Source organism: Meleagris gallopavo, chromosome 8 (assembly GCF_905368555.1).
Source record: "Meleagris gallopavo chromosome 8, MGAL_WU_HG_1.1, whole genome shotgun sequence".
Taxonomy (NCBI): Eukaryota; Metazoa; Chordata; class Aves; order Galliformes; family Phasianidae; genus Meleagris; species Meleagris gallopavo.
The window spans coordinates 16,904,813-17,019,010 of NC_139411.1; the positions used below are offsets into that span (position 1 = coordinate 16,904,813).

Here is a 114,198-nt window from a genome sequence, read left to right on the forward strand (position 1 = left end):
GTTCAGACCTTCCTCCGGAGCAGAGGGTCTGTCCGACTGCGCCCACCGTATTCCCGTTCCGGTTGCGTTCGCTCGGGCACCCGCTGTGGTTCCTGGTCGGAGCCCGTCTGTGCTGCAGGTGGCTCGAGGGGTCCGATTGAATCCCAGCCACCCCCTCCTCCCTGCAGCTCTGGCACTGTCTCCTGGCAGCCTCTTGTTGCCACAGCCCCACCGGGGTCTGTCATCTCGGTTAGGAGCAGGGCCGTGTCGCTGTAGGACTGACGGTGGCTCTTCTGGTGGTTGGTGCCACCCTCCCATACGTGTCACCAGCTGAGCTGGTATAAAACAGAGGGTGCGTGCTCTCTGTGGGATGCTGGTCATGCACCCTCTCCCAGGCAGCTGAGGCAGACTTGCTGTTTGGCACTGACTGATTCCCTCTCTGCTAGCTCACAGCTCCAGCTGGAGCAGGCTATCTTCAGCAGCTCCAGCTGATACGCACTTCTGCTGCCAGTAAATAGCCATGAGTTCTTCTCACCTGAGCAACAGAGTTGAGAGCCACTTTCGATCCCCAGAGGAGCATGAACTGGAGGCTGTGGGGAAGAAAGCCTGGGATAATCCTGTCTACAATGGCTCTCCCTCTACCTCCTTGAAGATTCGAGCCATCTACAACCCCAAATCAATTCTGGAGAATCCTTATGAGAGCTTTGAAGAGGCGAGGGATCCAGTGCCATACCAGGAGGAACAGAACAAAACTATGGAGGGGAAGAAAAGTCCTTTCCTCAAATGCTGCTTCTACATCTTCAGAGGCATCCGAGGTAAAGCTCTGACATCTCAGTAGTTTGGATTTACTAGCCCTTGGGAAAAGCAACGGTACTTGGGAGGGAAGTGTGGGGTTGCTGAAGGTAGGAGCTGCATAATACCTCTATAGAGCAGGAATGTGCTCAGTATAGACTGGTTTTACTCCAAGCATCATCTTTAGCTGACCTGGAAGGAGCATCCACATTGCGTGAATGATAGCTGTCCTTACACTTACAGTCTAGCATTGTTAATTGACAAAGAAGCCAGAGCAGAGGCATATAGAGATCTCTGGTTTACCAAGGAGCAATGCTGATTGGGGTTGGTAGGTAAAGAGAAATAAAAAATAAATCCATACTTTATCAGCAAAATTCAGTTTTTGAAACTGGGGAGTGCAAATGAAAATAGAGATCAGGACACTACAGCATTCTCTTCTTTTATGGTAGTTGCAGCAGTGTTTCCCACCAGCAAGGGTGGTAAACGGTAGGGATGTAGGATAGACCAGAGCTGGGCAGGTGAGGTCCAAAGGTCAGGACAGGCAGCAGAAAAGGCTCAACTGGTCTCACAGGGATATCTCCATTTTCAACACGTGGATACTAGGGGTTCCCTGCCTTATGTTGGGGGATGGGGGAGGAGAAGAAAAAAAAACAAAACAAAAAACCCTGAAATATTGTGGTTCAGTCATATCTAGAGATGAAGGGGGTAATTTAAGTGATCTGAACAAATTGTCCTTATCAACAAACCCCTCACGCTCAAAGTTCTTGCCCTCTAAATTCCTTTGGTTGCACTGCTCACATCTTCTTGTCTTTCATTGTTTATTACACAGAAAAATGAGAATAAGACTGAAATAATCAGGAGTCCAATGACTACAGTTGAACCTTAGGCCAGCTTTTCAGAGAAGGGCACTTTCTTTATACTGTCTCAGTCTTACTGTTGTCGCTTTCGACAATGTGTCTGCCCTGTTGTTTCCCACAGTTTTGTTTTATTTTGTTTTTCTTTCCATTATGAAATTTCTCATAGACCACGTGCTACTCTTTTGCAGTAGAATGAATCCACACCTTCTGTAGGTGCTCATTTCTACTGCTCAGCTTGGTATGGCTAGAGCAGTCTGTCCAAGAGTGAATGCAGATGCTGAGACAGTCATTATGACCTCTGAAAGTACAAAAAAGCTCTCTACTTTGTTGAGATGCCAAAGAGGATGGAGGTGAATGTTCACAGGCCACTGCAGCACTTTTGCTTGCGCCAGAGCAAAGAGCCTGACTTCTTCCTTTGCCAGGGATGACTTCAGATGTGCTGCCTTTGATCCTGGCTTGCAGGAAGATGGCTGTTGTGCCCCACTGGGGATGAGTGCCAGGGCTGAGCTCTCTAGGAGGTGCTGAAAACATGGAGTCTGTGGGTATTATTGACACAGATTCCATCACTAGGCTTTCAAGTGGAAGTTCTTCTGCCTTTTAACTGCAAAGGAAAGTTTCTGAAATTACAATGTAAAGCCATTACAGCAGGAACAAGCAAAGTCATTAACGGTGTTCGGCGGTTCATCAAAACAAAAATATTGAAGCTTCTTTAAAAGGAAGTGTTCCTGTCTTTTTGATCAATCCTAATGACACTTACTGAGTTCCTTTCATCGTGTGAAGAAATCAGAACGTTAACTGGTATAAATTGGCATATTTTATTGAAGTCAGCAGAGTTCCATTGATGGACATCTTGAAGACAATTTGGCTCTATATTTTATGCTGAAAATATTGAGTTGGGCTATTTGATTGAGTCTTACAGCATACCAAATATCTGTGAGCTTGTGAGCGAGCAAGGGACAGATATTTTGAGCATGGCAGTTCATTATGCACTAAAAAGAGCTAATAACTGTAAAGGTAATGTCAGATGCAGTTCAGTATAGAAGTCCTTAGTAGAAGGTAAGATGTTGGCACATGCATGACTGGGGTGAAATTACATAATTCCTAGGGAACTTATGAGAAAAACTGAATTTCTGCAAAAAGTAAGCTGAAAAACAGGCAGGAAAAGATCGGTCCTTGCTGAATTCAGGCAGGAAGCTGGAGGGATTTAGCAAAAAAAAAAAAAAAAAAAAAAAAAAAAAAAAAGTAATTCTTTGGAAATAGAGCTCCTCATGTAGCCTTTGAGAATGGCCATCAAACTCCCCATTTCTTTCTTTACACCCCAAAGGTCTGTGGGGCACTACGCTAACTGAGAACACAGCTGAAAACAGAGAACTTTATGTGAAGACTACTCTGCGAGAGCTCCTAGTCTACATTGTGTTCTTGGTGGACATCTGTCTGCGTAAGTAACTATTGTATCTCCCCATGCAACACATGGGGAAGAATGTGAGGCTTTATTATTAGGCTTCCTCATCCTGCTGTACATGTTAAATTTATTGTACGTACACTCACTGCAGCATGTGAGCGTGTTGTTAACCCACAGAATAGCTGCTGCACACACAAGTGAAAAAGCTGAAAATTGCTCTAAGCTGGCTAAACCTGCTAGGTTTAAGCAGTGTTTCCAAAGCTGTGTTATCAGTTCCAGCCGTTGACGTCACAGCCTGGGAAGAATCGGTGCAAAGTTTTTGTTTTACAGAAAACATTCAAGCATAAGACAGCAGCTCTAGAAACTTCTTGGAATTAGAGACACAGGGTTCCTCTCAGAGGCTGAGACTGGTAGGGTAGCTGAAGCGATATGCAGATGGCAGCTCATGTTGTTCTTGGGTGGATTTAATGCAGCACTGTACTGAATGCAAATGGTCTTTGTGTGGTTAGAACAATGTCTGTCTGGTTTTTTGGGAAGCTTCATTCGTTATCGCAAATTAGCAGCTGAGGCATGGAGCAGTGGAAAGGATTATATTTCATGGACCCTATGGCAGGAGAGATAAACAGACAGTGCCAATCTGAGGTACTATCACACTGTCCCAGGGAGATAGTGCTTCCTAAAGAAGTAGGATGTGCACACAGACGTACATGTGGTTGCACAATGATTCATCTAGAAGCGTTGGATGCTAAACGTCAATTGCTTTATTTTTATGGTACCCTTTCAATAGTTGGATGTGTTCTTAGTGATCACCATGATGAATGCTCTTCCACAGAGAGGAGTCCTGGAGAGTTGAAACAACATTTTCACGGATGTTTTGAGGTTTTTTAGTATGTGAAATCTTACATAAAGCTTTCCACACAGGAACATGGATAGTTTCTATATACCTTCATAAATTTAGATCAAAACTGAGTGTACTCAAAGTACATCTCAAGGACGGTGTTCTGAGAAAGATTTCTCTCAGAGTTTTTCTCTGAGGAAGGAAAGATAATGATATCAAGGAGAATAACTTATATCATCCAATGGTTCTTCTCAGGCCTTTAAACACCCAACATCTGTTAGTCTGATGGTTTAAATTCTAGAGCATGTGGCAAATGAAGTTGTAGATCCTTAAGCAAGCAGAAAGTTATGTGACTAGTATTCCCAAGGTCTCATCACTTGTATCTTGCTCAGCTTATTTACAGTAGAATAAGCTGCACAGAAAGTGAATGTGCGTGTGTCTGTGTGTATGTATGTATATGTATATATATATATGTGTATATATATGTGTGTATATATGTATATATGTATATATGTATATATATGTATATATATGTGTGTGTATATATATATATGTATATATGTGTGTGTGTGTGTATATGTGTATATATATATATATATATATATATGTATATATATACAGACACACGTTATATATATATATATGGCTCCAAGATTTAGGTGTAAGGGAAGGTCCTCCTCTTTTCTCTTCTTCTAGTGACATATGGTATGACAAGTTCCAATGCCTATTACTACACAAAAGTGATGTCAGAGCTATTCCTGCAGACCTCTTCGGACAACCGTGTCTCCTTCCAGTCCATTGGCAGCATGGCTGACTTCTGGGTGGTGAGTATACCCGTGGCCTGGCATGGTGAGCCAAGGCAATATCAGCGAGGCTGGGATATTCAGTTCCCCCCGAATGTGCTGCTTAATGCTTTCAGCAAAACATTGTACTACTTGCTAGCTGTTAGCAATAGTTTGTAATATGCATGCAAAATATCCACAGGCTTAAAATGTATTATACTCCTCTTAGCGTTGTGGCCAGAATATTGGCCAGTCTGAGTGTTACTTGTATCCATTAGAGCCAGAATGTATCAGCTAAACAAGCAGGACGTAACAAAAAGGAATTGCTATACCTGTTGTACAAGTAGGGAGTTCAGACCCAGACAGTCCAAGTGATTTATTCCAGGCTTTCTCATGTCGGAAATGGCTTTGAATCCTACAGTCTAATGTCTTCATGTTTGTCTCTTAGCAATAATCTTATTTCCATTTTTATGAGTAACTGTAGGAACAGCATGCTTAACCTGCCTGTTATTTATGCCTGGGCTTGTCTGACCTGTAGATTTCTATGAAGAAGCTGGATTAAAATTTGCACTGACTTTTATGAAAGAAAATAAAGTTGGAAAAAATGTTTGGAATCTAGCATGTTTTTATCAAAGAACTGGAGAAGGATTAATATTGGGCCACAGTGAATGTTGTTGAGATATTGCAACCACTTATTTCTGACAGTCAGCCAGAAATTCATTGTCAGCTATCTTTGTCTTTCTCAGATGTAGTAAAATAGGACAATGAACTGTGACATTGTTGCTTCCCTCCAGCATTTCCAGGGAGCTGGTCTTTGTAATTCACACCTTATACCAAGACAGTTCCTCGAAACTTGTGTTCACCGAACAGGAAGAGACAAAAAGACTTGCACAGCCTTGTCTCTTCATTAGTACAAGGTGCAGAAAGCATGTTACAAACCTGTGAGGAGCTAATATAGCATCCTGCTGCTCAGCATCCCTCTTCTGTCCTGCAATTCCCCCAAGCCCTGTATGTGTGCTCCCTTCCTTAGCATATATCCAACACAAATTCTACTACTTCCCACCTCGGGGAGTAGAGCAGCATGGGTCAGGTCTTATCATCTCAAGTCCAGGCCAAGAAAATTCCTCTCTATTCTCCCTCTCATGCAGTATGCACAAGGTCCTCTTCTGGATAATCTTTACTGGACAAAGTGGTACAACAATGAGTCCCTAGCAGCGCACAATGCTCAGTCATACATCTATTATGAGAATCTGTTACTGGGTGTCCCACGCATGCGACAGCTGAAGGTGAAGAACAATTCCTGTGTGGTTCATGATGACTTCAAAGAGGAGATCTCAGGCTGCTATGATGTATACTCAGAAGACAAAGAGGAAAAAGTCTCCTTTGGACTCATCAATGGAACAGCGTAAGTACATCTTCTACTGTTCAGAATTAAAAAGTCTGTGATTTCTATTTTTATTTTTTATTGATTCAAATTATTCCCTTCTGTTTAAAATAACATCTGTTGAGCTGCTGAATGCTGAATTTCCCTTGCAGTTAAAGGTAAAGAATTAGGTAGACATTTTGTCTGTTTTTAAGAGAGTGTACCTCTTGCATCTTGAAAATGTTTTTTTCCAAGATTTTTCTAGCCTTTTTTTTTTTTTTAAGAGATATCCGAATCACTTTCTTAAGACCCAGCCCTTCTAATTTCTACATTGAAATGGAAAGTAGCACATGAAACCACTCTCATGCTTACATAGTAGGTGTTTTTTTTGTTTGGTTGGTTGTTGGTTTTTTTGTTTTTGTCCTTACTGGTGATTCATGTAGTTCAGTGTGGATTTTCCTCAGTAGTATTGTGGAGCAGCTGCAGTTTAATAACTCCTTACTTGCAGCTTGGGAAGCTGTGGAAAAAGAAACTGTTGTTCATAAAGTTGTGCAAATGTGCTCTAAGCAGAGGGCTGTGTGCCACATGGTAGAAGGCAATATAGCAGATCCTGAGAGTAACCTCCTCCAAAAAAGTAAGATAGCATAATATTCTGCAGTGAACCTGCAGAAATTTCACTCCATAATACGATAAGTTGTGTTCTGTTACTACTGAAAGTCACTAGATCAGTAATCTACTGACAGTGAAGGACTGATGTAGGCTCAGCTCTGGAATAGGAGTTAAGTGCTAACTTTCTGATTAACTGCTCTATGTTTTGAAGAAATGGTTTCATTTCTCCTGGCTGCAAGGTCGTATCCCAGGCTGTGGGTGGTAAGCGATGCCTTTTCTCATAGATGATCTGTTGCAGGTGGAGGTACCATTCTGAGGAAGAGCTGGGTGGCTCATCTCACTGGGGAAGACTAACCAGTTACAGTGGGGGTGGATACTACATAGACCTCAAGTTGACCAGAGAAGAGAGTGCTGAAGCCCTGCAAGTCTTGAAGGAGAAATTATGGTTGGATCGGGGGACACGAGTTGTCTTCATTGATTTCTCAGTGTATAATGCAAATATCAATCTGTTCTGTGTTCTGAGGTAGGCTGAGTCCCACTGGAAATTCTACTGCCTCTTGCTTTTTTCTTGATGCTGTAGTGTCTTAAAATGTAAAAATAACCTTGTCTGCGACTGGTTGTAGGACTGAATGGCATCCGTAGATACTGCGTGGATTAGACTTGGTCTTTCTGACACTACTAGTCACCCACCCTTCTTGGCCTTTCATTCTTTCCTATCATGAGTAGTGAAGCATCAGAAAAAAGAATGCATAAACATGCAACTCTTCCACACGTGGTGTGGTGGATATCTCATTCTCAAGCTTGATGCCTCCATTTCCCCTTTTGTAATTCAGTGTTTTCTTTTCCCCTTGAAGGTTAGTGGTGGAGTTTCCAGCCACTGGTGGTGCCATTCCCTCCTGGCAAATCCGGACAGTCAAGCTTATACGATATGTCAGCGCATGGGATTTCTTCATTGTTGCCTGTGAAATTGTTTTTTGTGTCTTCATCTTCTACTATGTGGTGGAGGAGATTTTGGAGCTGTGTATCCACAGGCTTCAGTACTTTACCAGCATATGGAACATCTTGGATGTGGTTGTCATTCTGGTGAGGATGCTTGCATGCTTTTTTTTTTTTTTTTTTTTTTTTTTTTCTTCTCCTTTGGCTGAGGGGTACAAGAGACAGAACTAATGAAAGAAAGAAGAAACTCATCTAGGTAAGAGCTGGCACATATTTTGCTCTTATAGAAAAATGGACCAACAAAATAGTCAAATGTTCTTCTGTCAGGTATTAGAAGAAAATTCTTAATCATGCTTCAGAGGCTGTGAAGTAAGGGTGTAAGGTAATCCAGGGCATTAGAGTCTTGTTTACATAGACTTCAGTTATGAATTGTGATACTAAGGAATTCTGTGGCACGTTAACTTCTCTAGTCACTGCAGATCCTTCATTTTTACAGCTCTCCATTGTTGCTATTGGATTTCACATCTTTCGTACCATAGAGGTGAACAGACTGTTGGGGGAGCTGCTGAAACATCCTGAAACCTACGCGGACTTTGAGTTCCTAGCATTCTGGCAGACTCAGTACAACAATATGAATGCAGTCAACTTATTCTTTGCCTGGATCAAGGTATTGTAAGGGAAGTGCCGGGGCTTCAGACTCAGACCTCTTCCTCTAGATAGCCTAGGGATTCATTCTTTCATCTGAGTGAACGAGGCTAACAGTTATAAAACAGGGAATTATTTCTCTAAGTGACATAAGCTCAATTTCATAATTAATCCAGACAGCTTTTCACCTTACGTTCTGAGTCCAGTTATGTGGAGATAAACAGGGAAATGAGCAAATAAGTTGCGTAAAAGACTTTAAAAAAAAAAAAAATAAATGCTGAATACAGTACAATTTTGTCCATCATGTGTTGTTTTCACTATCGCTACCCAACAACTGGAGGTTACTTATCTGTTAATAGGCATCCCCCACGTCAACGAAAGCATCTTGGTGTGATGAAAGGCTATGCTGTACTTAGGGATCCTCGCTATGGTTGAGATGTTTATCCTTATAGCGGTTCCTCTTTATATTTTCATTTGCCGCAGGGAGGAAATTCATATGTTTATCACCTCATAGGAAAGCGGTAGCATGTCTGGGGCAAAACATCCTGAATTCTAGGCCACTATTCCCCCAGCTTGGTTGTCTCCTCGGTGCTTTAGTAAGCATATACATGAAGGAGAGAGACTGACTTTGCTGGTGGTTTGACCTAACTTTGTCCCTACTTTTTTTTCTTCTTGCAGATATTCAAGTATATTAGCTTTAACAAAACAATGACTCAGCTGTCCTCCACGTTGGCACGTTGTGCCAAGGACATCTTGGGCTTTGCCATTATGTTCTTTATTGTCTTCTTTGCTTATGCCCAGTTGGGTTACCTTCTTTTTGGGACACAAGTGGAAAACTTCAGTACCTTTGTTAAATGCATGTAAGTGTATTGGCCATAACTAAGTTTTCATTGTTGTCAGCTGTTGTCTAAAGAATTTTAACTGCTTTCCAACCTATTCCCAACTGCAAATATGATTGTCAGTAGGACACCTGTTATTTCTCATGTACTAAAACTGCAATAGCTAAAAAGTGGCTCATAGGCCCACATTTGTAATGTCCTGTGGACAGAGGAACACGGTGAGAAAATTGAAGGTAACAGATTTGATTGTCTAGTGTTTAACAGCAGCAATGTGAGCAAGCTGATGCTTTGAGACTCTTCACAGCCTTTTGATTCAATAGAAATCCCAGCCTGACAGTTTAGTGAGCAGTTTTGTTTGTCTATAACATAGACATCTTTCACTTGATATGGTATTGTTAGGTACAGCAACAGCACTTGGCATGCAGCATAACTTAGAACAATTCTGCAGAAAAGCATTACAGCTCAGCTGATAGTGAACAGTGTAGTTACTGCTCTCCTCATCAATCTGTCATTTCCGATCTCCTGTGGGGCCACTGAGGTAACAGAATGGTGCTGTCTGCTGCTGAGTCCTTAACAAATTTCTGGTTTTATACAGCAGCAGGTAGCTTTTGGTCTACTTATGTTCAACTTCTCTGTAATTCTGGTGGTAGGAAATAAATTCCCCAAATAGGTGTTTTGAGGTAAAACCAATGTTATTTCTCTAAGAAGAGGTCCAAACAGAAGCTCTGGTGCTATGAAATGCTGTGGCTTCCAAATAGAGCCACTGATCACATCGTTTCAGTGTCTGCACAACAGCTACTTGAAAAATTTCTCATTTTTCCTCAGATGGTGTATTTTAATGTAAAGGAAGATTCAGTAAGAATATTATTTCTTGCTTCAGGGCTTCAGAAGGGAAGACTGGAAGTAATGCATTAAGTCAGTATGATAACTTTAAGCACAGAAACAGGAAAAAGTCAGAAACTACTTCTGTTTATTAATTTGTTTGATATAAAACATAATGTTAGAAATACTCTCTATATTAAATATGATAGAGTAACTGATATTTGGTAACTGCCTTTAAAATACATAATATTTTATATAGTTTATATCTGATTTTAATATCATGGCATATCTGCTTCAAAATAACAGGTCTTTCTGAAAGTTGGTAGTCCTAATATGTTTATTTTAACACACTCAGCAGGATGTTTCCTAAGTCAAATAGTAGTCTAAAGAGGATGAAGTAAACATTTTTCAAAGCAAAAGAAATAAAAGAAATAAAAAGATACTTATTGCCAAAGAGAAACATTTCAACATTACTGAATGGAAACAAATTAAATCAAAGAAGAGGAAGCAATACTGTATTCTTCTCTCTCAGACCTGAAAAACATTCCAAACTCTCTCAAGTAGACTAAAAGAATCCCAAATGCAGCTTTGGACTCCTCAGACAGGCTGCAAGATCTCAAGATTCTTTTCCCTGCACACCACCTGTGTGTCTTTCTTTCTGCATGCCTCCCTGCTATGCCCCCCCTGTTTTTTCCTCCTAATTGCAGTATGTCTGTCTGCATGTGTCTATTTACCAGGGTTGTTTCAGTGGTCAGTTTCCAGAGAAGCCTCACAGATTCCGTCAGGACATCTTAGATAGGGGATGAACAGTGAGTAGATGAGCACCCACAGAAGAGACTGTCAATGAAGCAGGTTAAGAATGCTGGTCTCAGACAATCCTTCAGCTCACATGCACTCTAGGGCAATATGTGGGAGTTATATGGTATAGCAGTGGTTTTCAGCCTATGCTCGTAGACCTCTGGCATCCAGGTTCTGCTTTCAGGGAGACTATAAGAAATGGTCCCTCTCTCAGGGTCTTGGACCCTGCTTTGGACCATCTTGGCTGCAGGCAAGTTTAGAGTTCTTCTCAGGACTGTCTTTAGGAGGTAAGGTAAATGTATATGCCTATGTGTGACCTTGTGTTCTTCCTCTCCTCCAGCTTCACCCAATTTCGGATAATTCTTGGTGACTTTGACTACAATTCCATTGACAATGCCAACAGAGTCCTTGGGCCTGTTTATTTCGTCACCTACGTGTTCTTTGTTTTCTTTGTGCTCCTGGTAAGCAAGAAAGGCCTCCTTGCCTCTGTTTGACAGCAGTGTTTGAGAGATCCTCAATCCCCCCCTCTCTGACTTCCTAGGTAATGGATGCAGAGGGATGTTCATTAAATTAAATACTATCAAGAATGTGAATGTAGCTTAAGATATTGTAGGAGAGGCTACCGGAGATGGTGTCTGAGCTGAGAACAAATGTATCTTAGGCCACTGCTTTAGCTATCAGCTTTCCTCCCCAGTCCTTCCCTTTGCTTAAGGTATGCCCCGTGTGAGAACAGCTACCTGTTTAACTGAGCCCTGCACAGCTATGTTGGTATCTTGCTTCCTCACCTGTTGGGGTGGGTGAAGTGTCTCAGGCTAATTCAACTCTTTTTTTTCCTATTTCTCTAGAACATGTTTCTGGCTATCATCAATGATACTTACTCAGAAGTCAAGGAGGAACTTTCAAGCCAGAAGGATGAGCTGCAGCTTTCAGACATCTTGAAGCAGGTGATGAATAGCAAAAACTGTGTTACTTCCTAGCCAAATCCTGAAACATTTTCTTGGAGTTCCTGACCTGTGTTGAATTTACTATGAAAAAACTGATTGCCAGCTCCAGATCCACCTTACTGATATGCAGAACAGCAACAGGAGTCATAGTTCCCTTCAAAGATAGATCAAGTTCCCAGATACTTAGGCAATGGGAGGATGAGAAAGCAAGAGTTGAGGGAATATTGTTACTTAAGTATGCCAGAAAAGTTTCTCAACAACTTTTCTTCCCTAGACAATATATATATACACAAAGCTCCTTCAGTCCTTTATACAGTGCTGTTTGATCAACAGCAAATGAAATGGCAGGTTCTACTTTGCTGATCTTAGCATTTTACAATAGTGTGAATCTGGTGGGTTACTTCTGGATTTCCCATGGACGAATTCCAAAAATGGTCCTGAAAGTTCTCTACTGTCTATGCTGTAGGACCAGTATTCTGTAAAGAATGATATTTGAGACAATGTCTTAAGCAGTTTATGACTGGGAGCTTGGGTAAAGTGAGGCTTGGGAGGAGAAAAGCACATGGCAAGCTTTTTCATGGAGGTCGTGTGTTGCTGCTGCTTTGAAGTGGTGACTCTAGTTTATAAATGAGACATAGTCTGTAGCATTGTATCTGTGCTTCTTTAAAACTGAAAGTCTTGCACTAATCAGCGTCTGTTCGCCCATATTGCACTGTACACCCTTACTTATTTTTCACTGTTCTGAACTTATTTACCTCTTTGTTAACAGAGCTACAACCGGACGCTTATGAGGTTGAAGCTGAAAAAGGAACGGATTTCTGATGTGCAGAAAGCACTGCAGAATGGAACAAAAGAACTGGGCTTTGAGGACTTCAAGAAAAGCTTGAAGGAGTGAGTGAGTCAGCTTGTGGGATGCCTGTTTATCCTCTTCTCTCAGTCACACTTGTAATTTAAACTCTGTGGTGTTCAAGGCCTGGAGAGCAATTAAGTCAGATTAGAGCAATAAAAGATGCACAAAAAAGAGTTATCACAGTTTCTCACATGTTTAATCTCATGATCTAAATGGAGTTGTGTTGCTGTCTCCCTCAAAAGTGGTATATTTAAAATCCTCGTTGGCAGGAGGCAGCAATACATTCATTTCAAAAGGGGTGCTCCTGTGCTGTTAGTGCTCATGTAATCTGGTGCCTTGAGCTTTACCTTTTTGTTCTTCCAGACTGGGCCATGAAGAACATGAGATCACAGCAGCCTTCTCCAGATTTGACAAAGATGGCAACCGCATCCTTGATGAAGAGGAGCAACAGCAAATGAAGCATGACCTAGAGGCAAAAAGGGTAAAAAAAAAAAAAAAAACACAAAAAAACAAAACAACAACAACAAAAAAAAAAAAAAGAAAAAAAAAAACAGGCGAAGAATGAAGTTCTTCTCATCAGTAGAGATCACTCCAGAATGGCCTCAGGAGTCTTTGGATTTGTGATATAAAATAAGCAGGCAGAGTACAGCACCAACTCTGTCTGAACAGCAGCTGAGTTCATGACCTACTTGTGAATCTGTGTGTTATATTGAATCTGACACAGTTAATATCCAACTTCTCAACAGTTTCTTTATCTGTCTTCCAGGTTGCTCTGAATACAGAAATTGAAAATTTAGGGAAATCCTATGGTAGCAACAACTTGGATGCGAATCTGTCCTACATGGAAGCAAAGAATAACCATGCCAATAAGGCCAGTTGGGTCTCCAAAGAAGAGTTCCAAGTGTATGTTGGTGCTGGCAGTAGTTTAATCTCTCTATAAACAAGGGTCTGATCCCTGCTGTTTTTCTCCCTGATGTAACTGTTTGCACTGGTGTTGAGCAGTTGCAATAAGATCTGGTACCTTTTTCTCTTTCACACACATGAATGAGCAGGTCAGGAAAGAATCAGGTCATTTCTTGTAATGTGTTTTGCTCATTTCTGTAAAAAATCAGACTGAGGAAATATTGCTTTCTGCCTCTTGAATAACCTCTGCAGTTATTGGATGGCCACAGACAATACGCTGTCATGTTTTGTATCAGAAGTTAGCCTGGAAAACATGGCTAGGGAAAGTTGATACTTTTACAGAAGGTTCTGGGTAATAAATATCCTTGGTTTATAGCCTAACTGTCCATCATCCTCCAGGTTTGAGAATAACATGGCTGTTTCTTCCTTAAGAATAGTATGGGATAAACACTGCAGAGAATCAGGAGATCCTGATTCTTCTACTAATACTGAGCAATTCACATAGGGCTATATTAAAAGAGACAGATGCAATATTAACATTGGGATTACATTGTGGTTTGACTATGGAGGGAATTCTGTGTTCACTGAGTATGAATCACAATCTCTGATGTGGAGTATTCATTCCTGTTTGAGATCTAGCCTGTTGTCCTTGAGATAGCTCTTGCAAATCCTAGTGTTCATAACAAGAAAAAAGTTGCAAATGCCCTGTCTTCCCCAGACTCCTGCAACGTGTGCTGCATCTGGAACAGTCCATACACAGCATTGGCTCCAAGATTGATGCAGTAGTAAGCAAGCTAGAAGTGCTGGAGAGAAACAAGCTGAGAGTGAAGGATTTGATGGGCAAGCCACTGGATAACAGTAGGAAGGTTGGTAGCCTTCCACCATACATTTGAACTAGCTTCAGGGTTGGTGACCAACCCTGCTGCATGAATGGACATATTAGCACCTTTTCTTTTCAAATCCCCATTGATGCAAGACAGAAGTTGTCAGGGTTATCATTTTGCATGATCTAATCATTTCTGTTCAAGAGCAGTGGCACAGGATTCCTGTCAACATTCTTGTAAAGGGCAGAAAGGGATGGTGCTCTCTTCATCTGTTCATTGCTTGAATCTATATTCATCAAAGCATTGCAACAGTGTATTGGATTTTTAACAGACTGATGGGCTTGTACTAGTTTCTAGAAGAATACGGAAAAATATTATGTAAGCATCATGGACACCTTGTCTCTCTTCTTAAGTGTTGCTTGACATCTTGTATTTCTAACAATGCAGGTCACTCTTTATTCTGGTTAACAGGAGGAAGAATCCAGTCAGGAAGAACTGCCCTCCCAGAGCCTAGACCAGCTGGGGAAAGAAGCAGCAGAAGACTGGGGAGTGGAATACGTACAGGGAAATAACCCAAGTTGCGTCTCTTCTCAGAATAGGATCTGCCCAATCTTGCTCAGGTCAAGTGTGTCAGGGTCTCAGGCACCCAAGAACATCCAGTCACAGTCTGATGAGTGCTTCTAGCAAACAGCCCAGTGTTCCCTGTCTGGCTTCTGCAGTACTATGTCACTGTCAGTTGTTCTTCCCGCTGTTAGAATAGTCAGAAGAGCTGAACGCAAGGCTGTTGCCAGACTGGTGATGTGAAAAACTGGGACTGCTCTTTTCCAGTGTAGTGATGTGTGATGTCACAGACCTAGAACTTCTGGCCTCTGTGTCTCTGGACTAGTTAGAAATTTGGAACCAGGTATTGCATTAGGTTTCTGTCTCTGAACAAGACAATTCAAAGTGCTTTTACCTATATTTTCCCAAGATGTAAAGGCCTCAGAGCTCTGGAAGTACTTGGATCCAGAATGGGAAATTGCAAGTTGTTCCCCACAAACACATGCCTGAATTCTCAATTGTGAGGAAAAGTTGAGGTAATGTTAACAGAGCAGAATATAATCATTAGTGTGAGACAGAAAGGAGAAAATAGTTGTGTCTATGTGGTTACCACTAACTTTGTTCTGTTGTAATTTGCATCCAGAACATTTTGGTAACCCTCTTTGGTTACCAAAGATTCAAATGTTGGAAAAAAATAGGATATAAACACCTCAGTCAAAATAATTAAAATGAGAGTTTACTCCCAGTGTACTAGGAGGAGATCCGAAATTGAAGAAGCAGCTGTTACTGATATTCTGAGGTCTGAATGCCAAGGAACAGACTTCAGAGTTTCTAACACTGGATCAGCCCTGCCCTGCATAGGCCAGACTCTAGAGCTGTCACAGCTACAGGATAGTGTTGACAAAACTGAAGAAGAGGGTCGTTCAGTTGCAAGGTCCCAGCAGGAGCTGTGAGACCCTGTCACACAGCCCACAGGGAGCTTAGACTTCAGCTAGGATCTGCAGGTTCTTGCATCTTGGTTTCCCATCAGCTGCTTCTGCTGGGACAAGACTTCTCTGTGAGATACTGCCATGGTTCTTGCCTCAAAGTTTTACTGAATTCAGAATTGAGCATAAGCTCTCTGCCTTTGGCTTTTCCAGCTGAACTCAGAACAATAATGTTGCTTATTTCCCTCTACTCACACCACTGAAACTATTATCTTATGCAGGAGAAAATGGCTTATGTCAGGGATCTGAGAACTTAAATTAAAATTTTCGTAAAAAAATCCATATGCTAAATTATAATCCAGAAAAGAAACTGCGTGCTTCTGGCAGACTTGACTTGTACACGCAGCCCATTACCAGTGTGAGAACTGAAGCATGTTATGGCCTGCAGGTGAAAATGTTTAATGCTCTGCATGTCAAGAAGTACATAAGTTCTTCTGTTAAATCATTTGGAAAGACCCTGTTAGAGATCCTGGCTCAATAGCAGACCATTGTTACTGAGGCTTAGCTACAAAAACAAAATTACAAACCTCTCTTTTGAAATCTGTGGAGAGGAGAGATGGTGGAAAATGTGTTGCTGGCTGAGGCTCAGCTCCTCACAACTGCTGTGGGTTAAACAGGATCCTGGAACAAGGTGCTGCCCAGAGCAGGAAGGCGAGGCCTTGCTTTATAAAGCCTTAGATCTCACACAAGGATTCATTCTGCTTCATTCTGTCCAGTGGAAAAGGTGGCACAAGCCCTCTTTGTTGACACTGTTTCAGTTCCCATCCTGTGCCTTGCCTGCTGCGGCAGAGATGCTTCAGGCACTGCAGAGCAGCACATGGCCCTGCTGTCACTGCACACAAGGAGCTAGCCTCTGTCCGGCCATCCTTCCTGCACAGAGATGCCCTGCATCAGGGAAAGCAGGAGAGGCAAAAGGACAGTGGTGCAGCAGCTGGGCTCAGAACCACACAAGAGGAACAATCAGCTGCAGGCAGGTCACAGGTAACACAGGCTGCTATTTAGGGCAGTAGGCTACTAGAGGAGCAAAGTGGTCATGTTGCATGGCGAAGTTTGTTCATGCCTGAACCCTGGGAAGCGAACCCTGGGAAGCCATCTTTCTCAGTATAGAGTCTCCACACTCTGAGTAGAGCTTCTGCCCGGCTCTAGCTGGGATCAGATAAGAAACACAGGCTGCAGAGGTCTCCTGGGTTTCAGCTAGAGCTCCTTCCCCTCTCACCTGGTGTTTTCTCAGAAAGACCACCCCCTATGCCACATGCTGTGATTTCAGTTGTGCCAGTATCACTAAGTGTGAAACAACTTCTGTGACCAGTAACGCCTATGCCTGCATTGTCTTCTCTCTTGCTTGTACCTCTGCATGCAACTGTCTCGTCTGTGCTGTGACGTGCTGTCATGTAAACAATGTGGCCTAGAGTTAGCAAGGCAATTACTTGTCTCCAGCAATTGTTTGTGTATAATTGTGTATAGTACTCAATTGTGTGTTCAAGCTGGTTGAGAAACAACATAAATACACTGAACGGTAAGTTTATGCAAGTGCTGTTTTCAGATGGATGTTGTAAGGCCTCCTGGCAGCAACTGGTGTTATTTAGATAATTCGTATCTCATGGGGGAAGTAAAGTGCTTTTTCCTCAACAATGGGAGCAGAGCTGTATTTTCTTCCAATTTGGACACTGGCTGAAGTGTCTGACAGGAAGCCCCTGCCTTAAAGAAAATTGCTGCGTGCTGGGGTCGTTAAAGAGCTCACTGAGACAGCTGGGAGAAAAAGCAGTGTCATAGCCATACTGCCACAGCACTTGTGTGGTGTGGGGAGACTCACAGCGTTGGACTGGGAGGGGCAGGCTACAGATGTCTGAAACTGGGCGTGAGTCACCTGCAAGAAGCTGCCCCATCCAGTATGGGTTGTGAGCATGAAAATCTCCTGAAATATCTTCTCAGTGTATCCCTCAAGATGCATTTGTCTCATCAGTGAACAGGTCTAACCTGGCACATTTAAATCCACTGAACCTGACAAACACAGCCAAACTTTTGGAGACGCTTTATGACACATGTTCAGTGTTTCAGCAGATGTCAGCTAGCACCACTACCAGCCCCTCACACCTGAGAACTGTCCTTTGCTGTTCTAACAGGAGGTCGGTAGAAAGAACCTGTTTATTTTACTGAGGACAAACTCAGAAAAAAATACTTCTATGGCAAAAAGAAGCAGAACACAAAGTTTCCAACACTTTATGATGCTAGATATTCTCTCACACACATTTCTTACAAACTGCCCTTCTCAGGCTGGTTATGCTTGTTTATCCTCTCTACTACTTTTATATAGGATTAGCACAGGCTTTGCTCTTTTTTATAACAAGGATTTTTCACAAAATAAGTTTTTCACAAATGAAAAGATTCTCAATAAGAGCTAGTGTCAGCATCAGTGCTGATTTCTTGACCTTCTGCCTCTTCTACAAGCAGTTAGTAGTGGGAGTTGATAAACCAATAGTACTCAGTCATACAGTTTATTAGAAACTAGGGAAAAGGGAAGTGAGAAACTATCATTGTGTGATAAGCCAGCTGATAACAAACCCACGTAAACTCCTCCACATGCAAAAGCAAGAAGCCCTGTACCGGGAGAACGTTCCACAGAGGAGGAATTTCAGTGGATACAAAGGGGTGTATTAAAAGAAACATGGCAGATTTTTCAGAGGACTTTTGCAGGACACAGTGCCTGAGGAGCTGACCAGGCTGGTGGCCTGGGATCAGAAGTGGGAAATGTCAGATGTAGCCACCAGCCAGTCATATGTATGCAGAGTGCAGCAGCAGGCAACTGGAGGGTGCCAGCCCATGGGAGTGGTGAGCTCAGGCCGCACCCTGCTTTTCAAGAAGCAATGCCAATGTCACACTGATAACGCAGTGTGGTGTCTGGTGACAAGCCTCTGACCTCAGCTCATGCTTCAGAGCCCTGCTTCATGAGGACATGCTGCAGCAAGTCACCAGGAGAGCCTGAGTGCCTGGCATCATGACAGGGCCCTACAGTGCAGGGCATCCTCCAGCAGCTCTGCCTGGCGCTGCATCCTGACCGCTGCCATCCCCTGAGGACAGCAGTCCTACTCAGCTGGCATGCTCACTTCTGTATGCCCAAGAGGCCCAGGAGCCTGAGAAACAGCTTGGCAGAGCAACCAGCGAGGCTGAGGAACCTGAGACCAACCGGTCTGTGTCCAGATGAGCTGTTAAATTCAGCCCTGAGGAAAGGGCTGAGAAACTATCCCAAATGATCATTTTTGCTGGCTGTCATTATTTTCAGGCTCCCCTCTTGTGAACAGGCACCAGAAATAGCAGCAAATGTTTTCTTTCAGAGACACAGAAACTACACATGGGTGTGAACACATATTGCTCTAATGTGTCAAGCCAATTCAGCTGTTCAGACATGTCTAGAGTTCCTCAAACAAAGCGGCATCTGGAATTGTCCACAACGGTTTTTGCAGACAAAAGGGCAGAGCTTTTCCTTAGATTCCTATGGAATAGACAATTGTTACATGAATGGGATTGGGCATTCTTTCTGAATCCTTGCAGGAATACAAAGGTTTTATCAAAAAGTCACAAAAGGAGTTATCCCATACAGGCCCAGAAGAGGCCATTCCACCAGCCTATGTTCTCCATCATAGCAATATGGAGTCAAAGGCAGCAACTAGCTGAAATCACAGAGCACCAGAGTCTCAACTGCTCACTACATCACATTGAGGTGTGTGACAGGGGGTTTCTTTAGAAGGGGTAAACAGTGCTTATGGCTTCCACCCTACCTCTAGACTTCCCACGAGCATTAAAGGTGGAGGGGAAGTACACAGTACAACACTGAAAAAGCAGCCTTAACCACCTCCTCTATCTGCTGCACATGCTTTGTTAAAGGCCTTTCCAGCTCTGATTTGCCAGCCTTGTTATGTTTGTCCAAACAGACTGATTAGCATTTGGGCACCAAGACCTGTGCTAAGGTGGTATAGCCAGGGCTCCTTACTGATGACAGAGTTGAATCATCATGTTGCCTGACTTCATAGATAAGTGACCAAGGGTTGGTTCTGCACGTGTTTTTTCATAACCTTTTGAGAGATTATAGTGTTCAGTTTCTCATCCCATTCCTCCTATGTTTGCTGAGTATACTAAGCTGTGAAGAGCTGCTGACTTTGCCAAGACTGAAGAAGCCTTGCAGAGACATCTAGAGAAATTAGAGAGTTGGGCAGTCACCAACTGCATAAAGTTTAACAAGAGCACATGCTGGGTTCTGCACCTGGAAAGGGGCAACCCTGGCTATACATACATGGGGGATGAGACTGCACTGAAGAGCAGCCCCACTGAAAGGGATGTGGAGGTTCTGACAAACAGCAAGTTGAACATAAACCAGCAGTGTGCGTAGGCAGTAAGAAGGGCCACCCAGGCCCTGGGGTGCACTAGGCCCAGCATGCCATAAGGCGAGGAAAGGAGTTATTCTGCCCTGCTTTGTGCTGTGTGGTCTCACCTCCAGCACTGGGTGCAGGTCAGCGTGCCACAACACGAGAATGACATAAAACTATCAGAGAGCTCAAAGGAGGGCTACGAAGATGGGGAAGGGTCTGGGGGGCAAAGTATGTGGGGAGTGGCTGAAGTCCCTTGGTCTGTTCAGCTCAGAGCAGAGGAGGCTGAGGGGAGCCCTCGTGGTGGCTGCAGCTCCTCATGGAGGAGGCAGAGGGGATCTCTGCTCTCTGGTTGCTGCAACAGGGCCTGAGGGGACAGCATGGAGCTGGGTCAGGGGAAGGTCAGGTGGGTGTTAAGAAAGGGTTCTTCACTGAGAGAATGCTTGGGCACTGGAACAGGTTCCCTGAGTCACTGAGCTTGCTGAAGTTCAAGCAGCATCGGGACACTGCTCTCAGTCATGTGCTCTGATTTTTATGTGGTCCACTGTGGAGCCAGGAATAGGACTCAGTTATCCATATGAGTCCCTTCCAACTCTATTCTCTGATTCTATGTGAGTCACTAAAATTTATGGATTGTTATTTATCTCCCAGTCTAAATGCCTGGAGAAGCCCTTATGTGCCCTTGATGAGCTGTTAAATTCAGTGCCATAGACACCTATGACTCCTCATGTTCCACACCGAAACTCTCATTTACTCTCTATTCAGACTAATCTTAGATTTCCTATTATAATTATTTACTTTCCCTGCCTCTCTAAAATTGCCATCTCCTGCCCTAGGGCACGCAGCTGTCAGTGGTAGCTCTGGGCTCCCTCTGTCCCTTTTGCATTCATTAGTCAACCCCCTTACATAGCAATTTCCAAGTAGGAGAGAAAATCAGGTCTGGAGATGAGAATGGCACTATCAAAAACACCATGAGATGATCTAGCAAAGACAAATACCAGGCAGTGTCTCTACTGAACGAAATAAGTATTGACGTTAATATGGGACATAGTAGGACATGACATTCAGACCAGCTGTAATCTCTGAGTTTTTGTTCTCTGCCTTTTCTGCCATCTAATATGGTGTGATGTCCTGTGTTGGAAGGATGTGATGCAGTAGTTCTCTGTCATACAGCATGCTTGGACATCTAGAAAAATGCAAAAGAAGGCAGAAGTTAGGAATCTACCAGAGCTAGTTTCTTGTCTCTCCTGCTCCAGCATACAGGCTGTTTACTGTCATGTTGTTATCATATCCTGCTGTTTTATAAGGTCCTCTGGGGACACTGTGCCTATGAGTGTACAGCACCTACTGAATCTGTTCAGTGCAGCCACAGCAAATGCTAGTGTCTCAGATCCTGTATATTTTTAAATATTAAGCAGTTTTTTTTTGGAATGGGTAGTGGGGCAGTCCGGACTTTGCTCCTGAGGAAGGAGTTGAAATGCCTATGTAACACTGTGTGTGTCAACATTAATGCCTGGGGACAAAGCTGACCTCTGGAAATCTGAGGTTGGACAGATAAAACACACTGTAATCCTGTTAACCTCCTGTGAGCTCTGAAGCACTCAAATGGGAAGCAGAACTACTGAGAGACCATGCCTGATGTGCAGGTGGCAATGGGAACTGAGCTTGAGAGAGTCCTGCCCCGGGACTTACGCTGAATTTGGGAGAAGTGTGCACCTCTGCTTAGTACCACTTTGCATCCTGGTTGGCTGCAGTCCCTGGCCTTGTCCTAAAAGTGTAAGAGCATGGGGCAGTCGTAACTGGCATCTCTCCATATTTGCATCTTTAGAGAGGACACAGGGCTTCCATTCTCAGCAAGCTCCCAAAGCTTACCAACCTAATAGCTGTTATACAGCTTATCTAAGAGGTATCCCTGATCTAGGTTGCTATTTCTACCCTTCTCATGAGGCCTTACCATTTTTACTCTCCATACCTGTCTTATATCCCTCTCATCATTTTTCTAGAGTGGAAGAGAAAAAAGTGCCTCTCTACATTTGCACTGTACATCTTATGCTTACCCTTTGTTCTCTGTAGCCTTGCTAACAGCAGTGAGTTGGAGCTGTAAATATCTGAGCACGCCTATGATGTTAACTTTTTAACTTCTAAAGGAGTGGAATGGTTATTTAAAGCCCCTAGATACTTGCAGACTTCAGATATTTTATCTCTGTCTATCTGCTTTACGCAGATAACACACAGTTCTAGTGATCCTACTGTTTAGCCAATCTTTCTGTCAGCCATCATATACGAATGCAGCACACTAGTTAAGTATTAATTTCCTTTCCTCCTAGATTTGCTTCAATTTTCTCTTATCTTTAACCAGCTAAGGATTTAGTGCTACTATATATTCAGATAATGGACTAAATGATTAACAAAACTTGACAAAGTCAGATTTCTTCTACGCAATCTTCACGCCTTTCAAAAGCCAACTTCCCCAAGGTGAGCAGCACTTTAACTAATTAGGGGATGCCAGTCAGCACCAGCTTTGACACAATTTGCTCTCAGGGTGGAAAAGACAAGCTGAAAAGTCTTTCTGTGCCTAAGGTGACGGATTTGAAGATGCAGTCAATTCAGCACATCTGTATGCATCTGTACAGAGTGTGTTTTTTAAAATGGTTTATTGATATCTCCTTTTGGAAAAGAAGAGCTAGGAAGTAGTCCTCACTCACATGCACAATGACTAATGTTGCTGTCTCTATTGTTCTCAAAGCTGCTTTTGCACAGTGAGCTTCAGGATCTGCTTCTTGCTTCATTCAGTAGAGAACAAAATAATAATGAGCATGCAGTTCCTCCTGCACGTGTTTCTAATCCACTCTCGCTGGCTCAAGTCCCTGAAATGTTTTATGAGCTTTATGAAATTTGACATTAGGCAGGATTAAAACAACCTGGATCCTCGGGGCAAGGAAAACAGCATCCTAAGGAAAGTAATGGAGAAACAGAGCTGAAAAAATTCTGACTGGTGATTCAGCTAGACAAAGCCACGTCTGTGTTGATTGTGTGGTGGCAAGACCTGGCCCAAGTGGAAAGCTGGACTCCAGGGAACCCCCAGTACCCCCTGCAAACTGATGTTTTTGCAATCCTGTGACTGAGGTTGCGAAAAGGAAAGGAGGCCAGAACCTTCAGAAGATAGAGGAACTCATGGTACTTATTAACTTCTCCACTCTGTGTGCTGTGGGACATGCAAGATGTCTAGCATGACCAGATTCTGTAAGAAAGGAGCAGTGTTCAAATTAGCCTTAACTGAGAATGATTCGGAGCTGTTGGAGTGAGTCCAGAGGAGGGTCACAAAGATGATCAGAGGGCTGAAGCACCTCTCATATGAAGAAAGATTGAGGGAGTTGGGCTTGTTTAGCGTGGAGAAGGCTCAGAGGAGACCTCATTGCCTTCCTGTACCTGAGGGGAGCTTACAAGCAGGGGGTGGATTGACTTTTTACGTGGTTTAATAGTGATATGACAAGGGGAATGGCTTTTAACTAGAAGAGGGGAGATTTAGATTAGATGTTAGGAAGAAATTCTTTATTCAGAGGATATTGAGGCCCTGGTACCGGTATGACAGAAAAATGCAATGTTTGACATAGGGCTCTCCTTAGGCGTGTTGTGTCTCATGCCACAGCCCTGGCCAATGGTTTTTGCTCCTGTATGGGCAGAAATCTGCCTCAGCAACAGTATGATTTAAATCAACTATGTCAGTAAAATGATACAGTTGGAAAACACTTCCTTCCTATTTCTTTGCCGCTGCTAGCTTTATTTGCAATTTTCCTGCTGCGGTCAGAAGTAAGAGGGCAGTGGTGGCACATCATGTGCCCAGAGCAAGGAAGAGCACTTGCCCTTCTTCCCAGACTTACCAGCTGGGAAGGAGATGAATTCTAAAGATCAAAAGCCCAGAAGCCCAGAGGAAGTCTGAAAGATTGTTGCTTCAGGAATGGGATGGGGGAAAGCCAGGGCCTCCATCAGGATGCTTAAGTTGTCAGATGTGTTTCCTTCCCATCCCTTGGGACTCCATTTCTATTCTGTCAGGTGTGTGCAGGCACCAAGTGGAGAAGCAAGTTCCTGATCAGAGCAACTCATCTCTGCTTTCAAGCACACTGTCTGTTTTTTCACTGTCCCAGGCACATGATGAGGGGCTGCCACTGCAGCACAGTGTAGGCTCCATGATGTTTAGGATTGAAATACACTTGGACACAGATAAATGTGCATGCCTGGTGAAGTAATAGGGCAAAAGTTTTCCACGTAGGCAGATTTTCCTCGAAGGAGGAACTTAAAATGCAAAGAAAACAAACTCAAGTCCACTTCTGCCCCGCAGAGTGACTGAAAATAACATCCTTATTCAGAATGCCTGCATTGTGAGCATACCCATGGCTCTTGTCACACTTCTTCGAGTATCCTTTGCCACACCTGTTTCAGTATCCTCACAAACCTTCCTGGCTCTTGACTCCTGCCAGCAGCTGCACAAGGTACAGGTATCTGTTCTGATCACTGCATTGGCATGTCTGGGGGCAGGCAGGTATCAGGACGGGGACAGGTGAACCTTTGAAATTTTTATTGCTGGTATTTATTAGGTAGCCATAGACACGCTTCTGCTTGTCTGAGCTTTGGACTCATCTAGCAAGAGCAGTTGTTAGGAAAATGCAACGCTGTAGAAGCGCTGCAGAGTGCAGTCAGGTCGGAGGTGATTAATCCAGTAAGTGACTCGACAGCGCTGATACAAATTATCTTTATAAACCGTAAAGCAGGGCCTTTCCTGCACTCACTCTAACACAGAGGCTGGGGAGGGCGAGCTCGTTCGTAATGAGACAATAGTGCTTTGGAACAGGCGGCTGCGGAGAAACAGAGACAGCAAACCAGCGGAAATCCGACCGCCTCGCTTTCACACGGAGCGCGAACACGAGAGGCGGACAGCGGCGACCCGGCGCGGGCTGCGGGACCGCCGAGGAGCGCACAGCCTCGGAGAGGTGAGGCCGGCCGGGTGGCGATCTCGGAGGACCGCCGGGCCGGTCCCTGCGCCACCTGACGGGATGCCACCATACAAAGGCGACAGGGAGGGCAGGGAAAAGAGCGGGGGCTGCCACCCACCCAGCGGTGGGGAGATCGCGGGGAGATGCCCCAGCCCCGACGGCCGTTTGGTGGCTGCGGCAGAAAGCGAAGCGTTTACCCCACTCCCACTCCTCGGACTCCTCCTCCCCGGGGAAGGTGCAGTACTACCCGGCGCAGCCCGCAGCATCCCCGCGCTCGGGGGCTCCGCCGCTCTCCCGCCCCGGCTCCCCCCGCTCCCGGCCCCCGTAGCGTGGGGCGGCCCGGCCCAACGGCACCGCCCCGGGGGTCGCGCAGCCGCGGCAGATCGGGCCGAGCTGAGCTGAGCTCAGGGCTCCCGCGTATCGGCGGGATTTTGTGACAGCGCCGGGCAGTCTCCGCCGCTCACGCTTTATGTAACTCCGCCGTCCGCACCCGCTTATAAAACGGAGCCGAAGCAGCACCGCAGCCATAGCCTCGTGTCCGCCGCACGGAGCGCCGCGGGGTCCGGAGGTAACGGCGCGGGCTGTCCCGCGGGAGCTCTGCTGAGCGGGGCTCTGAGCGGGCCGGCACCGGCACCGAATCGCGGGGTGGTGCTGGGGATGGGGTGGCCGCGGGCGAGGTGTGGCTGCCAGAGCCCACCTCTAGCCTCTGCTGGTCTTTTTCCACCCTTCTTTCAGCCTTCTTTTATCCTTGCCTGTAGCTGCTCAGTGGTTTAGCTTGTCAGTGCTTATCAGTAACTTTGCAAAACACGTATAAAAGGGTTTATGGCGTTGTAAACAGAAAGCCTGGCTCACTGGAGCAGATGTGAGGTTTACAAGGTAGTCAGATGTTCAAAGGTCTAACTGGGTCTTTGCCCTTGATGTCATGGTCTGTCCTATCTCTTTTTCCCAGTGTATTGTGCAACCTTTCTCATACATAAGCTGCCTTGTGCTGATGTAACCAGCAGCTCCTTCATACTTCCCACAAGCATGGCTTTCCCAGGAATGACTAGTCTCCAAGTATGGGATTGCATCCAAGTTAAACAACCCTTCCATCTATTCCTCCTCCCTCTGCCTCCCTGCTGCTTTTCATTTACTTAAACAGGAATGAAAACCTCTGCAACTTCTTGAGCTTACACAAAATTGAGGATAGCAGGAGGTGGTCCGATCCAGCCTCTCTTGCTCAGGCAGAGCCACACGATACTCAGGACCATGTCCAAATGGCTTAAAATGATAGGGAAAGGCAGTTTGGGGTTCTTCTGTTTGCTTGTCTGTCTTTCTGTTTTGGTTTGTTTTGGTTTGTTGTTTTTTTTTTGTTTTTTTTTTAATCTGGATTTTGGAACTCTGGTTTCTTACAAGGATGACCATCTCACTTTCTGAGAAATGCTCCACTTGTGCAGTGCTTGGTCCTATTGGTTATCACGCTCTCATTCCTTGAGGGAAAAAAGCACAAACAATAGAAAAAGGATCATCTCTGGGTGCAGATGGAAGGGAAAGTATCGCTTGTGGGATACATCTGTCTTCTCATAAAGCTCAGCTAATCAGCAATGGGAGTTTTTGTGCAATGTTAGTTTTTTCTCCCTGTTCTTCATTAGTTTGGTGACAGCCTTGGCTTGGCTTTCCACAAAATCACTAGCGTTGTAAGTTTTCCAAGAAACACCTTTGTGGTAGCAGCTAAAAGAGAAGTAAATGATTAGACTGCTCTGTAGTAGTGTAGACTGTTGTGCTCAGTTTGTGGAAAGGGTATGTAGTGTTGCTTCTTCCTTGCTGCAGCTGCTTGGAAAGGGGATAGCAAGGTTTTTGACTGCGAACACCTGGCTGAAAGGCAGGGTGTGAACTACAGAACTTAGGGGCTGCAGGGTTTCCAAGTTCTTCTCATGCAACAGCTTTAAACTTTTGTAAACAAGCATTGGGGCTCATACTCATCTCTGCAGAGAAGGACCTAGAGGTCCTGGTGGACAGCAGGTTGGCCATGAGGCAGCGATGTGTCCCTGTGGCAAAGAAGGCCAATGGTATCTTGGGGTGAGCATGTCCAGGAGGTCGAGAGAGGTGATTCTCCCCTTTGACTCTGCTCTGGTGAGGCCACATATAGAATACTGTGTCCAGTTCTGGGCTCCCCATTTCAAAAAGACAAGGATCTCTTAGAAGAAGTCCAGTGGAGGGCCACGAAGATAATTAAGGGCCTTAAGCATCTTCTGTATGAGGGGAAAGGCTGAGTATCCTGGGTCTGTTCAGCCTGGGAAAAAAAAGACTGAGAGGGGATCTGATTAATGTTTATAAATATCTGAAGGGAGATGGGAGTCAAATGAGTGAGGCTAGGCTCCTCTTGGTGGTGTGTAGTGATAGTAATGGCCTAAAACTTGAACACAAGTTGAAAGTTCTGCACTAACATGTGGAAGAACTTAACAGTAAGGGTGATGGAGCATTGCAACCAGGTTGCCCAGAGAGGTTGTGGAGTCTCCTAATATGGAGATATTCAAGAACTATCTGGACGCCTACTTGTGTAAGCTGCTTTAGCAGAGGGGCTGGATTCCATCTCTTGAGGTCCTTTCCAACCCCTGCAGTTCTGTGTGATTATGTGATTGGCCAGTTACAGCAACTGAAGGAGAGGCAGCCCCTTGACAAAAGAGCTCTAAGTAGTTGCTAAGGCACTACTAATACAGTCATTGCTAAGTGCCTGTTAATGGTTATACTGATTTTGATATGGTACTTATTATACAGGGGCTGATGCAGGGGTAGGGAAAGCAGCTCCTTCCCTTTGCTGTTTGCATGTCCTCCCTTCCAAAGCTATAGAAGCAGCTTATCTGCTTGAGTCAGGATGATTTGTACGTTTCCCTGTGGTTGCAAACAAATACTGTACACTGCAGTATACATTTGTACTTTGCTTTTCTTCACTGTATGGTGTATGAAGGTGAGTAAGCACATTCTGTATGATGGAAGGGAGCTTCAGACTCTTTAGGTTAAGAGTAGCAGTGCGCATTTGGAGTCCCCACTATGTTAAACAAGACAATGATCATCACAGATGGGCTTTTTTTTCCTCATTAGATGTTCTTTGAGCTAATGTCTCTTCTTCAACAGCATCCATGCCTTGTTCCTTGAGGTTGTGTGTATTGTTCTAAATGTTCCTGTGCCTTTGGGGACTGCTGGATGTCTGCTGGATGTCCATCCATCTGAAGGGATGGACATCTGAAGGGATGTCCATCCCTTCAGAAACTTGACTGAATTGGATTGGTGTACATGAACTTTTACAGGCCACCTTCTGCAGATTTTGTCTTGTCTCAGATCTTGTCTCACTTGTCTTCTTCCCTGTGTGTTTTTGTGTTCTTTGTTTCAGTAGATGGGAACTGCTCAAAACAACAGCCACCTCAGAAACTCTCATGCAGTTGAGTTTGACCTGTGTAACAAGGACATGATGGCGGACACATTTGATCATAGTGTCATTTCTGTTGGGGAAGAGGAGGGAGAAGACAATTTCCAACGATCTCTTCCAACACGAGATTCCCTCCGATCCCCTCGAGGCTCCGTTGTGAGTTTCCATAACATCCAGTACTCTGTTAAGCAGTCCAGTGGATTCCTGTGTAAACGGAAGACTGTGGAAAAGAAGATCCTTCATAATGTTTAGTAAGTTCTTGCTTAACCAAAATGCCGAGGGGTGAAATTAATCTGCTGCTGTGAATTGGTGACGTCATTGTCATCTTCCAGATCCAGCTGTACTGGTAGAGAAATGACTGCCCTCCTCCCAGTCTGCAGTTCGTGTGAGCACTTGCTAACATGCTTTAGGTGTAAAAGCTGGGATATAACTGAAGCAGTGTCAGTCATTGATGTAAGAAAATTAGGACCAAACTTGTGTGAACACTTCTGCCTGAAGATCTGAGGATTTCCTTAACTATGGTCTGAGCTGTGGTGAGAGGTGTGCGAGTAGCAGAGAGCCATTGTTTCTTCTTTTCCAGACCCAACTCAGCAAGAAGACAACTCCTGTTTTGTAGATTACTTTTTATGCATAGCTCTAATTCAGTTCTTACTGGCAGTTTGGGACAAGAAAGGAAAAATGCTTTCTGATTCCAGATTTAAGAAGATTTTTAATAATCTTGAAGTTTTCATTTCAGCAGTATTTTGTTCACACCTTACCTCTACTATGAGCCACATGTGAACAGTCTTCCATTTGGAAATAACTCTTTCCTTCTTCCAGTGGCATTATGAAGCCAGGCTTGAATGCTATCCTGGGGCCAACAGGGAGTGGCAAATCTTCGTGAGTACTTCCTTTTGCTCTTCAAATGTTCAGTCAGCTGTTCAAAGGGGATGTGGGACTGTTAGGACTGGGAGAGGATATCAGGGATCCTCAGGCTCAGACTGCGAGAAATCTGGTGATGCAGTTTGACCTCACATCCTGTCCCTCTGATGTCAGCTTTGCTGGAGTTCTTGTCCTGCATTTGTGCCACACCCTTCCAATCTGTGGTCTTTGTTACTGTAATCACCTTTGACGGTGGTCTGAGTTAAGATACTGGGGGAACAAGAGTGACTTAAGCTCAGGTGTAGGCTCTACTCCAGACCTGTCATGGCATGGGGGTGGGAGCAAACTCTCAGGGGTGGGAGGGAAGTTGTCACCTGTGAAGCTGCTGCAGCAAGACTTCCTCAGAGATGCAGACTGCTCTGATGGCTGCCAGAAGTAAGGTGTAGTGTCAGTCTGTGGGATACCTGCTGTAGATCATCCATCACCCAGTCTAGATGTGGCCTGCGGGTAGGAGTGGTAGGAGTGCATGCGCTCAGAATCTCTGGATGAAAGCACAGAGAATACTTTGCAGGCTATTTCCAGCCAGTACTGATGCTGTTTTCTCTCTTGTGTAACCATAGTAAAAGAGTGCTGCGTCACTCTTCCTTCAAGAAGTTCAGGGACAGGCGAATATGGCCAGGGTTCACATAACTATGTCTTTGTTATGATCCTTGATCTTTCCCTCTAGGAGACTGCCAGAATGTTTCCAAGAACTAGGCTCTGTCAGGGCAGTGTACTGAGCTAGCAGGCAGTCTGGCCTCTAATTTGCAGTAAGGAGAATCAAGACATATGTTAAAACAAAAATACTTTATAAAATTAATCTCTACTCCAGTCTTGTTTATACCCATTTGGATTAATTTCCTTGAGATCAAAGTAGTTTCTTCTGTACTCCACTGGCTGGAGAGCAGACTGCAGCTGCTTGGCAGGGTGCTTTTCTGTGCGTGTCTGTGGTTAGTGGCTCCTGTTAATACGGAGCCCAAGCTAATGTCTGCAGGGGGTTCCAGCTGTGAGGGTCTGAGTACTTCAAAATTGCTGTGGCATACCTGGCACACAAGAATCCTGCAGAAGGCCCCGTAGCAGAGGATGCCCCTTTGAGAGCCCTGTATTTGGAATGCAGCAGCTGTAACTGCAGTGCTGACTTGTGGTACTGGCTCAGTTGAGATAAAGCAGTTGTCATGGCAAAACCTAATGCCTGGTGTTTATCTGAAGTCTGCTAGATGTGCTGGCTGCCAGAAAGGACCCAGCAGGCCTGTCTGGAGAAGTGCTCATAGATGGCATCCCACAACCTCCAAACTTTAAGTGCATCTCAGGATATGTTGTGCAGGTGAGTAAAGGCTTTGAAAAATGTCCTCAATGAAAAGAAGGAGGGATTTCACTGGTGGGAGCTCATCGCTGCTTCATGAGTGAGAGATGGCATCTTCTCTGGTGAGCAGGTAGGGCTGTGGTGGGACAGGATCAGCTTCTCAAGAAAGGCAGGGCTCTATCACGTAAGATAAGCCAAGCATGAGCTATTAGTTTAGATAATATTTAATGATAAGCCAAGCATGAGCTATTAGTTTAGATAATATTTAATGATCCCTACAGACTTAATTTGGTAACAGATGTTAGTTTTCCTGTGATTTGAAAGGCAGAGGGTCAAACTGCTTACTTCAAATAAAGCATGAAGGTTTTGGTCCTCCTAAAGCCACATGGGTGCCAAGCCACTGTGCTTGTTTTCTGGGGCTCTGCCCTGAAGTTCCAGCAAAGATTTTAAAAATAAAATTTAAGTTTAAAAAAAAAAAAAGGTTGCGTGCTAGGAAGCTCTCAATACCTAAAATCTCTTATAAAATTCTAAAGCATCTCTAGTTGGCAGAAGTAACTTCAAGCTCTTAGACAATAATTCTAGGAAGTAAGTAGATTCTTGCTGTTCTTCCTCTGATTCTGGCTGGCTGAGGCAGAGCTTTGTTCCACTCGGACAGGAAAAGCCAGCTGAATCTGTGGAAGTGGGTGTGGGCCTGGACCAATAATAGACCCTCAAAGCCCTGGAGGAGCTGAGGATGGGATTCTTGGCAGCTGTATGAACTGCCATATGTGAAAACCATTCAGACTTCTGACTGCAGGCAGATAGGAAATAGGCAGCCTTTCTGAAAGCTGCCAGCTGAGGGGCTTTTGAGCAGATGCATGATAAGACTGATGCTGAGCCTTCATCCCACAGGGGAAAGATCCCCGAATCCTCAATGTTTCATCATTGGCCAGGAAGTTTCTTGCAAATGGCTCCAGTTTGAGACATCTGTCTCTCTGTTGTCAAAAGCAAACAAACCAAACCTTGAAATGATGGGCAACTAGGCAAGACATTAAATGGTTGCTCTCCCCTCCCACCCCTGTGTGCTGTTCCCTAAATAATGTTAACAGTCATCTTGATAAAGATGACCCAGTGTCAAAAGAAGGCATAAATGCATACTTCCATTTTATGCAGATGAGCATGTAGACCTGATTTAGACCTGCTAAATCATGTGTTATAAAACTGTTGATGATCTCTCCACTCCTGCCTTGCAAATGAGGATGTAATTCCACAGATTTGAAAGGTACCTGATTAACAGGCATGTTTCTCAGCTGCTGACCAGTACTGCATCCCTTCCATCACTATGTGGTGGAATGAAGAATTGACTCAAATACCAAAGCAGAGGTAATGGAGAGGCATAGAGCTCTCGATGGAACTAGCATCTGTTCTATTGATAGTTATTCCAGGTTGGTGTAGGCACGTGTTTGTCAGCTGGATAGATCTGTTTCATAGTCAAAATGCACATGATTGCTGAAGCTTTGTTGGACTGAGGAATAAGGTCTTGTGCTCAGGAGAAATGGATATTAGAAACATGGAAAAAATGTGGGGCATCTTGGTGCAATAGTTTTGATTTTTCTGAGGACCAGCGAGGAAGCTGGGAGGAACTTGTTGGAAGCTAGGCCCAGCAGTTGCTTGTGACCACAGCAAGTTACAGCTTGTAAGTGGGAACTGAGCAGACTTGGGTGACTCCTTGAATGTTTCCAACCTGAATGCTGAGCACTAGCAGTGAAAACAGCTCCCTGCTCTGCCTTCCTATGCCTTGTAGGGATAGTGCAAAATTATGCACTTTACAGTGTGAACTCTTGAGCCCCAAACATGCTGAGGTGGTGCTGGGCACAAGCTGGGAGCCTGTAGAGCTGTGTTTTTCATCTGACTGCTACAGAGTGACCCTGAATCTTGTGTCCTGTACATTTTGAAACAGGGGTTATGACTTAGTCCAGTTTTCCCGGTAGTCCACAAACAGCTTATTCAGTAACTACTGCTACAGGAACTCTGGTGCCCAGTCAGGTAGCTGAGAACAAGGCTTTCACTTATCTATTGATATTGCTTTCAGGATGATGTTGTTATGGGCACAATGACAGTGAGGGAGAACCTGCACTTCTCTGCTGCCCTGCGGCTCCCCAGCTCCATCAGCTTTCAAGAGAAGGAAGAACGAGTCACACAGATAATTGGCGAGCTGGGATTAAGCAAAGTGGCTGATGCTAAGGTGAGCAGTGAGAATACTCATCTTAGAAATCATACTACTCCTGGAAACTAAGCTGCTCCACTCTGTGCAGCATGGAGTATGTAGTGCAGCTGCACTCAGCTAAGCAGGAACCAGACAAGACCATGCTGCACACATGAAATGAGTCCAGAGGTATGTGTATTTGTTGTTAAAAGAGGAAGATTTGGGATCATGTCCAATGTGTTTTATAAGCAGAGGGAAAACAGTTGCCTAAACATAGCACTTTGGAAATCTACTTGATAACTTCCTGACTTTGTGGGACAAGACAAGGGAATTGTTTTTACAGGACTGACAGCTGTGGGGGATGGCAAGCTGGGATGTGTTGGAGAAGTTCTGTGCAGACCTTATTTCTCCTAGCTGCATTTCTACTCTTAGTTTACTTGCCTCAATTGGGCAGCAGGTGATCTACCCGTGAAAGTCATCCCTGGATACCAAAGTTACCTGTGCTCTGGCCTTGTTATGATTCTTGTCACTGTCATCCTTGTTTCTAATGTCAGAGTTGCTATGCACCTCTGAAACTGAAGCTATCTGCTTACTGCTCCCCAGTCCCTCACAGTGCTCTTTGAAGTCAGCCCCATCATCTGCTTTGGCCCTGTGGTGGAAGTGTTGAAGGGCTGCTTTTCACAGGTGTCCTGAACACCACAGGAAATCTTTGCAAATGCCTGACTTCTGCTTGTAGGTGGGAACTGAACTGATCCGTGGAGTGTCTGGAGGGGAACGGAAAAGAACCAACATCGGGATGGAGCTCATCACAGAGCCACCAGTGCTTTTTCTGGATGAGCCAACAACAGGTCTTGATGCCAGCACAGCCAATGCTGTCCTCATCCTCTTGAAGAAGTAAGAGTCAATTCTTCAGGGCTCTGTTGGAATTTCTGTGTTTATTATATTAAAAAACTAATGCTGCTATGACTGAGTAGTTACAATTTTTTTTAAGCAGTTAGACTACTAGACTTGTAAGTGGTAGTAGACTCCTTAACTGGGTCTTGTCCAAAGCTTTTTGAATTTGATGGGAATCTTTTGACAGCAAGCATTGGATTGAAGCCCAAAAGCAGATGTAGCTTGGACAACTTCCTTTTGCCACAGAAAGGGGTGGATTATGAGGTCAAACCTTGAAACTGTAATCTCACATAATGAGATTGAATTCCTAACACTTCTTCTGGATTTGTGGCATGTTTGATTTTACTTTGCTGTTTGTGGATAGAGACTTTCGTCTTAATCAGCAGGGATACTTTCTGAGCATCAGCACTAAAGCACTTGGAAGTGCGTCTGACAGACCTGAGAGAAAACTAGTTTTGACTTTTGTAGAGACTAAGTCATCAGCAGAAAAGTTAAGAGAAGTTGTAACTGGCCAGACTTCCCTAGCCTGCTGAGTAAAACTTGGCAATGCCATTGAGTGCAGTAGGATGTCTTCTGTAGCAAGTTGAAGCTTGCTACAGAAGAAAATTAAGGACAGTTTAAATATAGCAGTGGACTTAACTTTTGCTAGCCACATCATACTCTGTCTACCTGGATGGCAGCAACAGTCTCTTGAAAAGATGCTTGAAGGTCTTGCAAGCACTATCTGTCACAGTGATGGAGAGGAGGGAACTAGAGCTTTATTGGGCCTTACTTGGATTTGGGTACTTACTTTTTGCTTCAGCTAATATGACCACTCCGAAATGCAAAGTGTGATGTATTTGAGAGAATTTTTGTTCCTATTTCAGGCTCTCTAGAAGAGGCCGAACGATCATATTTTCCATCCATCAGCCCCGATATTCCATATTCAAGCTGTTTGACAGTCTGACATTACTAGCTTTGGGTAAAGTGCTGTACCATGGTCCTGCAAAACAGGCCCTGGAGTATTTTAGTTCTATTGGTAAGTCTTCTGTGCTATGAGCAAATGTAACCAGCTACTGAGTTTGAACTGTGGATGGGTTCTCATCCCAGTGCTGGATCAAGCTCTTGTTTTGTTTTGTCACTATGATACTAGAGGTTGTACAGAAATGATCTGAACAATATTAGGTTAGAATAGGGAAAAAAAAATAATAAAAGAAATGTGGAGTGAATTTCCAGTCTAGTCTAGATGCAATCATAGAAGCTGTACAGTACAAATATGTTGTGTGGGTTTTTAAAATTTATTCTTCCCTTTTTTTTTTTTTTTCCCCAAGGATATGAATGTGAACCATTTAACAACCCAGCTGACTTCTTCCTTGATATCATAAATGGTGATTCAACTGCTGTGGCAGCAAGCAAGGAAGATCACAAACCTGCAGACACAGAAAAAGGTAAACTGTCAAGGAGAAATTCACCATTGGCTTTGGTAGAAGGGAAGCTACATGCGGTGACTGCAAAATTTTACTCTCTGTGTTCGCTCCAATCTAAGAACACTTTACAATCTTTATTTTTTTGCAGATTTACTTTGCTTTGGGCTTCTTTAAATATATCAGAATAACTTTAAAAGGGATTTTTTTCTTCTCTCAATAATACAGGATAACAATGATAACTATTGGAAGTCTGTAAAACACGTAGCAAAGACATAAAAACTGGGATTGTTTATTCACAAGAGACAGTCATGTAAGGAACTTCTGCAGAGAAGAGAGCAGATAGGCATGGGAGTAATGAATTGTTGTGGCAGCAAGAAATACTAGAACTAGATATGAGAATAAACTCTTCTAGCAAATACAGTGACTGAAATGCTGGGAAATATTTTCTGGGAGTGCTTTCAGTTTTCTGTGACTAAAAGATTTTACAGGAGCATAAAATGTTTGTGATGGTTCCTTTAAAGGATAGGGAAATGGATCAAAGTAAATCATTGATTTACTTAAAATTTAGTGAAGGTTTTTAGTGGCTTTTTCTAAGACTGTGGCCATAACTGTGCCACAAAGAACAGGCAGATGATGAGCTAGGTTGGATTAAAACCGCAGGGAATAGTTCTCATTCCAACTAGCCTCTTCAGCTCAGAGCTAAGGCTTGAACGATGAAAATTCTGTAACCATTCCCAATTACATTTTCATCCATCCTTTGGAGTGGACCTCTGTTGATGGGCCATATCTGAAGGTAAGCGTGGGGTATAATATTTTGTCTTTCTTACTTAGGAGTGAGCAATGAAAATGGAGGAATAGAAGAGAATATGTCCATCAGTGTGGTAGATACACTTCACCAGAAATATCTCAACTCCAGCCTGTATGAGAGCACAAAGGAAGCACTGGGGAAAGTGGAGCTTAAACAGGGAAGGAAGAAGAAAGTATCCAAAAAGGGACATGAGATTACCTATGCAAATGGATTCTTCACACAGCTGTATTGGGTGTCTAAGCGTTCCCTGAAAAACCTCATTAGGAATCCACAAGCCTCAATTGCACAGGTTGGTAACAATTACTAGAAGCTTCCGACTGTCTTTGCTCTAAGTCCCACAGTCCCACAGTCTGCAGTTTGTAGAACAGTCTTCTGTTTTCAAAGTCAGCCTGGAGAACAAGAAGTGCCACTACCACTCAGGTTATTGTCTTTGAAAGAGAATTTCCATTCTAGTTCAGCAGAAGGACTACTGCACTGAATATTAGGAAGTGGGGAAAATGCTCCATTATCTGGCTCACATGAGCAGCTTCCATAGTGACCTTCCTTTTGTGGCTCACTTGACATTTCAAGCTGGGTTGTTCATAGTGTGCTTCTGCTAGCCTTTACTTAGCCAAAGAAGATCAGAGGAAGGAAAAAAGGGAAAAGGATAAACTGGAAAGACTTGATGTAAGGCTTCTAATAGTGATTGTGTCATAGAGGTCAATTTGAGATGGATGTGAATCTTAAACGCTGTATATACCCTAATGACTATCTGGTGATTTGTACTATTTATCCATTTAAAGGACTCTTTTTTTTTTTTTTTTTTTTTTTTTTTTTCCCCGATCTTCTTTTCACTTCTAGATTGCAGTGACTGTAATTCTAGCTTTGGTTGTGGGGGCTATTTTTTTTGGAGTAAAATTGGATGAAAGTGGCATTCAGAATCGGTAAGTTCAGAAACCCACACCTTGCTTGTTTCCTTGTCTCTAGGAGACAGGTTTTGGTCACAGAGAAGGCTTTGGGCTCTACTTGGAGGAGAGGGTTGGGTTCACGAGCTTGAATGCACTGTAGAATGGAATTGCCAAGGGTCCTGGAGGGCCACAGTTCCATCGAGCTTGCACATATGCATGAAGGAGATGTGCAGGGAATGACAAAGGAATAAACCTTTGCAGATAAGATCTACAGTTGCACAGTTAAATATCTCCATTCTGTGGTTAGATGCAGAGACCTGGTTTGGTGTTGGCTGTTTCTTCACTTCTGGATTGCTGTTTTTCTTTCTAGGGTTGGATCCTTGTTTTTTGTCACCACAAACCAGTGTTTTTCCAGTGTCTCTGCAATTGAGCTGTTCATCAGAGATAAAAAACTGTTTGTGTAAGTAGTGATGCTCTTAGACCCTCTCCTGCCCTGCAGTGAGGGGAAGGAGAGATATCTTACAGGCTAACCAAAAAGATTTCTGCCTGACAGAACTTGAGATTTCATTTCTTCTTCCAACATTAGAATTTAATAGAAATGCTAAATTAGTCTGTAAAACAGGTAACTGAAGTGTTAAAAGGGGATGGAAGGAGGGGAAAAGTAAAATGCTTTTACTTGCTTGCTGTGTCACAGTTTACTGAAAAGTGTCTTTTCCATTTTTGGTAACAGCTGTTTTTGAAGTCTGCGTGTGAATCCTGCAGACTGTGCACCCTGCCTCTCCTTTTGCTGGCAGAGTTGAAACAGTGTTTTGCAGTGACCCCAGAGTGATAAGACTCTGCAAAGATGATGGGAGAGTTCTTGGAAAATCTTAACAAAGGATGATCAGAAGAAAAGCTAGTTGGCTTATAAGAGCTCTTAAAAAATTAATTGCATCCATGTATATGCACACGTCTATATTAAAAACATTATGTGTGTGTGTGTATGCAAATAAGCATGTATAAATAAATGAGTACATATACATGTATGTCAGAAATGTAGTTTGGAATAGCCTCCAGTTCATGGCATAAAAGAGCAAGAGACATATCCTGTGCAGTAAAGAAGAAACTGGAGAGTTGTGCCTGGAAAATGAGTGTTGTGTTTCTCTGAGGTGCTAGTTTTGATGTGTGTACATCTGCCCCTGGCTTGCTCATACTTGGCATTTCTCCTAACGGCTGCTCAGAAATGAATCTCACCCATACTGACATTTTTTGCCATTCTGTTCTGCTTATTGACTGTGTCAGTGGGGATTTTGACACCTTAACACTTAGAGAATCTTTTCACGAGCTCCAATAAGCAGCAAAGCAATCATAGTGACATTTAATTGCTCTGTGAACTGGAGATGAGTTGATGTCCTTACGGTGCTTTCCCATTCTTGGCAGCCATTCTTTCTTGGATACAGTTGTATGAGTTAGCTTTGGATGATCTGTTTCTCTAGTTAATAAATCTAATACTTTCCCTTGCTCTTGTGTTCAGGTTTGTTCTTAAACTAAGTGTCCGGCGCTTTTTTCCAATGTTATTTAGCTGTCACTTAACTCTCCATGCATTTCACTCACAGTGCTCCCACAATCACTACATGGCTTGTGAGTTGGATCAGCCTTTGCTTTGTGAGGGAGTGGAAAGTGATAGTACAGAGAAAATAATCAACTTTGCATGTAGAGGAGTCAGTGGTAGAAAGAAAAGAAACTGAATCAGGATAAACCAGACACACTTATTGAGCTTGCTTCTCAGATAAGCTCTAAACCTGTGCAACTCCCCTCCTTCCTGTCCTCACAGCCATCAGTACACCAGTGGATATTATCGTGTATCTGCCTACTTCCTGGCCTTGATGTTAGGAGATCTACTGCCCATGAGAACTGCTCCAGCCATCATATTTTCATGCATCACTTACTGGATGATTGGTAATGAATTGATGCTTTCGTTGAACCTGCCATCTGTCAATACTTTAGATATCTGACTTAGCCAGAGTTTAATTCCTTTATCTATAAATTGAAACAGACTAAACCTTCAATTAATTTAAATGCTTGGCATCATAACTTCTGAGGAGTTGGGGCAGCAATCTTAAGACAGGGACCTGCTTGTCTGTGTCTTTTGGTAATGCTCTTTGGGACCTACAGAGCATTCACAGCTGCTGCCAACTCCAAACTAAACCTTTCTTCTTGCTTTCTGTGTCTTTTGTGAGAGTCTAGGGGCACCTCTTTGGGACTTGTGGTATGGCTTTTTATTGTACATTTTTCTTTCTGCTTGACAGGGTTTCAAGCTATAGCAGGCAGATTCTTCTTCTTCATGCTGGCCCTGGTAATGGTGTCCTACACTGCTACAGCCATGTCTCTGGCTATCAGTGCTGGGATGGAAGTGGTTGCTGTGGCCAATCTGCTCATCACTATTTGTTTTGTCCTGATGCTTGTAAGTACAGCTTGTAAAGGTGTGTGCTGCCCTGGTGGAGGAAACAGCCTTCAGAGCACAGATGGCTTTAGGATCCGTACTGAGAGGACTGTCTCCTGTACTGAGCAAGCCCTAAGCATGCTGAGAATTCACAGTCCAGTAGTTCATCAGCCTTGTGCCTGCAATTGTATTGTTGCTGTAGTCGAAGACTTGCCTCTGCTTATAATCATAGGCATAATACTATGAAAAGATAAAGAGATTCATCTATCACAGTGTGCCTATCTATCTGCTATAATATCTATGCAGGAATGGCATTGTTTGCAGTAAACTGAGTTGTGACTTATTAGTCTCTTGTTTTCTTTCAGATCTTTTCTGGCCTCCTTGTAAACCTTCCTTCTGTAATGGGCTGGCTTAATTGGCTCAAGTACTTCAGCATCCCTCGATACGGCCTTACTGTGAGTAGAATGTAACACTGGTCTCCTGTAGGTAATTGCAGTGCTGTGTTTTAGAGAAGCTTGGGCATCACTGAGGAGTTTTATCAGTTGTTGAATGTGGAAGTGCTCCTTAAGATTGCAGTTAGCCCAGGGCACCAGTGCAAAGGAGCCGTTCGCTTCTTGCCTTGACTGACTGTCCCTCCTGCTTCAGTGTGCTGGTGCTGGGTTGTCTGCATGCAGACATGCCTTCTGAAAGTGCAGATGGACTCAGATAAAAGTGGATAAATGGGGACATGTAGCTGGCAAGACAGAAATCCGTGGCTACATCACTGAATTATAACTCTGAAGCCACAGATTCAGACACCAAACCATCCTGCATGTTGAACTTGGAGCAGATCCTCAGAAAGGTAGTAGTTAAGAACTTCAAAATAAGGGCTGGGGACTATTTTTTTTTTTCTGAGTCACTCCGTTCAAGCCTAAAAGGTACATATGATTCCAAGACTGATGATACATGTCTTCTATTCATCAGTTTCCTTTAAGTTGTTTCAGATTTAGCACACCAAATCACTGAAAAATCTGACACTTTCTTCCCCTAGGCTCTTCAAGTGAATGAGTTTAGAGATCTCTACTTCTGTGGTGACAAATCAAATGTTACAGTGCCTGTGGGAAATGCAAGCACTTGTCCACCAGTTACTTCAGGAGCAAGGTAAGTCTACCTCATGAAGGTTCTTGGGCCTGAATTGTAATGGTTTGCTTAAGGACTAGCCAGGCTATTATTTCAAAACTTTATATTACTTATAGGATAACTATTCACAAGCCAGTCTCTTCAAGAATTTATAAAAAAAAATAATGTGTTTTAGCATTATGCAGCCATTTACCCCTAATTGAAGTAGGGATGAAACTTTTCCTAAAAACAGGCAGATGAGCTAAATTTTGGTTTTGATAACTTGGCTTTGGGTTATCAGTTTTATTAAGCAAATCCCAGAGTCAGTTATCAGTGGAAATACAATGTGTATACAACCAGAGTAGAAGTATGAAATAGTAGATTAGTGATCAGAAACATGCCTGTCCTTCAGAGCTTGTTAATATTTACAGACCTAGCAGCAGATACAGCAGAGAGCCAATTCCCTTATTGGAAATGTTCTTGTCTACTGGTGCATTGAGTTGTAGCAGTTACACTATTTCATGATATGTGGTAGAGAACTGGTAAATTGATGTTATTGGAAAGAAGAGTACTAGAAGACTTTCTACAGCTTTTGGACCTCAAGCCCCTACTATGGGCCTCCAGCAGTTGCTGTGTGAAACTAAATGCTATTGTACGTATCACAGTTTGATGTCGTTCTGAGTCTTACTTAACTTACTCAAACTGCTAGTTATCTGTAAGCAACAATTAGCATGCTGTGGGATCATGTGAAGAATTATGAGAACCAGGAAGACATTTGTCCCTTAACCTTTCTTTTTCCCCCATGATAAGTTAAGTTAGTCTGTTCCTGTCATGTCTGTTTTGCAGCTATGGATATAGTAATCTTAGTGCAACAGGAAAATAAAAGTAACTGCTTGAAGACCTGTGGTATCTTGCACAACATAGTAATACCAAATTCTGTCCCATGCTTTCTTGTAGGTGCTCTGGTGAAGATTACCTGATCAGCCAAGGAATCGCACCTACTAACATGGCAATGTGGGAAAACATAGTGGCTCTTTTATGCATGACTGTTATTTTCCTTCTCATTGCCTATCTCAAACTCCGGTTTATGAGAAAGTTCACATAAATTCCTGCATTGCCTTTCTTCACAGCTTCTCAGGTCTTAAAACTACAAAGCTTATGAGAGCGTACTCGATGTGGTCAAAGATTTCAACTGGACTTAAGATGGGAATCTTGCCCCATTGTTTCTGGAGAATGATCTCCATATGATTGTATGATTTTGTCTGTTAAGAAATGTATTACTGTAAGATTTCATGATTTTTTTTTTTTCTGATAAGAGTATATTTCTCATAATTCCTTATGTATTTAACAAATTCTATATTGTAGAGCTGCTGTGGCCAATTTGTAAAGGAAATAGGCACAAGGAAACATTTTCCTTTGAAGACATTTATGCTTTGATATATTGCCTCTTTTGAGTGCCCATCATACCTGAGGAGAGCCAGAGACCATGCGTAGTGTGTTGGAGATGCATTCATGTTTGAAGTCTGTAAGGAGAACGAGCTTTCAGTGCCAGGCAGTAGTGGTTATGCTTCTTGTAGTTACTCCATGGAAAGTATGTCAGTGGAGCAGGAGGAAGAAATGTTTTACTCAGAGGGCGGTGAGGCACTGCACAGGCTGCCCAGGGAAGCTGTGGTTGCCCCGTCCCTGGAGGCATTCAGGCCAGGTTGGTTGGGGTCCTGGGCAGCCTGAGCTGCTGGGTGGTAGGGATTGGAACATTGATGAGATCTAAAGAGCAGTGGTATAAGCCATAGCACCTAAGAGTGAGAAATATGATACTGTTGTAATGTAAAAAAAAAAATAACCTTTTACTACTTAAGAAGGTGTTTGGTTTTTTTTAAAATGAAAAAATGTATGTGTAACAAATCTTTTTAGCAGACTTCCTGTTTAAACAACACCATCTCTGTATAGAGATCTTAGGGCTGCACTGAAAAAGACACATAGCTCAGCCGTGGTACCACAGTCAGCACAGCCTGTTCGATGCCAGCAGCTTTAGCAAGGAGAGCAGCTTATCAATTTCATGGAGACCCTCATCTGTTAAGCCAGGGGCAGTGCAAAGCCAGAGCATAAAGCCTTTGGCGTGGTCCTCCGCAACATCCTTCTCTCTGAATTGGAAAAATGGGGATTTGATGAGTGGACTGTTCAATGGATGAGGAAACGATTGTGAGATCAGACCCAGAGTGGTGGTCAGCGGCTCGCTGCCCAGATGAAGACAGGTTACAAGTGGAGTCTGTCAGGGACCTGTGCTCTACAACATCTTCATTAATGACAAAAGCAGGGGGGCCGGCAGAGGGTGGGAGGTGGTCCCGTCTCTCTGCTCTGCTTTGGTGACACCCATCCAGGAGTACCGTGCCCAGATGTGGACTCCTCAACAAAGGAGAGACAAAGATCTGCGGGAGCGCTTTCTGAGCTCTATCACACAGCCGCGCCCCCGCGCAGCAGCCCGAACCTCGTGTCCCCGTAGCCGGACAGCGCCCCCTAGCGGCCGAGAGCCGGCGGTGCGCGAAGGAGGCGGTGTCACCCGGCTCTTTCGGGGTCGCGCACGCGCCGCGACGGCGAGGGGCGGGACCGCGGCCTTACGCGAGGGCGACGGCGGAAGCAGAGGCCGCGGGAGGGGGTCTGTCGCCATGGCGACCGCAGCGGAGGGGCTGCCCGAGGCCGGCGCGCAGCCCGCCAAGCGTAAGGGACCGGGGGGCCGGGGCCGAGTTTGCTCCTTGGCCGCGCGGCCGCTGGCGGGCTGTCAGGCCGCGGCCCGCGCCCGGCCTAGGGAAGGGCAGGCAGGTTGGGCTGGGGGCTGGCTGCGGGCGGGGATGTCCGTCCGTCCGTCTGTCTGCTGGCTGGGGGCTAGATTGCGGTCCTCCTCCGGGCCTCTCGAAACCGAGAGCCTTTGCCTTCAGGCCGGAGGTAAAGCAGACGCAGCCGTGAGCTGCGCTGGTTCTGCGTGAAGCAGCACGAGGGCCGGTTGTGGAGGAGCGGGTTTCTGTGGGAGATGCAGCGGTTATCGCTTTCTGTGGCTGGAAATCTGGTTTTGCTCCTTGTAAAGCTGGCCTGGGGGCGGCTCTCATGTTTTAAGTCAGTGACCAGAAATAAAGATCAGCAGCGTTGCGCGCAGAGCCCTTAGAAGCCACGTCCCACGAAGGCCCACCTCCAGGCCCTTTAGAAGGGACTGAGCCGTGTAAGAGCAGTCAGGACGGGTGTCTGCCCCTTACACGCCTCCTGGAATGCTTTAAAGTAGCCTCGACGCTCCTTTAAGAAAACAGCCACGGTTTGTTATCCTTTAGTGTAAAGGAGACGATTTGTATGGAAGGTAGGTCAGTACAAAAAAGTAGCCCCAAACAATGGGTCTGTTTAATTCTTGTGGTGTGTGTCTGCACCTGCTGACTTTGCCTGATCCTGTAATGTTTGTACCCCGATCAGAGGATCCTGCTGTCGAAACAGCAGAGGAAGCTAAGGAACCAGCAGAAGCAGACATCAATGAGCTCTGTAAAGATATGTTCAGCAAAATGGCCACTTACTTAACAGGTGAACTGACAGGTAAGGCATTGCAATGCTGACTTGCAAGTAAACTTCTGTTTCTTTTTGTTTTCTCTCAAACTCTGTTGTGTTGTTTGTACAAACTGTATGTCATAATATCTAGCAAAACTGGCAGTTCAAGACTTATGTGTTGCTATACTGCTAACAACGCTTAATTAGTGAATTGGTGACTTAATGAAGTCCCAGATTCGTACAGATATTTTTTTCAAATATTCAGTTAATCAGCAACCAGAACGAGTTATTTTTCTGTTCTGCAGAAGCTTGTGCATATTATGGGGAAGTGTAGGTGAAGAAGGACAGGAAGAGAAGCAAAACTGAGAGTGGAACATATGTAGCTATTTCACATCTGAGTGAGAGCACAGATCGTACATACATTTTCCAGCATTCATGCTTTAGAATAAACTGTGAAAAGTAAACTGAAATGTTAGTTTCTGGGGATTGATACTGCTTTAGATCATTGCACTGTGGGAACTTTTTAAATCTTTTTAAGTTGTTTATCAGTTAAAATCATAACATTTGGTAACTGTTCTGTTTATCCTAGGTGCTTTATATGCTCATTTTTAAAGGTCATAGTGTTGTCTGACTTCTTTGCTTCTGTATCAGGCAGTGACAATAATTTAGGTTGGAAGGTACCCCTGCAGATCATCTAAGTTCCTGCTAACAGCAAGAAAGACTTAGCAGTTAGATCACCGATGATCACAAATACTATTGAGCTACTTCTTAAGGCTGCTGATATCTCTAATACTATTATCCTTCCAAATTACTGTGCGCGTGTAGAAGGTCTGTTATCCTTGTAACATGAATAGGGAACCAGAAACCTTGTAATTTGTCTTCTGAATATCACTGTATTCTGTCTTGAGATTCTGGATCAAAGTGACTTTGCTGTGATAGGCAAGGATGTCTGTGAGACTGAGAAAGTTCTAGGATTGCCCAGAGCTCAATCTATGTACATATACAGTGTTATACCTGTACTGCCATCTAACCTATTCTTACTGTATTTGGTTGTTGCTTTGTAATCTCGTCTTCGAGAAAAGTCAGTACCCAGTTAAAACTGCACCAGCATTTAATTAAAATAAACTCTACTGTTTTTAAGCCACCAGTGAAGACTACAAGCTCTTGGAAAACATGAACAAGTTGACGAGCTTGAAGTACCTAGAAATGAAAGATATTGCTATAAACATCAGTAGAAATCTGAAGGATTTAAATCAAAAATGTAAGTAAACCAAATGAGGGAGGAGAATAATTAACTGCACTCTTGTATGGGATCTGGAGTATCTAAGATGTTGATAGTTTACCTTCCAGTGGTTCTGAAGGAAAAAAAAAACTCACTAAGAGCTGTGTAGTGTTAGAAAATGCCGATCTTCTGTATTTCATTACAGCTATAGACTACGTAGACTAAACTAAGAGAACTTATGTACTGTATTACCCCCAGATTTTGAAATAATAAGGATTAAATAACACTACTTTTGATATAATTGTATTGTTATTTGTGTTGAGTCTAACAGTGCTCTTAAAGATTTAGTTTTATGCTGGAATATATCTATCTGTATCACCATCTGATTTTGGAGAGGGAAAAGGAAGGAGCTTTTAGAGTATTTTGTCTGAAGAACATAATGAGAAATTGTTTGAGTGTGAACTGTTTATTGGAATTGAATTAGAACTGACAACTATTATTTTTCTGGCTTTAAAGATGCTGCTCTTCAGCCATATCTGGAACAAATCAACCTAATTGAGGAGCAGGTTGCAGCTCTGGAACAGGCAGCTTATAAATTGGATGCATATTCCAAAAAACTTGGTAACTGTTGTCTTCTGCTCTTATTACCTAGCAGCTCAGTCCCCTGTAAGGAGATTTAAGAAAACAAAGTAAACTCCTGCTTTGTTTAACATGTCTCAGTGACAGAGTTGCCCGTGCAGCATAGTATTGATCACTTTCAAAATAATGAACAGTAGAAGTGTATGTGAAGCAGAAAATGTTGATAAAAGATTAATATTTGAAATTATAAGGACATAGACTCATGTAGGTCTTACTGAACTGTAGCTTGTTAATGAGTCTTAATTTCTTTTTTGCAATGTGGACAAATATTCAAGACACGTAATTCTGCAAATGGATGGATTTATAAAGTTCCACCAGGCACTTAAGTCCCCTTGGCTTATGTTAATGTGAATTGTCTGACCTGAGTATCTAGTTCTTAAAAATCCCATTGTTCAATTAGATTAGCCCAAATGCTTTAGGAGAAAGTGGCCCCAAGTGATTCATCTAAATGAAATTGGATTTCAAGATGTATAGCAGAGTACAGGATTCAAATCTTTTAGCTGTCCAGTCCTAAAATGCTGTTATTTTTCCTTCTGCAGAAGCCAAGTACAAAAAACTGGAGAAACGATGAAACTGCAACTGTCTTTTCAAGTTGGAGTTGGGCTGTGGGTCAAACTGATCTCTGAGTTGCACAACATCGGTTTTATATGTTGACAAGGATTTGGTAACAGCTAACATAAGACTGGTAATTTTCTTTTTTTTTTTTAATCTATTGAATACAGTTGACTGTATTCAGGCCTAAGGCAGAATCTTCTGTAATGCTTCTGTTGCCTCAGTTCAGCAGTGGAAAGTTGAAACTTGTCCCTAACCCATATCTTGATTCTGGCTATCCCTCCATTAGTCCTATGTTCAACATGAAACATTCTACCAAGGAAAAGCCCTGCATAACCTATAAAGACATTTTCAGTTAGTAGCAGCAGGACATAAACCTATTTTTTTCTTTCATTGAGCTCTGTATTGAGAAGATTCCCTGGCCTTTGGAGTTGTGAGCATGGTATTGAAAACGTTTAAGTTTGGTATGCATTTTTATCTGTTTAAAATAGAGAGACTAGTTATTATAAACTTTCAATAAAACAACTTGCTACATTTGTCTCTCTAGAATCTCACAAATTCCTGTTGGAAAGACTATGTAAGTTGTATTTTTATTATTCATAGGGTCTGTTAATAAAGACAAACACTTTACAGTTACTGGAAATTGTAGAAAAAAACATGCTTTAAACTCTTGTGTCAAGTATTCCTGCATTTATATCCTTTGACTGTCCTGACCTCTGGTGAAATTACGATCACTTTAACATGTGCTTAGTTAACTTAGTACATCCTTTCTCTACTTTCCCAAAGAAGTTTCTGTGTTTTTGACCCTATTCATTTTTGAAGAGGTATGCCCAGCAAAGAAAACTCCTCTACCAGATGAACAGTACTCCAAATTGCTAATTTAACAGAAACCTTTTTACTGAACACCCAGTCAAAGTTTGGGCTTTTTTGTACCTATTGACTCAAACTAGTTGAAGCTGGCTTTTGATTGGGTTCCAGTAGAGGACAGAACAATTACTGATAGAGTTCAAACTTCGTACTAGCTGTTTGGAAGTATGATTAGTCAGGTGCCAATATGGTAAAGATCACGATTCTGCCAGTTATTGTATAACCACTGTATAAATAGCTGATTGTCAAGTTTTCCTTAGTGCTCTTTAAAAACAGTAAAGCAAGACCTTTGAGAGCCTTCAGCATCACTCAGAAAGTCCTGGGTTTTAACATGGAAAGTGCTATCTGCATGACTTTGATGTAGACTCCGAGAAAGGTTTTTTTGAATGAGTATCAACATATTAACAGGATTAAGTCTCCCAAAGATAACCATGTATCTGTGTCTGTGTTGCTTTTGTTCATAGTTAGTTCACTGATGAGTTTTCTACCTGTGTAATTAATTAAACATTAGTGCTGTTATGAAAGCAACTTCCTCCAGCCCAACAAGAGGATGTAGTGACACACATCTAAAACCTTCGTGCCTAGAAACTGATATTTGAATGACAGTAGTTTCTTTGTGATCTTTGATGCTTAAAAGTGTAATATATCAACAGCAATCAGACGGTGTGGCAGAGAGTCCTGTTTCCGCAGCATTTCATGCACCTGTGATTGTACAAGAGGTGAGCATGTTTCAGCCAGACTCACCAGTGTTGACAGTATCATCCCTTTTCTTTGCTATTATGGAGGAGGATCACAGATCCTTGGCTGCTGATAAGAAATCTATCTTGAGGGTGCTACTCAGATCCTCTGCTCCCTGAACAAATTGGAATTTTCATTACAGCATATTGCATTCACATGTGGGTGGGAACATAATTCCTGATCCCCTGCCAGTCCTCTTACCTGACCCCTATCCATCTCTAAGAACAGAAAACGTAGTAGTTCATATCGGTTGGAAATGGTTCTTGACAAGTGGGCATCAGAATCTAGAGCTGAATAGTCATTGGAAATCTTAGCAGCATAGGCTTATCTGGTATTGAAACGAGAGCATTGCTCTTCCAGCCTAGTGGTTTCTTTGATTTCCTACTCTCTCCTGGAAAGTAGTGCTGGAAGTACATAGTGAGTGCTAACAAACGGGGATTATTCTCCACTGCAGAATAGCAGCTGGCCCTGTGCTATGGCAAGATGCAGGGGCAATGTGAAATGGTGGCAGATTTGCATCCCAGTGTTACAGTGTCGATCTGGCTATGTGCTGTGTAGCATTGTGATCTTGTCTATGTGATAAGTCAGATATGTAGCTCTAAGTGCCAGTGACTTGTCCTGTCACTAGTCAGCAAGTCAAATAAATTCTTCTTTTGTCAGGTAACCTGCCAATCAAATACTGGATACAGAATGGAACGTGACACAGACAGGCTCCATACTGTAATGGCAGCGTGCTGGCAGTTATGTGCAAGTCAGCTCCGTTATCAGATGTGTACCATGTTATCAGACCTTGTGGAGGCAAACCAAGTTGGGTACAGAACTGAATACAGGTCAGCCCTGCTGTATTTAAGATGCATTGCAGTCACCATCCCATTTTCCTTAGTACATGCTGTCCACGTTACACTTGAGACACTGAAACTCATAGTGTTCTAAGAATCCTCTGTCACTGGGATCATTATAGCAGTCTTGCCGTGTAACCTCCTGAACAGACCTCCTGAAGAACTGCACTGCTCTCCACGCTCTTTTCTATTTATGTCTTTCAGTGCTTCCTACTGTGGCTGCCTTAGACTCAGTGAGGCAGCTGGTTTATCTTGGTGCCATGGGAAGGCATGTAATGGAGAATATATTTCAGAGCTATTAGTCTTGCTTAAAAGAAGAAAAAAAAAAAGTGTCATCACCTTTAATATTTGTTCAATGTATAAAGCTCCCCCCATGCCACAGTTTCTTCCCTAACACGTGCAAACACAGGATCACAGAATAGTTGAGGTTGGAAGGGATCTCAAAGCCAATTGCTCCAACCTCCTATTCAAGCATGGTCACCTGGAGTGGGTCACCTAGGACCGTGCAGCATGTGATATTTCCACTGCCAGCTTTGGACATTATGGCAAGCAGGTTAAAAGTTTTCCTAACACAGAATTTGGATATATATTCTGCCTTGTTTGGGCAGAAGATACTGCATGTAGAGATAGACTTGCTAGCCAAGGAAGAGCATGTTCTCAAGTGCAAAAAGGCTAAGGTTTGTCCTCTGGTTGGCAGAGAACTGGAAATTTACAATTAAACAGATTGTCACTGCAGAACACCACTCTGGACTACACATGTATTAGCTGTGAGCTGTAAGGAGCACCTCTCTCGTCTTCAAAGATATGTCTGAAAGCTGAGGATGCTGTCAGTGTCACAACCGAAACGGGATTAATGTCCTCTAAGAGAGCATCCATGCACCTGTTATTAGCAGGTACTCTTTCTCTCTTCAGGCTCAAGGCAGTCAAGGGGACAGAGCGAAAGTAGTCAGATAAATATGGTCACATGCAAGTAAAATCTCATTACCTCTACACTTACCTCACCCTGGAGAGTACTGTCTGCATGGAGCTTCCCCATGCCACCTCTTTATTGTTAGAGGCCCAGCATCTGGCTTGTCTTTCTAGTGAGGCTGAAGAATAGATTTAAATACACTTCAGTGGCAGTTGTATTTGTGTGTGTTTTTTTAGAACTGCTGACTTAGCCACGTCTTGTTTTACTCGTGGATGCATTTGGTGGTTGATGTGAGATTCGCTCACCACGTACATGCTATTGGAGAGTCTGGGAATCTATATGATCAAAGCATAGGAAATTTCAAAGAAAAATAATACAGCATTTCTCTGCTTCTCTTCCTTTTTGGCAGATTTGCAAGATGGCCACAAGAGGGTGATGTTTCAGCAGAGAAAACTTCCGTAAGATAAAGCAGTTAAGAGAAAGAACCAGTATTCTGTTAAAACTATTGCTTTTCTACTTGAAGAAAAAGCTGTGCTGTTTTAAAATTACAAAGGTGGAAAACTCCAGGAACTCTGAAGATGGGAAACCATCTAGCTATATGTTGCACTTAGTGTTTTCAAGTAGAAGAGTTAAGACATAGTAAACTGTTCCACAATCTCCTGAGTATTGCACCTGCAGGAGGCAGAGACTGGAGATGCCTCACAAGTAACTCTTAATTGGGAGAAAATTTTAGAGAATGAGCACCTGAGTGATTATGTGATGATGGCATCCCAATTACACCAGGAGCTGGCAACTGTGTTCTCAGTTTTGTCTTTAAGTAACCATTCTCCTCTCTGTCTGCGGGCTCTCTGTGTGAGTGGTGGAGTCCAAGTCATGGCAGGTTTGGCAGGTCTTTGAAAAGCAGCACCACAGAAGAGACATGGTGAAATTCCTTTGAACAGCATATTGCTAGCAAAATGTGTAGTCTAAAAGGTTGCTGCTCAAACATTTTGCCTGGAAAGTCCATGAGACATCCCAGAGGAAGCACAGGGAGATGGTAAACCTTACTCTCTTCTCTTCTGTGGCATTTCCTGGTGCAAAAGATAATAAGAAAATAGTAGGTGCTTGAAGGAAGAACATGGAAGATCACAGAGGAAAGAGGGTTGACAGGTGAGAATCAAGGGACAAAGTATTTCATTAAGGTGATCTGTGCAACTGCTTTGAAGCTGAAAGCAGATCTTGACAAGTTGAACTGCAACTGCAAACCGGGGATAAAACTTAGCCTAGTAAATACAGCAAACATGGCAGAAGTTATCCAGTATTGGCCTATAGCTAAATATATTATGTGTGCAGTGTTGTACCTGGTGGCAAACATGCAAGAAAAAAACGTAATAAGTAGAGAACAAACATTCGATGAACGTATGATGAGTTTTGTTAATGGGAGATTTGTTAATGATTAATGTTTGTCCCTGCTTTCTGGTATTAGGGTAGAATAAAATGGAACCTTGACAGAGGTCACACACACAGAAAAAAAAATAAATAAAGCAGTTCATCCAAGTTTGTCAGCAGCTATTGATTTTATCTAATCAGTTATGTTTAATCCAGAGGAAGCAGAAGCTATTGATTGCCTTTGCACTGTTATTTATTTATTTATTTATTTATTAAACCATAGCATACACAAAGGGAGATTTCCAGGATGCAGCATGAAGCCCTCCTTTGATCCAGCATTCCTGTTTCATGTTGTAATGGAACCCCTGGGATTCACAACTATCTTCTTACTGTTTGCATTGTTTGTCTCCTTGTCTCTTCAGTCTACATGGAGGAAGATGTTTGAAATAGGGTAGTTGCCTCCTGAACCATTTGCTTTGCCCTTCATAAGGAATGTACTAACTAGACCAGAAGAATAACTTGCCTTAATCTTCAGAAGATGTCAAGGGAGTTTGCAGGATTTGGTGGGTCCAGTGGTGCACATTAAGCAGAGCCTGGTCCAGTGATTAAAAAACTTGGGACTGTATTGTAGTTCTAATAATAAGGGTGTATTTTTTAAGATAAATTATATTTGTACAGAGACTGATCAGTTGGTGATGGCAATGCACTCCCTCTCTATTGGTATCTCATTCACAGGTATCCAGAAGAGCCCTTCTCGGGCATGTTTTGAGCCAGTGCTGAGTTTCTAAACTATGTTTTGGAAAAACAAGAAAAGATACTGTGAGCTATACGGTACCTTTTTTACTGTGATGATTTCTATTTATAGCTAAATGTAATTCACTAGTCCCATACGTTTTCCTCTGGTTTACTATGGGTGGATAGGTTTATTTTTCTTTTGGTGATGACCTTATTTTTACTAACAAAAGCTTTAAGAAAAGCTAGAATAGAGGAACAGGATAGGCAGCCAAACGTAGTAAGTAACCTTATTTCAGCTCTTTAGCTGAACCTGTGTCGGTGTCCTAACCAATTTGTTTATGCCTATGTGTACCTAAAAGATCAACTTGTGGAATGACTGTGACAGCTTTGCCCACCTGCTCCTAGGCATATGTCCCCGAGATACAGAGCTGTCTCACACACTGCTTGTATAAATGATTACAACTGAAGAAACAAGAGTACTGACAGAGTAAAAAACGTCACCATTCTTTCTTGCTTTCTTTCTTGACTCATTAGAGCTGACAAAATAGAAATGACGGAATGTAAATTACTCCAATGACTGTGAGGTCGGTACATGAATAATCACTTGAATAATTAGTTCATAAGGACTGCAAAGAAAAATGATTATGGACCAGTTCACCAATTGACATTATAAAATCTCAGAAAGGCCCCGTTCAGATGATTGAAGCCAAGTGAATGACACAAATTCTGTCATAAAGGAGGTTAAGCAATGAAGATCAGTATGAAAGTATGTGCTTAATAAACGGGAGGTGGAGATGTTGATATCTCATCCAAAGCAACAAAGCAATGGATACCAAATCTGGTGCAAGCCATTTGCTGATAGTTGGTGATTCTGGTCACACAGAATCACAGAATGGCCAGGGTTGGAAAGGACCTCAAGGATCATGAATCTCCAACCCCCCTGCCACATGCAGGGCCACCAACATCCCCATTTAATACTAGACCAGGCTGCCCAGGGCCCCATCTAATCTGACCTTGAACACCTCTAGGGACGAGACATCCACAACCTCTCTGGGCAGCCTGTTCCAGCACCTCACCACTCTCATAGTAAAGAACTTCCCCCTGACATCCAACCTAAATCTCCCCTCCCTCAACTTAAAACCATTCCCCCTTGTCCTGCTGTTATCTACCCTTTCAAAGAGTTGAGGTCCTAATATGCAGAGCCTTTATTAAGGTTATAACCTGGACTTTGAGATGACAAGGATAGGGAATTTAAGAAAGCTGTCTCATGCAAAGTTATTTGATAGTTCAATCACATAATGAGGTGTAAACCTCCACCCTCTAATGCAGGGTCTGAGCTGTGCTAGAAGCCTTAATGTTTGTTATTCTCAGGAATCTGAGTATGCACTATCACAAATCCTGTATGACAGCAGAGAATTTCCAGATCCAGATCAATTCATGCCAAAGCATGTCTTGGATAGAAACGATGATTTTAAAGCAAGTAAGTTGTTTCTGTCTTTTTCTGCAAGGAGTTAAATTGTGTTTCCCAGACTTTCCTTTGCCTTTACCTTGACTTGGATCGCCTGAGGAACTTTAAAGTGTCTACAGCAGTGACTGTATAGTGTCTTTTGATCAGGTGCTGGAATGGAGTGCCCAGGGAGACGATTGAGTCACCATCCTTGGAGGTGTTTGAGAAACATTAAGGTGTTGCACTGATGGATAGTGTTGGTGGATGAAAAACTTAACATGAGCCAGCAGTGTGCTCTTGCAGCTAAGAAAGCAAATGGTATCCTGGGGTCCATCAGAAGAGATATAGCCAGCAGGGAGAGGGAGGTGATTGTCCCTCTCTACTCTGCCCTTGTGAGACCCCATCTGGAGTACTGTGTCCAGGTCTGGCGTCCCCAGTAAAAGAAAGGGAACTATTGGAGAGGATCCAGAGGATGGCCACAAAGATTATCAGAGGGCTGAAGCATCTCTCCTATGAAGACAGGCTGAGGAAGCTGGGTTTGTTCAGCCTAGAGAAAAGAAGGCTGAGGAGTGACCTCATTGCAACCTTCCAGTTCCTTAAAGGGAGCCTACAAACAGGAGGGGAGTTAACTTTTTACAAGGGTAGATAATGGCAAGACAAGGGGAAATGGTATTAAGTAGAAGAAGGGAAGACTAATTTGGACATCAGGGGGAAGTTCTTTACCAAGAGAGTGGTGAGGTGCTGAACAGGCTGCCTAGAGAGGTTGTGGATGCACCGTCCCTGGAGGTGTTCAAAGCCCAGATGGGACCCTGGGCAGCGTGGTCTAGTATTAGATATGGGGGTTGGTGGCCCTGCATGCAGCAGGGGAGTTGGAGCTTGATGATCCTTGAGGTCCCTTCCAACCCAAGTCTTTCTATGACTCTATGACTGTTTAGTGGGGAAATACTGGTGATAGGTGGATGGTTGGACTGGATGATCTTGGAGGTCTTTTTCAACCTTGGTGCTCCTTCTTGATTGAAATGTTGTTATGCCACCTCTCGTTCCAGACACATTTGTGTCTTTCCTTTTGTAAAGCCACAGTTTAGCTTGAAACAACCAGACCATAATCCTAGCAAATACTCACATACCTTCATTTTTTCACTCCAGTCTTCAAAAAGGGCAAGAAGGAAGATCCGGGTAATTATAGGCCTGTCAGCCTCACCTCCGTCCCTGGAAAGGTGATGGAACAGCTTGTGCTGGATACCATCTCCAGACAACTGGGAGAAAAGGAGGTTATCAGGAGTAGTCAGCATGGGTTCACCAAGGGGAGGTCGTGCTCGACCAACTTGGTGGCCTTCTATGATGCTGTCACATGCTGTGTGGATGGGAGAAGAGCAGTAGATGTAGTCTACCTTGATTTTAGAAAGGCATTTGATACTGTCTCCCACGACATCCTTATAACAAAGCTGAGGAAGTGTGGGATGGACGAGTGGACAGTGAGGTGGGTTGAGAACTGGCTGACTGGCAGAGCGCAGAGGGTCGTCGTTGGTGGTGCAGAGTCTGGCTGGAGACCTGTAACCAGTGGTGTCCCCCAGGGGTCTGTGCTGGGTCCAGTCTTGTTCAACATCTTCATCAGTGACCTTGATGAGGGGATAGTGGCCACCCTCAGCAAGTTTGCTGATGATACGAAGTTGGGAGGATTGGCTGACACGCCTGAAGGCTGTGCTGCCATTCAGCGAGACCTGGACAGGCTGGAGAGCTGGGCAGTAAGAAACCGGACGAGGTTCAACAAAAGCAAGCGTAGGGTCTTACACCTAGGGAGGAATAATTGCATGCACCAATACAGGCTGGGGATGAGCTGCTGGATAGGAGCTCTCAGAGAGGGACCTGGGCATCCTGGAGGACGACAGGTTGGCCATGAGCCAGCAGTGTGCCCTCGTGGCCAAAAAGGCCAATGGCATTCTGGGGTGCATTAAGAAGAGCGTGTCCAGCAGGTCGAGGGAGGTGATCCTCCCCCTCTACTCTGCCCTGGTAAGGCCTCATCTGGAGTACTGTGTCCAGTTCTGGGCTCCCCAGTACAAAAAAGACAGGGATCTCTTGGAAAGAGTCCAGTGGAGGGCCACAAAGATGGTGAAGGGCCTGGAGCATCTCCCCTATGAAGAAAGGCTAAGTGAACTGGGTCTGTTTAGCCTTGAGAAAAGACGACTGAGAGGGGACCTGATCCAGGTTTATAAATATCTGAGGTGTGGTGGCCATAGCGGTGAGGCCAGTCTCTTTTCAGTGGTACGTGGAGACAGGACGAGGGGAAACGGACATCAGCTGCAGCACAGGAAGTTTCACACGAATGTGCGTAAGAACTTCTTCACGGTGAGGGTGACGGAGCACTGGAACAGGCTGCCCAGGGAGGTTGTGGAGTCTCCTTCTCTGGAGATATTCAAGTCTCGCCTGGACGCCTACCTGTGCGACCTGGTGTAGGGAACCTGCTTTGGCAGGGGGGTTGGTCTCGATGATCTCTAGAGGTCCCTTCCAACCCCTACAATTCTGTGATTCTGTGATTTTGTGTGTACTGTATGGATGAGAAACAATGAAGTTGAGAAACCATGTCTGCGCAATCTGTAAATCCTGCATGGTTTGATTTTTCTGTAGAGCTTTAACATGACATTGTGGTGATTACAAGTGCTGTATTGTTCCGCATAGCAAATATTCAGCTCTGTTTTCACTGCAATCACAGTAAACTATGTGCTGCAGGGAATGTGATCAGTTTGGGAAATGCCAGGCCTGAATCCATAAATCTGCCTTTGCCAGTTCATACACACCTTTTAAGTGATGTTTTAAAAATTTATTTCGTGATCTTTACATACTTCATAAAAGTAATGAGAAGAAGCCAGCTGCCATTCAGCTTGTAAATGGCATAATGGAGATCCCATTATTATTTCACTCTTCCTTGTCACAGTGAGCAGTCACAGATTCTGCTCTGGTAGGACTAGTAAGGTCAGTCCATTCTTCTTCCACATTGTTTCTGAGAATGGAAGTTTTCTAGATCATGTCTTAGAGCCATAGTGCATTTATATAAACAAGTGAAATAAAACAGTCAGATATGTACATATTTTGGACTGCATTTGTATATCTAAGCTTTGTAGAGAAGAGTTTTCCACTGGAACATGTCTTTCAGGAATGTCAGAAAAACAATTTGGTGCACTACCTCTTCTTAGATTTGCAGTATAAATTTTATTTTCACAGACCTTCACTATAATTACAGAAGAGAGGACCCATTTGCTCAGCCATCAGATCAACTTGTTTCACACAATGGGCGAATGATATGTACTAGGACAAGACTGCAGTAGATGATCATGTTCTGACAGAATGAAATGGTTCCATGTTGCTTTATGAATTCCTTTACAAACAGATCACAAGCAACAGATCACTGAAAACACAGAGAGATATGCCTGAAGCAGTCTGTATAAAAACCCTACGGGGCAAGCATCTTTTCCTTCAGTGCTGAGAGGATCAGGTGATGGGGACAGCAGCAGCAGCAGCAGAAGGGTTCTTAGAGCCCACACACCCTGACATATGAGGAACTAGACAGGAAGCTTAGCTGATGATGTAAGTGCAAAGGAGAGCCTCTATCATTCTCCCTAAGGAACTGTCACCCTCCCTATGCAGTCACCTACTATGATTCTGTTTAGAGCTGGCTGTGCTGATTATAAGAGCAGCATACAATTACTTTTCTTTAAAAACATACCTTTTCTGTCCCTGAAGAAACTAGCAAATTATCTAAGTGTCTCAATCACATCAGGATGGGCAATGACTGTCATTCAAGAAGACTGTCATTCCAATTTGAGAGGTGCCGACTGTCTTCACTTGTCTAACGTGGAATAAATGAGATCTCATACGGTCGGGGAATTTTTGCCGCAGAGGTGACTATGGGAGAAATGTCGACATCCTTGTGATCTACAACAGGCCTCAGAGTAAAGTTCTGCAGGATGGATGTTAAAAATAAGAATATCTCCATCCGGGCCAGACCTTCTCCTGCACAGATGCGTTTTCCTGCAAAGAAAGAATGAGGGAAGAAAAAAGGAAATGATGGTAGAGTACTTTTGCTGGTAACTTATTTTAACCCCTCTGCCATGAAAGTTCTGACTTCTCAGAATGGGCATGCAGCACTGCATCCTTTTGGGGAAGTGAATTGGATTAAACTAAGGTCTCGGCGTTCAGAACAGTGTGAGAGTACTGGGTGGGTCAATGCAATTTGAAGGTTTCAGTTTTTCCTGTTCTATTGCTGTTTTATGGCTAGCTAGGAGAGAGAAGTGGCATGGCTACAAGTCCCACTTCATGCACCTTTACTTGGAGGATGCATCAGAGGAGCTCTGGTACTTGTTAAGAAAAGGAGGTAAACTGAAACTGTAGTACATAGGGTAGAACTGCCTGAAGTGACCAGCAGATCTCCAGACATCACTGTTCAGACAGTGATGACAGAGCCACTGAAATCTCTGAAGAGGTCCTAGGAGAGGATAGTCTAGGTCCTGACATAGAAAGAGCTCTTTACCTGCAGAAAATGGCATGAAGTAGTCACTCTTTCTGAAGGTACCATTTGCATTCAGGAAATGTCCTGGGTCAAACTTTTCTGGATCAGGGAATTCCTTGGAGTCTTGCAGGATGGGAGACAGCAAAGGGAATATCATGGTGTCCTGAATAAGCATAGAGAGAAGAAAGTTAAAGTGGAGACATGCCAAAGTAAAGCCCCATCGATCAGTTCCCAGAGCTGAATGCATGAAAAGCACTGCTTTGGTGACTGCTGGTGATCCCAGTGAGCTTCACTGTCTGTCAGAATTCAGTATTAAAATGTCATGAGAAAAGCTGGTGTAAATGCAAACATGGTGAGTAGTGCAGTCTTGGGGCACATTTAGAAGGCTTAGAGAAACAACATTTTCCAAGACCAACAGCACCCATTCATATCTAGAAGCTAACTAGCTGCTTTTTTTCATAGTTGCAGTTCACTGACTAATAATTATTTGTATTGCAAGTAAAAAGTTGGAAGAATGATACAAAAAGAAATGGAATTTGCATCTTAGTGTATAATAGCACGTCAGAAGGACTGTTTTGGTTCTCTTGAATGATTAGAAGGAATGATTGAGAATAAATTATCGTTTCAGCTTCCTCAGATTCATCAGTATCACACAGATTGATAAGAAAGGATCATCACAAAACTTAGCAGAGGTCTGGAGCTCTGAATACCTAACTCTGCACATGTAGATGTGTTATGAAAAGCCTGGTAATGTATAAAACTTCTCAAATTAAATCTTTATTAAATTCACATATACTAGAATAAAGTTATAAGCACTCTTTGCCTACACAAAGGAGAACAGCTGGAAAGACATTGTTACTACTAACTGATTCATGGCCATAGACTGGACTGCCAGGGAAGTGGTGGAGTCACCAACCCTGGAGATGTTCATGGAATGTTTGGATATTATGTTGAGGGACACGGTTCAGTGACAAATATTGGTGACAGGTTCATGATTGGACTGGATGATCTTGTAGGTCTTTTCCAACCTTGGTGATTCTGTGATTCTGTGACTCTATGATCATAGAACTATAGAATGGCTCGGGTTGGAAGGGACCCCAAGGATCATCAAGTTCCAACCCCTGTGCCACAGTCAGAGCCAGCAACATGCAGAAATAGTCCTTCTCTACTCCTGTAAAAAGAGAAAACAACATGTTTTGTCTGAGTAGGGAAAGTTTAGCCACATTAAAGCTAGCAGTTTTTAAATAAAAAAAAGTCTTCCATAAGTATGGCAAAGATGTTCTGTAATGGATTTTAACAATAAGGTTGGTTAGACAATTTAATATGGCTTTCAAATAAATGAGAACTTTGATTGATTACATTTGTGTGAAAAAATTGGAAGCTTGATCTCCATCTTCATACAGAGAATGGAAAAGCTTTTTTTCAAATACAATGGGAGGGATGTAAGAATTAGAATTAAATGTGGAGGTTGGTGGCCCTGCCTGTGGCCCTTGCCTGTGGCAAGATTCGTGATCCTTGAGGTCCCTTCAAACCCAGGCCATTCTGTGATTCTGTGAAGAATTCATAGAATCCCCTCCCAAACCAAATTATTCTGATCTGCATTGCATTTCAGTGTGTTTGAAACTTAAGTAAAATGTGATTTATTTATCACATCCTTGCTTTCAAGAGAAGATAATTTCTCCCAGTAATTGACCTTGGGTATGAAATAGTCTCTGAGCTTGGTGTCCTTGGTCACAGCATGTGGTAGATTAACTGGAAGGAAATCAATGAATCTCTGGATTTCATGGATCACAGCATCTGTGTATGGCAACTGGCTCCTGTCTGCCATGCAGGGGCTTCGGTCTCGGCCAACCACACGGTCAATCTCCTTGTGAATTTTCTCTGTTAGGGAATAAGTAAATTGAGTGGATGTTTCCGCAAGCCTTTCCTCACAGTAGCAGCAAAGCTTGCTTTTCACCCTCCCGAGAACGTATGAACATATTTGGTACTGATGGCTCTCTCCTGGAAGTAAAGCTAAGACTGATGGACATCTCTGCTATTAGGGACTGTTGCCACCAGTGGTAGTGACACAAACTGTCCACTTTGGACCCATGGCCTATAATATATCTTCAAGTAAATATTCCCTTTCCTCTTACCTTCAATCTCTGGGTATTTCTGGAGAATCAGAAGTCCATATCTCAGTGTGGTGCTGGTTGTCCCTGTTCCCGCAAGGAACAAGTCAAGTGTGGTTCTGGTCAAGGACTCAACAGTGAAAATAGGGTTCCCTTTCTCCTGGGGGAAGATTTGGCAGGATTCTTTGAGTGAAAACGATAAGAAGCTTTTCTACAAAGGACGCCTTTGTCCTTTGTGCCTATGCTGTATGTTTTTAGATTCACCTAATGTCTTTTCAAAAATACAACCCTCCCCAGAACATCAGGATAACAATTCTTATATGACATTTGAGATAATATGGAAAGCGTATGGAATTACGTTGGTGAGGTTGGTCCACAGCTTTCCCAGCTTTGGCTACTGCTGTATGCCGTTGTTAGTGCTGTGCTTACAAATCTTTCAAAGGGGAGTGAGTGGAGGGGAGAGAACGAAAGTGCCAAGAAAAGCAAACTTCCCTCTGTATTTGCAAAAGCCCAGTGTGCTGCTACAATGGGGAGACGATGCAAGGATTCAAACGGTGGTTTTCCTATCATCCAAAGAGCACTCACATTACCTGTTGCATTTTGTTGATAAAAGCATCAATAAAATCTCGAGGACAGCTGGGATCAAAAGATTCCTGGTGTGCTCTTACAATTTCAGAAATGAAGTCATCAACTTTATCAATGCTTTTTATTAGTTTTTTATGAGGCCCAGGCAAATAATCCAGGATGGTTGGGAAGAAATTGTAGAGCTGTGATAGTAAAAGGAAGGAAAAGCATATTTTGGTTAAAGTGCTACAATGAATCGTTCTCCTAACTGTTAGTATGAAAAGGAATAAACTGTTTTGGAAATGTAGGTCTATATTATTCAACTGGATTTTAATGCCTCTTACATCACGGCTTCACTAGACTCAAGGAAAGACATCATTTAAGGTAGTTTTGGAATTGTATCCTTCCTTGGGCATGCAGTTTGAAGTACAGTAAGTTTAAAAAGAAAAAAGAAGGAAAGGACAAAGGAGTTGGCCATGTAACTGACTTTTTGGTCTTCAAAATTATTTTCCATGTTTAGGGGAATTCATACCAATGAAAAATGAATCACGTGAATAAATATTCATTTTAAAACCACAATAATTCATACATTTATTAAAGCAATGAAACTACACAAACCTGTGTTCGTATTCTGTTCTGATACTTCTCATTTTCATCCAACATCTTAATTAAACCCAGAAATTTCTTGTCCTCATAGTCAAACCGATCCCCAAAAACGATGGAACAGATGATATTGGAAACAGCATGTATTAAAAACACAGTAGGATTGAAAGGTTTCTCTGCAACATAAAAAAAGTCACTTGCTTTCAGTATTTCAGTCATCATCTCCTCCCCTGGTAACTACGGGAAAGTTTTGTATCCATTTGATACCTCGATTTGTACAGTCCTTTAAGAAGGTAGTGAGAAGCTTAGCCAATTGGTTCTTTTCTACTTGGAAATAATTGATATCCTGTCTGAATTGTTTAAGTCCCTGTCCCAGAGATGGAGGCTTTCAGTGCTGCATTAGCAATGCAGTGTTATTGACAGGAAAGGAACAATGCAGGTGAGCATTTTTCTCTCTGATTGGTAGCAAGGATATTTATGTGTGAATCCATACTGAATTTTCTAGTGGCTCATGGAGAACAGTGGTACTTTGGCATCCTATTGGGTCTATCTGCTTTTTTTACTCCTTTCAGAACATCACACATGAAGGCTGTCTATGGAAAGGAAGCTTAGTGTCCAGGGTATTACTACTCTCAGGGGAGGTTCTTAAAAGAAATAGTAGTTTACATCCTACCAGATATGCATATATAGGTTAAAAAAGCAGAAACTGGAGCTGTATGCTCACTTCCTGGGTCAAAGTTTTGATGAATCAGTGGCACAACAGTCACTGTCTTGTTGCAGATATGCAAGGTTTCCCAGTAGATACATGTCTATGTCCTACCATGTGTGTTCCTGATCCTCTCCACCAGAAAACGAGCTTCCTCCTGGATTCGCTCCTCAATGCCCTTCTTCCCCATTCCAAAATTACGCAGGGTGGTGAGAGTAAATCGTCGGATCTGTTTCCAGGTCTCCCCATTGCTGGTCACAATGCCTGTCATAAGAAGGAAAAACAGACTCCATAAGGAAACAGATTTTCACACTCCCGCTAGTCCCCGAGATAGGTGTCTACCACAATTGCTGTATGCCCCAAACCCTAACATTCCTGCAGTTATGGAGGTGACAAATTGATCAATCTGACCTGGGCACTGCTGTTTATTTCCTGAATAAGAGAAATGATACCGGGCTGTCAATAAAAAGGGACCATTAGTACTAAAGTCAACTTGGCCACAAGCAGATGGCTAAGACAAATTCCCAAATGCTCAGTGATGCACCTTCACGCATCGTATCATCACTGAATACACTGAGGAAATAAAAAATAGTACCATGGAATAACCATTTGCCTGGATAAACAGTCTACTGGGAACTTTTGTGGCAAACGAGCCCAGAGCCTAGTATTGAGTATGACCCTTAACTAGGACAGCCTTTATTTGCTTGTCAGTGTTATATTCTGGAATTTCCATTTGATAGCATCTGGGCTATAGGGACTTGGCCAGTATTTTCAGAAATGGAAGAATAACAGTAAGATCTTAGCGGCACCTTTTGTCAATGAAATTTTAGCCAGAATTTGAAGGTGCTGAAACTAGAAAGGAACTCGCTGAAGCCAGCCTAGGACCTTGAGTAGTTCTCCAGGGCTTCAACCTACTGCTAGGTCCAAGGAATGAGTTGGGCTTTTAATACTTTATTCCTAACTTTTATGTGTAAATGGAGTACTTGAAGTCCACCAGTCACTACACCACTGCCCTTACGGGTGGATTCCTGTACCAATGACATGATCAGTTCTGTATGGCAGTGTTACCTGGGACGTACCTATGCCTTTGAAGACTTTCTCAAAAAATGGCAGATTGCCTCTCCCACTGAAGGCTTCTCCATTATCAATTAGGGCTTCTTTCACAACGTCGTAGCCATAGAGCACCACAACCTTTTTGGGGCCTAAATGTATTGTGAAGATAGGGCCGTACTTTTTGCTGAACTGTAGGAAGGAAGAACACAAGGAACAACACATCTGGATGTTAATCATGGAAAAAGAAATTTGCACCTTCATATGAAGGTTATTTTCTTCTTTTTTTGTTTTTTCCTCAGGAAGTATTTGCAGATTGTGCACCACAGTGACAGACAAAAGGTCTCTTCCCTTTTGCACCAATCCCTAGAGCAGTGTAACTTCATCCTGGTAGGGGGCACACTGTCACTCACACTGCAGAAGACTGGAGCATGCTTTGGTTCAGCAGAACCTCACCTTAGTCAGTGCTAATGGTATGTGAGATAAGAACTGGGAAACACACTGACTCAAGCACAATTAATCTACAAGGATTAAATGTGCCAGGCACACACCTCTGAGCCTTCCACACGTACTATGGTTTGAGGAACTGTTTTGCTGTTATTACTTTGCAACATGGGGCAGGTAAACAAAGGCTGAAAAGAAGAAAGAGAAGGAGGTTGTTGGCAATGACTCTGGAAAATCTACTATTGCATGAACTAATGACCAGTGTAGCTGTGTTACTGCCTGATGTCTCACAATTGGGAAAATGCTACACAGCCACAGTGTTTTATACTACTGTTAAAAACGTGTGCATTTGTCGGGATTGTATGTGTGCCCAGAACTTCCCAACAGGCTTGCTTTCTCAGTGTGACTGGGAATTGCCCACAGAGGGTCCTCAGGTGGTGAATAAGAGCCCTGCTCAGAGTGTCTGGAAAGCAATTAATTCCTTAGCCCTTTCCCATCCATCTACCACCATCCCATCACAGTACCCTCAGGAACAGGCTCCACAGCCAAACTTACTCTGCCTATTCTCTCACAGGCACTGAAGCACAGGCTTTTTTTTTTTTTGACAGATGCATGACAGTATCTACGGGAGGGAACAGGCGGTGCCATTCACCTTCAAATTCCTTTGTTTGGCCCTTGTACTCACAAATTCCCCTCCCCAGAGATCATACCTACTGCCAGGGAGCTGAGGCAAGAAAATAGAGCAAGGTCCTCCATAAATCAGGGCTGCGCTCTTTTGCCAGAGCAATGAAGAGATGGGCACAAAGAGGTTGTGGTGGATATGGTGAAAGAATCAGTACCCTGTCTGGAAATTTATTGCAAATTGCAGTACGGACGTAAGGCCAGAGCAGGTCTCATCATCAGTACTGTTACTGCTATAGTCAGCGTAATACATCAAAAGCAAATGCGTATCCAGAAGCATTCCTGTTCAGATCTGCTCTGTCCCTGGAGGTGTTCAAGGCCAGATTGGATGGGGCCCTGGGCAGCCTGGTCTAGTATTAAATGGGGAGGTTGGTGGCCCTGCATGTGGCAGGGGGGTTAGAGATTCATGATCCTTGAGGTCCCTTCCAACCCGGGCCATTCTGTGATTCTGTGATTTTGACAGGTGGTCAAACAATATTGGCATTGTCTAGTGAATTAAGATGAGTGGAGACAACACAGGAAAGAAAGAGACAGTCTCACCTCCTTAAAGCTCTCCATCAAGTCCCATGGGTTCAGCTGAAAAATATTTCCAATTATGGGGATTGGTGTGGGACCAGGAGGCTCCTTCCCTCTTTGTGATGTACTTCTCCATGCAGCAATGAGAAGGCATGAGATGCAGACCAGCAAGAGGATTGTGGGCCATCCCAAGAACTCCATGGTGGGCTGAGGAAGGAGTGTCAAGTGTCAGAAGAGTTTGAATTGGGACCTGCAAACCTGAGGTTATTTATAAGCTGTAGAACAAAAGCACGTGGATTAAATCAGCCAATATCGCCTCCCTCTTCCTGCTGAGGCAGCAGATTACTTATTAATCTGCTCAAGATTAGAATGAGCAAACTAGGGATGAACTCATTGTTAACTCTGACTTTTTTAACACATACAGGTTGTGTTCCTTTGGGTAATCATTCATGTGGCAGTAATCATGGTCTAATGCTGCCAAATGATCTCAAAATGCAGAAATACTAGAGCCTAGATGCTGAATGTATGCTTGCTGTTGTCCTTATGCCGAGGGTGATTTCTGCCAGCCTCTCCAACAGGTTTGCAGAGTGGAGGGAGCTGTGGATGAAATAAGGGCATCTTCACAAGTTTTTTATAGGTATTTCACCTTCACTTCTCAAATGGAATAATAACATTGGTCTGAGGTCAAACATGCAGATTTCCAGGGAAAAAACTGCATTTTTCCTGATCTCTTTTATGCAGTCCACAGTATCCATAGCATTTGCTGGAAGATTTGAAAAGTTATCCACAAAGCACAGAGCCCTGTGGCAGCCTGTGTTCTCTTTCACTGTGTGATGTTTCAAGAAACTTTCTGAATATGCAGAGAAGATGTGAAGATCTGTGAAAGTTAATGGCATTCTGATCAGGGAGTAACAGAATGAATGGTTTTATTAGTAGCAATTATTTAATAGAACAGAAAAGCATAGGTGATCTATTACACTTCCAACTACTCTTCCTCACATGTACATAGTAAGTAAACTTGAAACAGATACAAATTCTGAGACAAGACTGTGTGTTTGATATGCTTTAGTGAGGAAAGACACGTGCATCAGGAATGTGCTGCAGCAGTAGCCCCTGCTCTGACTACTTTTGGGGCAGCCTCTATGTAAAGACACACAAAAGCAAGAGACTGTACTGGAGGCAAATCTGCAAGTTTGCCAGTACCTCTGGAAGACATTCCTTTGCCTTCTGGCAGATCAAGCACGTAGAAGAGGAAAGTGGATATTAAATGGGCCACTACACCACCTAAGAGGCCCAAGAGTACCAAAAAACGAAACAACCTGTTGTGCTTTAACCCATTAGGCAGCTGAACACACACAAGTGTTTGCTTCCTCCCCCCAGGTGGGATGAGAGAGGAAACTGGAAAGAATAGGACTTGTGGGTTGAGATCAAAACTATTCACTGAGACAGAAGAGGAAAATAGAAACAAAAGTGCAGTGATAACTATATATACAGGCGCAATGTAATTACTTTCCTCTTGCTGACAAATGTACAGCAATAATACAACTTCCTGCCGACCGACAGCCATGAGCAACACAAGGTGTCACTCAAAAATGCACAATGTCAGTGTCTTCCTTACAAGACAAAGACTTTGCCATGACCAGGTGTATTAAGATTCCATGAAAATTTCAGTATTCAGTAATTTATAAAACATGCATACTTGTAACATGCTATGCTGGTAGGACTCAAGATAAGATAAAGACATTGTCATTATTTTTCAGGTGATTGCAGAAATGCCATTTGACCAACCAGCACAAAAGATGTGGTTAAATATTTGTGTTTGAACTCACAGGACCCAAAACACAACTCAGTTGACTCAGGACCAAGCCAGTGACATGACTTCTGCTCTTCAGTCGATTGGAATGTGTAGCACAGTTACACCCTGGCTTGATCTTTGAAAGTGCAAGGAAGTTAATGTAGTATCAGCCTTGGCGTGGCTTGTACAGTGACTCCAGCAGTAAACCACTCTGTTGTTCCTGTTGGTGATTATCTTTGAATAGAGCTTAGCTTTAAATTTTAGTCAGCATTAAATGAGAAGAGGCCTATCTCCAAGCCAGGCAGCAAGTCAGGAATTGGACAATAAGTTGACAAGCGTACATGCTTTGCAAACAGTGCGTGTGTTAAAGAGAAAGGATGATGTGCAAGTTCACCAACTGACAATATAAAATCTCAGAAAGGCCCTGTTCAGCTGACTGAAACCAAGTGCATGACACAAATTCTGTCATACAGGAGGTTCAGCGATTCTACTCATTCGTGCCACTGAATGTTCCCCCATGCTACAACCAAAGATGTCCTGCTCAGAATGTACCTCCTCCATTAAATCTGTTCCAAATTTTCTGTAAATGATTGAGTTCAGGCCTTAAAGCTTGTCTGCTGGAAGAGGCACAGAATGAACTCTTTTCCTCTTTCAGAATTTGCAACAAATCAATGAGTTTAAATTAGAGTCCCAAAAGATTAGAGCTTGAGAAGCCTTCTGATGGAAACTACTTCCAAGTAGTAGCTGTGCATGCAGCCATTTTTTTTTTTATAGTTAATATAAGATGAATGTATGTGAGATATTGGTATCACGTCCAGGAAGCAAAGCAATGGATACCAAATCTGCTGATAAACATTTGCTGATAGTCAATGATTTCTGTCTTAATATGCAGAGCCTTTACTAAGGCTAAAATAACCTGAGCTTTGAGATGACATCAATAGAGAATTTAAGAAAGCTGTCTCATGCAAAACTATTTGATAGATCAAACACTGAAAAAGGTGGAAGCCTCCACCCTCTAATGCAGGGCCTCTGTGTTTGTTAATCTCAGGTATTTGAGTATGCGCTGTCATGGAGAAGTTTGAAGGCCATATGGGAGTAGGGAACAGAGGTTCCTGCAATGAACAAGCTACATTTGAAGAAATTAGATAAGTCAATGCAGACTTCATGGCTAGGTTTTGACAACTTAATCTTCAGCTACTTGGATACCCATTCTCAATGTTTACTACTTAGGATGCTGCTGTATTCCCTGCACTGCGACAAATCCAGATCCAGATCAATCCATGCCAGAGCATTTCTTGGTGTATGGGAACTGTTGAATCATGGCCTGAACCTCTAATTGATCACCTGAGTCAGCACTGGGAGCACAGGTGAAGGCAATTAAGCTGTGTGACCGGAAGGGTTGGAGCCTGGCTGCACTTCACCTAGACCCCATTTAAGGGCTGACTGCCTCTGAGGAAGGATCTCTTTCTGGGGATCATTTCCTTTGGAGTTGGTTGTGGTTTTTTTTTTTTTTTTTTTGCAAGCCTAGGATATGAGTGAGTTTTTCATTTATTTTTTTATTATCTGTTTCCACTGTGGTAATCCTTCTAGTTATACAACCTGTAAAGTACCAGCCTAACCATGCCACTCTGCTAATTGTATATTTGTTGATTGTACACTTTGCACTTGGATGGAAATGGTGGCTTTAAGGCAAGTGTGTTGTTCCTGTCTTTTTCTGTAAGGAATTAAATTGTGTTTCTTTCAGATCTCAGACTCTCCTTTGCCTTGCCTTGGAAGGAAGTGTCTACAGCAGTGACTGTATATCGCTTTTGCTTTCCTTAAAGCCTCTTTTGTTAGTAGCAGAAGCAACAGTTTTGTTTTTTGCTTCTGCCTCTGCGTTCATTATGTTCAAGTGCCCAACTTGGGAGTGACTCAGTCATGCTGGAATATATCCACCGCTTACTGATTTATGTCATATTCATTTATAACGATTGCTCAGGCAAGTGCTGCTGCCCTGCTAGGGGAAACAGCTCAAGTGGCTTTTTTTTTTTTTTTTTCCCCCTGGAGTGTTTCATAGACAAGAAACTCAGGGACATCTTTAGTGGGCCTGAAAACTGCCAGTTCTGGCCTTCGTTACCACGTGGCCAACTGGCTGACACTTCCATAGATGCTTTCCAGCTCCCTAGGGACTTTTTAAACTTACAGATGTTCTTATGTTCTGTGAGACGTATCTGGGAATTACTAGCAACAGGGCAAAGAATGAATTAATCAAGTTTGAAAGCCACTCTTTGTGTTGCTAAGTGACAAGACTTGGTGTCAAGTCTGCCATGGAAAGTCATGTAGCCTTGCCTCAGTTCTGCAAATAAGCATGCAATTTTCTATGTACTGTCCCACCAGAAGTAAGAGCCTTGGCAACACCGAGTGTGAGCAGGCTCAGAGAAAGAAAGAGCTGTATGGCTGCAGGGAGAAATAGGCTTTTATTGCTTGTTATTTATTTTTTTAACTAATGTTTTCCAGTTTAGCAGGTGACAAAACATCTGATCCTTAATCTCTCAGAAGTGCTAATACCCCTCTGTGTTCAATCAGGTGAACTCAGAGGAAATGCAAGCAGCCACTGGTTACAATTGCACTGCTGCTTGTATCACAGCACAGTGAGATGCAAGGTGAGACTTGCAGGGTGCAGGTATAGTGCTTCTCTAATCTCAGATTCCTGCTCCATGTGATGGTGGAGTCTCTGGGAGCTACAGCTGTTGTTGTTTTTGTGGGATTTCTTTTTTTCTTTTTTCTTTTTTTTTTTTTTTTGCTTTGCACAGGCTGCCTTCTTGTCTGTTCAGCATGGAGGAAAGTGTCTGGAACAGGCAAGTTGCCTCCTGAGCTAATTAGCCATGGCAAAGTTGAAGGAAGCACAATGAGCTTTCCCTTTTTTTTTCTTTTGGACAAGTAGACTTCTAACAGTTGGTCCATGTTATGAATATTGATAAGGTAGATGATATTTTCATGTATTTTCTTTCATTTGTATCATTTGTATCACTCTGTGATATTTTTTGCTTTGAACTTTTTGTAACACCAAACAACTCATGGTATTTCAAGACTATAAACACAGCAAAAGAAATGAACGTTTGGCTGCTTACCTAAACATTAATTAATGCCACTGTGGTGACATTTCAAGTGCTGTATTATTCCACATAGCACAGATTCAGCTCTGTCACTGCAATTACAGTAAGCTATACACTGCAGAGAACGTGAACAGTCTGGGAAATGCCAGTCCTACATCAGTACATTTGTCTTTGTTAGCTCATAGAAACCCTTTATCTGGAGCTTGTAAAATTTCTTCAGCGATTTCTTTTCTTTCTTTCTTTCTTTTTTACATATTTCAAAAAAGGTAATGGGAAGATTCAAGCTGACATTCACCTTCTAAAAGGCATCATGGAGATCCCAGCATTATTTCACTCTATACTCTCAATGAGCAGTGCTTAATTGCACTTTTAATTCTGATAGGTCCAGTAAGTACAGTCCAGCCATTTCCTATGTTGTTAGTGAGACCGGAGGCTTTCTAGATCGTGTCTAAAAGCCGTAATGGATTTCTTATAAATGAGTGAAAAGTAATAGTCAAGATATGTTCCTATTTTGGACAGTGTGTGGGAGTCTAAGCTTTGTGGAGAATTGTTTTCTGCTGGAGCATGTCCTTCTAGGGTCACATAGAAAAGCATAAATCTTCTGTCTGTAAAGAATTTAGCAAATTATCAGAGAGTCCCAGTCACATCAAGGTGGGCAGTGACAGTCATTCAAGAAGACTGTCATTCCAATTTGAGAGGTGCCGGCTGTCTTCACTTGTCTAACGTGGAATAAATGAGATCTCATAAGGTCGGGGCATATTTGCCAGAGAGGTGACTATGGGAGAAATGTCAACATCCTTGCGATCTACAACAGGCCTCAGAGTAAAGTTCTGCAGGATGGATGTTAAAAATAAGAATATCTCCATCCGGGCCAGACCTTCTCCTGCACAGATGCGTTTTCCTGCAAAGAAAGAATGAGGGAAGAAAAAAGGAAATGATGGTAGAGTACTTTTGCTGGTAACTTATTTTAACCCCTCTGCCATGAAAGTTCTGACTTCTCAGAATGGGCATGCAGCACTGCATCCTTTTGGGGAAGTGAATTGGATTAAACTAAGGTCTCGGCGTTCAGAACAGTGTGAGAGTACTGGGTGGGTCAATGCAATTTGAAGGTTTCAGTTTTTCCTGTTCTATTGCTGTTTTATGGCTAGCTAGGAGAGAGAAGTGGCATGGCTACAAGTCCCACTTCATGCACCTTTACTTGGAGGATGCATCAGAGGAGCTCTGGTACTTGTTAAGAAAAGGAGGTAAACTGAAACTGTAGTACATGGGGTAGAGCTGCCTGAAGTGACCAGCAGATCTCCAGACATCACTGTTCAGACAGTGATGACAGAGCCACTGAAATCTCTGAAGAGGTCCTAGGAGAGGATAGTCTAGGTCCTGACATAGAAAGAGCTCTTTACCTGCAGAAAATGGCATGAAGTAGTCACTCTTTCTGAAGGTACCATTTGCATTCAGGAAATGTCCTGGGTCAAACTTTTCTGGATCAGGGAATTCCTTGGAGTCTTGCAGGATGGGAGACAGCAAAGGGAATATCATGGTGTCCTGAATAAGCATAGAGAGAAGAAAGTTAAAGTGGAGACATGCCAAAGTAAAGCCCCATCGATCAGTTCCCAGAGCTGAATGCATGAAAAGCACTGCTTTGGTGACTGCTGGTGATCCCAGTGAGCTTCACTGTCTGTCAGAATTAAGTATTAAAATGTCATGAGAAAAGCTGGTGTAAATGCAAAAAGTGCCAGTGGTGGAGTCTTGGGGGACTCTTAGAAAGCTTTTTTTCACAGCATCCATTCAAATCTAGGAGCCAGCTAGCTACCTTTCCACATAGTTGCTGTTCATTCAGTAATAATTATTTGTATTGCAAATAAAAAGTAGAAAAAGACTGGTTCATTAAAGGAAAGCTACAACAATGTGCAACTTAGTGTATACCATCACTTCAAAAGGACTACTCTCTCTTAGAAATCAAATTACTCCATATTGCTCTCATGTGTGTTTGAAATTTAAGTAAAGCATAATTAATATTGCACTGCAAGAGATTATTCATGCTCCTGGCAACAGACCTTGGGTATGAAATAGTCTCTGAGCTTGGTGTCTTTGGTCACAGCATGTGGAACGTTAAGGGGAAGGAAATCAATGAATCTCTGGATTTCATGGATCACAGCATCTGTGTATGGCAACTGGCTCCTGTCTGCCATGCAGGGGCTTCGGTCTCGGCCAACCACACGGTCAATCTCCTTGTGAATTTTCTCTGTTAGGGAATAAGTAAATTGAGTGGATGTTTCCGCAAGCCTTTCCTCACAGTAGCAGCAAAGCTTGCTTTTCACCCTCCCGAGAACGTATGAACATATTTGGTACTGATGGCTCTCTCCTGGAAGTAAAGCTAAGACTGATGGACATCTCTGCTATTAGGGACTGTTGCCACCAGTGGTAGTGACACAAACTGTCCACTTTGGACCCATGGCCTATAATATATCTTCAAGTAAATATTCCCTTTCCTCTTACCTTCAATCTCTGGGTATTTCTGGAGAATCAGAAGTCCATATCTCAGTGTGGTGCTGGTTGTCCCTGTTCCCGCAAGGAACAAGTCAAGTGTGGTTCTGGTCAAGGACTCAACAGTGAAAATAGAGTTCCCTTTCTCCTGGGGGAAGATTTGGCAGGATTCTTTGAGTGAAAACGATAAGAAGCTTTTCTACAAAGGACGCCTTTGTCCTTTGTGCCTATGCTGTATGTTTTTAGATTCACCTAATGTCTTTTCAAAAATACAACCCTCCCCAGAACATCAGGATAACAATTCTTATATGACATTTGAGATAATATGGAAAGCGTATGGAATTACGTTGGTGAGGTTGGTCCACAGCTTTCCCAGCTTTGGCTACTGCTGTATGCCGTTGTTAGTGCTGTGCTTACAAATCTTTCAAAGGGGAGTGAGTGGAGGGGAGAGAACGAAAGTGCCAAGAAAAACAAACTTCCCTCTGTATTTGCAAAAGCCCAGTGTGCTGCTACAATGGGGAGACGATGCAAGGATTCAAACGGTGGTTTTCCTATCATCCAAAGAGCACTCACATTACCTGTTGCATTTTGTTGATAAAAGCATCAATAAAATCTCGAGGACAGCTGGGATCAAAAGATTCCTGGTGTGCTCTTACAATTTCAGAAATGAAGTCATCAACTTTCTCAATGTTTTTTATTAGTTTTTTATGAGGTCCAGGTAAAGAATCTAAGATGGTTGGGAAGAAATTGTAGAGCTGCAATAATAAAAGTAGGGAAATGCTTATTTTGGTTGATATGCTTGCAATCATTTTATCCTCTAACTGTTAGTATGAGAAGCAGTAAACTCTTTTGCATTGTGGTTTCTTTATATTCAAGGAGCGACTTTTCTTGAATACTGTTCTGCTTTGGACATATGATGAGATTTCCATAATATGAAATAGTATACCAATGATAAATGAGTAACGTGAATGAATATAATGTTAATAACCTAAACCATTAATACATTATTAATGAAATGAACTTGCACACACCTGTGTTTGTATTTTGCTCTGGTACTTGTTGTTTTCTTCCAGCATCTCAATTAAATCCAGAAATTTCGTGTCCTCATAGTCAAACCGATCCCCAAATACAATGGAGCAGATGATGTTGGAAACAGCATGGATTAAGAACTTACCAGGGTTGAAAGGTTTCTCTGCAACGGCAACAACAAGAAGGTTACTTGCTTTCAGTACTTTAATCACCATCTCTTTCCCTTATAGCTCCAAGGAAGTTTTGCATTCACTTGAGACCCAGATTTGTGCAGTCCTTTAAGAAGATAGTGAGAGGTTTATCCAGTTGGTTATTCTCTACTTGTAAATAACTGATTTTTTCCTGTCTGAATTCTGTAAGTGTCCCCTCTCAGGGGAGGTTCTTAAAAGAAATAGTAGTTTACATCCTACCAGAAATGCATATATAGGTTAAAAAAGCAGAAACTGGAGCTGTATGCTCACTTCCTGGGTCAAAGTTTTGATGAATCAGTGGCACAACAGTCACTGTCTTGTTGCAGATATGCAGGATTTCCCAGCAGACACACATCCATGTCCTACCATGTGTGTTCCTGATCCTCTCCACCAGAAAACGAGCTTCCTCCTGGATTCGCTCCTCAATGCCCTTCTTCCCCATTCCAAAATCACGCAGGGTGGTGAGGGCGAATCTTCGCAGTTGCCTCCAGGTCTCCCCATTGCTGGTCACAATGCCTGTCATAAGAAAAAATAACAAAGACTCCATGAGGAAGTAAACTTTCTTCTTCCATCTCCTTCTGGAATAAATATCTACCACAATTGCTGTATGCCCCAAACCCTAACATTCCTGCAGTTATGGAGGTGACAAATTGATCAATCTGACCTGGGCACCGCTGTTTATTTCCAGAATAAGAGAAATGACACCGGGCTGTCAATAAAAAGCGACCATTAGTACTAAAGTCAACTTGGCCACAAGCAGATGGCTAAGACAAATTCCCAAATGCTCAGTGATGCACCTTCACGCATCGTATCATCACTGAATACACTGAGGAAATAAAAAATAGTACCATGGAATAACCATTTGCCTGGATAAACAGTCTACTGGGAACTGTTGTGGCAAATGAGCCCAGAGCCTAGTATTGAGTATGACCCTTAACTAGGACAGCCTTTATTTGCTTGTCAGTGTTGTATTCTGGAATTTCCATTTGATAGCATCTGGGCTATAGGGACTTGGCCAGTATTTTCAGAAATGGAAGAATAACAGTAAGATCTTAGCGGCACCTTTTGTCAATGAAATTTTAGCCAGAATTTGAAGGTGCTGAAACTAGAAAGGAACTCGCTGAAGCCAGCCTAGGACCTTGAGTAGTTCTCCAGGGCTTCAACCTACTGCTAGGTCCAAGGAATGAGTTGGGCTTTTAATACTTTATTCCTAACTTTTATGTGTAAATGGAGTACTTGAAGTCCACCAGTCACTACACCACTGCCCTTACGGGTGGATTCCTGTACCAATGACATGATCAGTTCTGTATGGCAGTGTTACCTGGGACGTACCTATGCCTTTGAAGAGTTTTTCAATCATAGGCAGTACTCCTCTCCCACTGAAGGCTTCTCCATTATCAATTAGGGCTTCTTTCACAACGTCGTAGCCATAGAGCACCACAACCTTTTTGGGGCCTAAATGTATTGTGAAGATAGGGCCGTACTTTTTGCTGAGCTGTAGGAAGGAAGAACACAAGGAACGCCATCTACATCTGAATGTTAATCATGGAAAATTAAGTTTGCAGGCTTCACCTGGTGAATAAGATCTCTGGAAAGCAAGTAATTCCTCAGCCCTTTCCCATCCATCTACCACCATCCCATCACAGTACCCCCAGGAACAGGCTCCACAGCCAAACTTACTCTGCCTATTCTCTCACAGGCACTGAAGCACAGGCTTTTTTTTTTTTTTGACAGATGCATGACAGTATCTACGGGAGGGAACAGGCGGTGCCATTCACCTTCAAATTCCTTTGTTTGGCCCTTGTACTCACAAATTCCCCTCCCCAGAGATCATACCTACTTGCCAGGGAGCTGAGGCAAGGAAATAGAGCAAGGTCCTTCATAAATCAGGGCTGCGCTCTTTTGCCAGAGCAATGAAGAGATGGGCACAAAGAGGTTGTGGTGGATATGGTGAAAGCATCAGTACCTTGTCTCAAAATCTACTGTATACTGCAGTACTGGCATGAGGCCAGTGCAGGTCTCAACATCAGTACTGTTATTGCAATAGGCAGCGTAATACATCAAAAGCAAACATGCAGAAGCTGTGAATTAAGCTGAGACTGCCTGGACTGGGCTTTGTTCTACAGGCAATGCAAAGAAAGAAAGAGACAGTCTTACCTCCTTAAAGCTCTCCATCAAGTCCCATGGGTTCAGCTGAAAAGCATTTCCAATTATGGGGATTGGTGTGGGACCAGGAGGCTCCTTCCCTCTTTGTGATGTACTTCTCCATGCAGCAATGAGAAGGCATGAGATGCAGACCAGCAAGAGGACTGTGGGCCATCCCAAGAACTCCATGGTGGGCTGAGGAAGGAGTGTCAAGTGTCAGAAGAGTTTGAATTGGGACCTGCAAACCTGAGGTTATTTATAAGCTGTAGAACAAAAGCACGTGGATTAAATCAGCCAATATCGCCTCCCTCTTCCTGCTGAGGCAGCAGATTACTTATAAATTTGCTCAAGATTAGAATGAGCAAACTAGGGTTGAACTCACTGTTTACTCTGACTTTTTTAACACATAGAGCTTGTGTTCCTTTGGGTAATCATTCATGTGGCAGTAATCATGGTCTAATGCTGCCAAATGATCTCAAAATGCAGAAATACTAGAACCCATCTGCTGAATGCGTGCTTGAACTCTTGCTGTATTCCTTATGCATAGGATGACTCCTGCCGACTCCTCCAACAGATGTGCACAGTGAAGGTAGCCATGAATGTGAGAAGGGAATCATTGCAATTTTTTCTTAGGTATTTCTCCTCCACTTCTGGAATGGCATAATGACATTGTTCTGAGACCAAGCTTGCAGATTTTTGAGAAATTAACTCCATTTGTCCCAATCTATTTTAGGCACTCCTTACTGTCCATAGCATTTGCATGAGGATTTCACAAGTTATCCAAAAAGGACAGAGCTCTGTAGTTCTTGTGGTCTCCTTCAATGTAAGATGTTTCAAGAAACTTTCTAAAGAGGTGAACATCCATAAAAGTTAATGGCATTCTGATCAGGGAATGACAGAATTAATGGTTTTATAAATAATTATTAGTTAATATAACTGAATGACTTACATGCAATGCTACACTTCCCACTCTTCCTCCTCATTTTTCATTGTTTTTTTTTTCAGTAACTCTTCAGGTTCCAGCTTTCAAAATCCTGTCCAACAAAGAAACTATCCAGATACAAACATTTATAACCTCAGAATATATTCATCCAAGCATAGCATAAGAAATGCGATGGATTTCACAGGAATGAAGATCATTTTTTTCACAGATTAACAATTCCATATATACCACAAAAACTTGAAAAAAGATCCAGTTTCTGAGATTCAAATGCTGAGACACAACTGTATGTCTGATATGCTTTAGTGAGGAAAGAGACATGTATCAGGATTGTGCTGCAGCAGCTCCTACTCCAACTACTTTTGGGGCAGCCCCTACGCAGAGACACACAGAAGCAAGAGACTGTACTGAAGGCAAATCTGCAAGTTTGCCAGCACCTCTGGAAGGCATTCCTTTGCTTTCTGGCAGATCAAGCTCAGGAAAGAGAAAACTATACCAAACTATTTGCTCGTTATTTTTTCCTCCGCTGCAGGGTGGATATTAAGGGGTCTATATACTAAGTAAGAGGCCCAAGAAAAAACAAAAAGCCAAGCATCATTTAACCCATCAGGTAGCTGAACACCACACAGATGTTTGCCCTCTTCCCCCAGGTGGGATGAGGGAGAGGACTGGAAACTGAATAGGACTTGTGGGCTGAGATCAGAACTATTTACCAAGACAGAAGAGGAAAATGGAAACAGAAGTGCCATGATAACTATATGTAGGCACAATGCAATTACTTTTCACCTGCTGACCGATGTACAGTGATAACACAACTGCCTGCCAACCAACCCACAGCTGTCAGCAACGCAAGATCTCATCCCCTGCTGAATTAAGGAAAATAAGTTAGGTTAGAAGTTCTGTGCCTTCATGGGGTACTGTATCAGAGCTACAGATCTGTCCTTTCTAAGGCAGGTTTTAGCTGACAATAACAGGTGCTTTTCTGCAGACTTATACAATTAGTACAGACAGCGAGTCTCCTGTTTCTTCAAATAACATTGGTAGCTATCCTATCTCTGCAGTGCAAGGTAGCAGGCTCAGACAGTAGAGCCATATATTAACGAAGAAGCAGTGGATTGGTGGACAGAGTTGTAGCCAATAAGACAACCAGCTAGAGCTAAGTCAGCATCCTCCCACTTGACCCAGGTCAGAGAGTACACAGCAAGAGAGACATCCAGCCTTCATCAGAAAAGACCACCAGACAACCACTGAGAAATACCACACATGTGCAAAAGAACTAAGACTCGTGGCGGGGAAAAATGTCAGTCATTCTGGGGACTCACTGTAATAATCCAACCTTTTCTTAGACATCCAATGCATATGTAAGCAGCTTGTTCTTTAAGTATATGCCTTTTTTGCCATCTGGTATACAGGCTTGGAGAGAATACCCCCCCCTTCATCCAGCATGAGTGCACAGCACTGAGTAAACATATTTGCTTTATGATTACTCTGGTTATAGTGTTTGATTCCACACGTCACCAACAACCAACAGGCAGACTGCCTGAGCAACGGCTGCCCTCTAAACAACTTTCCACAGCTTTATGGCCATCTGCATGGTGTCAGAAAATGCTAAAACAACAACTGGCATCATTTATAAAGGGAAAGGGACACAGTTCTTTACAGATCATGAGCTGCAAAACACTGTTAGACAGGATGTAGATACTCAGTTTATATGTGTTCAAAAGTAATCAGGCAAAGTCATGTCAGAAAAATCCATTGAGCATACTCAAAAATGCCCAGGAATCTCTGGATGCTGGAGAACAATCAAAAAGCAATTCCCCATGGCTGCATTGCTGCTACCCTTGGGACCTTGTTTTCAGCCAATGTTAGACAGGATCCTGATATGACTTGACTGTTGTCATGATGTTGTGCACCCATCCTCAGGCTCCCGTGTCCGTACATTAAAATGTATTACTTAATTGAATGTTCTCATTTTGCAGATTAGCCTGTGGAAAGCATCATGTCTATTCAGCTGTGCATTACATCTCTGCTGCTAAAATCTTATCATTTTCAGGTAGGATTCTTTTTAGCTCCTTGCAGAAAATCACACTGTCAACTTCTAGCTTACAAGACAAAGGCTTTGCCATCACCAGAGGTAATAAGATTCAACGATATGTACAGCATTCAACAGTTTACAAAACATGCCTACTTGTAACATGCTGTGCTGGTAGGACTCAAGATAAGTAACAAACCTCGTCATTATTTTTCAGCTGACTTCAGAAATGCCATTTGACCAGCCAGCACATAAGGTTTCTGAACTCACAGGACCCAAAACACAACTCAGTTAACTCAGGACAAGCCAGTGACGTGACTTCTGCTCTTCAGTCATTTAGAACATATAACAGATTGCTGCGCCCTCGCTTGGTCTCTGAAAGGGCAAGGAAGTTCAGGTCTTATCACCTGTTGTATGATCTGTACAGTGACCTCAGCAGTAAACCACTCTGTTGTTCCTGTTGCTGATCATCTTTGAACAAAATTTAGCTTTAAATTTTAGTCAGCATTAAATGAGAAGAGGCCCTCCCCCAAGCCAGGCAGCAAGTCAGGAATTGGGACAGTAAGCTGTCAAGCGTGCATGGTTTGAAAACAGTGCATATCAATAAGAAAGATGTCGATGGACAAATTCAGCAATTGACAAAATAAAATCTCAGAGAAGCTCAGCAATCATTAAGTAGCAAAACCTTTTGTTACATTTTCAGGTAGCAGTTAACTACTACAATATAGAAAACAGATGAAATATCATACATTTAAAACATGAAGAAAAAAGGTAACTGTTATGAGCACTAGGTACTATAATATGTGCCTTCACTACATTTTCAGTCCTGTCAGAGACAGAATCACAGACATTGCAGAGGGAGTTGGGAAGACAGAGGAGGAAATCAGGGAAACTATACAGCACTAAGAAGTGATGCCACCAAATTGCATAGCCTGTATAGGATGGTTATAGCAGGAAGGCTGTCCTTTACTGTGCTGACATCATTTTCCCATCAATTGTTAGAAAGCTGGGATATTACAATCTCTTCAGCAAGTAGCCCGAAGTGTGATACAATGCAGACGTCTATAGAAGAACACAGTACCAGCAATTCTCCTCATCCGCCTAAACTTCCATACAAGATCCCTGAGACAGATTTACATATTTTCTAGTTCTTTGGAAATCTTCAGTTTTTGATTGGAGGATACTGCAGAAACCACAGGAAGTTTCACTTCATTTTTTGAAGTGTTTGTATCCATCAGATGGGATTTATCCTAACCATGACAAAATAGAGCAAATGCAGTAAAAGTGCAAATCACATTTCCCAACTCTAAATAGTAGGCAAGAAAATGTAGAATAACTTCAGAAAGAAGGACTGTGGAAGGAACTGGAAGGAAATGAAGGAAGTGTATTTAATATAGAACCCATCAAAGAAAAGTGCAGAGAGCTCAGAGTGGTGTAGGGGGATCCACTGCAAGAGACCTTTCTTTCTTTCCAGAAGGAAAGCGGTGAGTAAGCAGTGGGACCACTGGGTACAAAGACAGAGACATAGGTGTCAGGGAGCTCGATTAGTTCCCTTGGCTGATGACCCCAAATCATTTCCTATGCCAACTGCATGGTGATAGAGGGAAATGGAGAGCTTGGGAGCTTTCTGGCATGAGTTTTCTGCAAATCATGCCAGACTGGGACTGTTATGAAATGCCCTGACAGGGAGGCCAGCTGTCACAGCCCGATAGTTCATGACCCGCATCCCATGAGGAACAAGAACTTGCATGAACTCACTGGATTAGGAGATGGACAAACAAGGATCTTCTGATGGGACACTAGCAGCAGAGGCTTGGAAGGTAAGAAAAAATATGAATTTATGAATGAACCAAAGCCAGTGTTCACACAGTTAAAGCAAGCATGTTTTCATGCTAAAGTGAGATTTTTTAAGCTTATAATTATATTTCCATTTCATTTAATTCTTTACACTGATTGACCTGTTCTCTTCTATGGCAACTTTCATAATTTGGGTCTTGATTCTCTCACTCTACCCCAAAGCTACAGCATACAACAAGCTCTTTCAGTTCCTCACCACTACATTTCATGCAAGACACCACTGGATAAATGACCCTAAGAAAAAGAATCTTGTTGCAGTTCTCACCTCCTCTAAGAGGGAGTGGTGGCTCAGCTCCTTCTCTAGCCATCCTCATTAACCATACATATCATCCCTTTTGGAAGTGATCATGTCAAACATGTGCTCTCTCAAATGTGATGAGTGTCCTACGTGCTTTGGCTAAAGCTCATGTGGAATAGTGGAAGAGAAGGAATCTGCTGTGATTTATTTTCCACACTCAAGAGGTGTGAAAAACATGGCCTTTCAACAAAAAATTGTAGATAACAATTACATAACAATAACAAAATCTGGTTATGTACTGCTGCCCTATGAATTTCAGATGAGTCTCCATGTAGTTAGTGCTAGGGCAAAAGATTCACAGTGATCCACAGTGGCACAGTACACTGTCTCCTGTTAGTTTTCAATAGCTCAAATGATCCAACAAAACAAGATACAAACAAGAAGCTAACCAGGCATATGGTACAGCCTTTCCGATATTTCACAAGGACCTGGCAAGAAAGATATTTGATTTGTCAGTTCAGATGAGTTGGTTAAAGGTTTCTTAATGAACTCAGTTCATCCAGGCATTGGCTGAGAGGATCCAACAACAGAAATTCTGCGTAGCTTTTGCTGAAAAGCAAGCTGAAATTCCATGACCTTTTTCATTGTACCTTTTGGTGCAAAGTACATTGAAACCTCAGACTACAGCTTTTAAGGAAGAACTATAATTGCTTATTTCATCCAAGCATGCTTGACAGCGCCTGCAAGTTAAGTGAGAGTTAAGAAAAGTAGCATCACCACCCTTGTTTTATATCATAAAGTGTTTTTCTAAGTCTGCATCAAGTTTCCCCAAGCCCTAGACTCAATAGCTTAACTAGATTCATCCTTACGCAATTGTGGCTCATGCCATAATTGACCCACCTACACTGTACTGCTGGAAGGCAATGCTATACAAGGGTCAAGGAGGCACTTCTGAGGTGTTCCTGCAAGGAAAGAAAATAAAGCCTGGTTGATTAATAATAAGGAGTAATTGGGAGTAAAGAACAAACTTACTTAAATGAGATAAAGCAAGCATATACAGAAATACAGTTTTCTGGATCATTTTATAACCACGATATATGAATTTAAAATGGATTGTAAATTGCTTGCTTTAGCCAGATTTTTATTTTTTATTTTTATTTTTTTTCCAGATTCTACTGATATAACAGGAATTTTTCAGCTACTGGTGCCCTGGATGTTTAGTCTTCATTCAATTCAAGGCTCACCCTATCTGTGTGTAGGTAACAATCTGATACACTGTTTATGGTTGTGCCAGATTAAGCAAAATTTTAGTTGAAAAAAAAAAAAAAAGGGACAAAGAAAACAAATTCCTTTCCTTGTGTGCTTCTTCTCTCGCTTCTTTCCATTTATTTCCAAATTTTAGTTCCAAAGGAAAAGTTCAAAACCAAATTGGCATGAAGTGACTGTATCAGTCAGAACTTAACCATTCTGTTCTCATTTCATTTTGCCATCTGGCATCAGAACAGCACTGCTGGAAGTCAACTCTAAGGAGAGGCAGACAAGTCATACACTCACAGCCAATGGTCCACATCAGAAAAAAACTGCTGAAGGAAATCTGACAGAGTATTTTCCTTTTAGTTCCCTAAAAACTCCAAACACACTTCCCACCTAAACCAAAACTGTAAATAAGAAGCCCCAGTGACAGTGTCAATACACAAGGACAATACAACATTTTTCCCCTCCTAAAGGAAAATAAACACTTCCAGCAGTCTGCAGACCTACAGAGTTCTCAGGTGCTCTGCAGTCTCTTTCCTCCCAGAACACCTCATGTACCTCACTGGTAGCACAGTGTTGTATTACCCAACCAGCGACGTGCAATGCGATTACATCCATAGAGAAGGGCCACATCTGCCATATCTGAGCCCGTAGCACTGCCATATACACACCATGTATGGCAGTGGTACTAAAATTAGGGCAAATCTGTGTGATGTCCATTTAGAGCTGGTGGTAAATCACAGAATCACAGAATCACAGAATTGTAGGGGTTGGAAGGGACCTCTAGAGATCATTGAGACCAACCCCCCTGCCAAAGCAGGTTCCCTACACCAGGTCGCACAGGTAGGCGTCCAGGCAAGACTTGAATATCTCCAGAGAAGGAGACTCCACAACCTCCCTGGGCAGCCTGTTCCAGTGCTCCGTCACCCTCACCGTGAAGAAGTTCTTACGCACATTCGTGCAAAACTTCCTATGCTGCAGCTTATGTCCGTTTCCCCTCGTCCTGTCTCCACGTACCACTGAAAAGAGACTGGCCTCACCGCTATGGCCGCCACACCTCAGATATTTATAAACCTGGATCAGGTCCCCTCTCAGTCGTCTTTTCTCAAGGCTAAACAGACCCAGTTCACTTAGCCTTTCTTCATAGGGGAGATGCTCCAGGCCCTTCACCATCTTTGTGGCCCTCCGCTGGACTCTTTCCAAGAGATCCCTGTCTTTTTTGTACTGGGGAGCCCAGAACTGGACACAGTACTCCAGATGAGGCCTTACCAGGGCAGAGTAGAGGGGGAGGATCACCTCCCTCGACCTGCTGGACACGCTCTTCTTAATGCACCCCAGAATGCCATTGGCCTTTTTGGCCACGAGGGCACACTGCTGGCTCATGGCCAACCTGTCATCCACCAGGACGCCCAGGTCCCTCTCTGAGAGCTCCTCTCCAGCAGCTCATCCCCCAGCCTGTATTGGTGCATGCAATTATTCCTCCCTAGGTGTAAGACCCTACACTTGCTTTTGTTGAACCTCATCCGGTTTCTTACTGCCCAGCTCTCCAGCCTGTCCAGGTCTCGCTGAATGGCAGCACAGCCTTCAGGCGTGTCAGCCAATCCTCCCAACTTCGTATCATCAGCAAACTTGCTGAGGGTGGCCACTATCCCCTCATCAAGGTCACTGATGAAGATGTTGAACAAGACTGGACCCAGCACAGACTCCTGGGGGACGCTACTGGTTACAGGTCTCCAGCCAGACTCTGCACCACCAATGACGACCCTCTGCGCTCTGCCAGTCAGCCAGTTCTCAACCCACCTCACTGTCCACTTGTCTATCCCACACTTCCTCAGCTTTGTTATAAGGATATCGTGGGAGACAGTATCAAATGCCTTTCTAAAATCAAGGTAGACTACATCTACTGCTCTTCCCCCATCCACACAGCATGTGACAGCATCATAGAAGGCCACCAGGTTGATCAAGCACGACCTCCCCTTGGTGAACCCATGCTGACTACTCCTGATAACCTCCTTTTCTCCCAGTTGTCTGGAGATGGTATCCAGCACAAGCTGTTCCATCACCTTTCCAGGGACAGAGGTGAGGCTGACAGGCCTATAATTACCCGGATCTTCCTTCTTGCCCTTTTTGAAGACTGGGGTGACATTGGCTATCCTCCAGTCTTCAGGTACCTCCCATGTTATCCAAGACCTCTCAAAAATGATGGAGAGCAGTTCGGCAATGACCTCCGCCAGCTCCCTCAGCACACGTGGATGCACCCCATCAGGTCCCATGGACCTTAGTACTGCCTAGGTGCTCACGCACGTCCTCTTTCCTGACTAAAGGGAAGTCTCCCATTCCCCAGACCCTCTCACTAACCTCCAGGATGTGGGATTCCTGCAGGAGAGCCTTTTCACTGAAGACAGAAGTAAAGAAGTCATTCAGTATCTCTGCCTTCTCAGCATCCCCCGTTACCAGAACCCCCCCCCTCACTTAGTAAGGGGCCCACATTCTCTCTAGTTTTCCTTTTGCTGTTAACATACTTGAAGAAGCCTTTTTTATTATCCTTTATCACTTTAGCTAGATTCAATTCCAGACGGGCTTTAGCCTTCCTCGTTGCATCCCTGCAGGCCCTGACTACATTCCTATATTCTTCCCAAGTGGTCAGACCCTTTTTCCACATTTCATGGACCTTCTTCTTTCCTTTGAGTTTGCGCATGAGCTCCTTGCTCATCCACACAGGTCTCCTGCCACCTTTTCCTGATTTCTTGATCACAGGGACGCACCGATCCTGAGCTTGGAAGAAGAGCTGTTTAAATGCTGACCAGCTCTCAGAGGCCCCCTTACCTTCTAACACCCGAGCCCATGGAATAGCTCCAAGTAGGTCCCGGAAGAGATCGAAGTTGGCTCTCCTAAAGTCCAGGGTAGCAATCCTACTTATTGCTTTGCTTCTTCCACTCAGGATCTTGAACTCCACCATCTCATGATCACTACAACCCAAACTGCCCCCAACCTTTACTTCCTTAACAAGTCCATCCCTGTTGGTGAGAATAAGGTCCAGTAACACCCCTCCCCACGTCGGTTCCTCCACCACCTGCATCAGAAAGTTGTCTTCAACGCACTGCAAGAACCGTCTGGACCGTGCGTGCCTGGCCATGTTGGTCGTCCAGCAAATATCTGGGTAATTGAAGTCCCCATAAGCACCAGTGCCTAGGAACATGACGCTACATCCAGTTGCTTTTGGAAGGCCTCATCAGCCTCCTCATCCTGATCAGGGGGCCTGTAGTACACACCCACAACAGTGTCACCCTTACCAGCCTGCCCCTTGATTCTCACCCATAAGCTCTCCACTGCTACATCACTCTCCTCCAAGTGAAGTTCAATACATTCTAGCTGCTCTCTCACATAGAGAGCAACTCCACCACCCCGCCTAGCCAGCCGATCTTTCCTAAAAAGCACATAGCCCTCCATGACAACATTCCAGTCATGCAAGCTGTCCCACCACGTCTCCGTGATCGCGATGAGATCATGACCTTGCGACCGCACGCAGAACTCCAGCTCTTCCTGTTTATTCCCCATGCTACGCGCATTAGTATACAGGCACTTAAGGGAAGCAGCATCCCCCCACCCCTCTTCAAGCCTTTGAACTCCACTGTCTCCACCCATCAAGTTCTGTTTGGAGCCTCGAACTGCCCCCTCAGTCCCAGCGGTCGTCATTTTGTCCCCTTCCCCCTTCATACCTAGTTTAAACACCTGTCAATAAGTCCCGCCAGTTCCTCAGCTAGAACCCTCTTTCCCCATGGAGAAAGGCTGCATCCATTTGCAGCCATCATGCCAGGTGCCGAGTAAATTGCCCCATGATCAAAAAAAACAAAACTCCTGCGTTTGCACCAACTCCTAAGCCATTTGTTCAAGAGATGGGTTTTTAGGCTCATCCCAGTATCGTTTCCTGCCACAGAAGGTACAGATGTAATAACCACCTGCACACCTGTTCCTTCAACTACCCGCCCCAGTCCCCTGAAGTCATCTTTGATAGCCTTCAGGTTTTTCTCACCAACTTCTTCACTGCCAGCCTGTACTATCAATAGTGGATAGTAGTCAGAAGGGCAGATCAGTCTGGGAAGTCTCCTAGCAATGTCTCTAACCTGTGCCCCAGGGAGGCAGCACACCTCTCTGCGGGTAGGGTTGGGCCGGCATATAGGGCCTTCGGTTCCTTGCAGCAGGGAGTTGCCTATGACAACCACCTTTCCGGGTGGAGGAAGTCTTGAGGCGTGGGGTTGACCGCTTCCCCCAAGGCACCCTCATGGGTGGGCCTCCCTCCACACCTGCACACACCTCTCCCTCGGGTTCCAGGGCCTCAAATCTATTCCACAGAGGCACCTGGGGAGCCGAGCATGGTCTGGGGGGGGACGCCCACAACACCGAGTAGATATCTGCTTCCACCCGTCCTTCTCTCTCAAAGAGCTTTGCTCTAATCGGCAACAACAGGGCAGAGGCTCCTCCACTGAGCAGTGGATATCACCTTGCCCTTTTGGGAGAGAGTTTTGTCCCAGTCCCACACCCCCTAGTTCTACATAAGTACTGTGAGGGGAAGGAGCAGACTGAGGGCTCACTGTATCAGGAGCACAGTCTGTCTGTCGATTCCTCTCTGTCACCTGTTTGCAAGGTGACTGGGGGCCACATGCCCCATAGGGAGCCTCAGTTGCATGCCGAGACCTCGGGGCCAACAGGGCCTGGCACCACCAGTCAATTTCCTTTTCACAGTCCTTGATGGTCCTCAGCCTCTCCACCTCTTCCCTCAGGCAGGCCACCAGACTGAGAAGGTCATTTACCTGGTCGCACCTTACACAGGCGTTGCCTCCATCGCCTGGCACTTCAAGGGCCAGACTATATACTGTATATAAATACTGTATATACCTTGCCAGAGAAATTGCACCAAGATTTTGGTATCTGGTGCCCACTGAAGCTAGATGCCTGCACAAATACTGTAACACCTAAAAGCCAGAAACTCTTCTTTTTGTCTCACATGCTGCTGCTAAGACAAACAGATCAGACAGTCAGTCAATCTTTTTCACATCTTTTCAAGTGCTGCCATCTTCTACCAAATAGCTTTTTGCTTCTGTCATGCCACAAGCAGCCAGAACTGTACTCCATCCACAGTCACAGGTTTCATGGTTTTGGCTGGGATAGAGTTAATTTTATTTGTGGAGACCTTTAAGATGCAGTATTTTGGATTTTTTATAAAAATGCTGGTAATAGCATATGGATGTTTTAGTTGTTGCTGAGCAGTGCTTACACAGAACATGTTGCTATACCACGTGGGAGGTCTTTAATTCACCTTACGACAGAGCTGAGAGGAAGGAAGTGAAAGAACCGTGGATCCAGCAGAAGGCAATGGTTTTTTTTGTTTGTTTGTTTGTTTTCCTATTTTCATTTAAATCCAGTAAGTTTTGGAAAGCAAACAAACAAACAAATACTGTTTGTTATCACAGTGGTGTTTCAGTATACAAAACCGCCCAGCTTCATTCCAAAGTCCATGTACTCTAACATCAAAAGTGTGATAAAATTGTTTTTAATTAAATTACTGCTTAGCAAAAGCAAAGTCCTTCCAGCCTGATCACAGAAGTAGTTTATGGAGTTGGCAGACTAGTGCCTGCTACTAATGCATTCTCTTTGCTGGAGAACTAGTTTGGAACAGTGTTTGGAAATAATATCATCATTAACCAGCTCACTGAAAGGCTACCAGTATTAACCAGTGTTAACTAATACCATGTTATTCTGAAAGATGAACAACTGCTGCTCCATTAGTCTGTTCATTTCTGAGCAAAACTGGAGGAGGCAAGAGGGAGCCTGCCCCATTACTTTTCTGTCCCTCGAGGGATTGTGGGGCTAGGCTGCTCAGTATTATGAGATCCCATTGCCCTCTACTGGCTGTTCTGGCCACGCTGGGATTTGCAGGCATCCAACTTTGTGCTTTTCTCATGTTTGTTTTCTTCGTTCCAGCTAATGACATTATCACCATACCATCCAGTCCCCTTGAGAGGGGCTGGACTCCTCTCTATTCCTCTTTTTGTCTCAAACTCATTGACCATCTCCCCCCATCTGTCTTGCTTGGAGAATAAAACAGCATCCCCTTCTGGACACGTGAGAGATCAGGAAGGTCCAACCTGTCAGCAGTGCACTGCTGCAGATCAGGGTCAGACTTTGCAACCACACTGTAAAGGTGGCTGCAGGAATCCTCGTCTGAGGCATAGCTCCTGCAGTAGGCAGAGTCGTAGTCCTCTGTGTCAGTGCTATTGGACACTGCTGCAAAAATCGTAGCTCTGAGTTCCTCAGAGAGAGGAGAGAAAAAGTGACACCCGCATCCTACTGCTGGCCTGCACCTTCAGAAAGAAACGCCTCTACTGGTGATGTTCCTGTAGTGGCTAAGTTGGGTTTGTCCAACGAAAGTTAGAATCTTCCCTCTCTGCAGCAACTGGTGAGTCTGCAGGTGAAGGAGGCAGGCATCTGTTTTTCTGTATCTCTTTACATTATTTGTACATAGACTAAAAAAGAAACCATATAAACTGATTAGGAAGCAAAGGGCATATCTCCATGCCTTGGGGAATTTGGTGAAGGCAAATGCAGCAAAAGGAGTGGTTTCAAAACAACATCTCTGGCAGTAAAGTATTAACATTATTATGTATTAACATTATTATATTGCTGATGCATGAACAGCTCCCATTCTGCTCTTCTTCCTCCCATCAGGAATCTGGAACAAATGTTGGGCAGATTACTTCAGAATCCTTCATCCAAGGATTTATCCTGGGATTGTTCAGTCTCGAAAAGAGGAGGCTCAGGAGAGACTTTATCACTCTCCACAGCTACATGAAAGGAAGTTGTAGTGAGATGGAGTTCAGCCTCATCTCTGAGGTGAATAGTGACAGGATGAGAGGTAATGGCCTAACGTTGCTCCAAGGAGGTTCAGGTTGGATATTAGAAAAAAAAATCTTCTCAGAAAGTGATAATGCATTGGAACAGGTGGCTAAGGGAGGTGGTGATGTCACTGTCCCTGAAGGTGTTCAGAATCATGTAGATGGGGCACTGAGGGATGTGGTATAGTGGGCATGGTGCTGATGGGCTGATGGACTAGATGATCTTGGTCTTTTCCAACCTTAATGGTTCTATGATTTTATGATTCTAAAATGTAAATGTAGGCTCTAGAGATGTGCAGGTTGATCAGCACAGACCTACCCCCACCCTGGCCCACTCCACCAAGATCTATAACAAAGTATCTGAAAATAAGGCTAAACACTTGCTGCTCTCCTCCTCTAACACTGAATTTTGTGAGACAGCACAGCAGTGTCTGAGGGACCATAAGCCTGCTCTACTACAAGCAGTCAACTGAGCAGTCAACATGGTAATGCACAGCTCTGTGCTGGCCCATTTATCCTTCTTCTATCGTGTATGGTGCAGAAGAGTTTTGGGTCTTAATTAGACACAAAGGACTCTCTAGATGGTTCTAACACACCTACCCAGGCAGTTCTTGTTGGAGTACAGGAGGATATTTGCATAAAAGTCTCCCCTTTACTCCTAGTCATCTTCTCCCAAATAGATTAGATCTTTGCAACACAACTATTCCAACTAAAACATCACTGTTGGGTGTTCTCAAGGCTGTGAGCCTTCCCTTGAGTAGAAGCAGCCCTTCTGGATATTACTGATTACTCATCAGTGAAACTGAACATCCAGTTACAAGGTTGAGAGAAAAAAAAAAAAAAAAAAAAGGTTCAAGTGAATATTATTACCTGATTGCTTGTTTTTCCTGAGTGATCACTTCATGTATGGCAGAAAGTGCCGGTCTCCTGGTGGGGTTGTTATTCCAAAAGGATTTCATGCACTCAGTCAATCTGGAGAACTTTGGAAAGCTGAAATCTCTTGACTCCATGAATTTTAGAACCTGTTCTCATTTATCCAGACAACAAAAACAGTGTTGTGATCATTTTCTGAAAACTGGTGCCTGGATGGACAGTTTGGCCCCACCAAGATCATGCCGGCAATAAAGAAAATAGCTTACGCTGCATTGCATAATAATTGCATAACAAAGAGTAATTTTTATGTGTTAATTGAAGTTAGTAGAAATAAATAACTCCTCAATAAGAGGTTTTGTGTAGCTGTTGGGTAAATCCTTTAGCGATGTGCTTGAGTTTATACTGCAGCCTTTTATTACTGAGGGCAATAATCAATTTCTTTCCTCTGCAGATGAAATCTATTTCCAAAAAACTTTGCAGGAATTTAACAGCATTGAGATCTGTACTCAGCCATCACGCTCAGCCAACAGGTTGAAAAATCACTGTGGTGAAAAAAGGGGTGAGGGTGCCAACAAACCAACGGACATAGAGCCACAGTACCATCAGATAGTTCTCCTGCCCAGAAAACTGGGCTAAATGCATGAGCAGGGAAGGAGGAAGGTTCTCATGAAGCCTGAGTACAGCTCTCATATAGGAAAATGTAGAGGAAGAGAAGAAAAGATTATAAGTAAAATACAATTTTCTGGCTAAGAAGGGAATCTCATGACTGACATTACAGGGCCTACACTACGTGCTTGGTGGAACGTTTTTCAGACTATTTATTGAATTATGGAGAAAATAATGAGCTATTGACAAATGGCAACATCTGCACGAGGGAGGGGTGATCTTTTTCACGCATGAAAAAGAAGAAACAGAGAATGGATGTAGCCATCCCTAGCAATGCTTGAGTTATTACAAAGAGGCTGAATTGCCTCTCAAAATCCCCCTACCATCCCTACTTCCTTGCTGTTCAACAAGTGGAAAGGTTTCATTGACTTGAACACGTGTAGGTAGCTCAAATGTGCCGTTAAAACTTCCCACATCACAATCCCAAAACTAAAGACATCTGATGCTCTGGAATAGAACCCATAATTTCTCACCTGTGGGGCAGTCCTATGGAAGAAATGTACAGGTTATTCACCCAATTTGTTTGTGTATATTATAGAACTGGGAGGCAAGGCAAAGCAAAGTTGTCCGTGGTTTTCACTGTGGATCCAGAGACCTGAGTTCACACTTTGCATTAGTAGCTAAGTAAGAGAAGAGGAGTTGAGTGAAAAAGGTGTATCACGGGACATTTGGCTAAGGCACTGAAGAGAAATGGGGCACAAGGCACAGCAGTATTATATATATATATATTTAGATTCCTGAGAATATTCAGTTTTTTCCACATTTTCTGCTGAACAAAAAGCAACAAGATAGTTCCTAACGCTCTGCTGTTAGGACAGGTACCACGTAGAAAATGGAAAACACATCTTTTAAAGAAAGCACTCATCATTTTCCCCATTTTCCATGTAAGGACAAGCTGGTGCTAAAGCTGTGGGTATATGTGTCAGAGTTTGTAGTGGGAGAATGGATAGAAAAAAGGGGAAATAAAACATAACAATGTGCTTACCATTTGGCTGAGTCAGCAGGCATAGCTTTGCACACATGAGGCTCAAAGCAGTTCTCTTCTGTCCCTGGATGGGGCAGACAGACCTTCCACAGCGCTTCCACAGCAACCAACTGTTGCCACCGTCTTTCAAAAGAAAAAGGAGAGAGGGAGAATTTAAGTTCCCAGCATTTATCCCCTCTTTAGGACGAGCAGAAAGAATTCAGTAATCACAACAGTGAGGGAATTGCTGAACAGTTCATCTGTATTTCATCAACAGCAATCGGCACCAATGCTTCTTGGTTCAAGGATGAATAATATGCATTTACCTGGCCATGGCATTTGTCTAAATTAACCTTTCAGAAGTTAAGATAGTCAATATAAGCTTTTTATACAGTGTATTTCACAGGACAGAGCTGAGCATATCCAGAAAATAATTAGGCACCTCTGTCTTGGAAACTTACCTTGGCTTATGATAAATAAAGTGACCTTTTTCATTGTATTAGCATTTGATTAAGAAAACAGACTTTTTTTTTTTTTAATAAAAAATGTGCATCATTTAACATGTCACAAACCATCCGTGACTACAGCGCTGTGCTCCTTAACATCCCTCTCAGTGTACTTTCCTGCTGATTTGCTGAGAGCTCATTTTGGGCAAGGTCTACGTGGGTGGAATTGAATTGTGTTTAAAGGCAGCAGTGGGCCAAGAAGAGACAGGAAAAGAAGTTAGGGAATAATCGGAAATAAGACAGAAACAGTAGAAAATGCAAATACCTCTGGGTGACTGACCAGAGCCAATGTAAATGTAACTGCACTGCAGGTCGCAGTGTATGACCCTCCTAGAATGAAGATATGTCATGGCAGAAGCACTTGCTCCAGGCAAGTGAGAACTTTGTTGTCATCCATGCCAAGATGTGCAGCAGCTTCTATTAGGGAGTGCAGATTGTCGTGGAGAGGCTTGGAGATCTGCAAAAGGGTGACATGAGAAAATGAAGAAGTGTCATCAAAGGGCAAATACTTGCTAACAAGTTATCACAAAGCCAAGCTCTGCTGCTCTGCATGTTCCTCCCAAGAGCTTCCTACCCCCAAGGAGTGAATGGCAAGATGCTGCATTTTGCCCCAAGTACAAATGGTTTGCCCACTCTGCACTAAGATGCGCTGTGCAGAGGCTCCCAGGCTGGGCAGAGCCTGCAGTCCTGCAAGCAGGAGCAACTGAGCTGAGTCAGGAAGATGCATTCAGTGAGGCGCAATGGGGATGCTATCTCACCCTTAACCGACAGGATTTCAGAAGCACACCTTCCTAGATGTGACAAGCAGTAGTACAGCAATCACATCTAGTCCTGCAGCAGCGCTTCACCACGGTTCCACCTTGCAAATGACTGGGAAGCCACAAAGAGGGTCAAAGTCTCCGACTCAAAGCTTGCAATCCTTTTCCTAAAAGACAGCCCCTCAATATACTTCTTCATTCACTTCCGTGCAGCTCGTTCAGTCTCCGCTGTGGCTAAATGCACAACACTTTTTATGATCCCTCAGTGAATGTCAGCAGCTCAGCTCCTGAAAATGCACAGAAGTGTACCACATAGCCATTACCATGAAATACTTCACATGCGATTTCCCCACTACATGGGGAACTACACAGTGATTTCCCCACTCATGGGAGGAATGAAAGCATCAGCAATTTCCCCACTCATGGGAGGAGTGCAAAGCATCACCAAGTCTGCAAAGGTAACAGTCTCATTCCTCAGTCTGCCTAGAGGAACTGAGTGGGATCTCAAGTCAAGAGGTGACAAATCCTGGCACCAGGTAATGTGTCAAGAAAATCCCTGTATGGAGAAAATACTCTTTGCTCCGCCACACTGCAGAACTTCTCTTGACCTCAGAAGAATTGCTCTAGATTAAAATGGGAATGAATAAGAGTAGAACTATCCAGTAATGTTTTCATCATCTGCAGAAAGACTTCGTCATGGTATGCTCATGGACTGACCTTCAGCTTTGGCCAGGTGAACCCCTGGGAAAGGACAGGCTGTAGTCTAGTTCTCAAGAGACTGTGAAAGTCAGATAATTAGAGAGAAACAAATCTACTGATAAAAGGCGGAAAGACACTCTGCTGTGAAGCTCCACCTTCATCTCCCTTGCTTACAGGAAAAGCAAAAAGCACACAGATAACTAGTATCTCCCTATTACTGCTGTGAATAGCCCTTGGTAAAATCTCCATCTCTGTTTTCAGAGAGAAGAAAAATGACCTTTAATCTGCTTGCTTTACTCTAACATATTATAATAAGTTATTTAACTTATTAATGAATCCTACAGTGAGATGAGAAGGAGAAGCGCATAACAAACTGTAATTTAAAGTGTCATGTAAGTCCCTAGTTCAGATCTAGAGTCCACATGCCTAACTGTCAGAGCCCCGGAGCGGCCCTAACGAGGCCGGCTGCGCTGACGAGGCAGCGACTTCCAGGTGCCGCGGGGCCGCGCACAGCTGCGCCTCGTCGGGAGCCCCGGGCGGGACCCGCCCCAAAGCCTCCCAAAGCCTCTTAAGCTCCGCCGGAGGCTGCTGGGAGCCACGGGCGAGTTCCTGCGGTTCTTCGTGGGAGACGGAGCGGGCTCCAGCGCTTTGACCGGTCCTAGCGCTGCTGGGGGTGAGAAGCGGTACGAGGGTCTGCTTTTTAAAATAGAGCCTGGGGATTCTCTTTAATGTTCTTGTTGTGTCGTTTCGTTTCAGGCTGCTGCGGGTCTACTCGCGGTGAGGTTCAGCCCAAACCGGTGAGCGGTTCTGGGAGTAAGGGAACCGTGGAGGCGTCCGAGAGCAGTTAGGATCTCTTGGGCTGGCGTAGGAGGCTGCCGGGCTGTCGGTCTCCGCTCTTCCCGGGGCCGGCATAGGGCTGCCGGCGGGTTCCCTGGCTGCAAATGCAGCCGATGTAGCGTCGTTGCCCGGCTCCCACCCCGTTTTCGGGGGGGGGCTGCCGCTCGGATCTCTGAGTCCTAGCGCAGCCCCGGGGTGCTCTCAGCACTCCCTTCCCCATGTTTTGTTTGTTTCGTGGTGTTGTGTGTGTGGATTTTTTTTTTTTTTAAAGCGGGTGCTTCAGTTCCTCCAACCCTCATCGGTAAGAGCGAGTGGGACGACGCCGTATTCCTGCAGCCTCGGTGCTGTTATGAGTAAGAAGCAACGCAAAGGGCTGCTGAAACAGGAGTCTTCTTCTGTTGCAGGCTGAGCAAGGACTGCAGCAGAGCCTCTCGTCAGCCCAAGCCGGTGAGCCCGTAGAAGCGGTGAGTGTTTAGGAGTCACTTGATAAGATCTCTCTTCTCGGGGGCTTATGTAGGGCTGCTGCTCGGCTACCTTCGTGTTTCTGGGATCGGCACGGCGCCGCTGCTGGGCTCCCTCGTGTCTTTTTAGAAGGACCGGCATAGGGTTGCTGCCCAACTGCCTGAGACCGAGCATGACCCCGGGGTGACCTCAGCCCCCGAGGAGGGTTTTGGGGATGCTTCAGCCCCTAACTGCTTCCAGTGGTGGGAGCAAGAAGGATGGGACCACACACTTTCTTCTCCTCCTTCATGTGTAACTAGGGGAGCATGATTTCTTTCCTGTTGTGGAGACCTGGTGGGGTAGCTTATGCAATTGGAATGCTGTTGTGGGTGGCTCTGTTCTTTTTAGGAAAACAGTCTGGCAAGGTGGTGGAGTTGCTCTTCCAGTGAGAGAACAGGAATGTATTGCATTCTGCCTATGGATGAATGAAGAATTAGTGGTGCGCTTGCATATGAGACTCAAGAGGCAGGTAAATGTGGGTAACATCGCTGGGGGTGTTGGTTACAGACCAGGATGAGGAAGTTGATGGACCTTCTGCACACAGCTGAAAGTAGCTTCACAGCTGTGGGCATTAGTTCTCATGGTAGGCTTTGTGAGAGGTGGGTTGTGTCTCTTTGCAGTGGAAATTTCCAATATTCCTCATTGGTAAATGAGAGGGAGATTAATGCTAGTTCTCCAGATAGTGACTTTCCTCCAGGAGAAAACCTGGAGGATGTGAGAGCCCAAAAAGACAAATCAGAAAACCTGGTGACCCTTTTCTCCCTCTGATAGAAACTGGGCGTGCAATCTGGAGAGTGTGAAGGTGGGAGGAGATGAGAGTGAAGTATTGAGGAGGTCCCCTATTCTGCCACTGAGCTGGCCAAATTAAAGAAAAATTTTGGGGCATGCCCATAGGAAATAAGTGAGAGAATGTGTGTGGGAAGTGCCACTAACCGGGGGGAGAACAGAGATCCTGTTGATTGAAAAGGAATCAGAGGGTTTTTGGGGACCTGGAATATTTTTCAGTGCTGGCAACTACTGTGCCCTGTGGTCCCTTACTCAAAGAGCTACTTATTGGGAGATTACTTCCTGGGATGGCTGACGTTGATTGATTTGCTGCATGTTGGTTCTGTCCCTTTAGCCCTCAAAAAGCCTCTTAATAAATACAGCTGGAAGGCTCAAGATGATCAGGGGGAAATGTATGAAATTAACCATTTGGCTTTAACCCATCTTTCAACTTTGGTTCATTTGGGACCAGGAAAGTTGCTGTTGTTTATATTTTCCAGTTATATTTTCTCTAATTCTAGTTCCTCTGGAACTGGGAAGTTCTCTCTCTTGTTTTCCAGATGCTAACGAATGCTGATCGTGTTGCTGTGCCTCACGTGTTCCCTTTTCACCCTGCTCCTGTCTCTGGGATCCCTATGGTATCATTAATGTCACTGTTTCAGACGGGCATCTTCTTCAGAGTAATATCTGTAATGCTTATGCTGACCACTGGTTCACTGGTCACAGTCCTGTGCCCATATTGGGCATACTGGATGTATGGGACTGAATTCTAATTCTAACAGAGGCTTAACCCTTTCAACCATGGTTTCCATGGCAGAGTGATGAAGTATGTTCAGGAAATGAATGGGGCCAGAACAGTGCTGGCTGACTTCTGAAACTCTGGGGAGATTCAGGTCAAAGAATAAAAGCAGGGCATCAGATGAACGAGTAATCTATGTGCATTGCAATGCCCCTCCTGATAGTCTTCCCTATCAGCGTTGGGAACCAATCAGCCACAAGGTTCTTATTTAATGTGTTATCTCAGTGAGAGAGAACTAATGTAAAAGACCACCAGTTAATTGTAGATGTCGTAACTCTAATAATGTCTTCCTAGCTCTTCCTTCTAGAAAGCAAAGGAAGTGCTTTAACCACTGAAATTTGAAAGGTGAGTTGGGACAATGCTAACAAATTTGAAAGAGAATCTCCATCTTGATGGCATTTGGTTAATTTTACTTACAATTTTATTAATGACTTTGCAGCTTTTGTCCTAGCAATAAGCAATGGCAATACTTTAGTACATGCCGTGTACCAATCATTGTGCAGGGACTGAATCACAATAGAGTTTTGCCCTATTCATTAGAACACAGAGAGCGGGCCCAATACAATGGAAACAAATGGCAAACTGTTGGTTTTTTGTTTTTTCTGGTTCATGTGCTGTATAGGAACAGCAAGGATTTATTTGTGAGAGTAATACCATCAAGACTTCATACACTTGTCTTGATCCTGAGCAAAATACATTTCATTTTTAGAGGTATCTCAATGAGACCCTGAAATAGTGCTTATCTATACTGGAAAATGATGTGTGTGTATTAGAACCTCTTATAGTTTTATACTTGTAGGTAATATTATTGTAGATATGAGCAATCATGGAAATGTCTGTTTGTAACTTTACTAACGTTATGGGATGTGACTTGAATTATTCAGTTCCAGTGGTCCAATTATATGTCAATCTAAGATTTGCCACCTGCCCCAGTTGGAATGAATCTTTATTTGGTAAAGAAACTATTGCAATGTGACAATCTATACCAATTGTTAGACTGCATCCAAGATAAGGGACAAAAGAAAAAATGTTGATTACTGTTAACTGTGATACAGAAGAGATGTATCATGCCCTGGAAAGGGTGAAGAAGTGTGGAGAACACTGCTGGAGGGAAATGCTCCTTAGATGGTCACCAACAGCAAGAGGGGTTTTTAATTCTGTGCTTCACCCAGTCGTGTTCTTATTAATCCTAATGCCGATGTGTTTATTGCCTGCAGGAGCAAATGAGGAACTCATGGATGAACTTGAAGGAGAGAGGGAAGAGTGGGCTGAGGAAGGCTAAGGTCCTCTCAGTGTCGCCTTCTGGAGGGAGGTTAAGGCTAACAGATGTTAGTCAATGGGGAAAAAGTAGGCTAGAGAATGTGGGCCTCTGCTTTACAAGGTGAGACTGTGGTAATGGGGGATGTATTTCTGCCTTCAGTTGTTGCTGCTGAGACTGCCCCTTGGGAACCCTGGATTCTGGAGTAAAGATGACTTCCTCTTGATTGTGGAGGAGCTGGTCAAAGGTAGTTTTTGTAAAATGGATGCCAGCAAATGCCTGAGCTGTAAAGGGATATGCCTGTGTGTGCTGAGATAGCTCTTTATCACATTTCTTCTGCTCTTTCCTTTAGGACTGGAGGATAGCTGATGTCACTGCAGGCTTCAGAAAGGGTGAGAAGGATGGCTGGCCTTGTCTCTGGTCCTGGAAAGGTGTTGTAGCAATGTGTTCAGACATCATCTCTGTGATGGGAAGGGAAGAAACTTCTAAGGAGCGGTCAAGGTGGGTTTACTGAGTGGAGATTGTGCTGGATCAAATGGTAGCTTTGTTGTCTTGATTGTCCAGTTTGGTGAGAGAAGGGTGGATGGGAATATCACTGTTTGTGAATAGATGATGTGCAGGAGCCCAGTTGATGGGGATGGGTGGCATGTGGGCAATGTTCATGGACTTGAACAGCAGATTCATTTCTGAGAGGGGTGGAGTAGGCTGCTTGTGGAGTCCCCTTCTTTGGGGTCTGTTCCAGTTGTGTCAGGATGATGTGTGTCTGTTTGATCTTATTGCAGGGTGAGGGCTGGCTGGAGTACATGGGTGGTTTTGCCAGTGCTTCTATGGAGCAAGGTGAGTTGTATCTTTGTGTTTTCTTACCTTTGTGCTGGCCCTGGGTGGTGTGCTTTTCTTACAGGCCTGAAGGTGTGTGATCTGGTGGAGGAGCAGAGGCAATAGGTAGGTGTGGGTGTGAGTGCTCAGTGTGGCAGCCTGGTTTGCTTGTCTTTTGAGGTTATTGATGTTTGGCAGCCAAAAGTATGGCCCCTGTGAACTGGGGGCTGTGCTTTTGGCTGCTGATATGGGGCTGTTGACTGGGATTTGCACTATCTCAGAGAGATTATTTTTTTTGGGTGGGAGGGTGGGCTGGTCAGTCTCGGAAGTATTTTGGCTAGAGAGGAGTAGCTGGGGGTGAGAGCCCCCCCTTGGGTGGGGGCTCCCCTGGGGGGGGTGGTGAGAGCCACCCCCCCTGGGGGGGGAGGGGGGGTGGTGAGAGAGCCCCCCTTGGGTGGGGGCTCCCCCTGGGGAGGGGGGTGGTGAGAGAGCCCCCCTTGGGTGGGGGCTCCCCCTGGGGAGGGGGGGTGGTGAGAGAGCCCCCCCTTGGGTGGGGGCTCCCCCTGGGGAGGGGGGGTGGTGAGAGAGCCCCCCCTTGGGTGGGGGGGATAGACCAGCTCCTGGTGAAGGGGTCTCTTCCCTGGGTGCTGGACATCTATGTGGTGATGGTAGTTTTGCAGTAGTGCTCCTGGGCTGGAAAGAGGAGGAGGAGGAGGAAGCTTATTACTTAAGTAATTACTTAAGTAAATCCTCTCAGAAACAACTGTTGTTGTGACTGAAGAAGCTGCTTGTTGTGTTGTAATTTACTGCACCCTGGAGGTTTGGGTAAGTGGCTGGAGATGACATTCACCTTTGTGTGGGAGTAAACCAGCTATGGCATGCAGAGCATGTATATGATATCAACAGCCTAAGTAGACTGAAGCTGTCAGGAAGGAGGGAAGCCACTACTCTGCTCTCTAGGACTTTTGCAAGCTACTCTTGGAAAAAAGTTTTCTTCTCTTAAAATTAAATGGGAAATGCTTATTAAATCCCTTTGTGAGAGGTCTCGCATCTATGTTTATATAAAAATAGATGCATCTTGTTTGGATAAGGTGTAATATTTAAGAGCATGCCTCTCAGAAAATGTGCTGAATTGAATTGGTGGGCAGGCAACTTGAAACTTAGACTTATTTATAACTTTTTAACAGTGGAAAAACTATGTCTCCTGTTTGAAAGAGATTTTTTTCTATCTTGCTGAAGCGAAACTGCATAGGGAAACTTCTAGGTCTAACTGTTCTTATCCTTTCAAGGTATTCCCCCAGAATACTGGTAATACAGTTTGCCTCTGCCAGGTGGGAAATCAGTCATGATAGGATCTTCTTATAGAAGAACTATCAGCTTGTGACAGCCTTTTTGTAAAGGCAGTTTCTACTGCAGGTGGGAAAGGCTGTGTTATGTGTGGGACCTGGGATGCCTAAGAATATCTGCATTAAAATGGAACAGCTAGTAAGCTAAAGCTTCTTGTGGTGAAGTGGATACCTGTCTGTCTCCAACTTAAAGCAAAAAAAAAAAATCCTTACTTACCACAGATGAAGGATACTATTTCTGTGCTTGGGACTTATTCTCTGGTTGATGCCATTAGCTTAATTATCTTGAGGGATCAGAAGTGGGAGATAAATGACCCTGTTGCAGTTGGCCATTTAGCACTGCATGTTCTGCTTAAAAAAAAAAAAGACTTGTCAATAACATGTACTGTTAAAGTAGGTGACTTTCAAACAATGCTTCAGACTTGCTTTACTCACAACATGAAATCGCTGAGTGTGTTTCTGGTGTTTATTGCAGCTGAATTTCTGCATGGCTGTCTTTCTTGAATGTGGTAGAGCTTCCCAACTTTGAAGATGGGTGTGCAATCCTGAGAGGAGTGGCATCAACTGTCTTGCAGTAATCTTCTGGCTTCCTTTTTCAAGATGAGTCTGCTGAGAATTGTCTGGTTTCTGGCTAGATAACTCAGGAGCGTGCATCTCAGTGAAACCATTTGTGGTGTTGAATCTCAATGAGTTGCTGGGAACCTTCCTCCCAAACTGAGACAGAACTCCAGCTAAAATGACAGTAATGTGTTCTACTTTGTCTTTTTAACAAAAGAGAAGGAACTTCATTAGGGTTGTGCCTTTGCATTAAGTGTTTGCATGTGGTATATTGTATCTTTATGTGAGAGTTTGCAGTTAACTTTGCTTTTAATTAATGATCCAGTTCTCCTGTGATTGGAGTGCAACAGCTAGATAATGCAGGATAGAAAATGCAGCAATTTACTCAGATATGATACTACTCTCTGCACAACTTAAACAGCATCTCAGTGAGTTATTAGGCTGACTCATTAGTGCAAGCAGATATCTGCAGGCAATAAACCTGTTGCTCCTGGTGATAACAGGATATAGCTGCTTTTTTCCAGAGGATTGTCTAAAAGTGTATATTAGTGAGATGAAAGGAAAAGCTTAACAAATACACAAGATCAATGAAATGTCTTTTGTGTGCAGAATAAGAATGCAGCTGAGGGTGGAAGGGACCTGCAACTTGTAGCTGTGCAAGAGCCCACCTGAACTTCAAATACTATCTCCAAAAGTGGTGTCCAAATGCTTCTCCAAGTCCATCAGCCTGGGCCTGTGACTGCTGTCCTGTAGAGCTTGTTCTGGTACTCCGCTACCTTCTGTTGAAGGAACTTGACATAATTTCCACTGTGGCTTAGTACACATCCAAGTCCCTTGCCCTGGTCAGCTGTAGAAAAACTGAAGAGAACTTGCCCTGAAATGAAGCCCTGTGGACTCGAGACTTCCACTAGAAAGGGCTTTTCCTGACATGAGATATGATTTTTGGACCTCCTTTCCTGACAAGGATTTCTCTTACCTACTCAAATGGATGATACAAGCTTTGAGCTAGACGAGAAGACATCTTGCTTTTGCAATCCACACTTTCTCTTAAGCAGTGGGATGTCATGGAATGCACAAGAACAGCTTAAATGCAACAGAAGATAGAACAATTACTGAATCAGCCTGCCTTAATTGAAGTTGATGATGCAACCCTCTAATAGTGGAATGTAGTCTTCAGTTAGTGGTAAATTTATAGCTAAGAGTAAAGATTTTTCTCTCCCCAAATTTAAAAATATCTAACTGCTATGATCCCAGTCGTTTCACTGTTCATGTTTTATGCCTCGTAACAGTATGAGTGCGTTTTCTACCATTAGTAGCCTGAATGGCTGAGCAAGAAGTACCACTTGCAGTAATAAAGCCTAAAACAGCCTAAAAACCCTTCCATTGGTTGATAATGTAGTTCTTGGGGGGATGCACATTCAGGAGAGAGCTTCCAACATGTATAAGTCTTCATACCATATCTTTCCTTAAAAACAACAGTATGAACTCCTTACTGTTGCTTTAGCTGGGGGCCTGGGCTGCACAAGTGTGTTCCTCCACCAGGGAGGGGAAGAAAGGAGTTTTGTCATTTAAAAGAAAATCATAAATAAAAGCCCTAATCCTTAATTCACATGAGCATTTGACCATGAGCAGTTCCAAAAATCTGACCTTTGTTTTTTCATTGTTTATATTGAACACTGATCCCTAGTTGCTTAGCGCAGGAGGAAGCTCTAGCCTTCACCCATTTCTACGCTCACTTGCAGAAATTATGGCCATAGTTATTTCCCTTCCACAACATACATGGGTTACTGTGCTAAGATGATAAATCCCTTCCCCAAACCTACATGCTTCATGACAAACCACAGGGACTTCTTTTTAAATTAAAAGAAATAACAGTAAAAATAAACCATACAGAGTTTAAGAGGAGATCCTTTAAACTTGATGCGATTCAGCTGTTCTCAGTGGTTCATAGATCCTTAAGTACTTGACACAACAAAAAAACAGTAGCAGAAGCAGGAAAACTGAGGAAAGTTTCAGGTATCATCTTGCAAGTTTTATTGCTTACAGCATGAGCTCTTTAGGCTACCTTGACATGCTGGCCTTGGAGAAGTCAGGCAGAATCATTTATCCTTTTAAGTATATTATTTTCCAAGAGATGAGACCCCACAAACTTCATGAGCCTAGCAAAAGTACGTGAGAACAGGTCCAACAAACTGAGGAAGAAAAGTGAGCTCATCTGTCAGTACTGCTGAGAAAGAGAGCTGTGGAGATTGTTGGGCTGATGCCCTCTTATTTTATTTTTAATAATTGTCAGTTAAAATAGGATGATCAAACAGAAAAGTACATCCCTAAACTCATCCTCTGACTCACTGAACCACCTTCTTCATTACTTTCACTGAGATAGGATGGCAAATCTGAGGTTTCACTTAGAAAAGCCGCAAGAAGAATTTGCTCAGTTACAAGACAGGACAATTATCTAGCTGTTAGAAGAAATTTAATTGCCATTCTCAAGAAATAACTGGCTTCCAATCCATCTGATTTCCAGATGCAAGCTTGCAATGGCAATTTTTTTTCTCCTCCACCTCAGAGAATTTCACTTTTCTAAAAAACAAAACAAAACAAAAAAACAAAAAATTGTCTAGAAAATACCCTTTTTGGCAACTGAAATTGTTAATGCCACAGTACGTTCTCTGCTCAGAGAAGCCTTAGTTCTTATTTACCCTACAGAAGGTTCACATAGTTAAGAAGGTGCACCTGCATGAACAGTCAAGAATTTCAGTAGCTTTGAAAAAGGTGAATTTGCCTTTAAGATTTTTCAGAGATCTCAAGTCTAAGCTTGTGCTCCCTTTCCATGGGATTTGCTTAGAGCCCCCTTTCCATGGGATTTGCTTAGAGCCCCCTTTCCATGGGATTTGCTTAGAGCCCCCTTTCCATGGGATTTGCTTAGAGCCCCCTTTCCATGGGATTTGCTTAGAGCTGGGCTAACCTCCAGCCATGACACTGTGAATAACCCTGTGCTCAGATCAGCGTTTAACAATGTCATTGTGCTATCCCACCCGACCAGAACTCTTTACGTGGGAAGCAATTGCTGCATTCTTCGGACAGCATTTATTGCCTTACGAGAATAAAGTATGCAGAATCCCTCTCTCTCTCTCCACAGAGGGACCAGGTAACGCTTCTCTGTCAAGACTTGATAGGGAAAGAAACAGGTTCACTGTTACCTCTGAGCAGTTGTTTCTGAGCAGCACATAGAACCCCAAAGACAATAAACAACAAAGAACCCTCCTGTAGCAAACAAGTCCCAGTATTAAAAGCCCTGTTGTTATGAAATCCTCAGAAAACGAAAACATGTATCGTTCTCCATGGTTCTTTTTTCCCCCCACTGCACCGAGACGAAATAATGCCAGCCAAGCAGCATTATTTCTGACAGATTCTGTTTCTGCAACATTCATAGCTTTCAGTTAACTCAGGCAGAGGAGACTAATTATGAAATTACTACATAAAATAGAGTACAGCACTCCATGTGCAGAAGAAAAAAAAGTATATTCTCAAATGCTGAGTTAGAATGGAGCATAAAAGGAGCTGTATAAGGATGCCATTCTGACAGCATGACAGTTCTTCAGCCCCTACAAGTTCAGATGAAACAGAACTCACCAGAAGACTTAAAAAACAAACAAACAAAAAAAAAAAAACAGGAAGGGATTTCTACAGGCATGTTGCTCAGAAGAGAAAGGGCAAGGAAAGTGTACTCGCTCTCGTAAGAGAGAAAAGGCAGTGACAGACATAGGGAAGGCTGAAGTGCTCAATGTTCTTCAATTCGATCTTTTCTGGTGGTCAGGCTTCCCATATCTCTCGTGTCCCTAAAGCTCCAGGCACAGACTGGGGGATCAAAATCCCTTGTACTGTAAGAGAAGAGCGAGTCTGAGACCACCCGATAAGAGTGAATGCTTGCAAGTCTATGGGGCCTGATAACACACACCCCAGGCTCAGAGCCTTGGTAGATATGAGCACAGATCAGGAGAAGAACTCACAGACCTGTGGAGAAGAACTCAAGGGTTCCGCCGGTGGACTAGAAGCACTAGAAGTGAACTAACAGCACACACAGCCCAGAAAACCAAGGGTATCCTGGGCTGCATCAAGAAAGGGAGGGCTGTCAGGAAGAAGGAGGCAATCGTCCCCCTCTATTCTGCACTCACGAGGTTCCATCTGGAGCCCTGAGCCTGGGGCCCTTAGCATGAGAGAGAATATGGAGTTCATGGAGTGGGTCCAGAGAAAGGCCAGAAAGATGAGCAAAGAGCTGCAGCACTCCTCCTATAAAGAAATTTGAGGGAACTGAGTTTGCTTACCTCAGAGAAAAAGATACCCCATTATGACTTCTAGCCCTTGAAGGGAGCTTATAAACAGGAGGGGGACCGACTTTTTAAATGGTCTGTGAAACACTGTAATGTGATGGAAAGGACAGCAATAAAAGCAGGGTGGCAAAGCCCTCAGCTGCAGCAAATGAGAACAAGCCCAAACATAGCAGCAGCAGCTGTGAATGCAGAAACAAGGAAAAGTAGCTACTTACCTTCAGAAGACCTCCAGGAAGCAGGAATTGCCAGCAAAACACTCTCACCTCCACTGCCAACTCTTAAATGAGGTCTGGGAAGGGGTGGGTCCTGGCTCCACCCCTCCCGGTCATTCAGCTGCATTGCACGCACCTGAGCTTCTTTGGGTTGGCCCTGCCTTCCCACCAGGTGCTCGATCACCTGCTCAAGCTGTGATTTGGCATTTCCACTACAACCTGATAGTGACAGGACAGGGCATTAAACTAAGAGAGAAAAGATTTAGGTTAGGTATTAGGAGGCAGGACAATTTACTCGAGGCATAGAGACACTGGCACAGGATGCCCTGCAAAGTTGTAATTAACTTGTCTCTGGAGGCGTTCAAGGCCAGGTGGGGTTGGGCCCTTGGCAGCTCAATCGAGTGGCAGCCTGGCCCACGGCACAGGTGTTCGAGCTTGTTCATCTTTAGGGTCTGAGCCATTCTGTGATAGAAATGGATCAACAGAGACCAAGCCAATTGTTGTTTGGTTGTTGTTTTCTTTACATCACATAGAGATACAACATCATATGCCATTCCTAAGTTCAGAGCAGAGCCCTGTTGTTGATTTTGATCAGATTTTCTTTTGATGAAATTTTATGCAGCTTTGAAAAAGTATTCATTGGATAAGCGACGTATAGGTATCTCCAGCCATTTTCCACTCCCCAGCAAGGCAAAGTGTTCAAGACAGTCAATGATCACATCGCTGGACTCATGTATGTTTCATTAACTTTTCCTAGCTAGTATTCTAACAAGTAATAAAATACAGACCACAAACTCCCCTTGAAATACAACAGAACACTTGATACAAGGACTGCATAAGCACTAAAATAAATAAATAAATAAAGCTGCATGAAACAAACATACTAAATAAATCACCTTCTCTATTGTCAAGGTAAGGCTAGATAGGGTATGTAATGTCACAAGGGTTGCGTCACCAATTCACAACAGAAACTTACCATTTTACCATGGAAGTCATGTTCTCTGGCTTCATTTTGAAATGATTTCCAGGTTAATTGGAAGTAAATAATTAGTCACAGCTACTGACTAATTAATTGATTCTAAACTAAGTTAGAAGAATTAAGGGACTGCTACCTGTTTCTTACTCTAGTGGGAACAGATAATGAGAAGCGCGGTTCTGTTTTGTCCAGCAGCACCTAAAAGTGAACTGGCTTCAATCACAACTAGGGCAAAGCTCAAAGCTGCTTGTGTTCATCCTGTTTTCTTTCTAGTGAAGTGGCTGAGTGTCTGTGAATGTTTCTGATGCTGCGGTGATTTGGGCAAAGCTAATAGACATGCTCCCACCAGGCTGTTCTCTTGGTGCTCCTCTTCATTGGGAACTGAAGCTAGAAATCTCTGGGCAACGAAAGAACGAGGAGATTGCTTACCAATTCTGGTGTGAGAAAAACAGACTGAGCTTGGGAAACTTTATTGACTGTCAATTAGAATAAATACTTGCTGATCTGAGTAGAAAAAACAGTATTTGCAGGGTTTTCTAAAAAAAAATAAAATAGTGTGACTTTGATGTGATACTGGAAAGAGAGCAGCTTAATATGAGTTTAAAAAATGGATAACAGGATAGATTGTAGGTTTACATCTCAAAAGGCTCAAAAAATTATCACTAGCGAAAAGAAAGAAAGAAAACAAACAAACAAAAAGACGGAAAAGGAAAAAAAGCTCCTGCTGTCAACCGTCACATATTTCAGTGAGAAACTCTACAGGAAAGTTGGTTTCCCCTGCTCACTCCCGTTGTGTGATTAAAACCCCATTTCTTGTAACCAAAATCTTATGAGTAAAAATGGAGTCAAGCTTCTGCCCTTTATTCTCTACAAAGAAGGCTGTGAAACTCTTTTGTCTTGTTCAATTCATCAAAGGTACACTGCGAACATTTGACTAAATCTGCCAGCAAACCAAGTTGTGTAATAAAATATAAATCTGGTTACATTAAAATAACAGCTCAAAAGCCTTCAAAGGAAAATCATGAGGCTGCCTGATGAAAAATCAAGCGCTTTGGGTGAGAGAAACCAAAATTCTGTCCATAACCGAGAACTCCAGATACAGACTGTAAACTTTAGGAGGAGGAAAGCCAGGAAGAGGAGGATGTGAGCCTAACAAGCCTCCTAGGAAGAAGAAATGGAGTGAAGATGAAATGTAAATGGAGTACCATTTTCAGCAAGTGGTCAGTGATGTGTGAGCTCAGAACTGAACTTGAACTGTGTGAAAAATAGGAATGAGTGGAAGTGAGCCATGCTTCCATGTGGAAAATCTTGAAAGAAGGCACGCTGTTGCTTACTTCAGCAGTTTTACATCAGCCAGAAGACATCTCCTTCTAGCAAATTGCATCCATTTTCTCATCCTAGCAGTACACAGCCAGTATTTCAACTTCGGTGACATAAATCACCCAAAATAGAAAATGCGTGTCCACAAACAACGACAAAAAAGGGAAGACTAAGATTTTTTATTTTTATTTGTTTATTTATTTGTTGGTTGCAGTTGAAGAATATTGTAAACAACTATATAAAAAGGTATGCACGATTCTTTATCGAAATATTCAGTATTAAGAATATCTAATTTTACTCAACAAAAATTACTGTTAATACTAGGATTTTCCTCTTCTTGAGAGGTTACCTAGCACAATGTCTATTAAATCCACCTGGCTGTTTTGTATTCAAGTATATCTGCATTCACCATCTTTCAAAACTGAGCTTGAAAATTTTCCAACAGGAAGCTCTCTAAAAATCTATCTGATGCTGGCTCGTTGCTCTGGATTTTGTGCCCGGGAAATGCAGAAGCCATCCAAACACTCCGGTGCCGTAAGACACATGTCCTCGTGCAGCTCTCCAACACAAAGTGTGTCATCGCTTCCAGGCTTTTACATCAATTGTTATTACAGGTGGCTGCTTAACAAGCAGAAGCCCTGATATTATGGTGAATAAAAGGGCAGCTGGGTGCAGTTTCTTCTGCTGCCTTCAGGAAACGTCTTCTTGTTGGGGGCAGAGTGGATGAAAAGGCTTTTTAGTGACAGATTACTTGATAACCAAAAAAGAAAAAACAACAACAGATGTAGAAGTGAATTAGAGGAAGCAGTTCTACTAGTGTTTTAAGCTTTCTTCTTTCTCTATTCTTTTCAGCATCTCATTAGAAGAGCAGTAAATGGTTCTGTCGCCAGTTTGGAAAACGCTGAGATGAAGCAGCGTTTCCCTCGTGGGAGACTCAGGATCCCTCAAAAACGTCACTAGTGTGTTCCTTCAGGTCAGCCCTGCCCCTAGCGCTTAGGTTTCTTGTCTGGAATCCCAGCAAAACAGACTCGAGTGACTGCCTGAAGAAGGTTGATTTTGGGAGTCTCTCATTTTTTTCATTAGGTGAGAAGCTGTGCATTAAATGAAGGAAAGGTCACCAGTGAAAGTTGTCTGAAAACATTCATTTTTACAAGCTGAAAATAAAGAAGAAGAGAAAGGAGAAAAGAAGTTTCACTAGAACATTTTTCCTTGTGTGGAAATATTTCCAAAAATCTGTAGTCTAAAGTTTGCTGTCTAAACCTCACGTAAGAGGACCAAGATTCTGCTGGCTTTTGGAACATCTCTGAAGCTACATGTAACCTACAGTCACAGTGTTTTCATGAGAGAGAAAACTGCTGAACTTTATTTCCTACTTATTTACGCAGGTGAAAATCAGGAACTGCTTCTTGGCAAAAAACGTTACCAAAATATCTTTAATTAAATTTGCACAATTCATAAAGTAATTGCACATGTATTACAAATAACAATGCAACTTACTCCCCCCACAAAAAAATAAAAATAAACTGATTTTAAGGACCTAAAATTGAAGTAACGTCATCTGTCGGTCTGCCGAAGTTGCTATTCCTTTACACATCAGTTTACCTCCAGCAAAGTCTCACTGCTCAGTCAAGAAATAGAGATAGCCCAGATCCCTCTGTTTCCCCACTCCATGAGGGGATACAATACATATCAGATGCCGATACAACACATACGAGACATCTATGAAAAGCCCCTGTTACATGAGACACATCTAGGATAGTTCTGCATTTTGGCCTCAAACCACAGTTTTGCAGGAACCCTCTCTGTTTCTATGAACAATTCACTAGAGTAAACTCTGTAAATGTGCCTTTTTACATCACCTTCATAACGGAGATATTTGAAGGACTTTCGCAACACATCTCCAACTTTGACACGCTGCATAAGGCGGTTCTGCATGCTAACATGCTTTTATTGGCAGTGGTATCACAGCTACTTCAGCAATCAAAATATGCTTTATGAAATGCTAAGGTAAAAACAATATCAGTAAGGCTTCCTTAAAAATGCAGGTGAGTCCTGCTAACTTTTACCCTGTTCATTCAAAGTCACGAAAAGCAGAGTTCAGCACTTTGAGACAAGACAAGCAAAATGACGCTCTTGGTTCCAGCAAGGATGTCACAACAAACCGTGGACAGTACTGTAGGGCTGCTAAATAGCCTTTGGAAGGAGGAACACCTAAACGTGTTTTTTTACTTAGAGATGTTCTGCTGCCTTATTTGTGAGAAATCCAACAAATATAAAACTTTATTATCTTGGTTCTTTAAAACTGTCCTTTCAGTATTTTTTTTCTTTTCCTTTCAAAGGCTTAGATGAGCTTGTTAAGGCTGAACAAGAGTACAAAACCTGTGAATTAACTGGGTGGAATGAAACTACAGCCAGTGTGTCTTACAGGGCCAAGAGTCGTGACCTGATCTTTCATCTTTTACACAAAACAAGTCAGATCTTCAGCTTGCTGCCACAAGTAATTCACACATTTTCCAATTCCTTGTATGGAAAGGTTTTCTTTTAAGGGATTATTCCCATATGTAAAATCGGTGAATTCACCCATACAGTAATGAAATACTTCCACAACTTCGTGCAAAACTTTCTTTAAACAGTGCATTGGGTCAATCTTTCCATGTTATAACTGCATCAATAAAAGGTCTCATTTCGGTACATTTCTGACTTATTTTTATCATTTAATTTAAAAGGTCAAGTCGTCCAACCAAAGCAGTGACAACAGGAATAACAGCCTCGTGGTATAATAACAGTAGGATTTAGGCACCTGTGGCAGGAGAAACACTGAAGATTTCACTGTGGGTTCAAGATAAGCCAAACATTTCTTTCTTGAATCTCTTTCTTGTTTTAATGTAGAAATGCATCTAGGTGGGATTCGTTTCTTAGTTCTCAATAACAAAGTATGCATTGAGTGGCCCAAGCCTTTAATTGGGAAAATGGTCTAAGTCAAGTGTTAGATGACTATAAATAATAATAATAATAAAAATCTTTCAGTAAGGAAAAGATAAGCGTTCTTTTTGAATGCAAACATAATAATTTAAAATAATAATAATAATAATAATAATCTGAGGCACAGGACCCGAAGAGACCTTTTCCTCACAGTTTCATGCAATGGTTCTCTCATCAGCTCTGAACCCATCTGCCTCTGTAACTCAGAAAGCTTTCTTTTTTTCGTTTCAAGGAGACAATATCCATTTTCTTGGCAAGTTTATAACTTTGGATCTGTCTCCTGCCTACACAGATTCTTCTCTAAAGAAACGAATGTTCTTTCAGCAAGTCAGAAAAAAAACCCGAGCCCCTCTTTAGATTCCAAATCCAGAAGCATTCGATTCTGCGACTATGCCAAGCAGTGTGAAACAACGTATTTGTTGTCATCAACATCTCACGGCTCTCCTGCCCGAATTTTTTCTCCGCGTTAAGCACCAGCCTGCAATCTTCGGTAGTTCCGGTAGAGGGCAATACAATAAAGCCATTTATCAAAGGCTCTTCAAAACAGTTGCCGTAACTAGCTCCCACAGAAAGCCTCAGGCTTTGTTGTTGTTTAGGGTAGGTATTCTAATGCCACATATTTACAACTGATTTTTTTTTTTTTTAATCCCGGAAAAGCTCATATTGCCTTTTTTTATGTACAAACACACACATGCGTTCTCAGTGCCTGAATACATCTCTACAGGAAAATCAAGATATAATCCTCTTTGCTACCACTTTTTTTTTTTTTCTCATCCTCAGCCATCCATTTGAATGTAAATGTTACACTATACCTCACATCCGTAAGGAATCTTTATATTCATATGTAGTTTTAAAAAGTCTCATAGGAATCTCCTGCAATAGATTAATGTGCCATAGAGTGCTGTAGTCACAGAGCTTGGCCCCCCATTGGTCTCTGCATGCACCCCACAGCCGCATCCCACTGCTGTGGGACTGGTCTTTTTCCTGTGGCTGAAAAAAAAAAGAGAGCCCTCTGTGTGACTGTACCTAGATGTCAATTTCAGCAAATGTTAGCAGTGTATTTTAAGATTTCTAGTAATGAAGAGTCAATGTGGCTCACTGGGACAAAAAGAGCTGTACCCACCCCAGGAACAGGAATGCTGTCTGCACAAAATGGCTCATTGTTTTTATACTGATAACCATGGAATGAGAGATGACAGTGACCTTATAGTCACCCATGCAAAGCCATGCCTATGTGCTTATTACTGGAAAAATCACTACACGAGAGGCATGTCAGTCTAGGCAAAGTCTTCCTTGACCTTCTCCTGGAAACACTGAATCTGAGTTTCAGGCTGGGAGCAGTGGGAATCACTACTCACAACTCCATGACTTGCTGACTAGTAAAGAGAAGATCTTGGTGCTTGTCTTTTCCCTTGAAGTTGCCTATCTTCACTAATTTCTGCAAACCACAAAAACAAGACCTTAGATGAAAAAGGAATGACCTTGGCCCATGAGTCTTGCTACAGCAAGTAGAGATGTTGAGATGTCTACTGAAACTTAAAGGACTTTTCCTGCTCTGACTGTGATCTGAAGTGCAAGATTATTAAAACCTACTGCAACTATTCTCAGACCCGTGTAGAGTTTAGAAACTCTAACAACATACACATTTTTCTGTCGTCTAACATGTTAAATTCTTGCTGTCTTCATCTTGCCAGCCTCAAAGATATCTTCCTTTGTTCTATTTGAAACAAAAAAGCTGAAACTATCAAAGTTCTTCTTTCTGGGCATTAATGCCAGATAACATGAAAAACATGTAGCCTCCACCTGAGAAATCTCAACACTGGGAGAGGCATTGGGTAAGACAACAATCTCTCCAGATTGACACGAGTACCCTATTCAGAATCCCCGATAGGTTTGACACCCCATGCCTCAAATAGAAGGGAACCCAGCATACAAAATCAAAGTACTGAATATCCTGATGCAAAAGGCATGTCAGATAGGGCCAAATAGAAGGCAACAGCCCAGAGGACTAAAAGGAGAAAGCAGGGCCCTTCTTGCTGGGGTTAGCAGCGACTGGATCTGGAAAGATGGATTTTTAACATACTATTGCCGCCCTCTAGTGCTCTGGATAAGAATCTGCCCGCAATTCCTAGCTACGAGCTGAGGCTAGGTAAAGAGAGTATGCTATTTCCAGGAAGGAACAGAGAGGATAGAAACAGTCAATAATATCTACAACTAAAAAAATGAAAGATAGCTCCTAGCGGCTGTTAGACTACATAGCTATCAATTACTTCAAATCATCTATACCAGTGCAGAGCATGCCAAAAACCTTGCCCATTTTTGTTTCCAGCCGGAATAGCTTAAAAAAACCCACATCTTCTGCCATCCCTCTACCGCATCAAGACTTGCATCAAGAGTCTGACAGTTGCTGAGGATATGGTGGCAGTGGTCAATAATGCACAACACCTAAAACCAGTCTTGACACAAAAACTGATGGATGGTACAGGGACACTCTAACCTATTATGGATATTAATTTATTTTCTTTTCTAATTTTCATGATAACTTCAGGTCAGCAGTCAGAATATCCCTCACAGCCTCCCAAGTACCCTCTACACATCTCTACTTTTGCTGTGTTATTCTTTGGTTTCATAAAACTCATTAAGATAAAATATATATTAGTCTCAGATAGGAGATAATAATCTCATAGAAAGCAAGCAGCCTTCCCAGCATTTGCCAGATAAAGATACGCTTTGGCTGGAGTTTAATTCCTCAACTGGTGAAGCTCTTCTCTCCTGCCACTGCTGAAGACAAGCAGTCCTTTGTCCACAACCCATCATTCTGCCATGCATCTGGACAACTACAGAATCATAGAATCACTGAGATTGAAACAGACCTCCAAGATCATCCAGTCCAATTGTCCACTTACCAATAATATTTCCCCACTAAACCTTGTTCTTTAGTATAACATCTAAATGTTTCTTGAACACCTCCAGAGGCTCTACCATCTCCCTGGGCAGCCCATTCCAGCAACCTGACTGCCCTTTCAGAGAAGAAATTTTTCCTAAGCGTCAGATTCAGCTTTATAAGGAAACTCTAGCAATATGGGAAGGAAATTCAGGCCTTGTGGTCAGCTCACTGAACTGACACTCTTATTTTGCTGAGTTCCACCTCTAACTCATTGAATGGTTAAGGCCAAATATCTGCAGATGATATTTATCCTCTGCTTGCAGAGTCAGTATACATTCTGTGACATCCACCAGCACTAAAGGCACTACTTTTCCAAATGGCAGCTATTTCTCAATCCAGGGACAAACTGTAGATATATAGCTCCAGCAGAGTGAAATCCAGCTTAGGAAATAATAACTGAAGTAGCTATTCAATTGTGGTGGCTGTCCACAGTGCTAATAAAGATGTGATGTGAACTGACAACAAGTTTAAAGAAAGTCTTACTACAAAAGGCTTCTGGAAAATAATCTACTCAGTTTAGTAAATGAAAGGGGAAGGATGTAGTAGGGAACCAGTCAGAGAAGGATCCTCAGCCACACAGAGCTACTGCAAGAAGCTGTCTGTTGCAAGAAGCAGCAACTGCATGCGTGCAGGCTAGGGACATGGCACGTATCTTTAACAGCAAGAAGCGGTCATGAGTGAGACAAGTGAGCGAAGCAACAGAGCGAACTCTACTTCAGAAAATTAGGAGTTTTTTCGCAGATGCAGTTCAGGAGCCTCTATTGAATTTGAAGAGGAAATGTAAATACCTGTGTCATATGGAGATCGGTCAAAGTGATCATAACCTCTTCTTCTGGACAAAAAAAACCACCATGACTCAGTTAACATTCAAACTTATCAGCTCTGTCTTGTGCAGTATTTATTCCCCTTCTTCGTACAAATGAAACAAGGTAAGCACTCTGTGCTACATCTTAGCACATACAATTACTTCTTAAGATAACACTTAGCTACTCCTGAGACAGGAAAATCAGATGCTGATTAAAACTTGCCCTTTAGAAACAAATCTTCCAGGGGATATTTCCTTTTCTGCCCTGTATGCAATAGAGCAAATAATTCTGAGTAGCCAAACAGAAACATAAGATCTGCCCTCTAGAACTGTATGGGTGTGAGCAGGGAACTGAATCACCCTTGGGCGGAGGAATGGGACAGAGAAATGGCAACCCAACTTGGCAGGTGGCTGGGAGGGTCTTCTCTCATGCAACCCAGAAGAGAGCTTGAGAGTTAACCTGAATCTCACTCCGCTAAAGGGGGAAAACATGGGAGGTCAGTGATGAGAGCAGGGATGGCTGCAGGAGGCTAAGTCCTTACTGTCACCAATGAGCCCAAAAAATCAAGTATTCAGGGAAATACTTGTCCCCCTGTTAATGCCTCTTCTTCCTCTCAAGTCCTTCTTTTCTCCTTTTTTTTTTTTTTTTTTTTTTTTTTTTTTTTTTTTTTTTTTTTTTGTCATTTGCCTGAGGAGAAAACATTAGGGTTGTACTCTACTTGCAAAGCCAAAGGGTCTGGGAAGTGTTTTCCTATTCTCACTACCACTAATGGTGTTTCATAGTTGAAGTGCTTTCTTCTGTGACCAAGCACTGTGAGGAAGGACAGAGATAACAGAGCCTTCTGAGTCTCTGCCAGAGCATTCTGCAGTGAGCATCTCCCAGTCGATAAAGAAGTCACTGCAACTGGGAAAGACAGCAAGGGTGCTGGAGCTGAGAA

General features: G+C 43.2%; 6 protein-coding genes across 29 annotated transcripts; 4 read left to right on the top strand and 2 right to left on the bottom strand.

Moving 5' to 3' along the window:
- Window positions 1-473: 473 nt before the first annotated feature.
- On the top strand, window positions 474-17,310 carry PKD2L1 (polycystin 2 like 1, transient receptor potential cation channel). The gene is made up of 15 exons (XM_031554429.2): window positions 474-794; window positions 2,953-3,066; window positions 4,565-4,692; window positions 5,799-6,055; window positions 6,921-7,145; window positions 7,477-7,705; window positions 8,055-8,225; window positions 8,882-9,063; window positions 11,003-11,123; window positions 11,508-11,606; window positions 12,376-12,497; window positions 12,820-12,937; window positions 13,223-13,359; window positions 14,078-14,225; window positions 14,655-17,310. Exons 1-15 carry the CDS (start codon window positions 500-502, stop codon window positions 14,865-14,867), a joined length of 2,559 nt encoding a protein of 852 aa, XP_031410289.1. The 5' UTR covers window positions 474-499; the 3' UTR covers window positions 14,868-17,310.
- A 7,410-nt stretch (window positions 17,311-24,720) lies between these two features.
- Window positions 24,721-42,228, top strand: ABCG2 (ATP binding cassette subfamily G member 2 (JR blood group)). Of its 5 annotated transcripts, XM_010714442.4 has the most exons (17): window positions 24,721-24,787; window positions 24,920-25,058; window positions 28,432-28,718; window positions 29,287-29,346; window positions 30,577-30,691; window positions 32,742-32,894; window positions 33,592-33,749; window positions 34,616-34,767; window positions 35,060-35,176; window positions 35,987-36,252; window positions 36,804-36,886; window positions 37,221-37,310; window positions 38,664-38,788; window positions 39,139-39,293; window positions 39,638-39,727; window positions 40,303-40,412; window positions 41,328-42,228. In XM_010714442.4, the coding sequence occupies exons 3-17, from the start codon at window positions 28,435-28,437 to the stop codon at window positions 41,473-41,475; spliced, it is 2,106 nt and encodes a 701-aa protein (XP_010712744.1). In that variant the 5' UTR covers window positions 24,721-24,787; window positions 24,920-25,058; window positions 28,432-28,434; the 3' UTR covers window positions 41,476-42,228. The 5 variants fall into 5 exon arrangements, with proteins under 5 accessions (XP_010712744.1, XP_010712742.1, XP_010712746.1 ...); XM_010714440.4 differs by lacking the exon at window positions 24,721-24,787 and having other exon boundaries at window positions 24,824-25,058; XM_010714444.4 differs by lacking the exon at window positions 24,721-24,787 and having other exon boundaries at window positions 24,824-25,058; window positions 28,435-28,718.
- Window positions 42,229-42,925: 697 nt separating this feature from the next.
- Window positions 42,926-69,066, top strand: BLOC1S2 (biogenesis of lysosomal organelles complex 1 subunit 2). Of its 5 annotated transcripts, XR_014884897.1 has the most exons (8): window positions 42,926-43,085; window positions 43,824-43,940; window positions 45,034-45,153; window positions 45,631-45,735; window positions 46,293-46,438; window positions 47,826-47,891; window positions 48,571-48,740; window positions 50,069-69,066. XR_014884897.1 is itself a non-coding variant. In XM_085230148.1 (5 exons), exons 1-5 carry the CDS (start codon window positions 43,034-43,036, stop codon window positions 46,322-46,324), a joined length of 426 nt encoding a protein of 141 aa, XP_085086274.1. In that variant the 5' UTR covers window positions 42,926-43,033; the 3' UTR covers window positions 46,325-46,941. The 5 variants fall into 5 exon arrangements, 2 of the variants coding, with proteins under 2 accessions (XP_085086274.1, XP_010712747.1); XR_014884898.1 differs by lacking the exon at window positions 47,826-47,891; XR_014884899.1 differs by lacking the exons at window positions 47,826-47,891; window positions 48,571-48,740.
- LOC104911955 (cytochrome P450 2H2) lies at window positions 56,680-64,625 on the bottom strand. Of its 2 annotated transcripts, XM_085230144.1 has the most exons (9): window positions 64,413-64,625; window positions 62,777-62,939; window positions 61,812-61,961; window positions 61,007-61,167; window positions 60,415-60,591; window positions 59,849-59,984; window positions 59,407-59,594; window positions 57,735-57,876; window positions 56,680-57,235 (listed from the first exon to the last, which is right to left on the bottom strand). In XM_085230144.1, the coding sequence occupies exons 1-9, from the start codon at window positions 64,587-64,589 to the stop codon at window positions 57,054-57,056; spliced, it is 1,476 nt and encodes a 491-aa protein (XP_085086270.1). In that variant the 5' UTR covers window positions 64,590-64,625; the 3' UTR covers window positions 56,680-57,053. The 2 variants fall into 2 exon arrangements, with proteins under 2 accessions (XP_085086270.1, XP_085086271.1); XM_085230145.1 differs by lacking the exon at window positions 57,735-57,876 and having other exon boundaries at window positions 57,179-57,235.
- A 439-nt stretch (window positions 69,067-69,505) lies between the features above and the next one.
- On the bottom strand, window positions 69,506-75,351 carry LOC100545683 (cytochrome P450 2H1). Of its 2 annotated transcripts, XM_085230146.1 has the most exons (9): window positions 75,140-75,351; window positions 74,315-74,477; window positions 73,349-73,498; window positions 72,794-72,954; window positions 72,341-72,517; window positions 71,775-71,910; window positions 71,333-71,520; window positions 70,679-70,820; window positions 69,506-70,179 (listed from the first exon to the last, which is right to left on the bottom strand). In XM_085230146.1, the coding sequence occupies exons 1-9, from the start codon at window positions 75,314-75,316 to the stop codon at window positions 69,998-70,000; spliced, it is 1,476 nt and encodes a 491-aa protein (XP_085086272.1). In that variant the 5' UTR covers window positions 75,317-75,351; the 3' UTR covers window positions 69,506-69,997. The 2 variants fall into 2 exon arrangements, with proteins under 2 accessions (XP_085086272.1, XP_085086273.1); XM_085230147.1 differs by lacking the exon at window positions 70,679-70,820.
- Window positions 75,352-93,224: 17,873 nt separating this feature from the next.
- LOC104911956 (uncharacterized) lies at window positions 93,225-101,064 on the top strand. Of its 14 annotated transcripts, none has more exons than XM_085229532.1 (13): window positions 93,225-93,480; window positions 93,564-93,604; window positions 94,049-94,108; window positions 94,494-94,614; window positions 95,471-95,548; window positions 96,927-97,037; window positions 97,130-97,214; window positions 97,320-97,468; window positions 97,750-97,804; window positions 97,869-97,909; window positions 98,456-98,608; window positions 99,605-99,871; window positions 100,297-101,064. In XM_085229532.1, exons 4-8 carry the CDS (start codon window positions 94,567-94,569, stop codon window positions 97,334-97,336), a joined length of 339 nt encoding a protein of 112 aa, XP_085085658.1. In that variant the 5' UTR covers window positions 93,225-93,480; window positions 93,564-93,604; window positions 94,049-94,108; window positions 94,494-94,566; the 3' UTR covers window positions 97,337-97,468; window positions 97,750-97,804; window positions 97,869-97,909; window positions 98,456-98,608; window positions 99,605-99,871; window positions 100,297-101,064. The 14 variants fall into 14 exon arrangements, 12 of the variants coding, with proteins under 12 accessions (XP_085085658.1, XP_085085659.1, XP_085085660.1 ...); XM_085229533.1 differs by having other exon boundaries at window positions 98,464-98,608; XM_085229534.1 differs by having other exon boundaries at window positions 98,467-98,608.
- The last annotated feature ends 13,134 nt before the right edge of the window (window positions 101,065-114,198 follow it).

Excerpts from the sequence above, each read along its gene's own strand:
- LOC104911956 (XM_085229524.1), top strand. The coding sequence starts at position 94,567 with ATGAATGAAGAATTAGTGGTGCGCTTGCATATGAGACTCAAGAGGCAG. Across the intron at positions 95,549-96,926 it reads CTGTCTCTGGGATCCCTATG|GAGCAAATGAGGAACTCATG; the intron begins GTATCATTAATG and ends TATTGCCTGCAG. Across the intron at positions 97,038-97,129 it reads GGAGGTTAAGGCTAACAGAT|TTGTTGCTGCTGAGACTGCC; the intron begins GTTAGTCAATGG and ends TTCTGCCTTCAG.
- LOC100545683 (XM_085230146.1), bottom strand. The coding sequence starts at position 75,316 with ATGGAGTTCTTGGGATGGCCCACAGTCCTCTTGCTGGTCTGCATCTCA. Across the intron at positions 73,499-74,314 it reads AAAACTCTTCAAAGGCATAG|GCATTGTGACCAGCAATGGG; the intron begins GTACGTCCCAGG and ends TTCTTATGACAG. Across the intron at positions 72,955-73,348 it reads GAGGATCAGGAACACACATG|AGAAACCTTTCAACCCTGGT; the intron begins GTAGGACATGGA and ends TTGCCGTTGCAG.
- BLOC1S2 (XM_085230148.1), top strand. The coding sequence starts at position 43,034 with ATGGCGACCGCAGCGGAGGGGCTGCCCGAGGCCGGCGCGCAGCCCGCC. Across the intron at positions 43,086-43,823 it reads CGGCGCGCAGCCCGCCAAGC|AGGATCCTGCTGTCGAAACA; the intron begins GTAAGGGACCGG and ends TACCCCGATCAG. Across the intron at positions 43,941-45,033 it reads CTTAACAGGTGAACTGACAG|CCACCAGTGAAGACTACAAG; the intron begins GTAAGGCATTGC and ends ACTGTTTTTAAG.
- PKD2L1 (XM_031554429.2), top strand. The coding sequence starts at position 500 with ATGAGTTCTTCTCACCTGAGCAACAGAGTTGAGAGCCACTTTCGATCC. Across the intron at positions 4,693-5,798 it reads GCATGGCTGACTTCTGGGTG|TATGCACAAGGTCCTCTTCT; the intron begins GTGAGTATACCC and ends CCTCTCATGCAG. Across the intron at positions 6,056-6,920 it reads GGACTCATCAATGGAACAGC|GTGGAGGTACCATTCTGAGG; the intron begins GTAAGTACATCT and ends GATCTGTTGCAG.
- LOC104911955 (XM_085230144.1), bottom strand. The coding sequence starts at position 64,589 with ATGGAGTTCTTGGGATGGCCCACAATCCTCTTGCTGGTCTGCATCTCA. Across the intron at positions 61,962-62,776 it reads GAAAGTCTTCAAAGGCATAG|GCATTGTGACCAGCAATGGG; the intron begins GTACGTCCCAGG and ends TTCTTATGACAG. Across the intron at positions 60,592-61,006 it reads AGAACAGAATACGAACACAG|CTCTACAATTTCTTCCCAAC; the intron begins GTTTGTGTAGTT and ends TTACTATCACAG.
- ABCG2 (XM_010714442.4), top strand. The coding sequence starts at position 28,435 with ATGGGAACTGCTCAAAACAACAGCCACCTCAGAAACTCTCATGCAGTT. Across the intron at positions 36,253-36,803 it reads CACAAGCCTCAATTGCACAG|ATTGCAGTGACTGTAATTCT; the intron begins GTTGGTAACAAT and ends TTTCACTTCTAG. Across the intron at positions 39,294-39,637 it reads TTTGTTTTGTCCTGATGCTT|ATCTTTTCTGGCCTCCTTGT; the intron begins GTAAGTACAGCT and ends GTTTTCTTTCAG.